Source organism: Mixophyes fleayi, chromosome 6 (assembly GCF_038048845.1).
Source record: "Mixophyes fleayi isolate aMixFle1 chromosome 6, aMixFle1.hap1, whole genome shotgun sequence".
In the NCBI taxonomy this organism is placed as follows: Eukaryota; Metazoa; Chordata; class Amphibia; order Anura; family Limnodynastidae; genus Mixophyes; species Mixophyes fleayi.
In genome coordinates this window covers 33,356,944-33,479,126 of record NC_134407.1, presented here as the reverse complement: position 1 = coordinate 33,479,126, position 122,183 = coordinate 33,356,944, and the positions used below count along the sequence as shown (strand labels likewise).

The window sequence follows — 122,183 nt, the reverse complement described above, 5'->3', positions numbered from 1 at the left end:
GTGAGATCCTCAGGCTGCTCCCATACACCTACTGACCCCAGCAGCTGCAAGGGGGAGGGTCACCTGGCCTCAAAACACTAAGACAGCCCCGGGGTCACTTATACTCCCCCCTGAGCTTCCCTGGGAGCAGGGGGGGGGGGAATGGTAGCGACTGCTCTGTTGTGGCGGCCATCCCCTCAGAATAGCGCGCTGGATATTCTGAGATTAATTTGAGCAGTTTAACAGCTGCAGCAGTCTCACCCTCTTCTGACACCCAGCAGCCTGTCTGGCACAACCTCCTCCACTCTGACGATACAGTCAGACTCCGAAAGTTAACGCTCAAGTGCCAAACTGCTGCACCCTCACCACTGCTCCAATGTAGCAGTGTCCCCCAAATAGGATGTTGGGGAAATATAATTAAATGCATTTGCAAATACAATAAATGAAACCAAATAGAAATCCGTTTGATACTCTTTGATATTTCCATTTGGACTGCGGCAGGAAAAATGATACCCATTTGAATTTTAAAGAAGTAATGCGAATAGACAGCCGCAACTTCATATAATATAGCAGCCGCACAAATTAATTAAGTACTAGCAGCTAGAAGGGCCAATAAGCAAATCAGCCAAATCGGAAGTGGGAAGCTAGTAATGGTAATAATCATCATTGCATGGTTGCATCAGTCATCTAGCACACTAAAGAGATATGCTTCCTGACCAGTGTATATAAGTCTGTGTGCAGGACTAGTTAAGTTGTAAATACGTGAAACTGCCCCTACTGTACTTGGCCTACTCTTGCCCACCCCTTCCGCCTCTCCAATTTTATGGAGTCAAATGTAAAATTCAACAAAATCTGCATATGGATGTAGGTATGCATTTTTGGTGTGCAAAAAAAAAAACTAATAAAAAAAACCACAGTCCAACTTTATATGATCCCCATGTGAATCATTAGTCCAAGAGGAGTATGGAAATGTGGTAAATGTACTTAGCAGAACAGGAAAGCCTCCCAAGGATTTAGGTACAGTAACCTGAATAAAGTGGGTTTAGTTACAGTATATCAACCTCTCAGGAACTGATTTCAAATAACGGAGAAAGTTACCTGCGAGTTCTAAATTTTCACTTTACTCAAGTTACTGTTTATGTATTTTTTGGGATGCGGGTGATGGGAAAGAAGGGGAGGGGAATATATTTCTGCATCTGAGCCCCCAATCCCTAGTTTTGCCACTGCCCAGTGCTTTATACATGAACCTATACATATTCATAGAGGATGGCTTAAAAAGTATCCTGAAGTCTGGCACGGTAGGATTAGGTACCCGAAAACGATGGGCAAATATGTGTAACAATAGTCTGCTATAGTGGATATTATAACTGTTGGAGCTCATTAGTTTGTTTAATAGATTTTTAAGGCTTTTTATTTGCACACAGAACTTCCAGGTAATGTTTTTAAATTTAGAAGCACGGTTTAGCGAACTAACGCAATAAAACATTTGTCATGTTTTAATTAACCAGTTACACACATTATTCGGTGTGTATGTATGTCCTATTTTTGATATTGTTCAAATAAAACAAAGTAAATAAGGCTGGTAAATAAAGATGTTCTAATTTATCCTTCCGATGTTAAACACCTCCCCTCTCTCTCCCCCAAAGAAACAACGAAAAACCAAAATAGTCATAAAAAAGGTAATGCAATTAAAAATATGGAAAGGTTAATTTTTTTAAACTTTATTGGTTATACAGTATAGCGTGATTTACAAAGTGGTGAAGAAAATTAACCAATTCCATAGTAGAATATCAAACTTAAAAGGAAAACAAAAATCACTACAAATTTATTTTTATTTAGATACTGGCATGCCTGTCCGTTAGAGAAACATTTCTGCAGCATTTTACATAGAAATGGATGGTTGATTTGGGTTCCCTAATTATAAAATACAAGTATGCATGTAACATAGCATATATGAGCTCTGTGACTTTGTTCAAATTACAGATACACAACATGTGCTTTATAGGCTAGTTCTTCATGAAAATTCCAGCCGGTATAGAAAGCAGAAGAGATCCCCAGGTGTAAATACACAGTATTCCACTTATGTAAAAGGAGAAATATAAAAGTGGACCCATTACCTACATAGAGTATTCACTACACTGCACATTGGTTCAGGCCAGATAATGAATACACTTAGCCTGAGTCACTAAGGAAAACAAAGCATAAAAAAGAAGTAACTTGGCACCTTGGCAAAACCATGTTGCATTGAAGGAGGAGGTAAATTTAAAATGTGGAGACATATTTATTAGTTGGGGTAGTGCATGTCCTAGATCAACTTTAAATTTCAGTGTAAAAATAAAGCAAATATCAAATATTTGTGAGCTGTATAAAAAAGCAGCCAGTATTTTCCTTACATGCAAAATTTACTATTTTGCACCCCTTGCATTGTTACATGGTTTACTCCTTTTTTTTTTTTTTTTTTTTTTACCATACTCTCCTTAATGTGCTGTGTGTAGGTGAGGAGTCCACATTAAACAAGCAAAAGAAAGCTGGAGAAATATATGACTAAAACTCATAACTAGGCTTGTAAATATAACCTTATATTAAACATTAAAGATAGAAATTCACCTCCAACGTTCTCCTGCTCCAACTAGAGCATCATTCCACTCGCTGGTGGGTGAATTAAAGAAACCCTTTATTTTGGAGGATGCCCATTTCACTGGAGTCAAAATTGTCATGAGGCCGGGAACGAGAATAAGTGGTCTATCCTCCTTTCATATGCCCACCAGGAAAATCATGGAGTAACTTATTATCTTTAAATGATGCCCATAAAAACGGCACAAGTGGGGTGTAACACCCCAAAATATTCATAGAGCATCTCTAAGGTTACACAACCATGCCCAAATATTACCCAGAATTCTGAAAATATCAAAGGGCCGTATATCACAGTATACATCAATGTATAAGGGTCAAAGCAATACAAACATTTGAATATACTTGTGTAAAATGTATCTTTCAAACAAACAAAATTATTATAAAATCATGATAAACGCATGCATGGTTAAATAATGTAAAGTCATGGAACAGAGACACCAGTAAAGTGTTATACAGTAAAGTGTAATGACTTTACACAGGGTACTCTGACTAAAAGAAGTATGGGCAACCTGTGGCAGAACTACTAATCCCAGCATGTCCTGACAGCTCCTAGCTGGCAAGGCAAACCGGGATTTTAGTTCCGCAACAGCTTGAGGGACACAGGTTGCCTACCCCTTAAATAACAATATGTAAAAAGGTTTCTATCACTAGTATAAAGGTTCTATCATATGCACCAAACATACCGCACATTCCAAACTAGAACCTAAATGGTCATTTAGGCAAGATGTAAGTCCCATTTAGAAGGGCGATATGTCGTAAGAACACCAAAAACTAAAAGTAAAAGTCACATTGTACATCTCACAACATATTTGGAGATTTAAGAGGGCTTTTCCTCCATCTACAAAAACAAAGTGGAAATAATACACTATATTGGTCTCTTTTTAATAAACAAAGTAATGCAGAAAACCTGGATAAACATGTTCATACCATCTGTAGGAAAACGTTCTGTAGATAAGTCAGATATAGGTGCAAAGTTTATCTTTGCAATTAGAAAACACACAAAAAAAAAGCACTAAAACCCAATAAAATGTAAGATGGGAAAATAAAATAGGCTATATGTACAGTAATACAAGCATAGCCTGGTCTGAAAGAACTACGCAAACGGCATGATGGGAAACCAAGTAGTGTTTCTTAACTGCAGGGAAACTTTAAAAGCATTACTTCACTTGGGGATATTTCTGAAAACCGGTGGGGGTGTGGGGGACATGGTACGGTCCATAGCAACCAATCAGATGTTTGCACAAGTAACAGTAAGACCTTCATTGGATGCTATGGTCACATTATTGTAGAGGATCAGGGTAGCCTCCTGATCCAGCAATAAACTTGTAAGTGGCCCTGAACAGATTAAGATATGGAGGAGGATGGAAGATGATACAGATACAAGTATACTACACCGATGGGGGAACACACATTATGCGGTGTGCTTATATCTCCTGTGTCATGGAGGGAATGAACACTCAGAAAATGTCTCCGAGCGCAATGAGATCTGTCACAAACACAAGTCTGCAGAACTGTGCTGTCTTCTGCTGTGCTGCTCCTGTAAAAACGGTTTCTCTCTAACAATATGTACTAGATTTCTTAATGCAGATGCAAAGCATATATTATAACAGTATTTTCCTTAACGTGAAACCTTACAGCAATTCCAGCGGAGAAGCGTAACAGAACACAATGTATTTGAATGCAGCTGTACAGGAGCCTAGCAGTGTTTTCATTGTACACACTACACATTTACATATTACTGTTTTTTTAGATTGTGTTTTTGCTTTTTTGTTTTACTTAAGGAAATAGCTGCTCTTTGTACATTCAAACTAAAATCACAGCGTCATTTTTGAAAAAAAAAAAACCCAAAAAAAACCGCACAAGCTTTGCTATACAAAACAGAATCCAGAGCGCAAGCTGTGTCAGGCAGACTGTCTTCTATAGTGCACAGGTTGTCTACACAGAGAGGAGACAGCCATTTTGTGGGCTGAACAGATATTCAGGAAAATATGCGTGTTCCATCTGAATTGCAGGAAACTCACTAGGACCCAGTGACAGCACTGAAGCACACGGTCCTCAGTCGCTGATTGCTGGGCCGTATTCCCATAACTATTGGTTCACTCACAAAATGGCGGCCTCAGCTGATGCAAGAGACAGTTTCTCCAGTAACTGAGCGGAAAATACAAGTGTTCCTTCTGAATAACAGGAAAGGACTGTCAACCACAATTTGGTCACTGCAAGAGTCAATTACTACGAGAAGTTGGCGGAATCCACACGGCCCCTTCCTCAAGCTGCGACTCTCTGTATGTGCAACGTATTGGAGCCAAGATCACTCGTTGTCCAAGAAGACAAAAAAGACGACAAAGCTGATATACTGTCGTCAGTACTAAATATTCAGGTAACTGTAGTGTCTATGACGAAAGCCGCTAATTCTGCACATACAGAACCTGTGTGCTCAGAGGGGTTGTGTCTTGTTATTAATGTGCTTTGCAGACAACACTTTTCAGGATGGAATTGGACGTAAAATCTACAATACAAATCAGTAAGTAGTAAATACTGTGCCTTGTCTCTCTCATTAGAGAGGTCCAGATAACTCTATGGCAGAGATGTACGACTTGGAGTAATTAAGTGCAAATGCCGGCTTGCATTCATAACTGTTGGACGGGATTAACAAAGAAAATACACAGGGAAAATATATTTTTTCTGCGTCTGTGGAAATTTGTCCCATAATAGGAAAAGTTTCCTTGTATAATATTACAGTGAACTGTTGCCATTTAATATCATCCTCAGGATAATACTTGTGTAGCATCCTATTCTTCTTCCTCCTCCTCATCGTCATCCTCATCATGGCAGTGTGTGATTTCCTGTGGTACCACGGGGAAGAGGTTGGGTGGTTTAATTTCACTGATGGACCGAGTCAGCTGATGACGTTTAGAATCGGAATCTTTGAAGTCCAAGGAACTGCGGTTCCGTGTGGCCATTGGCGACTCGGATTCATTAATATCCACGTGAATATGTTCCACTGTAGATTCATGGGGCATCTAGAGGCAAACAAAGTTTATACAATGTCAGCAATTTACTATATCATATGCCTGAGACATTTCTAGACATGTGGAAATTCCCTGTATGATAATATTTTCAAGCATTTCTGTTCTGAGGAGCCCAGAATACACGGTTTGCAATGTATGCTACGGTCATTGTCCTCCTCCTATCCACTTGTCCTCTCCTCCTATCCACTTATCCCCTCTAATCATCTTATTTCACAACCTATATTAACCGAATATATCTATTGCTAAAGTATGCACATACTTCACACTATAGCAATCAATATAGTTTTCTCACATTTAAATTCAGTTCTCATGCCCCAGTTCTCTCACCACATAAACACTGGCTCCATTAATCATACCAAGATCTCTTCTAACTCTTCCGTTCGTAACCCGACATCTTCAATTGGAACTGTACCTCTATTGCCACCTTTAATTCTCTCTTTACGCACAATGTTGTTGTAATGTTCTTTGTGAGATTGGGGTGCTTTGTTTTTTTTCGTTTTTTATGTATTTGTGAAAAAAGTTTAAATAAATACATTTAAAGAAGGTTGTAATGCTCCCGTTGTAACTATTATATGTGTTTACGCATTTGCTTTACCTTGCTTAGTGTTAATCCCACCGCTGTCACCAATAGTGTTATGTTACACAACGAGGATACAAGGAGCTAAACTCACACCGATTCTAAATTCAGTAGTGATGTGATGTATAACTGTAATATTGCTCATTACAGATTAAATAGAGTACAATAATACACACAAAAAGGTCATTTTCGAACCACAATCTATGCACAGCACATTTAGTTTTGGTCAAGTGCACCTATCTGTCCATCGACTTCATATATAGGAGCACACAATATAGGGGAACTGTAAAATGGGGATGTGCCTACTTCTGTGGATGCAGCCTAATCCCACTTAATTTCTCGTCTAAATTGTGCTCATTCCAGCTTCATTTATGCCTTAAATTATTCATGAGAGTAAGGAGGATCGGTACCATCTTTATTACCTGCTTATTTTAGGTGTTTTAATATTTTTATTACACAGGTACGCAAAGTGCCTTTTGCGGGAGGAAAAAGACTCTGCAACCAACTAACTAAACAGGGAACACCCTTGTATCTCATTTCAATATCTTGCCTGGGAAAGAAAAAAACTTGCTTTTTGCAATTAGATGCAATACGATGCATATGGGTACCCCCAGCCCATGCTTAGCTTGGTCTCCTCACACCAGGGGATTGCATAAATGCATTATCTACTTATAAGTGGAAACTATTTACAGTGGGATGATGAATACAATGTCTGTTTTCACAATCACTGATACTTTCATAAGTACTTTGGGAATTTAAATTAACAGAAAAAGAAAAAAAAAAGTGCATATAACCAGACCACCCTATATGCCGGCATCAGAGATCCACTGAACAAATAGACTTAAAACTTGTTTCAAAGTTTTCAGATCATGAAAAAATAACTTGCCAAGTTTGTACTTGTAACTATCCCTTCTTTATAGTGACTGTGCGGTACACGGCACTCACAGCTATTGAAGGTTCTAAAAGCCTCCCTGCATTTTCCTTTAATTGACTTAGAAACTGGAAGTCTGGTGCGTCTAGAGGAAAATGCACCCCTATGGTTACAACACAACCATATCTGAAATATTTCCTCATCAGATGTATTGTTAAAAAAGCCATATGGGTATCATGGGACCCCCTAACCACTGTGCCCATATACTTTCCATGTCTCAATGTAAATTTCCTAATATAATACGGAGTTACAAACAAGAGGTGCTGAATGGAGAGGAACTCACCAACACATGTGCGGCTCTGAAGAGGTAGCTGAATGGGTAATACAAGAGGTTGATGAATGAAGCCGCATAGAGGTCTGCGTAACGCATCACCTGACTCGCGAACAGAGTCTGACGAGAGCCACTACGGAAGAGACTTCCCATCATCCCATAGCACATGTCCATGTCATGGGTAACTTTCTGCAAGAAACACAGGTCATAGTTGGTACTGCTGTTAATGGTTTTAGGTTAGGACAACCATTTTCCATTATCACCAATATTAAAATACGGAACATGGCTTCTTTAAGATCAATTCAAAATCAGGTGTAATACCTTAATTCGTCTCTGGATGGAGCTGATGTCAGGCCTCTCATTGCTGCTACTGTCTAGATGCCTAAAAGATAAAGATTCAGTGTTTTAGATGAAACGTCACAACCAGAAGATTTAGTTAATGAAAAATAGAAGATGTTGTACATTATAAAATAGAGATGACCTGGAGTATTGATTTCCACTGGGAAATCTACTTATAAGGAACCCACTGCTGATTCACAATTGCCATATTAAACAGTAAGGCATATATTAACTATAGCAAACACATTTTATACAAAAGAACATCACAACTGGTGCCTGGGATATAGAATGCTAAAGGACAAAAAGGTGGACCCCCTGGTGAGTGCAACAGCCTGTACTATTTAGTTACTTTAACAGACGTTTTGCATTTTCTTTCATTAGTATAGGTGCAATAAGTGTTTATGAGATACTGCATACAACTGCATACATTAAATAAAATAAAAAAAAAATAACTTAGTTTTACCATGGTTTTAGGACTGATCAGGTATTCTATGGCTTGTATTGCCCTCAATTTCAATTTTCCTACAATCCACATTATGCATTCGGTTTTACGAATCATATACACTACATTGAGACTGCCATGTGACTCTAGAACTGAAACCAGGCTGAGGCCAGACCAAGTCTTACATATCACACACTACTTACTTATAGAGTTCCGACAGGAAGATATCCAAGCTCTGGAGCTCTTCAAAAAGTGCTAAATCAAATCAAATAACAGCAGCATATGAAGCAAGTGGTATTGGTAAAATCAAACAAACAACAAAACGTGGTGTCTATTAAATGCACACACTGTACAATAGAGAGAGAGACAGCGGAAAGTAAAAAAAAACAAAAACAACAAACAAGAAACAAAACACCAAAGCAAGAGATTGCTAGGACATGAAAAAGTAAAAGACACCAAAGACACCCAAACATGAGACACTATGAAGGGAGACAAACTGCCCGAAATATGACAAGCACTATCTGTACCCAGCTCATTATAGCTACCAAAGGGTCTTCTACCAAGAGGCTGGGCCCTCTGGTAGCTAATGAGAGTCTATATGAAGTGGCTCTGCCAATGTGCAAGCTTGACCTCAGCATGCTACTAATAATATGACAACTTAGTGATGGCATGATACTGTGTCAGGTGGCACCAGGGGCTAGGCCGATGCCAGGAAACAGCCAGAACAGGGAGGAAACAAAGCACAGTGAGGAGAAGAGCTGGGGGTGGATATGAGAACTACAAAGCGGTAAGATATACATAGAATATGTGCGTATTTAAATATATACTGGAAAAAGATATGTTTTACTTGAAGCAGCACTCAAGTAGGATAAAGAGGGGTAAAAATGAAATCTTACTTTTGCCATTCAGCAAAAAAGGTGGTGGACTCTTGATGAGGCACCTCATGCACATGTGATGCTGTAATCCTATGTAGGGTTAAAGTTCCTCTGGGTGACATGACAACATGTCCTGTACAATATAAAGATTGTAACCTTCACCCTGCCCTCCTCTAGAACAGCCCAGTAGGGATCATCTCCTGACTGTAACCAATATGCAGACATATTTAACCAAGTCACTAGACTGGCCTCTCTACACCAAGTGAAATGATCTAAATGAATGTAAAATCATGGTCACATCTAAGGTTTAGATGCTTCTGACAATACTACCATTGAATGGCTAACTCTCAGTAAGAGACACAAGCTTTCAGGAGAGGCGGAGTCATTGTTTAAAAATCACACGTAGGAAAACTCTGCAATTGGGTCAGGACCTTACCAGAGCTGTAGTAGTAAGATGCTCCTCTGCCTACTGGCCAAGACCAGGTGCAGCGATGCACTTGGTGCTTTGGCCAGAAGGTGGAGGCTGCAGAGAATTCCCTGAATTACGTGCCCCTGGAGTGGTGAACCAGGGTTGGCAGAGAATCACATTAATGATGTACCAAACACCCCCCAAAGACCCCGATGTTCCCACCCCCCTGAACGTTTGATTCCCTCCCTTTCGGGGTTTGCATGCTTCCAGACCCTGGATAAAGTATTGGCGGATCCCAGAGTAAAGCGACCTCCCCTAGCCTTGCTGTGAAGGCCCTAGACATCTAAGGGATCTTTGTGGAGTCTCAGCACAACAAGCGTGTCCAGTGCGGGCCGACTACACATGGGGAACGTTACTGCAGGCACAGAAGAATATACAAGTATATCCTGCTTGTGCTCTTCCCATATTTGTTCTTTTTTGGGATATATTCCTATATGCTGAGATAATTGTGATGACACTGTACAAGCCATGCACTGAATGAACTAGATATATAAAACTATTGCATTATTGTCCTAGTCACTTATATTAGTTTTATAAACCAACAGCTTACTAGAGAGACCAGTTCAGGACGTCTGAATACTTATTTGAGATACCTGACTTTTTGTTTGCCATTATCCATCTGATTATTCTAGGATATATTTTTGCTTATTAGGTTTGCTACAATTTGTGAGTACTTCATTTATTATTTTATGTTTTAATAGTATTAATAAATTGTGTATAGATACAATTACAGATATATTATCCTCTCTTATTTTTTTCTTTTAGAAGCTGACAGATTACTATTGTATATACACAGGTAATAAGCCCGCTACCTATCCATAAAAGCTTGTACCAATATACAGTCAGTCAAACAAGGGTCTTGTCAGATAATATTACTCCATAACGGAGTACTAAACACATCTATACTTCTCTCTATCTATATCTGAAGCTCTGCCTTAGCATACCTCCACAAATCATACAGTAACTAAAATACATATTGTATAAATCATATACACTACAGCTTCTGGTTTCTAGAACACACATTGGGTTAAATCAATGTTTGTTATCTCATTATCTGCTAAATAATACTGCAATATATTTCATCATCTGAATTACTTTGCACTACATAATAAATGCATTAGCTGTGTTGTACATTTGAGCTAAATAATAATTTAAAACAATTGCTAGATATGCAGCCTATTTTTTAATGTAGAATAACGTGTAGTTCTAACGTAACTATGGTTTGTGGTCCTTACAGCTTTTGTCGGTCCAGACGTGAAGCTCTTGTGCCAGTTCCGGAATGACCAGGAAGGTTCTCCATCCCTGACGTTTCTTGGACTTCAAAATATCTCCAAAGATGTGATCTCCGATGTACAGTATTTCTTTCCCCTTTGCCCCTAACAGGTCACATAATATGTCAGAGGAGCCTAAAGAGAGAAGACAGTAGAAGGATGATAGATTAAATGCAGGAAATCACTGGTGACAAATATGTAATAAAAGAATTACATGTTTATAGTGTAGCTCTTTCCCGGATTAGAGGGCTACAGACTACACCCAGGCAGAAGACTGGGCGGTACATTCAGTGTATATTCTCTGCCTATTGACCTCTGATAGATGCCTGGAGGAGTTTCAGTGTACACCAGTTATTAACCACTAGATTACGGTCACAGTTTATCCAGTCAGCTGCATTGACAACTAGTCAGCACACTCTGTAACCACCATTCCGGTGCAGACGAGTAAAATGTTGGACCAGAGCATTGGGGCATCCACTAATTTGACTGAGGGGTCTTTATTGCTAAAATCAATCAATCAATCATTATCCCTATTAATAAAAAATGTGCTGCGTATTAGAGGATCACTTGTTTTAATACACAATGTTTTGGGTTTCTTGCCTATTATGAACAATATTGTAATAAATCTAAAAACATTGGATCAGTCAGTTTATAATTTGACAGAACCTTTTCTGTAGAAGCAAATCTGTGGCATCTCCCCATATAGAGCAGTGAGCAGAGAAACATGTAGTTACTCAGAAGTTAACAGCACATTGAAGAGTGGAATATTCAAGATTATTTAGCAGTGACTTTCTGTAGATGTATATTAAAGACTGACAGGTTCTAAGCATCTGCTAGTAGTACGATGCCCAGGGACTTCCCATACAGCTGCACAAACTATGAAGGAGGAAGAGGAGCTTAACCTGAGATATCATCAAGGTGTGTTGTGGAGTTACTGTCACATAACGTTACTTAGACAGTGCTGGAGAACACACTGCTTGCTACGTGGAGGCTGTAAGTCAATCGTTACGATCTATATATTCATAATTGAAGTGTATCTATCACCTACTCCTAGTGGAGGATAGTGTTCTTAGGGATACAGCCTATTAATGTCCATAGGTAGTAACATCATTGTGACACTTTATGGCTTGTGAGATCACTAGTTCCTAGAGGACGACATAACAGATGCCTTCATTTCTGTAGGCAACCGCTTCACATCTAAGAGGAAATTCACTGTTAGCAATATACGGTCCATACCTCCCGAATAGACAATTCCATGCTGTAACGGTCCTGTGTAGGTTCCAATTTTCAGCCTGCCGGTGTTCTGTAATTGTATAACAGATAACAATATGAAAGTCATTCTTCTTCAACCACATACTGTATATGATCATTGTAGAGCTAAACAGACATTTTCACAAAGCACTTTAGGGACAGAGGCGGGTAAATAACAGAATATAATGACTGCAATAATTTCATGTGTGAAGAGAAAAACATGGCAATTCCCAATTTATTTTTGATGCAGTTGTAACATTAATAGCACAGTCTAACTGCAATATACAGTTACTAACACAACACCATTCTTAAGTAAATTCTCCCCCTTCTCTATCTTGGAATGTGGAGAAGTCTCATGTGATCATTCTGAGCCAATGTACTGAAAGCTGGCAGTTTCATAAGGTCACTAAATGTTTCCCAGGCATGGGACATTCACACCTCATTAATACCCATGAGAATTTATTCCAGCCCAAAAGAAGGCCGACTTCATACTGAATGTATAAAAAACTCTATACACTATTAAGCTGTGGTAAATGTAACATGTTGTATGTTCAGACACCTGAATAATGTGCACTTGTGTGAGGTACTTTTACTGGGAGGTGCGCAGTTTTAAATGTTTGTAAATGAACATTATAGAACTTTGCCACACACTGGCCAAACTATGAACAAAATGTGGTTGCATTACAAAGACAAAACACAGACATGATCTACAATTGCTGTACTAAAAAATAAGACTTTTTTTCTATATATAATTAATTTTGTATATATGTCTATATACATATACGAAAATATATATGTTACACACACACACACACACACACACACACAACGATCAGTCACAACATTAAAAACCACCTGCCTAATATTGTGTAGGTCCCTTTCGTGCCACCAAAACAGCTCTGACCCATTGAGGCATGGACTCCACAAGACCTCTGAAGATAGTCTGTGGTATCTGGCACAAAGACATTAGCAGCAGATCCTTTAAGTCCTGTAAATTGTGAGGTGGGGCCTCCATGGCTCAGACTTGTTTTTCCAGCTCATCCCACAGAAGCTCGATCAGATTAAGACAGATTTAGAAGCCAAGTCAACACCTTGAACATTTTTGTAGTGTGGCAGGGCACATTATCCTGTTGAAAGAGGCCACTACCATCAGGGAATACCATTGCCATGAAGGGGTGTACTACGTCTGTATGATGTTTAGGTAGGTGGTACATTTAAAAGTTACACCCACATGAATGGTACCAGGACCCAAGGTTTCCCAGCAGAACATTGCCCAGAGCATCACACTGCCACCGTCGGCTTGTCTTCTTCCCAAAGTGCACCCTGGCGTCATCCCATAGATTGTAAGCTTGTGAGCAGGGCCTTCTCACCTCTTTGTCTGTTTTACCCAGTTTATTAGTTTACTATGTTTGTCCCCAATTGTAAAGTGCTACGGAATATGTTGGAGCTATATAAATAAATGATGATGATGATCACTTCCCCTGGTAAACGACGCACACGCACCCAGCCGTCCACATGATGTAAAAGAAAACATGACCAATCAGAGCAGGCCGCCTTCTTCCATTGCTCCATGGTCCAGCTCTGGTGCTCACATGCCCATTGTAGGTGCTTTTGGCAATGGACAGGGGTCAGTATGGGCACTCTGACCGGTCTGTGTCTATGAAGCCCACACTGTGTGTTCTGACACCTTTCTATCCTAACCAGCATTAACTTTTTTAGCAACTTGGGTGACCATGACCCTGTTGCCAATTCATCGGTTATCCTTCCTTGGACCACGTTTGGTAGGTACTAACCACTGCATACCGGGAACACCCCACAAGACCTGCCATTTTGGAGATGCTCTGACCCAGTCGTCTAGCCGTCATAATTTGGCCCTTGTCAAAGTTGCTCCTTACGCATGCCCATGTTTGCTGCTTCCAAAACATCAACATCAAGAACTGACTTCATTTGCGGCCCAACATATCCCACCCCTTGACAGGTGCCATTGTAACTAGATAATCAATGTTATTCACTTCACTTGTCAGTGGTTTTAATATTGTGGCTGATCAGTCTCTCCCATACATACATACATATATATATATTCTTCAAAACCAGAATAATGTGCCGGTAAGCACTTGTTCATTCACTCCTGTCTAGCTGTTAATGTGTTCTCAGTTGCTAAGTGAAGCTTGAAAGGGTATTAAAGAAACAGAAAAAAAAAAAAAAGGAAGGAAGGATGAACTGTTTCTTATGGGCACTTTCCCACCATTAGAATACCATGAATGCCATTCAAAATCACATGTGATCGAGCCATTTTTTCTTTAACAATTTTCAAATGTATACAGCCGATTTGGAACACGCTGCATACATTAATCATTAGGAAACATATGCACACTTTTATGTTCTATATAATGAGAAACATTGAGAGTATGATTGAGGTACTCACAGTATCCACTTGTCTCAGCACTGTTCCTTCCCCAAAAAAGAGGGGCTTCCTTGCATCCACTAAAATCAAGTCAAAATACGACTGCCAGGGCTGATGTTGGCTGCCAGGCTGCAAAACAAGAAACCAGAGACAGACATCTTTATTTAAATATTTTCTTGCATTTTCGCTTACCAGTTAAATCAGCAAAGTCCTACCCAACTCGAGGGCACTGTCCATCAGCAGCTGAAACAGGGCATACAATACTTTTGCTGAAAATACCCTGCACTGTAAGCAAAGGGGGCAATGACTTGAACAGATTCACATAGATAAGTTAATGTCAAACAGGCAGCTGGGATGGGGAGGTCTTGCTAGGATGTAATGTGAACTTCTGAGGGGTGAGGGGTTAGGTTCAGACCATAGGGCTATTAGTTAGACCACTGTTGTGCATGATCAGTTTAACCTGCTAAAGCTGCCGTACATGCAATTTTGTTAGACCAATTCATTCATTCATTGCGTAACTTGTTCTTATTTTATACTCATTTTATTTTTAGCCTAGAAAAACTATATTCATATTTAAAATGTGTGTCACCAAGCTGTTTACAGTAGGTCAGTTCCTGACGATGATGTCTCGAAAACAAAAAAGCTTACTAATAAAGTACATACTAATCATTCTTAATATTACTACTTTGTACAATCTACAATGTTCATTCATTTATTTATGTAACAATAACATACTTAAACTGTAGACAAGAAGAGCAGAAAGGGCCACAGAGCTGATTCACAGGCAATCTGTATCCCGGGCTGAAAAAGGATAAGAACCCCTGATCTAGATCATATTTCACAAATATAAAGAATAAAAAATTACCTTTGGTCCATGTGAGAAGTCAAACAGGTAGGTCATAATTTTCTAGAATACAAATTCCAAATTAAAAACCAGAATTTAATTCAATGTATGAACACACATAATGCAATCTACAATGTCTTCTGGAACACAGCTCAAACGAAGACTTCATAATGTCAGAGCAAGCCTGGAGTTGGGGGTGATCGTCATCTACATAGCAAGATCATGGTCATCTTTGTGTATAAAGAATTTTGCACAATATAGCGTACACAGGGCTATACTGTATCTGTATTCCTCAAACCTCTTCATACATGTTCCAAACAGTAGGTTTCCAAGACCTCCTTGTAGTTACATGGGGGAAATGTTAACCAACCATTCTATAACATCATATTAAGGGGGCTGTCCATAAAACATGCACCCCCAGATAGCAAACAGTGGCATTATGTTTTATTGTCTGAAAATTAGAAGCATACTGCAAAATAAAATATAGCAATGTTTGTTTTATTTTATTTTTCCCGTAAATCTCTCAATATTGCATGTGTGTTTTTGGACAACATTAACGTAGCACAAAAACAAAGTTCCCTAAACTTGCAACAGGGGGCAGTAACACCTATGATGTTGGCTGCTTGTGACAAATTGTCAAAAGCATGGACAGATCTTGTTCCCATCTAAAATAGAAGTGCTAAAAAAATAAAAATGGAACATTTAACTGCAGTTCATTGAAGAATACATGAAGTCACCATGTTTCAGTGTTGCGGGAGCACAAAAGTTACTAAATAAATGCTTTAGCCTTTTTCCTGTGTTTTGTTACTTTGTTATCTAGACAGACACACTGAAAGTTGCAGAGCTTAATTCTATCAAAATTTCCAAAACACTGAATTCCTTGCTTCTTCCCCTTTAAAGGAATTGCCGCATTCATCTCACATAGCAGAGACCTCTCTCTTATCGGTACCCTGGCAACACACACCGAAGTGAAAATGTAATTAGCACTTACGTCTGTATATTTATAGTCGCTGTTTGTGACCAGAAAAATCTTCCCCACTTCATTCATGCGGCTCAGCAATAGAGGCAGTTTGGACTGAAAGTATAAAAGATGCTAAAATCTTCACTAACAAAATAACTAAAATATAATTTGAAACAAATTTAAAACACAAACATATAAAAACCCCATGTAAACATGTCATCTCAACCATTTCTTCCAAAGAAAAAACAAAAAAGGAAAACCTGGGGGGAATTTAAATCTTCACATGACTTACTCTGGAATGATTCAATATCAGATTACATCAGATCACAGATTACTTTTATATTACGGGCAAAAAACAACAAAAAAACCCAACTCACATCTTTAACAACATATTTCGGCAAATTCTCCAGAGTCTTCTCCTTGAGTGATCCCTGGAAAAGGGAGACATGAGATTTAGGTGTCCTCCCAGCCAGAGCATAGCCAGGGGTAGTAAATAAAGCGAAAAGTAATGCAAAAGAACATTATAATTAACAAACCATAAAACATTTTATGGGAAAACAAAAAAAAGCCAGATATAGTCTACTGACAGAATGTACATATACAAGTATATTACAATATATTTAAGCATATTAAGCCCTGCTGACCAGCATGTTTCTGTGCAGAGCCCCGTCCCCACACATGTAGCATGCTTTGGAGGTTATTTAAACAATGTGTGAAAGGGGCAAAGTTTATAGAAACTAAACAGATATTTGCTTTGTTTGTCTGATTTAAACTAGATTGAGCAAAGTGATGACTGCTGCTATGGGTTCCGCACTTTGTAGGTAAATATCCGCCACTGCTCAATATTATATGCCAATGTACTCTCCTTACTTACTCCGGAGGATTTGGTTTGACTGCGACAGGGTACGTCCTTAATCATTTTGCTCTAGCTAAGGTTGCAATTGCTAGAAAGTAGATGGCACAAGATGGGCTTGACTTTGGTGCCTGGGTAGTCCTGGTTAATGTAGCTGTGGGTCAGGAGCGTTTTATTTACCAGTCCCGAGGCACCATGTCAAAATACTTCAAAAGTGTGGTCAAGATGGACAAAATCAAGGTATGTGGTGCGGTCCCTGGCTGCGGATTATGACCCCATTTGAATACTCCTCACTCTTTTTGGTAGTTCCCAGGACCATGGGAGTTAAAAAGAGCTGGATACAATCTAATATTTTGTCAATCTGTATTAACATTTAGGAGCTAGGTTTGTGTGATGCATAATGCGATCTCTGCATTGTTACGATGTTCCTTCTAATAATGTGGAATGCAATATAACTTGGAACTATGTCTTGTATTTCATTTTCTTGTACTGTTATTATTAAAACCTTAATAAAAATATTTGATTTAAAAAAAAAAATATCCGCCACTGAATGAGAAGTGGAGTAGAGAGAGACTGGAGTAAAACATGAAGTTGTTACAGCATTCCATAATCAGCACAACAGAATTGTCATCTAAGTGAAGCTCATTACTCCATCCAGTGTTCCCACCAGCTGTGTGATACAAGGCGAGATCGGGTACACAAGAAATTCTGATGCTAGGTAGTCCGTCCCGAAACCACAACATGACCGCTCTGACTGACATACAGTGGAAACATAACATCTAAAGATGTGGGTATTTGCATGGATTTGGTGCTTTGACAAGCATCAACTTGACTGGGGTTGAGGTTGTATTGCTTATGAAAGCAAAAAGCTTTCTGAAACTATAGCTACCAGCTCAGTTTAATGCATAGACATAACAGATCTGGGAATGATAATACCAGCACACAGAGCAGAGCCGGCATTACCTTGTAATGAACCCAGTCAACAGCATCTCTGACATCTTGGAACATGCTGCGGAACGACATGAAGAGATCTCCATTTTTAAACCCCTTTTCACAGCTGCAGCATAAAAGAAACATATGACATTTAGAGACAGGTAAGGTGAAAGGGACAAGTGTCAGATACATTACTGCAAGTGCTGGAGAATAAATACGACGTGAGTGCAGGATGATTTGGGAACTTCCAAAGCTACAGGATTAGTAAAATCAGGACTTTGTGCTCTAGTGTTACTTGACATTAACAGATAAGCCTGGTACTGAACTGGGGGCATTGTAGTCTCAGGTTAAAATGAATCACAGGCCGAGCAGATTCTATTGGTCATCGAGTTGAATAATGTTTTAGGCTACTGTATAATATGCAATAACAGACACAAAAATGAGCGCTTACCTTGTGTACCGGTCACAGTTAGTGAAGAAATCTACTAAACAGGCGAGCAGGTAGGTCTCTGGAAGGGATAAAAGCACAGGCGTTACATATCAAATATTAACCTTCCAGAAAGCAACAATAATTGTAAAAATGTGTAAACAATTTGGTATATCTACTATCCCGGTAGAGCCTGGCAGCACAATACATGCAGCATTGAGGATTTTAGATATTTTCTGCACACCATTCCCACAATATATCAGGCAAAAACAAAATGTGGGATATACCGAGCGCGGGCTTGTTTTTCTCTGGTTTTGTTTCAAAATATTGCCTTTTTGTCATAGCAGCTGTCCATAAAGCTTATTTAAGGCACATTTGGGTGTGACTCACAAGCCAGCCCTTGCTAGATGTAAACCCCTATACCTGGGAGGTGAGTGCATCTGATTTTAACTGCATTTTAATGGTGGTTAAAGCATATAGATCAGTGTAGGACCTGCATATAATGAGGTTCCCTTGACGTTGGGATACAGGCTTAAATCTTTTGATCAAAATATGAACTAATACCTCATGTTTTCATTTTGCTAGACACACACAGATATGCAGTGAAAAGGATAAGCGCTGACAACTGCCTTTTTGTTTTGTATACATATATGGGCATTTATATTGCCACGCAGCTGGTACCACATACAATATGGGATATACCGAGCACGGGCTTGTTTTTCTCTGGTTTTGCTTCAAAAACAAAATCGGTGACCATTTCATTAGTTGTCTGACAGAAGAGAACTGCTTTATGTAAATAATCTTCTGATTGAATATATTTGAACCAGACCATCTACACAGAGAAGTAATCTTATGGATCTGCTATGTTTTGGTCTAACAGAGGACATTTATTTGATTTATTTAATCTAGCGTAGAAACGAATATTTAGATATTCAATGACATCAAGAGTGGGTGTGGCTTAAAGATTATCAGTGCGTGCCATTACAAATCTAGCACTGATTGAGCTCTTTGCTACAGCAGATGTAACCCGACATAGAACTGCAAGTTAGGTGACATTTATTATTAAATATAAGAAACAAAACATGCACTGCAAATTCTATAAATAAAGCACATTTAACATGGATCTGTGAACCTTTATGCAAACGATACACCAGTGCTTCTTGTTCCCAAACAGCGCCCCCTAGTGTACTGTAAGACTGCACTAAATGTGGCTCTATTGTCTATAGACATGATGAGACAGAAACAATGAACTGGGTCAGATGCTGTACATTACATAACACATAGATGCTGACAGATTGCAGCATTGGGAACAATTAGGATTGCTTATATTTATGCTGACACATGAAATAAAAGATAAGAGTGTCTCTTGCTTAATAGTGATGACAATCAAAAGAACCACCCCTCTTACAGCGATCTTTAGCCCTGTACAAACACCCCAACATCATTAATGTTCATTTGTCTTGTATGTTCTAGAACTTTATGATTACAGGCAACATAACAAGGGCACTAGGGGATCAGCCCTGGGATACCTGCCCAGATGGAAAAGCTTTTCTCTAAGCCACGTATGCCTCTAGGATCACTACATAAGATAAGATGGCAAGATCCAAAAGTACACCATTAAAAACTGAAAGGGAAGTCGGAAAACCAGACTGTAGCATTTCCATTACCTGGTAAATTAAACAGGGTGTTGAGGATGTAGAAGCGGTCTGTGTCATCTCTCTGAATAAATTTATTTGGATACTGTTCCCTTATATCAGGTCTGTGGAGAACAGAAATGTGTTTGCTTACTTCACATGTTAAATTCATTACCACTTTCTGCTGATAGCTTTATCCCAGAGAGATTGAATAACGGAATAAACAGTGAGAGCTGCAATGTGGAAATATCGCAGCCACTTTGTGATAAAGACACTATCACTTTCCTTCCGCCTAAAATAGACACAACCAACACATTTTCTTGCTGCTTATTTAATAACATGGTGCAAAGAGTAGTGTTGTGCTGTAACCCTGACAACCTGGTGTCAGCTTTTATATGTGTAGTGTAGGCACAGTAATGAAAGCACATAACCGATAGTTCCTTCTGGGTAAGAAACTCTACTTTTTGCATTTGGTTATTATGTCTTTTAGCACAAATTGTACGATTATATATAATGAATTCAAATTAGTCTGAAGCATTCACAATAATACCATACAAGCACACCAGTAGCAACAGGGAACTTGATTTATGGGACAGGTAGAGGAACATTGTCAATATATGCATTCCCCAGTTATAAAGGGGCAGAAATGCAATATCAGGTAGGCAGCATGCTCCAATCAGATGGCACCACCAGCACGGCCATGCTCCCCGTATGTCATGTGTTACTAGGGTGAGGGGGGGAGGGGGTTCTGTCTACTATGTTCTACAGAAAGCTTCCCAAATGTGCATAACAAGGGCAGCTTGGCTGTACATGTACAAGTCTAGATTCCACATGTATGTATTAGAGTATATCTCAGTGTTTCCCTGGATGTTTAAATGGAGTGTAGATTTTATTCTAAAGCAAATAAAAACAGAGATATAAGAGTCTAGATAGCAAAATAAAAAATAAAAATCTGGCATTGTTCCCCACACAAAACCCAGACTTGTAATGGATGTGTATTACAAAAGAAAGGCCAGAAAGTCATTAAGGACTGAACAATGAAGCACTGTAATGTATCTCCTGTGCGCCGCCTCTATGAGAGGAAACAAACCGGTTTGCCCAGAATACCTACATGCCAAGTAATAAAAGACTGGCAGGAAGATTTCATTGAGCATACTGCCCACATCTAACACTCTAACACATAAACTGTATAGTAATAAGGATATAATATAAAAACATATGCCTCTACCGCCCCCCCCCCCCCTTTGTTTCCATCCTCCCAATCCTTACTACTACCTCTCCGTTACTCCCTTCCCTAATCCCTGTCTGTCAAGTCTCCGCCCCCAACTAACCCCTCCCTGTCACCCTTAACACCCCTCCCCCCCAGCCAAAGTTAAATAACTCGCTTGCCCAATCAATTCACCCCCACTGCAAGGTAGCGCGCAGACCGCAATAACCTTATAAGCAGCAACTGATTTACAAATGTTTACATATTCATTGTGGTTATCATAGTCATGTTACAGATAATAACATATATCAAACACAGCATAGTCACGCTCTGTCATCTTAGTTCTATGTACTATTGTCATTACTTAACTTGTTCTACTTTTATTTATTTTTTTGTAACACTTTAAATATAGAGATTTAAAACAAAAGCAATATGCTTGTGTGCGATGCTGACGCAGCCAGACTCATTCTGATGTACAAACCATATGCAGAAAGCAAACAATGGACACCGTGGGTAAATACGCTGATGTATTGTCTGCAAACAAAAGGAAGACTTCAGGAGCTACAAAGCATGACTGTCACATCACAGGGAACATCTGCTTGTTTTATTATGGCATGTTTTGACATTATGGATTTTTCACTGCTCTACAGGAGCTTCCCAAAGATGAGAACATTGTTACCTCTACTCCAATTGCTGGCTGGGTAATAATGCACAGGCTTTACTGCTGCAACATAGACACTGCTGAATGACATGTTTACTGTGCAATGCCCAATCTGATTTAAGGAACAGCAATAAAGGAAACTATGCCATTTATGTCAGTGTCTTTATATTACCATAAACACAACCAAAATATGTGTACAGTATTTTTTTGCTCAAAATAAGAAATGGGTAACACAGGGACCTGAAGAGCTGATGCATAGGAGCAGTGGCTTATTTACTTTCTTATATGACAACGGAGTTCTAGATAATAATGAGTGGAGGAGAGCACAAATCATGCTTCCCCCAATATAGTTGTATTGTGCACAAAATCTCCCACTTATGTGAGGTAGGTAAAGTGTAAAACACATTTAAGTCTCTACACTTTTTAATAAATACTAAAGTTGGGTAGATGGGCCCATCTGTAAATTAAGTGAATTTAACACAGCACAAACCTGGAAATTTTCTCCATCTCGTTTTTGCTATTGTAAAACTGTGGTGTTCAATACAGACACAGGGGTAAATGTATCAATCTGCGGGTTCTTCAACACCCGCGTGTTCAGCCTCTTCCGTGATAAAATTTCAAGCAGCGCTGCATTGTAAAGGGAAGTTAACCCTTTACAATGCAGCGCCGCTTGAAATTTAATCGCGGAAGAAACTGAACACGCGGGTGTTAAAGAAACCCGCAGATTGATACATTTACCCCACAGACAGCCGTGCACAACTGAAAATAAATAAAGTAGTGGTTGATTCTCATGTATCTGACACTTAAGTGACAAATTGTTTTTCCCTGTACTTCTGCTTGTAGCAAAGCTTCTCTGCAAAAAGATGGGCACATCCACCCAATATATCTCAGGAGTACTGCCATGCACAAAGCAAACCTACAGCAAGCTCTACAAATGATGGCACAACATGCTATCATATGGTCTGTGCAGGAACACAACTGCCAGCATTCTGGGCTTAATGAAAGTATATCCTGAGTGCACATGGAGCACAAGACATGCAGACAGCAGAGATGACATCAAATGTGTGCTTTCTCAGTCATTGTGCACAGAACTTACTTTACAGCTCTTAGCAAATTACCTCATTTATCTTGACTTACATTTTTTATAGAGAAATTAAGCCACGTAGCAATAAAATATACAAGTATTGACTAGAACAACAATATTCCTGACATTTTCTTGAAACTCTGACAACAGCAACACAATCCAATAGCTACAATGCATTATAAACCGAGCAGGAATGTGGGACGAGGATCAGGGAACGGAAATTAGAGCGGTCTTCAACATCTCCACGCCTAAGGCCTGAGTTACATAGTTCAAGAGAAGGTCATATAAAAAATAATACAGCTTAAAAACTGTTAACTCTTAAAAAACAAACTCCTAACTCAAAAGAACAATAAATATGCTTTTATTTGAATTACTTGATAGAGAATGGATGTTCACTGTATTGAAATTAAATAGGAAAATTCCTAGCATCTGTTCACTTACCCTCTCATGAAGTTGAATCCATGTGCACAGACAAGAATATTGCCATAGGCATCAACCTTCAGAAGATTTCCATATGTAGTATCAAACACTAAACCCCTGGGGAAAAGGAAAATATAGAAAAAAATAAAAAAATACAAATGTTTAAAATACAAAGTTTCCAAACAATTAAACAAACACAAGACCTTGGCTTAAGCTGGGTACACACTACAGAATTTTGCACCAACTTTTTATGCCGATTGATTTTACATGAGATCAATGGTCCGATCGCTCGGTCCGTGGACTGCATACACACTTGCCTTGTTTTAGACGATAAAGGGAATAGCAGCTGTCCCATGTTGTTGAGAGCAATGACTGTAATTTCGTACTCACTGTTGTGGATCGGTCGGAAGTTTATACACACTACACAACGGAAACTAGATTGGAACGAAAATATTTAACGGTACGACCAACCAAATGAGGTGACAATCGTCCATTTGGGCAGACTTTCGACCATCGTGTCACTACACACACTGACCCGACTTTTGAACGAGCGGCCGTATGTTGGCTGATTGAGCCCATTATTGGACAAAAACCGTGTAGTGTGTACCTAGCTTTACAAAGCAGACACACAAAGCATTAGCTGATAAGAACATGCAACATTGGTATGTCCGCTTCCTAAATCTTGGCAGAATATTTCATACCGAGCCGCTCACTGTTTCTGTAATTATCTCACCTGGTGGGGAAAGTTGGGTCATAGACAAAACTTAGAAGCTCTTGGGGATAGCCGATAGAAACCAGTCTTTCAACAGTCAGGTCGAAGCCAAGAGATTCATACTCTGGAGACTTGTACACTGAGGAAACATAAAGGCATTAAAGGTAAGGAGATATGTTTGCTACATTAACGCCAGCAAGTTTAGTAGTCAGAAATGACTAGACACACAGTGGGTCATATAGTGCTGAATATCTTTAGAGCAAATGCAATCCCAGAGTAATAGGCCCCAATATACTATTTACATGCTTTTTTTGCTAAAGACAAAAAAACAACCTATTGCACTCTCCCAAACTCCCCGTCCACACTCGTGTGCCACATGACTCACTCTGTAAGGGTTCCATGATGATAACAATGAGAACACACTCCTAGGGCTACTAAGCTGAGGGTTTGAAAAAGTGGGGATGTTGCCTATAGCAACCAATCAGATTCTAGCTTTCATTTATTTAGTACCTTCTACAAAATGACAGCTAGAATCTGATTGGTTGCTATTTGCAACATCCCCACTTTTGCAAAACCGCAGCTTAGTAAATCTAGTCCCTAGTCTATTACTTACAACAAGGGGTGGAGTTTTTTTGCAAAGTGGCAGCAGCAGGTGAGCAACTAATAAGTCATTACCTGAATAATTTGGAGTTGCAACAGGAAGGCAGCTATGTTAAGTTCCTACTGCAACATTGTTTCGGCTTAGTCTCACATTAATCTCTGTAGTACTTGCATGAGTAATATTTTGGAAATTATCCAAGATGCTTAAGGGTTCCAGGACATCCTTTTTTAATAAATCACTACTGGGCAAACAGGCAGACACCTTGAAGCGGATGTCCCATTTTAAGAGCACTTGTTTAATTGCTGTGTAATCACTCTTAACACTTAAGAGTGAAACATGAATTCACGTGCGGTCTGCTATTGTAAGGCAGACCTCGTACTTCACTCAGATTCAGCCTCGTTATAAGCTATATAAAATCTGGCACCGGTCCACTGAACACAGAGGTGTATTATTTTTAGACGACCCCCCTTTTATAGAGTCAAATTCTTCAGCCTCTGCTACAGCACAAGATGTTCTTGATGTTGGAAAACAGGATCAGGGTAGTAGAGAAAGTTTTACAGTAAAGAATAAAACAGTCAGGAAAAGGTGAAGCAGAGAAATATTCCACTATACACAAGTGCATTATACAGAAAGCACAATTGCACTTTTCAAAAGACCAACCCATACAAAGTATAGTACAAAATAATATTTAGATATTTATACTATATATGTTTATCAAACATTTAGTTCATTTAACTCAAGACCTGGGGTAAACGTATTAAGAAGGGATACTAGCTAATCACCAATATTTGGTGACATTGCCGGCATAATTTAAAACGGCAATGGTTTAAAGGCAAGTTTTGCCTTTAAACCCATTGCCGTTTTAAATGATGCCGGCAAAGTTGCAGAATGCTGGTGATTAGCTAGAATTGCTACTTAATACATTTACCCCCTGGAGTACTATATAAAACCATGACTATACCAATCTAAACATTTTATTATGTGGTGGTTAAACCGAGAAGAGATTCTTTTTTTAATTTGTTCGGATATCCAAGTAAATTTTAGACTGTTTTAGATAGATTTGATAGCCATTTTTCTTAGCCTCTTTTCTACAAATCATGCTCTCCTTTTCCAAATCTCTCTGGAGGGCAAGCAGTTATGGCTCCTAGTCACACGCAGACTCAGACTCTCAGCCTACCACATCATGGCACAGGGGGAAGGAGGAGGGAGAAGATTTTACAATGCAGACTAAGCTCAGAGGGGTGTTCCAAGTCTCTCTGCTCACTACATTATGTGCCATGTGACTTTGGTTGTCGTGTAATGGGGCCACTATGACAGTCATATGATAGTGCAGAAGTATAAAAATAATTAAGAAAAAAATATAATTATCTTTTTATAGCCTGACACGGTGTACTAAGCAAAAAAACAAAATAATAAAAAAAAAAAATACACATCTAATTTTTTGATGGGATTTGCTACTTTAAATAAGTACTTTCATATTTCATTAGCATTGTATAGGCAAAATTAAGAAACTAGTAACAAAAATTGAGAATTATACTCGCCGTTAATTTCCTTTCCTTGACATACTCCATGGCAGCCCTTACAATGAGTTAATACCCTGATCAGCTCAGTGCAGACAAGAAGAAATTTGCCAAACCTGGACCCTATATAAGGCAGCTCCTCCTCTTCCTCAGTGTATTTTGTAACTTCCCAAGCCGTCCTATAACATAACTATTAGAACAAGGGTGGGAAAATATAGGGCTGCCATGGAGTATGTCAAGGAAAGTAAATTAATAGTGAGTATAATTCTCAACTTTCCTTTCCCAACTCCATGGCAGCCCTTACAACCTGTTATACCAAAGCAGTACAATAGTCGGGAGGGCAATAAAAACCAAACACCTTAATACAGTCAAACAAAAATTTATTTACACCGTTTGCTGGAGAATCTTTCTCCCAAACTGTGTCTCCGTAGAGGCTGAAACGTCAAGCAGATAATGCTTAGAAAAGATGTGCATCGACGACCATCCAGCTTCCTTACGGATGTTGGTTGCCGATGCCTGGGCTCCATGTGCCCAGGAGGTTGCTACCGCCCTAGTTGAATGAGCCTTTAATATCTTAGGTGCTTCACGCCCTTTCCCCCTGTAGGCCTGAACAACCACTTCTCTAATCCACTTCGCCAATGTGGGTTTGGATGGGGCATGTCCTTTGTAAGGACCTTCAGGAAGTACAAATAGTTGCTTTGTCTTCCCAAGATTTTCCGTCTTGACAATGTAAGCAGATATAGCTCTCACCACATCTAGAGTATAGATTAGTGGGATGAGGGTAGAGTGTCTGTAGTACCAATTCTTGATTGATGTGGAAGGAAGAGACAACCTTGTGTAGATTCTCCGGATTCGTCTTCAAAATCACTTTATCTTCATAAACGTTCAGGAAGGGTTCTTCACACCATAACGCATGTATGTCCCCTATCCGACGAGTCAAAGTAATTGCCGCTAGAAAGAGCACTTTCCGAGTGAGCCGTTTGAGAGAAATATCCTGCAATGGTTCGGAGAGGTCAGCGGTTAAGGCGTCCAGGACAATATCAAGGTCCCAAGGAGACAAAAATCACTCTTGGTTGTAACATCTTTAGTGCCTGAAAGAATTGGAAGACGAGATCCTGATATGACAGCTTGGTATCAAAAAAAATGGTAAGAGCAGATATTTGCACCTTTAATGAAAACATCTTTAAAGGAACTCGAACACATCTGGAATACTGGCGGACATGGGATCCTTCGCCATGTTCCCCAGCCAACAAATTAATTTTCTCCAAATTCTGTAATAAATTATAGAGGAATTATTTTTCCTTACCTGAATCAGAATGTCTATTACCTCGTCTGAAACACCTTTGGATCTCAAATAGTCGCCGCTCAGTCTCCACGCCATCAAACCAAAGGAGTCCGGATTTGAATGCAGCACCGGACCCTGATGTATAAGATCTGGTCTGACCAGCAACGGCCATGGATGTTCCAACAGCATCCTCCGTGCTACCGCGAACCAAGGGCGAGGCGGCCACGCCGGGAGGACTGCTATCACCTCCACCTTTTTCTTCCTTATTTTTCTGAGTACCTGAGGGATAACATGTACCCCAGCTTGAAGTTCCACTGCATTGACAGGGCATCTATCCCTAAGGCCCTGTTGTCTCTGTGACGGGAGTAGAAGAGGGGTACCTTGGAATTGTTCCCTGTGGCCATCAGGTCTATCTCTCACGTTCCAAACATGTGCTGTATAAGCTGAAAGATCTCTTCATGGAACTCCCATTCTCCTGGATGGACTTGGTGTCTGCTTAAATAGTCCGCCACCACATTGTCTTTGCCTGCCACGTGAAGGGCTGAAAGAGATTTCAGGTTCGTCTCAGCCCATAACATCAGTGTGGTTATTTCGGCCAACATTGCTCTGCTCTTGGGACCACCCTGCTTGTTTATAAAGGCTACTAGTCCTGTTGTCGGAGAATACTCACAGATGTTTGGCTCGTAGATAGGACTGGAAGTACTGGACTGCACTCCATACTGCTTTCATCTCCAAGATATTCCCCTGGAGAAGTCTCTCTTTGTCTTGCCAAGTGCCCTGCATAACCATACCTTGCATGTGAGCACCCCAGCCTACTGAACTGGTGTCTGTGGTAAGAACATACCAGTCAGGTATCGAGAGAGACACCCCTTGCTTTCTCAAGCTTCAGAGCTGCCACCAATCCAGAGACTATCTTGCCGACCTTGTGAGGTTGATTTTGGAATCTAGAGACCCCACTGTATGATCCCATTCTGCAAAGAGGCTTGATTGAAGATCTCTCATATGCCACCTTGCCCATGGAAGGTTTCCTATTGTTGAGGAAAACATTCCTAGAAGGCGAAGACACATTCGTGCTGAAATTCGATGTTGAATCTGGACTTTATGCGCCAGTGACTGGATTTTGTCCAAACTTTCCTGAGAGAGACAGACCTTGTCCATTCTTGTATCTATTTGCATTCCTAGAAACACTGGCCTCACATCCTCCATCTCTTCTGCTATTGGAGTCCTGTCCCTATTTGCCCCTGCTGTGGGGCCTGAAAATCCTGCATGGCCTTCACCATCCATGAAAAGAACTGTTTGAATTGTTCTGGGGGGCAAGGCTCTTCTATCGTTTCAGGGTTACATGACACATAACGGATCAATGCAATCTTTTGTTAACTGGAAGTCACAAGCTGCACACACTCGATTCTTAACTACACATTTTCTTTTTACCTGCACAAGACCCACAGAGGTACTGTAAACAATAGAACAAAAAGGTACTAAGTAAGTTATTCTAAAGCACACGAACACCCACTTCTAAGGGCTTCTCTTGGGGTGTCCTTTAGCTTTTTTTGGGGGGGGCTCCTGGTCCATAGTGCACTGTATCCAGATAGCTGCTAGGTCCTGCAGCATATATCTGCTTATAGCCAACAATGAGCCTCATGTAATAGGCATCAGTTGCTTAAGAAAGGTGCCTGCCCTGACATCATCAAAGTGTGTCCATAGCAGGGTAACGATTTCCTCCTGTCTTCCTCCTGACAGGTGATCTGGTAAACAGCAGTCAGCACTGGCCGGCAATCCGTCGGCGTACTGCGCATGCGCACTCCATGCGCGCATGACCACCCATAGGCATTACCTTAGATTTCAGACAGCCCACGCTGAAGGGAACGGACAAGTCCTGCACAGCCCCGCTTAACTGCACACAGCCAACCTGAGGAAAGTCCAAAAACCTCAGGTAAGCCCTCTAGAATAAAATAACAAACAAAAACAAAAAATGCTACTCTGCACTACCCTGTCATACACAAGATAGGAATATAAGACACTGAGGAAGAGGAGGGGCTGCCTTATATAGGGTCCAGGTGGGGCAAATTTCTTCCTGTCTACACTGATCAGGGTATTAACCCATTGTAAGGGCTGCCATGGAGTTGGGAAAGGAAATTCAGTTTATCATGATTCAGCTGATCATTTACATGACCTGTGTTGATCAATCTGTCTACATAAAAAGTAAGCCCCGATTTCTCACGTACTTAGTTACCAAATCTGTTTATTTTACTAACATTTAGGAAGAGTTAAGTTTTTTTGTTACAATTAAAATGAAAAAAAAAATTATTAGGGTAATTAAAAGGGTTGTTGACTTTGTAAGGACACCCAATTTTACGGACGAGATGCAGAAGTGAATGTGGCACCTAACTGACCTGGAGCAGCGGGCTATCCCACCATTTCTTGTGAAAGTTTTATTATCAAAACTCTGAAACAGTGCAGTACAATGGCTGTTATCAGGTAACATAGGCGTTTCTGGAGCCAGGTCCCCCATCAAATTCCTTAATATGTAGGCAATACATTTGTTCTAAGCACAGATAAATCAGCTCCACTTAGATCTAATGAACAACCATTTTAAAGACTGAGAGCTAGATTTATTAAACTGCGGGTTTGAAAAAGTGGAGATGTTGCCTATAGCAACCAATCAGATTCTAGATATCATTTATTTAGCATATTCTACTATTTAGCATATTCTACTTAATGACAGCTAGAATCTGATTGGTTGCCATAGGCAATATCTCCACATTTTCAAACCCGCAGTTTAGTAAATATACCAGAGACTGAAGTAGCATCCCATTTAACATGGTGAGATCTCACCAGACTTTAATCAGGCAGAAGTCCCACAGTCAGCATATGTTCCCCATAATATTTATAAATGCTGAGCAGCAGCCATCAGGTAGCCAGGATACAAAGAAAACAATTCTGGAACACTGAACACTTGTCATAAATTTACTGTGGCTCAAAAAACAACAAACTCTGCTCACTAAAGGGTTAAATAATTACTATGGTTCAGAACAAATATCAGTTTTCTGAAAGATGGGTATTCAAACAGTATTGAACAAAAAAGTAAATCAGCAGCTCCTTGATTTGGAAAGCTGGTTGCGGTCACGTGGTTTTGGTAGATAATTCCTGGCACCATCTGACGCTGGTGGGAAATGTGACTACACCTTGGGGAGTCTAGGAACCACGCTATTGCTCAACCAGCCTTTATCAGACACTTCAATTTTTAGCTTTAAAGTGAAATTTAATGGAAGCATGTTTTGTTTTTTCTTATTAAATGATGCTATTTAGCAGAGCCTGTTTGACTACATATAAGCAGATAGATGAAGTTTGAGGTATTTGCCATGGCGGTCTCAGAATAATAAAGTATATTTCACCAAAGGTAAGAAGCAACATTTGTACTAGGCATTTCTGTTTGCAATCAATGAACAGCGCCCACACTTGGAAAGTGCTCAACCACGGAATACAAAAACACATTCTTTAGTAGTAATGTGGTGCCATAGGCACAAATGAGCTGTAACCCATAGCAATCAATATCAGTGCATAGGTTGCTTCTTACCTTTGGTGAAACACACCCAAGTGTGTAATCTTTGTTAGAACCTGTTCTAGAATAAAAAGAGAAAGAGTCAAAACCACAAAGGCCTATTTTATGAGAAACACTGTGGCTTCTTCTTTCTAAATGGGCACCGAGCGGAAGAAAGTAGTAATCCTAGACTGCGCTAATGTATTCACTTTAGTGTAAAGCACGGAGACTAGATCGAGAGCCAAATTTAAATGTCAAATGAACCAGTTCCTGTTTGCAATTCCCTGGCTTGTATTTCTAAATCCAATCTGCCTAATTGTTTTATATATATATATATATATATATATATATATATATATATATATATATATATATATATATATATATATATATATATATATATATAAAAGAAAAACCGATTTCCTAGAAAAATGAAGACAAACTAAGCGCAGCAAGATGTGCACATTGAATACAATAAGTGAATACATGAGAGTTAATTATTGCTATGTAACGTAGTAGGTGAAGAATATACGCAGAAACAAATGGGTACAAATTCATTGCATTATTATAGGAATGAACACAGTAGATTTACAAAAAAAATATTTTGCAAATGAGTTGTGGTAAAATGACTGATGCAATACTGAGACACATAAATGAGTAATAAGGTGTAAACTTATACAACTAGGATCTTTTATTTAGAAACAAAAAGGAAGCTCTAAAGGAAAAACTCTGATTAAAAATTAAAGATCTAGGGGTAAATGTATCAAGCTGGGAGTTTCCGATGGGTTTGAAAAGTGGAAATGTTACCTATAGGAAATCAGAGACTAGCTGTTTATAGAATGCAGTAAATAAATAACTTGAATCTGCATGGTTGCTATAGGCAACATCTCCCCTTTTCAAACCCACCGGAAACTCTCAGCTTGATACATTTACCCCCTAGAATCCAATCACAAATCGTCAGTGGGGTCAGTGCGCCGAGTTAACAGAAACCAGAGCCGCTCTCAACAAGCTCTTAGGCGATATAACTAAATTAGCTTTTAGAGATTGCAGGAACAGATTTTTTTTTAGTGGGAAGAAACGTGGGGACGGCTTCTAGCCAGCGCATTATGTGTTCAAAGACCCCAAGGGCAGGGAATGCCATCTTAATCAAGGGATATGAGGGCTACCCACTCTTATCGCACAATGTTGTACAATATTTACAGGGCATCCTCCCAGGTGAAGGCTGCTCTTAAAAAGGAAATAAAAAAAAAAGAGATAAAGGATTATCTACAGAATGTAACTTCCCTAAAATCCCAGAGGCATCTAGTGAGATGTTAGACAAACAGTGAGGCAGAAGTGCTAACCACTAACCTAGCAAGCTGCCCATGATGTATCTGGGTTTCAGGTGCGAGGGATGAACCACAAATTTGCTAGTTTGATGATAATTGCCAGTAGGTCATCTGGAAATAAAGCCATTTCCTTTCCTTTTCCAATCTGATGTTGGAATTCTAGAAATTCAGACAGCTATCCAATTTTAAAATTAATTTTGCTAATTCAGCAGCTTTAAATCTTTCGATCACACAGATGACATTGGCCGGGATCCTGCATGCCTTACCCTTTGCATGGCATCCCAGTCACATCAAAATCTAGGGGCTTTAATTACCAAAGATCTTTCAAACCTGTTTAGGGCAAATTTTATTCCACTAATCACCAATCTATGCGCAAAGTGGCGAGCATAGGGTTTTGCCTGGCTAGGAAGGATTAAAATCATTAAGATGAATACTTTACCTAAAGTCGTATTTCTCCTTCAGACATTTCCTGTTTATATCCCTCCCAGATATTTTCAGACACTTCCTTTTTATATCTCTCCCAGATACTTCACTGGACTGCAGAAACTAGTCTACAAATTTGCTTGGGTCGAAAAACTCCTAGAAACCAACAAGATGCTTTCTATAAGAGAAGAGAAAAGCCTAAAATGTGATCTACACCTCCCACTATTTACTAAATATCACCGAAATATGGATTACAAACAATGGGTTACAATTGAGACCCATGCTTTGAGGATCCCTCCCAAAGTCATATATCTCAACCCACAATCAGCCCCACTCTCCAGGCGGAGGACACTAAAATTCATCTCCACTTCACTGTCGCCTCTTACTCCTCTCATCCACAATCCGGATTTTAAACCGAGACTACAACAGGTTCAGCCAGGTAGTGGAAAATGAAAAGGTATGTGCCTTCCCCGTCTTGCAGGAGAGACTGAATCTCCCCTTTCTGAATTGTAGCTATACTTACAAGCCAGACACTATCCAAGATAAGAACCTTTTACAAGGGTAAGAAGGGGTCCATCCCAGGATCCCAGACGCTCCATCATCTACAAATAGTTGATTATAAAACATGTATATAGTTCTCTGCTGAATTTTGCAAGGTCATGAGGTCATTTGCGAAGATCAGAAACTGATAAAATTTGTCAAAAAATAAATACATTTCAATAGCTAGCTCTTATAGCCTTTCTGTGGTAGAAACACAGTTCAAGGTCCTCTTTAGATGGTACAGATGCCCCTCCCAACTGTGCAAGATGCACCTTGATGTCTCAGGCTGCTGTTAGAGGGGTGGGTTCAGTCATGGGTTCCACACTACTTATCTGGTGGAGCTGTCCAAGACTGGCCTCCTTCTGGCTTAAAGTCAAGGAACACACAATGGGGATAATGTGAGGGCCAGTTCCAGAGGGCCCTGGAATGTTAGCCATTTAATTTACAGAAAATGAAAATATAAAAAAAACTTTACTCAGACACCTAAATAATGCTGCAAAAGGAATTATTCTGGTACATTTGAGATCCCCTTTCACTTAGCCTGAAAGAGTGGTTAGCAAGGATAGACTTCTACATATCTATGTCCATCAGGACCTCTGCAGTTGATGACAATCTGGTTTAGGTGCCTGAATTTTAAGGAATCTCCTTCCTATGGTTCCCTGATGGGACAATAAATGTCCCCTTATTTTCTTCTTTAGGGTGGATTATGGTCTGTTGGGTCTCTCCTCTCTGTTGGGCAACATGCAAGCTGGCGGCTTAACCAACATTAACAGTAATGGTAAATCTAATTGCTTCTTCTGTGGCCAATTTAAACATAAAGCAACCAAACAGAGGTTTTTCCCCCTTCCCCTTTTTTTCCTCCTTCCCCTTTCCACGATCCATTACTTTTTTTATATAAAGGAAATATGAGAGCTGTCATTTCTATGAAATTTTGATTGTTTTGGAAGCGATCTATATGTATACTAATTCCTCAATAAAGAAAGATTAACTTGGAAAGAAAAAATGTCATAAAAATAAGTTGTTTGAAAAAAATTCCCGCAATACTCCAGCATCCTCCGAGATCCTCACTGATGCAAACCACTGAGATGCAAACCACTGATTTCTTTAATGGCGATTTAATAGCAATTATAGTCCACACACAGTGAAGGCAGCCAATTGTGGACTGGACTAACATTCAAGGTCATATAGTCTTACGGTTATCCGTTTACTCTGAACTAGTGACATCACCAAGTCAAACTTTCTCCTCCAATGTTGCTGTTTCCAAGTCAAGTGATGCTGCACATTCTCAGTGATGTCACTGCTTCCTAGTGAATGGTTAGGTTGCATCATGAATGGTTGTGGCCATAGTATGTAGGTAACAAGTGCAATATAAAAGGTTGAATCCTTACATAAAACACACTACAGAGAAACAAATAAGTTAGAAGGATCAGTTAAATAGCAGTGTCACATCACTACTGTGTATCTCTATACACTATATAACATTTCATCCGTTCCACTCCTATCATCATGGCCCTGTCACGGGTAGCACTGCTTCACTAACAATCACATGAGTGGACAGGCCACTGCATCCCACACTCCTGTAATAATCTGCAATGATGTGAACATCACAATTATTCGATTGCTACATGTTGTTCTATATCATCTCCCTTCAAAGCTGGGGACACGAAAATGAGCAGGAGAGATAACAAAAGCCCCTCTGGCCCTAGCCAAATGCACCTTAAAATAACTAGATGGACAAGTAAAAATGTTGCAATGTTAATTGTGTGACTTAAATTAGCAGTGATACATTGGTGCTTAAGTATAACGAAATGACTTGTTTTACAAAAGGTTCTAGTCAATGAGATTAAATGTAAGGTTCTCTAACAACACAGTGTGCTCACCGAGGACCTGAATACAACATAAAAAGTCCTGACAGTGGTTGTGCTGTGTGCTGACGATGGTCATGAGAGCAGACGGCCTTGTTTACAAGTAAACACGTATGATTGACAGCTCTTTTTTTTCTCTCCCAACACTCGAATGATTCCATAAGCTGCTATTTAATACCCCTGCTGTAAACACAACCACCGTACTATCTCTTTAATGTACTGAGTGTCGCAATGTCGGTGAGGAATGAACTTGGATGAGCTTAAGTGAACCCAAGGAATTTCAAATACAAGTGTTAAAATAGAGGAACTACAGAAGACCAAAGCATGACACCGACTGGAAAGAGAAATGTCCTCATCAACACTGCAGCCAAGCTGTATAAGAATATAGTGCAAACATTATGAATTATTCTTTTCAATAGTTAAATATAGCCTTTGCCTAACACACAATGAGTGGAGCAGAGACAATATTCGTGGAGATGCAACCAGGAACATCACTGATTGATAGATAGCTTGAATATCATGGGCCTGATTCAATAAGGATCTTAAATGAAGAGGTATCTTATTTCAGTCTCCTGGACAAAACCATGTTACAATGCAAGGGGTGCAAACTAGTTTTACACATAAGTTAAATACTGACTGTTTTTTCATGTAACACACAAATACTTGATAGCTTATTTGTACACTGAAATTTAAAGTTGATATTTGTGTGCTACATGAAAAAACAGTCAGTATTTAATTTAACTTATGCGCAAAACAGAAAACTAGTTTGCACCCCTTGCATTGTAACATGGTTTTGTCCAGGAGACTGAAATAAGATACCGCTTCATTTAAGATCCTTATTGAATCAGGCCCCTAGTCCTTACTGTGTGTATGTGACAGATACACTGTAACAGAGACATTATACAGATTATTTTTAAAGAAGGTTTTGTATAACATCATGCAAATAAATTGGTAACACCAAAACACATTCTGCCATTTGTAAGTTGACCTACGGGGCACTGGTTCTTGTAACTTTCTGGACATTTTTTTTATACTTAGATGAGAAAATATTTGGCTTTTATAAAAGGTAAATATTCACAGAAAATGTTCTGCTACTTTTTGATACACCAAATAAATAGGTTCTAAATGAACTTGTTTCAGCGTGTTCGCTTTGATCATAAAATATCAGGAGGATCATCCTCCTAGAACTTCTTTACATAGACAGGGATGAGCTGGTAAGACTTCTGTATCCCTCAACCATTTCCCAGGCTTAGCTAACCTACGTAATCATCTAAATAATATTTCTAAGAAACAGTGACAACATGCTAAGGGTAAAAGGAAAAAGCTATAAATAGCTGTTTTGTAAGGCCCCAGAATTCTTTCCATGCTCACCAGCAAGTGTATAATCCATATCAAATCCAAAGCATTTGATCTTTTCCATGGCTAGACTTCTGTTCACAAAGACCCTAGAAGACAAGAAAGGACAATTACACATGTGAGAAGATTGGGGGAGGTGATGTGACCGGATTTTCTGCCTGTGGAAGTCAGATAGTGCAGGATATTGTTTCTTTCAGGACTGATCATTATTTAAGTGTCATAGACCTGGGGAGAAAAACATAACTATATGCAAAACAAAAAACAACAAAAAACTTATTTTATTTTCCTTAATGGATACACAGAATCCATCATTACTTAAATAGTATCTCCGTAATAAAATTATTTGTAATACTAAAATTATTCTTTAAGTAAAACATGCTATACTTGTAATTTTAAAGAACTTTAGCACGGTGGCTCAGTGGTTAGCACTTCTGCCTTACAGCACTGAGGTCATGAGTTCAATTACCGACCATGACCTTATCTGTAAGGAGTTTGTATGTTCTCCCTGCGTTTGTGTGGGTTTCCTCCGGGTGCTCTGGTTTCCTCCCACACCCCAAAAACATACTGGTAGGTTATTTGGCTGCTAACAAATTGAACGTAGTCTGTCTGTCTGTGTGTGTGGGTGTGGGTGTGTGTGTGTGTGTGTGTGTGTGTGTGTTAGGGAATTTAGACTGTGAGCCCCAATGGGGAAGAGACAGATGTGAGTGAGTTCTCTGTACAGCGCTGCGAAATTAGTGGCGCTATATAAATAAATGGTGATGGTGATTAGCTTGCAACATATTCAGTCAACCTTATTTAACAATATATCTCCTCTCCCTGTGTTAGAGTGTACATGCATTCTATGTAACCTAAATGGAACAATCAGAATGCAAAATGAGCAGCGTGCTAACCAAGCTGGCCAATGATCTGTTAAGTACATGCTAAGGAACGAGCCTTAGGCAGAATGTTTATGTAATCTAACTAGGATTATATTACTTTACTAAATCTGAAAAAGTATAAAAACCATGTCCATAATAAAACAAGGGATACAATTAGTTTTTCTACTAGATAAATATATGTCTTTGATTATGCACACGATATGTGAAAACACATGAGCAACAGAATGGCCTTGATGACACAGGGGGATAACGGCTTTCCATGAGTCATCACAGATATTTGATTTGTAATAGATGGTGTAAATAGATGACGGGTGATGCAAACACTTTACTCAATCTCCCATCCCTTTAATCCAAGCCAAATACTGCAACATTTGCTTACAAGGTAAAGGTGTTGGTATATGTGAGGATGCATTTACAATCTAATCCAAAAGAAAAGACATCTGTAACATTCACAAATTGTTTTTTTGTTTGTCCGAGTGCAACACAGCGAGGGTCATTTATGAAAAAGCAAAACACATGAGGCAAGCTGAGTTATATTTATTGAACACAAATGAGACTGTTGGTCCACCTCGCACATACATGGCTGCACTCTCATACATGGTGAAAACTTCACTTAACAGTCCATCCTATTACCTCTCTAGGGCCATCGCATTCGCCAATTTGACCCTTTCTGGTTCTCTCTTAAACGAATCATATGATAGAAGGGACTCTCTTAAGAGTCACTTGTGTGAATAAAATAGGTTGTTTTTTCACATTGCTTGAAATGTAAATAATGTGCACCTACGAAGAGTAGGTTAAAGACTGGTTTCCACCATCTTCCTTTGCAAAATTATGTTATAATATAATATATAATTATATATCTCAAAATTGTGCTTAATTTTCTCATGAATTACAATATGGAAACAAACATACAATGAAACAGAAGGTGTAAGGGCCTGCTTTCTAGAGCTTACAATATAAATAAGATATGGGAGGTGAAAATAGGGCCAAAGGTCTTGTTTTTGTGCAGGGAATCAGAAACTTATCACAAAGATTGTTTGTCCGTAGCTAAATAATGCTCTATGAAGCATTGTATAGGGCAGCAGATACTGATAGAGGATATAACAAGGTCAGGAGGGTTTAGTTGTAAGGTGTTGCAGAAAAATACTAATAAAATTAAACTAAGGGATCTAATAGTACAGGAGAAGTCTTGAAGGTTATAGTGAAAGGTGGTAACAAAGGAGGGTGACTGGTATAGGCACACTGGCAAATCAGAATAAAGTGTGTAGACCGTTCCCTATAATAAGGTGATTGTGGAAGGGTAAAATGTTGTATTTTTACTAAACTGCCTGCCCCTAGGAATAGCTATGCTACCCCTGCCTGAAATGGCTGATGTCAGCTCCCAGCTATCGTTACTTTCTATGGTGACTTGAAACCTTGTGTACTTGTCAAAATGCGACTTACTATTTTCAACTGTATCTGATACAGGGTCTTGACAATTAAACAGTCAGAACCACTTCTTTTGTTACATTTTCACCATGACAACTCATACTATCATCATCATTTATTTATAGAGCGCCACTAATTTCGCAGCGCTGTACAGAGAACTCATTCACATCAGTACTAGGGGATATTATAGGAAGAAATCTCTGCACGTTTATCTGTGCACCTCTATTTGACGCAAGGAAAAAGGAGCGGAAATTTCATGTAGACACGATATGCCTCCGCGGAGACACCGAGTCACCTCGTGCTGAATTGGATCTAAGCCTGTGAATATCACTTAACTTAGAAGTAAATTACTCAAAATACTTAAAATGTCTAATTCGTAAGGCACAATGATCAATGTCACAAACTCAAAACGTGAAGCTATTGTTTTTTCGCTTTGTTTATTATGTGCCATGCACGGCAGTTATGTTTCACATTGTGACTGACATCTATTGCTCTATTTACTTAATAGGGGTTGTCTACATTTGCCAAACCTCCCTAATATACCCTGCACCCCAGGAACTGAATAGGGGGGGGGCCCTGGGAACCCCATCTTATCTGAAGCACCACAACTTACACTGCTGATAACTCACGTCATCCAGGCTCTCATCAATGGAGTTCCATTAAAAAGCACTGGAGAGATTAATAATGAACTGTAAACTGTGGAGAATATCACCCGGCATCAGGTAACGGTAGGCTGGTCATAATATATTGATATACTGAAGGTGGTTCCAAAGTGAATAATCCTTTTAATTAGCGTGGATTTACAGCATAATGAAAAACGACATTGCGAAATGAGGGAGTCTACGATATTAACAGCTTTAGTTTCCAAAACAATAACAAAAGTAATACATTTTGTCTGCATAAAACAGATAGGTACTAATGTGATGTTTATATGCAAATATAAACTATACACAATTCTGTTTAACATGTTCCTTGATGTAAATCTGCCCAGCATGTGATCTGCTATCGTCTTCTTGTGAAATATATGGAGGGGAAGAAGCGGTTCCCTACCTTGTGTCATGTAATACCAGAGACGCGGTATAAGGGTGGAGCACTAAAGCTGGAATCATCCCAGGTAGGAATCACTGTATTATTAGATGCTCTGCACAGATTGGTGTACTCACACGCCAGAGAATTTAGAAGCATGTCTAAATAACAATATCTATGGGGAAAAAAAATGTTTGCTGCTTAGGCATTTTACCCATCCCAGTAACTTATCAGGGCTTTTACCGGGCATTGATTAAAAGCTGGAGATTTGTGACGGTGATGGAGAGCAGTAGGGGAGTACCACATTACACTTTAAGACAGGCGTGCAGGCATCATAACTGAAAATGTAATCTACGGAGTTTAATTGTTGACAGTAAGAAGTAGAGATTGTGACATGAATGCCATCAGTATTTCCAGAAAAGTGTGTGCCTCATCTTAGTATATATTTTTCACCAACAGTTGTACATAGTATGTTTGTATCACACAATTATTGATGTGGACAGAGAAATGTCCAGGACAACAGCAGTGGTCTGTGTATGACGGATTTATCCCTTCACATGGATGTGCTCAAGTCCTCCTGGGAGTGATCCGCATAGCTCCAAACTAATTATGACCGGCTTAAATTAACCCCTACGAAGACCTCCTCCCTTGTTTCACATGGGATATTATATTTCCATTCTCAAATAACTAGATTAAAAATAGACCACATTACACAGGAGCACTAGTGGTTACTCAATGTCTTTACTAGACAAAAACAGATTAATATCGATCCCCTGGGCATGTAAGTATTATATTGCTCTCAACCTCTGACGGGACAGATTTGTGCTCAATGTATAATATCATTATCACAGCACGCACAGCTGCCACAAATAACTTCACAGATAATCTCGCAACAATCTGTAAACGTGTTTTTGTAGCAGTGTGACATAAGCAGGTTTCAATGTGTGTATCCTTTAAGTTTCCATAAAGTAGAATGGTCATCCTTTTAGAAAACCAGAATAATGAGTTTATAAGAATGTGTGAAGTTTATTTAGGCAAAAACCCACATGAAAAGCCATCTAAAAGTTACTTTGAGCTAATTTCTCCCATCCTCTCAGTATCACAACGGGGGGTCTATTCCAAAGACCCTTACCGATCAGATTAACAAACCACCGCCCGTTCTGCATTGGTTTCTCTCTTTGCATCAACAACCAGATGGGGAGGGCTGAACGGTAGCGCTGTGTAGCTGAACGGTAGCACTGTGTAAGTTCCTATATAGACACAGTAGAGCTGCTAAGCCCTGTCCAATTAGTGCCTGTATTACAAACTAACACAGTGCAGTTCGGATATGAAATCTTCCAGGTTGTGGATGACAAAACAAACACTGCAGCATGGACAGAGGCCAGTTCTTCTGGTAGGGGTGTACCGTGGTAGGAACCACATAAGGTCTCCTAGCTGGGGAAGACTGAATAGAACTAAATTCAGATTTCCAACATAAGCCATCCAATCAGATCCTATTTTGAGGCATGAGAAGCCTACACCAACAGTACAATAGATGGTAAAACTGGTGGATCTGACTAACCATATCAAACTTTGCTTGGGCAGATTTATTAACACTAAACTATCTCGCTGTATCTAAAACATCAAAAGTTGTCTATATGATTGTATTTTTAAACAAGAAAATTTTGCATTTACTATTTAATTTTTAATTATTTCCTACACAGCTACAGTGCTGGGGCCATCTTTCTTTTTAAACTACTTGACTTTCCCCTGAATTTTATTTATAGAACACCTATATCAAACAGGACAGAGAGCAATAACTGAACAATCTGCTTCTATAAGGAGGTGTTCCTCATATACAGGTGTGTTTTGCCTTTAATGACAGTTTTGCATTCAAGAAAGAACCAAAATGAGACATAGGAGGGTGGGGTCTGTTTCTTATATACAAACACAAAGAAGTCCAAAACTTGTCATTTCCGATGGAAATGAATAGCAAAATGAACAAGGGTTTTCTTTTACACGTGTTTCAGTTAGAAGGTATGAATTCATGCTGACAGGTGAATATAAGAAACAGTATATTGCAGGCCGATAATCACTTTGGACTAATAACCATTTCACAAAGGAAAGCAATTTCCTTTAGCCTAGTCCTTATTTGCATATTTCTAAAGGGAAAAAAACAATAATGACATCATTAGGCACATGATACACACATTACAGGTCATGGCAGGTAATTACAAGCATGAGCCATTCTGACGTCCAGAATATTAAATAGCTGCTTTCTGGAAACACCCTGTTAATGCTTTTCATCGCATATATTTCAGATATTAAGAGGCTTATTCCTCAAAAAACTAGTCGACCCAGTTATGCGTGTTTGCTTTGTTCTTTACAGGTTTGTTCACGCAGGTGCTTTTAATAAATGAAAACTGTATCAAAAGGACATTAATAGCATTGGGCTAAACCCTAGAAACAAATACACTTGCTTTCATTTTGTAACATGTTTTAGGTTACGAAGGTTACAATCTGATTGTTGTAACCCATAGCAACCACTCTAGTAAAGTGGAGTAGTGTACAGCACTAACCACTCCTGAAGCCAGGACAGGAAGGGGGGATTCAACTCAGGAGCCTAATAGGAACATTTTAAAGAAAAAAAAATGCAGGCATCTCAGTGACCTTACACAACATAGCCCACTAGGGGACCGGCCTGGGCCACATCTCAGCCAGCCCCTGATTCTGCTGGAGAGTACAGAGCAAAACACTAACATATAGGATAAAGGGTTGTCGTTTCAAAAGAGATTAATGTATATTTAACACATTTCATCCTTAAGAAAAACTGTACAAAAGTGAAGTTAACCATGAAATAAACCCTGTTATGTGTAACACATATGTATATATCATTTAAAAAAAAAAAAATGTATATGCTTCTTTTTTCATGCATTTGCATACTTTCCATTCAAAGTATTGTGCCATGAATTGAAAATATATATTAAAAAAAACAGGTGCTATTTAGATGTGCTTGTCAACATATACAACAAGGACTTAAAGAACAAATTACACTTAAAAATGTTTTGGTATTTTCAGGTAGCGCCCCTCCCTAGCTGATAGAACTCCAGGGACACCATGCAGAAGAACTAACTCATAACAGTGCTGAATATCGCTTCTTACACAAGCGCTGAATGGTTAGAGCCATGGCTTTGCCGATTTAGATGGTTAGAAAAGGTCTGTAATGGTCTGACCTTCTGGCTGTCACAAGGGAGAATAAATAAAAAAGCCACTGAAGGACTGATCTGCTAATTGGGATGAGGGGAGAGCTTACCTTGAAAGACACACATAAAATATTCTAAACTCAGAATGTTGCAACAACACATGAAAACTAAACTGCACAGCCTGAAGCCTATGATGACACCAAACATATATCCACTGCTAACACAAACTATAAACTAGACAAACAACCCAAGTCCCATGGAACCAGTTTATTTGTACAGATACTGTTAAGAAAGTAACAATACAATTTCCAGAATGAAAAGTAACAAGTTCCATTACCAAGACAAGAGATATACACTGGCTGAGAACAATTATAAAATGATCTAGAATCTAACATTCCATTCTCTAAGGAAAGTTAACAGAATTCTCTCTCTATAGAAGAAAAAATAACTTTGTTTTCAATCTGTGTTTAATGTAACTCACACCCATTACTAAGAAAGACAACAAAACCAACAGAGAACATAAAAGTGCAATACAACTATAATGTAACCATGTAAATTTAAGCAAGAGACAAATTGTAAGCAATCCTTCAGCTTGAGTTCCTATTTTGCATATTGATAAAGGCTTAACACAGACCATGGGGTACATTTACTAAACTGTGGGTTTGAAACCAATCAGATTCTAGATGTCATTTTGTAGAATATACTAAATAAATGATAGCTAGAATCTGATTGGTAGCTATAGGCAACATCTCCACTTTTTCAAACCTGCAGTTTAGTAAATATACCCTTTATGTGTATGTAGAAATACAAACATTTAAAATTGTTTCGTCAAATATTTTGAAAAGGAAATTTACAATGAAAGTATTGGGCACAATACCTGTGAGCTGCATCGAGATTACATTCCACGTACATGGAGGGCGGCCCAATGAGCTCCATGTTGGATTAAACCCAATTAGTCGTAAAGAACCTACTAACGCACCCTAATCTTGGTTGTTCAATTGACTCCACTTGAAGGGGTAGTTATGGCATCAATCAAGAGAACTAGGCACACATTTGTTTGTTGACTTGATTGAAATGGTAAAGGATCTTCTCTCCGTGATTGAGAAACAACATGTAATAGACAGTTAAGCATTCCCAAAATGAGGGTGGAGTGTTTACCATATTATTAATACAACTGTATTACTCACACTTCTATTACATGTTTGTGTTGTTGTTTATACCACTCCCAACAAAATCAGACCTTTGTTCTATGTGTAAAAAGTATTTTTAGTAGGTGACACAAGAACAAAGGAATTTATGTAATGTACGTTGTAACCTATAAAAAATCCTCCTGCTGGTAGTCAGTGGGAAGTTCAAAATACTCCCTGTCCTCTATTATTATTATTATTATTATTATTATTATTAATTTTTATTTATAGGGCGCCACAAAGTATCCGTAGCGCCGTACAAGGACAAACAATGGCACAGTACAAGGTGAAACAGCGCAGTACAAGTAACAGTAAGCACTATAACTCTGGGGGCTCAGACACAGCATGAAAGAGAGGGAGGGAGGGGAAAAGTGAGTACAGGCAGGTAACTATGGCCCAAGAGGGTGGGCACGGATGACAGGTTGAGAGTCACTGAGGGGAGCGGAGAGAATCGAGAGGAGACAGAGGGCAGAGGGACTGAGAGGAGGTGAGCTGAGTAGCTGGAGAGCGCAGTTAAAAGTGATGGAAACAGGAGGTAGGAGAGCCCTGCTCTAAGGAGCGAACAATCTAAAGGGAGGGGAAGACAGACAGACACACATGGATGAGACGGAGAGACGGGAGAAACGGGAAGAAGGGATGAGAAAGAGAGGTAGCCGACCGGTGGGAGTTTAGGCATGAGACTGGAAGGCTTTAAGGAAAAGGTGGGTTTTTAATGTTCATTTGAAAGAGGACAGATTAGGGGAAGTTCTGATGGAGAGGGGGAGCTTGTTCCAATGGAGGGGAGCGGTGTGGGAGAAGTCTTGGATACGTGCGTGAGAGGAGGTAAGAGATGGCGGAAGAGTGGGTGCAGGAGGAGAGCCCTGCTCAAAGGAGAAAACAATCTAAAGGGATCAGTGGAGATATACTACATTAGATCGGTTGGGGGCATTCAATCACTACGTGGAGAGCCATCACTTTTCAAAGCTACGTGTCTGTCCCAAGTCATTCATACTCATGCACTTATTGGAATTAACAAGATCCTGATGGAAGAGTTCTTCCAGTCCGTGGCCAACATCATTGGTCCTTGGGAGAGAGAACTGGCAGCGCATGTTACCCAGCTATCATGGCCCAAGGTATTCCAAGCTACTCAGAGCTGCTCATTGAGTGTCTTGGTGGTCTAAACATAATAGAAGCAGTTGACTAGGTAGTACAGGTGCCCTTCCTCTCTCTGTATGTACCATCCACAAGTGCCAGCAAGGTGTAATAAAGCCCTTGGAACACTCTTCCACATATGGTGGGAGTGCATTCATCTAATTTCTGGAATGAAGTGTTCAGGCTATCAGAAATAATAGTTGGACAGGAGGTTCCTAAGGATCCAGGTTTCTGGCTGCTTTCAAACACTAATACTTCAATTTCTCAATATAAAAAGCCACTTCTGAAGCACCTGAACAATGCAGCCAGAGCTGTTGTCCCTGTGCATTGGCGGTCTAGGTCCCCCCTTCAATTAGCGAATGGCTCAAATGTGTGGATTTTATCAATGTCCATTGATGATATTATCTCATCTGCCACGGACAAGCATGTTGTCTACTCTTACGCTCAGAGCCTCAGATATACACAAATGAACATAATATGCTATGCATGCAAGTAAAGTAATCAGGAGTATGTCTATATTTTCTGTGGCATTAACTAAATGGATATGTTCCTTTAAGTTCCCCAAAAAACGAGTTTAAGTCATTTTTTTGTAGGTGGAGAAACTAAAGTATGGTGAACAAGAAAAGTCCATCTTCCTTCGTTAAAAGTGTACCCAACACCTCCGCACAGTGGCGGTGCACATTTTGTGGGCTGAATGGATTATTAATGAAAATGCAGCACAATTCATTCACAAGATGATATTAACATTTCTGATGCATGAGGCCAGCAGCGTGTCTGATGGCGACTTATCACATCACATTGTCCGCAGAGTCTGCTATAACAGCACCATGGCAACTTCATTTCAAGGTAACTGGGCTTTTTATTTATTCAATAGAGTTGTGGGAGTCTGTGTATGTAGTGTAGGAGTAAGTTTAAGGATGAGACACATCGGTAATAACATATGTGTATTTTAAAATAGTTCTCCTGAAAATGGAATAAGCATTTTGTGCTATGAACAAGAGAACAAGTCGTCCTATTCAGTATGTATATACAAATGCACAGTGCCTCTATTACTATTCTATGTGTAATTCTCAGTGTATATATATACATAACCGCACAGTACCACTTCTGCTATGGTATGTATATACAACCAGATGGCGACACTTCTGCTGCTCTGTAATTCTCAGTGTATAATATATTGGTTGTAATTCTGTGGGAATGGGAACTCAATTATACCACTAATCTTGCTCTGTATACTGGATGTAATTATCAGTGTCATTCTTATTTTGTATGTACAGACAACAGCTCCAACGCAAGTTCTCTTGTTCTGTATGTCATACGTATTTACCCGCATCAGTTCTTATAGTTATTAAAAGGCTATCCAAAACGCCCTGAAATTTTAATTGCTGGAGTTTAAGCCCGGCTTACCTGTGATAAGCTTCCCGCCGATACTTCTTCATGGCATGGCCGTCCATGTTGGCAGGAAGATCCGCCGCGTTCTGGAGACGATCGCTCCATGATGTTGTCATTTTCAAACCTGGCGCTCGATTCTATGCAGCAAAATATATAAAAAAAAACATGGAGTCACAACATGGAAGGTCACTCAAACAATAACGATGAAATTAATATGGCGTTATGGAGATTTTAGGACTTGGGACACCACCGAACAGTTAAAACAGCAATGGATCTTACACATCATTGTCCTATTGTTAACCACACAGTAGGAGCTACATAAAATAATAAAAAACAATACAAGTCCTTATAATACAAAAAATGTAATGGAAATGAAAATCTTGGCTCATCTAGTCATGACATGTTTGTTGTTTTTTTAACATTGGCAACTGTTCAAATTTCAGAGAAATCAGAATAAGTTAAAAGCTTCAGCTGTTTTCCATGTCTAATCAATATAATTATAGTGGAGTGTAAATTGATGGGTGGTAAAACCAATGATTAGCACTATGGTGCATAGCAGTCAACATGTTACATGGAATGGACTGGACTGATCGATGTCATAAATACAAGTTTGTTCATAAATTCACATCCAGGCGCTGGGCTGCAGGCTGATCTTGGTGGATTAAACTTGCTGTATAACATTTAGCATTACTGCAATGCTCAGTCACCTCTTGCAGGCAGACACAGTACTGCACATCAACTTTCACTGAAATATAGTAATCTGGTAGAAGAAACCTTCTACCAACTGAAACTGATCATGGATAGAGCCATCCACTATGATGGCTATATACCAAATGTACCATCATCCACTTTAATTAATCGGATGCAAACGTCATTAGCCCAAGTTGCAATAAGTTGCTCAAAACTGACATCTAATTGATTAATATAGAAAGGATTCCTATAAAGTAATGCATTGTTATATTTTAACCATGCAACTCCTCTCTACTTTTTAATAAAAAAAAAGTGATTTATTGTACTTTTAATTAGTATCAACGCGAGTACAAAACTGGAAAGAAAACAAAGTCTTGCCGCTATGCACATTTGAGAGAAATATCTCATCTTTAACTACTACATGACTATTATTAATGCAATTCCATTTGCACACCCTTAACTATTTTACACTGAAAGCCTGCAATGAAATCATATTTTTGTTTTCTTATTTTATGTTGTGTGCATAACAGTAAAAAAAAAAGATATTTTTCTGTTACTGTTGACTAACGTTGATTAATGTTCAATGTATAAACAATATGTTATGTCTTTGGATTGCGATATTTATTTAGAAATCTAAATAAACTAGATACATCAAAAGGAAAGAGTTAGTGTGCCTGGAGATATGAATGGGGAGAAGAATACTATGAACAGGTGCTGTGTAGTGAATGCAGCACCTGAATCATCATCAGTGAATGGACAGGTACTGCAGCCATACAATTAGACTGCACAGTCACTGTACATCTCAGATCAACACAGGCTTCACAGGATGCTACAGTCCCCCTTGTGCTGACACTTGTATTATCTCCTTGCTGGCAAATAGAAGAGTCAGAAGGCTGAGGGGCAATTACTAGAGAGAAGAGCTTGTGCCAAAATGGACAACACCTTTCAATGCAACTTGCTTTAGAAACAAATCGTGCACTGGGCAGGAAATCCCTGTCCTGGACCAATTGATCTTATAGTTTTACATTTGTTAAAACACCAAGCTTAATCTAAAATAGACATTTCTATAAAAAGTATTTTGACTTTGTATTAGATTTACTCCCCATTTCTGGTTTACAATCACACACATAAGAAATAAAATGAAGTCTCTAGAAAAAGAAAAAAAAAAAAAATACCTTTGCAAACTCCCAGATCTAGGGTATGAAAACCACACATTCATAAATAACACAGAGACATTTCCTACCAGACTGGGCAAGCAGTCAATGAGAATCGACTCAAGAGCTGTAATGTGAGGCTTCTTCCTTCATTCACAAGCTATTTTTGTTATGATCCTTAATAAATCGGTGCGCGCAGCAGAAAGAGAGAGTATCTTTACGTAGAGCCCGCACTACTGAATGGCGAGAACACAAATCATTTACACTCACTGGATGACCGCGTCTCATCATCCTCATAATCCAGCTGTCAGTGTTGTTGTTGGGAGCGACGCAGCTCTTTATTACTGGCTATTTATGAAGATAAAGGACACCTGTCAGGCCACTGCTGGCACCAACGTGGTAAACGACACGTTTAATTTAGAAGCTGGCTGGCAAGGGGAGGTGCAGAGCATTTGAAATAGAAGCATTGGTAACTGTATCAATATTTCATTAAAATAGAAGTGGTGTTAATACCTTGGCTATGGACAAAGGAAAAAACACTGTCACTTATTGTTTAGTTAGTTCAGTTTTAGTTCACTTTTTGCCTCTAAGCAAAAATTAATTAAAAAAAAAAAAAAAGACAATCTCTGAAAACCTCAGACAAGGACTACGGACTTAAACAAAAAACCCTAATGCATTTATGGTGGTGAAAGAATAGCTAATGTCAACGTTATCCAGAAATGCAATGTGAAAAAGTCTAATTTTTATATTAATTTATAACATTTTGTGGGGTTCCCTCGGACATTTCTAGGTGTTTGTGGAACAGAATTTCCACCATTCCTACACTGGTTTTTGCTCTCCTCTTTTTTCTCTCTGTAAATGGGTTACAATAAAACCAGCTCATGAGCTCCATGATTGCCAAGACTACCCATCCAATCGGGTGAAGCAGAAGTCTGAGTTAGATCCCACCTATGTTTTAATTCTCCTAGCAGTAAAACCAGAATATTTAAATGGCCTGAAAGATGGACATGGTTGGGTCTAGGATGATGTTGGTTTGGAAACAAGCATATGTGTTGGTGGAGAGCATGTGGTATATATTACTTGCTCATTATTTTTAATGGCAGGAATACATTCTTAATCCATGGTGTTCCAATATCATGTATTTTTTACTTGCTTGTCAGAACACATTGACTCATCCTACTCTACACAAGCACTTGGTAACAGTCTCATCACATTTCAGTGGAAGGGGGGGTGCAGAATTGCCGATACAAAGTTGTACAACTGTTGTATTCTGATAGGTACCCCTTGAACATGATAGGGTTTCATGCAATACAAGTGTGTAAAATAATAAACGTAATTTAAATGTCAGTGTCCAAATATTTGAAAATAGCAACCCCTACAACTCAAGATCTCCCTTTCTCCATCAGATAATACAATCAGTATTGGTTTCAAGATTCTTTCAATTTATTCTTATGAAGGTTTTTCTTTATCTACCTAGTAAAATAGGAGGGCCTGCACCAATGAGATATAAACCATTGGGCAGATAAGATCAGCTGGGTCTCCCCATCAGCCAGTATTACCCATCTAATCAAGCACTCCTGGATCTTAATCTCCTAATTCTGCTGGCTTGCAGGAAGAATATATACAAGTCAGCATTCCCTTTATTCATACAACACAAAAAATTGAATTGACTGCCATCAACCTAAATAACAAATACAATTTTAAAACGCTCTACATGTAATACCTTTTCTTCTATTAGCGCTGGTCATGTTTTTTAATTTGACCTCTGAGTTAGGTGGGAAGGTAAAGGGATAACTAGGTTTACTTTTCTAAAGTCTAGTGAACATCATTTCATTTTCTGTACAGTACGGCACTATAAATTGGTTTTCTGTAGTTTGCCAGCAATAGAAAATACTGTAGCTGTTGTATTAATCCTGAGACTGAACAATTCTATATAAGCAATTACTTGCCACCTGAAGACCACTTGAGGCTCTGACATATGAAAGCTGAGAGTTGGAAAGTGACTTGAGAATATTTTGTGAGGCTAACAGAAAGAAAGTAGGACTCTTCAGTACTTAGGCACCAATGTTCTCACAGCTGTCAGCCCGTACACAGTAAGACATTCATCATGGAAGAAAAGGAATGTGCTTGTAGCCGATTTAATTATGTTCTAACTATAACGCTATAAAGGCAACACATAAATCCATAATCTTTTGCTAAAGTTCTTAATCTCTGTGCATACAAAGATGATTTGGAGCATTCTTTCCCTACTTGGAAGTTATTTTTAGATCAACTACTTTGTGGTCATATGCTCTGGCAATGGCATACGTACATTACCTATAATAATGGGACATTTAAAAAAACAGCAGTGAAATCTTCATAAATTTCTTATAGTACATGTACACTATTACTAACCAGGTACATAACTTGCTCTATCATCATGCAAGATGAGGGGGATATGGCTATTGCTCTATAATGGTACAAGTTCAGAATAATGCAGCGCTCTGCTTAAACTTACACAAAGACATCTAAAATCACAGGTCTTCACACAGCAGTGAAATACACCTGTAAATACTGTTGTTTCAAATGTATCACAAAGGTTTTTCGAATGTTAGTTACCAGTGGAAAATCTAAGCCGAGGTGCAGAAAGTGGTAGTCTTATTTGTAAGCTTTGGCATGTAGTAACATGCACAATGTAAAACCCCTGGAGAAGTCGGAGATGATTTAATTTCACATCAGTAGAGATATGCGCCGGACTTGTATCAATTTACAAGTTTCTACTGCTTAAGCCTCTGAAATGACTGGGGGCCTGATTCATTAAAGATCTTAACTTGAGAAACTTCTTATTTTAGTCTCCTGGACAAAACCATGTTACAATGCAAGTGGTGCAAATTAGTATTCTGTTTTGCACATAAGTTAAATACTGACTGTTTTTTCATGTAGCGCACAAATATCAACTTTAAATTTCAGTGTACAAATAAGCTATCAAGTATTTGTGTGCTACATGAAAAAACAGTCAGTATTTAACTTATGTGCAAAACAGAATACTAATTTGCACCCCTTGCATTGTAACATGGTTTTGTCCAGGAGACTGAAATAAAAAGTTTCTCAAGTTAAGATCCTTAATGAATCAGGCCCTGGATGTTGTTGCAAATGCATTGTGTAAAGTTTAAAAGTTTTTGCGTTACTATACATCCACAGATCACTGCAGCTAACTGGGAAACGCCACTTTATGCAAAATGCACAGGTATGTAACACATGAAGGAGCAAGAATACCCTTTAAATGAGGCATGCTTAGATCCACTTCTGAGCATGCGCAGAGCTATTTAGGGCAAATGGTCGTGCGTCCATACTTGAATAAAGAAACAGTTATCTCATAGTAAAAGCTTTTGACCTGTAGCTTTGTGGAGACTTGGATTTTCCAGCTATATTTTCAGAGGTCATGGGAAGTATAAACACTTGTAGCAGTAGGATCCATACCCTGGGTTTGCAGTAATGTTATGCACATTGTCCATATTATTGTATTGTGCATTCAAAGGCAACATTATTAATATAAACACTTCCCATTTTGAAGATCAATAACATAATTCCTCCCCCCATAATTGCCTCTTTTGCTGAGCACTATAATAATTGCATTAGTTAACTTTGTTTCAGCCGTCCAAGGCTGTCAATCACTAGACCCTTTGTCCACTGCACTCTTCCCAGTCAGTACAAAGCTTTGTTTGGAAGCATACAACAAACACAGGACTGATCAAAAGTTAGCTAATCCCTTGTGCCATGATTTTTGGTTAAAACCATGAGCATCAGTCAAGTCACCATGCCAAAGGCGTCTTCACACACACACAACCTGCTTGTGTATTAAATGCAAAACAAAACTAGTTACCTTAAATCCCATTGTCCAAAATCACAGTGACAAAGGACATCTTTCTTCAAAAAGAGTATAGATTTATTGGTTTAAAAAAACCATTGTACAATTGTTGCACTTTGAACCCGAGTTGCAGTCATCCTTTTACAACAGGTGTAAAATACACAATTTTCAGGCAACTAATGAGAAAAGCCATCCAGTGGCTATATTGTCAAACAAATTGTGAACCATTTTAAAGTAGACATGTCACACACCGTAAATAAACATTTTGTAAGTTGGATCAATATTCACAAGAATGCAGTGTGTGTGTGTGTATAATATTATTAATATATACACCAATCAGCCAAAACATTAAAACCACCGACAAATGAAATTAATAACATTGATTATAATAAATGACTGGGGAAGAAAGGGTAGAGGGAGGTGAGTATGGATTACACAGGAGAAGAGGAATTACATAGGAGAGTGCATGTGTTAAATTAGTATATATGTATGTTATGGCTAGTGTCATATTATATACAAGTTAACCCGTGCATGATACTCATGCATTCTAGTCAAATCAAGCTACTTAAGGTGTTAAAAAGGTTCTTGTCATGCATTTGGGCCATAGCCCAGGCCTCAACCACCAACCACTCCCCACTGTCACTTCTCCTTCAAGAAATATATATATATATATATATATATATATATATATTATATATATTTTTTTTTAAATCTTTATAAACACTTTTAACAATTAACAAATTGAATTAACAAATTAAAAACATCTTAGTATACCAAATTTCAGCCCTTTCTGAATTTTTTTTTTCCACACACACTAAGAATTTAGTAGGTCAGTGTATAACTCAGCCCAGCAGGTGGCGCTGCAGCTTGGTTTTATTTTTTTCCACACACACACACAGACAGACTAACACACGCCACTAGACATTTATATTATAGATTATTAGGCTAATATAAACAATAGTTGCATCTCTGACATTATCCAAAATATACACTTACGCACACCAATGGTGAGGGAGAGAAAACTTTTTGGCATACAAACAAATTGTTTGGGGGACTGATACGTAAACCTGTCTGTCATAATTGGGTGGCTTCTACCGAGTTGACCAAAACAGCTCTCAGCCAAGTAGACTTGACGGACAGACAGATAAAAGTAAAACATAAAATCAGCATGGATTTCAATAAGGAGTTTCTTTTCATTCAGCACAATATACCCTTAAGGAATATAAACGTTTAAATATATCTGTCTTCTAAATAAAGGTTAAGAAAACAGTTCCAGACACTGGTCCGTCACCTTCCCCATGTTAACCACCATGAACAGAAAACTCATCTCCAGTATCTAATTTAAAACAGGTAAGACAGCTATTTGCCCAAGACAAAGACAGAACGGAGTGTATTCATGTCCGGGCGGCTCCAACAATGTAGCTTGTGCAATTTCTATAATAAACCAACCTACAACTGTGTCCCATGATAACATGTACGCCACATTCTTGTATTATCAGTCAATAAAGAGATGAGTTCCCTTTGATTGACAGGTTGAATTACATTATACAGAATAGTTTGCTGTCATTATAGTGAGTCGGGCTGTTGTGGGTCTAGTTCGTAGATATCTTCCAGCTCCAGATTTCATTACTGTGAAATGTGACATTTACTACTGCCAAGCCCAATTAACATGTCACCATTACAAGATCAAAGTCAGGTCACCAGTATTTTTCCTTCTAATAATGCTGAGCAACGGCTAATTATTCTAGCACTGTGCATTACTGAATACAAGTACTTAAACCTCCCCTAGGAGAAGCTGATATCACACACCAGACTATCCAATTTTTAGATTAATGTTTAACGACAGGATATAAATATGATGGACACATATGACTGCACAAATAAACACAATGAGACTGATGCCGAGTGATTACAAAAGTTTGCGTAGTGTATCGTGCGTGAAATGGTTCTGCGCATGCCCCTGAAAATTGGCCACACGCATTACGTCTATGCAGGCTTATGTCTCTGGAGAGGCGGGGTGGGATGGGGAAGGGAAGGGACTAAATAACGCAAACAGTACAGAAAGGATGTGTCTGCATAATTGTGAACAGATTCGGAGCGGTACAGAGACACATATTCTCCTGTCTAAGCCGTATTAATTGAGGGTGGTAAAAGACAGGTGCAATAGAGGATGATGACGGACGCCAGTAATATCATCATCATCACCATTTATTTATATAGCACCAGTAATTCTTCGATAAGATCATGTTCGGGAATTGAACTCATGACCCCAGTGCTGTGAGGCAGAAGTGCTAACCACTTAGCCACCGTGCTGCGACTGGCTGCTGACGCGGATAATTGCTTTCTTTGTGGCCCATACATATATTATGCTTTGGCGTTTGCATGTTTACACAAGTTAATTTTATTCTTTTCACATTCGCAAGACGGGGACTTGTTTCTCCTATATTAGAACATTTTTTGAAGACGTTTTATTCAGGGCTAATAGTAAATGCTTATTTTACCAAACAAAGCAAAATATCAGTGTATGTGACACACGAATGCTGTAATCCAGATGCATATTCTACTGGTGCAGCTGGCACATATCTAGCAATAGTTGCTGCTTAGCATATGTCTGCAATTGTGGCTTTTTTTAAGAGAACGATATCATGACTACACAGCATCAGGCCCAATAAGTTTCCAGATGCCACTAAAAGACTGAACCTCCTAGGTTCAAATATATTATCAGAAATGAAATGCACATACTGCACATAGGTCCTCGTGTGGTAAAGCGCTCCCTGATGGGTATTCTTAGTTCAGGAAACACAGCAGTTCAGGGGCATGGCACCTTCTTTAGGTGTTCAACAAAAGGAATATAGACTATGGTATATGCACTATATTAGTAACTACCATTCTGTAGAGAAAGCCATCAAGTGTACCTGCACACAGCAGAGGCAGCCATTGTGTGTACTGCACCAATGATCACTAGAATGCAACTTTTTACTAGGAACTAGTGACATCACTGAGGCACGAGGCCTTTGAAAGTAATAAATATTATTATTGTTTATTTATATAGCACCAATCATATTATGCAGCACTGTACAGAAGATATATAATCCTTCACATCAGTCAGTGACCTACTGGAGCGTAGAATCTAAATTCCCTAACAAACACAAACACATACACTAGGGTCCAATTTGTCAGGAGCCAATTATAGTATCTGTCACGGGCACTAGGAGTCTTTACCCAGGGATCACCAGGTGATAGGCTTACCAGAGCAGTATAGGTGGTAATATGGTACTCTGGTAGCAGGGTGATCACGGAACAGGAAATAGCAGATGATGAGATGCTCAGGAAAGTCTATGACTAGCAGCACTGGCAATATGGAGGTAGTAATACACGAGGAACTGTATGGACAAAGGACACGTGAAGGTAGTCAGTGGTCTGCGGTAGCAAGTTGTACCACTGCTATAGTGAGGAGGAATGTCCAACAGAAACGAGGAGGTGATGAGAGTCAGCGGTCTGCGGATAGCAAGTTGTACCGCTGTCTGAGTGAAGGAATGGAATCCAAGTGGAGGTATCCGGGGAGTCAGTGGTCTGCGTTAGCAAGTTGTACCACTGCTATGTGAGAGGATACTGGAGCAGGTGAAACTGGAAACAGGGGTCAGTGGTCTGCCACTAGCAAGTTGTACCACTGAATATATATGTGAGGAGGTGCACGGGGAGAGACTGCAACACAATATATACACGGGCACCTTGACTTTGATCCACAGTAATATGCACAATATAAATGTATAAATGACTGAACAACACTGCCAATATAGAAAGTCTCTTGAAGTAATCCAGCATGAGATAACACAGTCAATGATGGCAATAGACTCAGCGGATAGTACACTCCAGAGGAGAACCAACACAGTCCAGCAAGGTATGCAATACACAGCACAGTCAATGGGAAGTATGCATACCGTGGTTCAGGAGAAGGCAGTCAGACAGAAGTGCAGAGATACCTGAACGGCAGGAGGCCGGCAGGATGCAAAGTCCCTGGATGGGTGAAGCGGTGGTCTAGCAGGTGCAGCGCACAGGTAGGTAGACCAGCAGGGAACCCAGAAAGGCGTGGAGAGCGGATCAGCAGTAGATGGATGCGTAGCGCTGAGAAGTAACAGCAGCGGGTCTCTGCGGGAACACGGAGGTAGCCAATAGCAACCAGCAGGTGCAGTAACGATGGGACACCAGAGCAGAGTGGAACTGGAACAGTTGATCACGGAGAGTAGCGGGTAGCAATAGTGGCAGCAGACTCAAGGAAACACGGGAGAGTTGACAAGGGCTGAAGACTGAAGCGCACAGAGGCGGCGGATAGGAATCAGCTAAACAGTCACGATGAAACACAGACGGGTTGCAGGTTGAAGACTGTAGTGCACGGAGGCAGCGGATAGGAATCAGCTAGCAGTCACGATGATGAAACACAGACGAGTTGCAGGTTGAAGACTGTAGTGCACGGAGGCAGCGGATAGAAATCAGCCAAACAGTCACGATGATGAAACACAGACGAGTTGCAGGTTGAAGCCTGTAGTGCACGGAGGCAGCGGATAGGAATCAGCTGGCAGTCACAATAATGAACAGGTGAGTGGATGTGAATGAAAGACTGTAGTGCACGGAGGCAGCGGATAGGCATCAGCTAACAGTCCCAATGATACAAGGTAGAGTTGAAGTGGTTAGAAGACTGTAGTGCACGGAGGCAGCGGATAGGAATCAGCTCACAGTCACGATGATACAGTAGATGGTAGAAGTGGTATGGGAACCACAGTAGTAGAAGTGGTTTGGAAACCACAGAGGTAGAAGTGGTTTGGAAACCACAGGAATCAGCTGGGCTGAATAAACGAGGAAACACAGGAACACCTTCAGAGACTCATGGGGAATGAGACTCCAAGATCAGGCAACGTGGTGTTGACCACAGGTGCTTAATATAGGGAGGTTGCCTGATCTGCCAATTGAGTTAAAGGGACATACACTGAAGTATAGGAAAGGGCTGCGCATGCGCAGACCCTCAGGATGGAGGACGGCCACGGTTCCTAAATGTCCGGGAAGAAGCACTCACAGTCCGGTGAGTGACAGTATCATTATGTTTTTGGACTGTGGTAAGAAACTGGAGCACCTGTAAAAAACCCTCACGAGCTTGGAATTGAACTTATGACTTAAATCGGTTCTACGATCTCACCCTTTTCTGATTGGGAGTTATAAGAAATGTGCTGTATATTTTCAAACACAAGAGAACTAGAACTGGTAAAAAATTGTCTGAAGTGTACTAGGCTGAAAGAGCAGGACTAAAGAGGCTGTGATCCCAAAACAACCTCCATACCCTGTAATAATGCCATCATTATCGGACATGTTGGCAATTGATTGTGAAACGTGTGGGAAGTTAAGTCATAGCAAGTCAGAACTATGTATAATCATCTGTCATAAAAATCTTTCATTTTGTAGAAGGTACTAAATAAATGAAAGCTAGAATCTGATTGGTTGCTATAGGCAACATCCCCATTTTTTCAAACCCGCAGCTTAGTAAATCTAGCCCTTAGACCCTTAGTGGACCCAAGTTTGGGATTGTCACCGCAAGAGAGCTTATGAGGCCTTGAATCTGCCCATATCGCTCTGTGGTTCTGTTGATAAGCTCTGCCCCATTTCACACTGAGGCGCTGGAGGCAAAAATTTCCTGTGTTCTCTTCTTTATAGGTATGGCGCTATGCACATATCAGTCACCGCACATTAATACATTTGCAATTAACTTTTAGAAATGCCTCTAACCATCATCATTATAAAGACAATCACCACAAAAGACACTACAAGGAATTAATGTTTCACCTTATTAGAAGCACTGTCTATCCTTTTGCCAAGAACCATTACCTCATGAATAGAAGTCCGGTAGCACAAGCCCCTGGGGGCACCCTAGGCATTCTACTCGCACCCCTCGGAAGTTGCTTCCCCCCCATTTCTTACCTTAACAAGTGAGAGATGGAGGCAGAATACTCAGCTCCTCAGACTGGTAGTGTGACGTTTGGATGTGGGATCATAGCCAGGCGCCACACTCCCAGTGTACCAGTGGCATTGAGGAGCAGCTGCCAACTGCTTCACAACTAAGAAGCTGCCAACTGCTTCTCCTACATGTGAGCAGCTAGCGCTTTGTGTGGGGGTGCCGAAGGGGCATTAAAAACACTGAATGAGTGACATTAACGCCGTAGACAACCACCTGGATTCGCCTAATGCTAGCACCGGCCCTGCCAATTAACCATTTAGCCGTGAATAAAGCTAGTTACCCGGCTTGCATTTGGCACAATAAATTTTACAAGAGAGTATAAATATTTTATCCTTTTAAGAAGAGGACCATGTTCCACACAATTTTTTCCATTCAACTTAAATCACCTTATTTTAGTAATCTACATATTCTGCCCATGTTACTGTGTTTTGTATTTTGAGGAGGGAAAGGAAAATGTAAACCTTCCAGTTGTTTTTTCCTCCCAATAGTATATGATACATAGATATATCAAGAGGTACATTTTTTTTAGATACACCTCTATGGCAGAGGTGCTCCAACTCAGTCCTCCAGAGCTACCAACACTTCATGTTTTCAGGATTTCTTTAATCATGCAAAGGTGAGTTAATCTATTTTTCTTGATCAGTATTTATCCCACCTGCTTTTACAAACAAGAAATCCTGAAAACATGACCTGTTGGTAGCTCTTGAGGACTGTGTTTGAGCGCCTCTGCTCTATGGCAAGTAGTAGCACCCACTTGTTGCCTAGTAAATACCATAAATTTGACACGGTATGAACCTTAACAGTATTTATAAGTGTGCCACATACATGCTGGTCCTTGCACACTGCATCATTCCATTCATTCACAGGATAAAGGCTGTTGCCAGTGGACAGGGCCTGATTCTTGAGTAGCTGTTTTTTTTCTCCCTTTTTGATGGAATAGCAAACAAACAAAACAGCAGGACCAGCATTTAAGCGGAACTTATAAACATTGCTGGGGTTCCTGACATGTGAAAATTTAGGTTGTTTGCTATGGAAAACTTTAAAAAAGAAGCCATTACTTGCCAGAGGTATATGTAATGTACCTATATGTTTATTATACACTATTAGGAAATCACATAAAAGCTTTACCTTTTCTCTTCCCTCTGCCTCAAAATAAAAAACACATGAATACTTCCAAGATGGAGGACTTACTTATCAATATTCTGGAGGGTCGTCTGCCTCGTTCAAAGGCAAAATATCAGTATGCCTGGAGGGACTCCTCCTTGCCTTACCTTGGGATATTGGTCACTCTTTCCATATACTCATTGCTCAACGCTTATTACACCCCCGTTCTGCTCCATTTGACTAACCTTACGAAGTCATGGCAGTGTCACGAGGTCTCCTGGCTAGGTAGAAAAGCTGCATGTAATGTGTTTCTATTGCCCAAAATGATGTACCTGGTCCGTACACTCCCTTTACTGCTCCCTAAGATGTATATGGATAAATTATGTTCCCTACTTAACACATATGTGTGGAAGAGCAAACCACAAAGACTGGCTCACTGTGTCATAACTCGACCAAAGAGAGCAGTGGGCAAAGCCCTTCCTTACCTAGTTAAAGGTCAGGAAACGTCTGTCACGGCTCAGCAACAGGACTGGTCTCTGCCTGCCCTTTGTAAGTCCTGTGTTGACCTGGAGAGAAACCTTAATCATGCCTTCCCGTTGACAGACCTCCTAAGGGTGTCTAAACCCTGACACCCAGCTCCCTCTGACCTCCCCAGACTCACGAGAGATGCACTGATAGTGTAGGACAAAACTCTTAAGGTAAAGGACGACTTGACTCTCCCTACGTCCAATCTCTCCCTGCACGCTCTGGCCAAACTTATTCCTGACATTAACCTTCTCTCTCGTTCAGCAAAGGCATTACCTCAATTAAGACCCTTTTCTCCAACCAGACTCTCTTTTCTTTCACTCAACTGTGGGACCACTTTGACCTTCCCAATAATTGGAAACATTTATAATAAACACTATTGAAAGAAAAAAAATGACAAAATATTAATTAAAGTGTATAGATAACACAGTTATTGATGTTGATTATTATTACTTGTGATGTTGTATAAGCCAGAAAAATAAAACTTTTGTCTTGGCATTCTCCTTTTAAAAGAAAAAAAAATCATAGCAAAATGTGTAGAGAATATTAAGATTACTTGAAGATTACTAAAATAAGGTGATTTAAGGTGAAGATTCCATATATGAAAAAAAGATTTCGATTAGTTTGTCCTTGGAGAAGCTGGAGGCCACACTTAACCTATGAGACTAAAATTGAATTCACTCATCTACGTGAATAATGTGCTGTTTTAATATTACTAATCAGTATATTCTCCTTTGAGATAGACATAACGTAAAACAGTTCACACAATACATTTGACCGCATTAGGATAGGGAACACATAGTACCAATCAGTATGTATTTAGAAAGCAGCATGAATGTAATAGTATACAAACGTGCTAGCTGCGGGAGGCACATTAGACATAACTAACTTTCTGCAATATTCAAGAGGGTCTCTGAAAAGTCCCAGAGTGATGCTCAACCATAAAAACATGTGTACGAGGCAATGAGGCTACAGAGCTGTGCTAGCCTATGTAGGAGAAGCCTCACTACACTGTGTAATGATGTTAAGCACATTTAAACGCAATAGAGTATTGCAGCATCATAAAACATCACTGCACTTGCTATTACACACCAGGGATGTTACAACGCAATTATGCCTGCAAAATGAGAAGGGCGGAACCAAGGCCAATTAGTCTGTGTGTAACAAGCTGAAATAGCTAATTATACTAGGACATCGACATCAGCACATTGTGGCAGAGGCTTCAAATTCTGTCAATATTTGCATAACACAGTAAGCAACTGTACATTATGCAAACATATGAAGCAAAAGGATTTTCCTGCATGTAACACATAGATTAGATGACGTCTGCATAATAAATTGTTATTTCAATCTTAGCTGTTCACGTACACAGTGTTTAACCCAGTTTTTTTTTAATTGCTGATATATAAAATTACTTTTGTAAGCACTGAGACACCGAGAACTCCTGCATAACTCTTTATTACAAGGTTACCTAAAAGCCCACTTTGTGTAGACATATGTATATCCCTGTATCAAGATCTCAATATATCTGTATATCGTGTGATGCAATAGTGTATGTACATATATATATATATATACAGGGCCGTAACTAGGGCTGTGCGACAGGGGCGACCGCCCAGGGCGCAACGCTGAAGGGGGCGCAATTTAGGAATATTTTAGGTTAATTTGGTTAAAATTGAGGGCTAGGGGGGCGCCATTTGTCTTTCTCGCCCAGGGCACTAGAATTCTAAGTAACGGCTCTGTATATATACACAGCAGTGTCTAACTTGTGTACATCTGTATGTATCCCAAAGTCCAGCACTGGGTCCGTCCCAGTACTGGGCTATGCGTACATACTGAATATGTATATCAAACCTCTGTGTGAAGTACATGTAGATAACCCAGTGCTCAATTATTTGTATGTATAGATCATAATACTAAGATCGGTGTACATCTGTACTTATTCCATCAACATATCCCAATACAAACTTATGTGTATAGAGAAAAATAGAACACTGACAATAAAGACCAAGTGATCCATCTAGGCTGCTCAATGTGTATATTCCATGTTCTAGCATTGTGTACCTCTATATGCTCCAGTTGTGTATACATCAGCGTATATTTCAGTGACTAGCTATGTTACTATAGGTGTGTATTCCTTAACCACAACCCACTGTCTGAGGGAGGTACCTAGTGCTTCAAGAGGGTTGTAGTGCAGACAAGTTTTAATAGGCAACTACTGCACAGAACATTTCTAAAGCTTGAAAAATACCTCTTCCACTTCTTACTTCCCAGTTCTGTACACATCTGTGAATACTCTAATGCCCAGCACTGAGTTCATATGCATGTATGCTTGTGTTTAGATTATTATACATTTGAGAATATCTGTGCACAGCACTGAGTACATTTATCTATACAGTCATGATTATATCTGTGTACATCCCACTGCATATATCTGTAGATATGTTTTCATTCCAGTATCCAGTTCTATGTATTTAATTGTACATCCTGTCCTGATTTCCAGTTTTGTGTATATTTCTATGAGGCTGGATGTCTATCCCTGTCAGCCCTCTGAATATCTGCGTGCTTATGCCCAACTTGTGTACTTCTCAATTTTCGGCTCCTTATATATCTATGTGTTTACTATTGCTCAAGCCTGTGCTCAAAGGAGACTTTTGTGCCACTTCCTGATGCCTGTTTCTGTGTATGCCACAATATCCACCTCTGTGCACATCTTAATACATCTTGTGTGTATTTGTTGTGGAAATCAGCTTCTGTATAAAACTGTCTATATTTATATTCCCAGCTCTGTGTGCAACTGTACAAGTATCATGGACCCTGTGTGTCCTCCATGCCAAGTTCTGTGTGGCCTGCTCTGCATTTAAGTATGTGCCATTTAATGTCCATCTGTATATATCGCTGTGTATACTGGTACCCAGCACTGTGTACATTTTTGTGTATACTGGTACCGAGCCCTCTTTACATCATTGTGCACAAAGGGGTCATGCTCGGTTTACCTGTGTGTCCTTTAAGTTAATATCTGTGTGCATCCGTGTGAACTAAAGTGCCTAGCTCTGTGAACCTTGGCAGTGCCCTGTTCTGCATTTAAGTATGTGTCATTTAATGGCCAGCTGTGTACATTTCTGTGCCTAATGGTACCCAGCTCTGTGCTCACTTCTGTACGTACTGGTACCCTGCTATGTGTACATTTCCGTGCCTACTGGTACCCAGCTCTGGGTACATTTCCGTGCCTACTGGTACCCAGCTCTGGGTACATTTCCATGCCTACTGGTACCCAGCTCTGGGTACATTTCCATGCCTACTAGTGCCCAGCTCAGTGTACATTTCCGTGCCTACTGGTACCCAGCTCAGTGTACATTTCCGTGCCTACTGGTACCCAGCTCAGTCTACATTTATGTGCCTACTGGTACCCAGCTCAGTCTACATTTCTGTGCCTACTGGTACCCAGCTCAGTCTACATTTCTGTGCCTACTGGTAACCAGCTCAGTCTACATTTATGTGCCTACTGCTATCCAGCTGTGTACATTTCTGTGCCTACTGTTACCCAGCTCAGTCTACATTTCTGTGCCTACTGGTACCCAGCTCAGTCTACATTTCTGTGCCTACTGCTATCCAGCTGTGTACATTTCTGTGCCTACTGTTACCCAGCTCAGTCTACATTTCTGTGCCTACTGGTACCCAGCTCAGTCTACATTTATGTGCCTACTGGTACCCAGCTGAGTCTACATTTATGTGCCTACTGGTACCCAGCTCAGTCTACATTTCTGTGCCTACTGGTACCCAGCTCAGTCTACATTTCTGTGCCTACTGTTACCCAGCTCAGTCTACATTTCTGTGCCTACAGTTACCCAGCTCAGTCTACATTTCTGTGCCTACTGGTACCCAGCTCAGTCTACATTTCTGTGCCTACAGTTACCCAGCTCAGTCTACATTTCTGTGCCTACTGGTACCCAGCTCAGTCTACATTTATGTGCCTACTGGTACCCAGCTCAGTCTACATTTATGTGCCTACTGGTACCCAGCTGAGTCTACATTTATGTGCCTACTGGTACCCAGCTCAGTCTACATTTCTGTGCCTACTGTTACCCAGCTCAGTCTACATTTCTGTGCCTACAGTTACCCAGCTCAGTCTACATTTCTGTGCCTACTGGTACCCAGCTCAGTCTACATTTCTGTGCCTACAGTTACCCAGCTCAGTCTACATTTCTGTGCCTACTGGTACCCAGCTCAGTCTACATTTCTGTGCCTACTGGTAACCAGCTCAGTCTACATTTATGTGCCTACTGCTATCCAGCTGTGTACATTTCTGTGCCTACTGTTACCCAGCTCAGTCTACATTTCTGTGCCTACTGGTACCCAGCTCAGTCTACATTTCTGTGCCTACTGCTATCCAGCTGTGTACATTTCTGTGCCTACTGTTACCCAGCTCAGTCTACATTTCTGTGCCTACTGGTACCCAGCTCAGTCTACATTTCTGTGCCTACTGGTACCCAGCTCAGTCTACATTTCTGTGCCTACTGGTACCCAGCTCAGTCTACATTTCTGTGCCTACTGCTATCCAGCTGTGTACATTTCTGTGCCTACTGTTACCCAGCTAAGTGTACATTTCTGTGCCTACTGTTACCCAGCTCAGTGTACAATTCCCTGTCAGCTCTGTTTACCTGTGTGTCCTCCATACCAAGCTCTGTGTACCATAGCAGTGCCCTGCTCTGCATTCATGTATGTGCCATATATTGCCCACGTCTGTGTGCATATCTTGTGACCTGTCCTACATACATCTAAACACATTATATATATATATATATATATATATATATATATATATATATATATATATATATATATATACAGAGCTTTATCTACGCCGCGTACATCTGTGTCTACCCTGGCACAACTGTATCGTGTTCCGGTTTCCCCTATCCACCCATGTTTATTAATAACAGAACCCCTAATGATAACAGCCACGGGCCGGCCAACCAGCTAGGACTGGAGCTAGGACTGGAGCCATGCCCGGAGCCCGGCTCCCCGGTACTGCGGCAGCAGCGGCTCAGGCTCAGGCACTTACCTTCGCTTCTCGTCAAGCAAATAGCAAACTGCAACAGCCAACGCAGCACGCATGCGCATAGCTCCGTGTTCAGGGACAGAAAACAACTTCCAACTCCACAGAAAGCGCAGAGCTCAGACACTTTCTATAAGGACGTCACCGCAATACGTCACTGCTACAAATACAACACCGCCCCTGGGCCAGGCTCCAGCCAAGTGTTATCTCTGCATTGTACAATGAGTAAACAATAACTATATAAATAACTATTTCATGTTTTATCAATTCAATATTAAATATTACATTATGATGATGATTATTATTATTAAACTGGCACATGCCAGACACAGAACATGAATACAAATAACTCAGATATAGTTAAAAACAAATATACATTCATCGCATATTGAGCTGTATATCTTTTAACATGAGTATATGTATTTACAACATTCAACAGAATCCAAATTCTAACCAGCTGCCAATAAAAATGATCAATACATGTGTTATAATGGCTATGTTAAGTAAATAATAATGAGATGACACCAGGGAGTAAACGTATCAAGCTGCGAGTTTTCCGGCGGGTTTGAAAAACCAATCAGATTCTAGCTATAATTTATTTAGTACATTCTACAAAATGACATCTAGAATCTAATTGGTTGCTATAGGCAACATCTCCACTTTTCAAACCAGCCGCAAAACCCTCAGCTTAATAAATTTCCCCCCAGATTTCCTGTATAATAGTTCGACAATATATGGCAGAATATGAGGTTTATTGTACGTCATCCACTTTGTTTGACACTAACTAGCACAACCTGAAGTGCCCTGTAAATTCTGTTTTAAAGTGAAATTTGGGTTGTTGGGGACCCCAGTGGCGCACGCAGGGGGGGTTTCTGTCAAAGAAGCGTCCGCGGCGGTGCTGTAGTGTATACAGCACCGCCGCGGCCGCTTCTTAGACAGCGCCGCGGCTGCTGTATAGGACAGCGCTTAAGAAACGGAGCTGCTGCGCATGCGCAGCAGCAGCTCTCGCGGGGGGTGGTTTTTTTGGGGGGTCGGGGGGGGAAACCCCCCCCCCCCCCGACAATCCTCCGTTCGCCCCTGGACCCCATATAATAATGGAGCCTAAATGGATGGAGGCTTTGATATAACCTCTACCTTTATGGTCAGTGTCTCAATACCTAGGATGAGAGGCTTCTTATAATGCACTTTTAGCTGCTTGATTCCAGGTACTGCTATGACATTTAATCCCGTCCCCCTTAGTTAAAGCCCATTTCAACCTAAACTAAAGTTTAATCATAAAATCGTCAGCTGCCCACACACATAGAGATCTGGTTGGACAGTCTAATTTCTGAACAATCAGATCTGTGACCAGCGCGAAGGCCACATTGCTCAGATCTAGCTTGCACATACTAAGGCAAACAATGGGATAACATTGCACATATATTCTGATTGTGGTCAATGACTAACAAAATTGTTATTCCTGCTCAATCAAAATAGTCCTGATCCTGACTATTATTTTATTAGACAGAACAACCTCTTTGGGTAAAAGAATGAGGCAACATTCTACCAGTTGGGTCAGATAAGTGGGCAGCTTTCATTAATTACAAGCCAGACTTCTAACAGTGGCTTAGTGGTTAGTACTTCTGCCTCACATGACTGGGCTCATGAATTAGATTCCCGACCATGGCCTTTTCTGTGTGGCGGTTGTATGTTCTCCCCGTGTTTGCATGGGTTTCCTCTGGGTGCTCCAGTTTCCTCCCACACTCCAAAAAACATACTGTTAGGTTAATTGGCTGCTAACAAATTGACCCTAGTCTGTGTGTATGTTAGGGAATTTAGACTGTAAGTTTCAATGGGGCATGGACTGATGTGAATGACAAATTTTCTCTGTACAGCATTGCAGAATTGGTGGCGCTATATAAAAAAATGATGATGATGTTAACATTAAACTTAACCCAAGTCTATACGTATTCCTAAAACACAGATTGTGTTCAGCAGATATTTGTTTTAGTGTAAACAAACATACATATCTGTGGTACTATAATTCTACCATGTAAATATTTTATATACTTTTGTTTTGTTTTGAAATTTTTCAACCTGTCCTTTTATGTGCCTGCATATCTAATTTCACAAACAGCACATTTACATTTACATATACATATACCATGTGTGTGCTTACATATGCCCATATGGTACCTTTACACACAGAGGAGCTACAAATAATAGTATAAAAAATCAAATGTAGACATAAAAGACAAAAGTAATAAAACTTTTTTTGTAATTCCTACTATTTTAGAGCATTTGGGGCAATGTATGTTGGGGTACAATTGCAAGTTACCTCTCACCATGGGAACCACAGTTCACTATGGAAATGATAGGGTTAAAAGCTAAAGTTAGGAAATATCTGTTGGTCTGGGTTACACTGCACAGCAGATTTGCAATGCAGACTGTTAGGTGTAATTTGCATTAGATGATGTTTTTAACATTTTAATTTTCAAAGCACATTGTTTAGAGTGGAACAATAGTCAGAGCTCACCAATGCAACGTAACACTATATAGTGTATGTAAAATTATTTTTCTGTACTTGACAGTGTATCTCTGTGCCAATAATTTGCCTCAAGGAACCACTAGCAAATAAATAGTTTTACTTACAAGGGGAATATTTAGCATTTCTATAATGAAACGGTGCTTTTTGTATTGCTTCAAGGCTTATGTGTACTCTTTTGTCCTTATTTGCCAAATGAAGTAATTTGTACCTGATCCCTTGCAGTGCAGCGTGTGCTGTTTGTGATTGGGCCAGCTCAGCAAATTATAATGAAGCAATAGAAGTTTGAACCTTCATAGAGGAAAAGATAATGCACAGCTTTCATTTCCCACTTGGCTGCTGTTTTCTTGTCCTTGAACAGAGAGTTCACTAGCAACCAACCTGACAGCCCAGATGCACTTATGCACGTGAAATGTATTTGGAAATACAGGATATAATAAGCAGGGTCAGGGCCGGACTGGGAATAAAAATCAGCCCTGACATTTAAAGTACACAGGCTGTGTGCCCCCGCACAGCGGCAGCGCCGAAGAGGGTGTGACCATATTGTGTTGTGGGTGTGGCCAACATGGGACATTGATACATACATTATAATAAAACATTACATTTATTACGCCCTCCCAGCCACATCACGCCATCCCCCCAGGCACAATATGACACCCCCAGCCACTGTACTTATCTATGCTTCTGGTGTTGCTGACATTTATAAGGGTGGGAACTTCCTGTAGAGTGAGCAGGGAAGCTCTTTGTCTCACGAGATTACCAAATCTTATGCATACTTGCCAACTCTCCCGGAATGTCTGGGAGACTCCCGCATTTCGGGAGAGTCTCCCGGACTCCCGGGAGAGTGTGACAATCTCCCTGATCTGCCCACACTTCCTAGTGAAGTGGGCAGAATTCGGTTCACCCGGAATCGCTGCGTTTGGCCAAATGACGCAATTTCGGTGCCACGCCCCCTGCACGCCCACGTCCCAGCCGGCATCTCCCGGAAGCCCAAAAACAAATGTTGGCAAGTATGATCTTATGATAGTTAGAGCTCCTCGGCTTGCTCTGCAGGCTGTGTCCTCTCCGGGAACTGGGAGAGCTATCTGTTCCCTTCCCCTAACCAGAGGTAGATTAAGGCTCAGCGGGCCCAGGGTATTTAAAACAGCAGGGCCCCTGTTATGTAACATGGTTATCATTTTAGATAAATACACAGGCAATACTGTGTGCACTACTGTTAGAAGCACACAGCTCTGCCTTCACAAGCAGTACGTTGTGAAGCGGGACATACCTCCAACTGTCCTTACAGTCAGACCAAATCCTGACTAAATGAGACAGTCACCCAAATTCAGGACTGCCCCACCAGATTCAGGACAGTTGGTCTCTCCTGTTCTCTCCTACCTGTCTTGGTCACTTTCACCACTTGAAGCAGCTGGTGTCTTTAGCTCAGTTCCTTCTTGTCTTGATCCTGGAATATTGGATGCCCTATTTTGAAAAAAAATGAGATTTAGAAAACTCCAACCAGCCCTGGTGTTAAAACAATAGCACTCACGTTTTATAATCAGGCCTCCCTCCAGTACCCACAATAATAATATTCACATTTAATAAGTAGCCCTCCCTCCAACCAGCCCCAACAATAAATTAACATTATACCCATTTACTCAAAACATATTTTCCGCCCTCTAAACAGTCCCAGCAATAAATTAAATAGCATTAAAGTTTAATAAATATAGCCATTTTCCACAACCATCCCCGGCAATAAATTATTCATATTCACATTTAATAAATAGCCCATCTCCCCAAAATCATCCCCATATTCAATTGATAGCCCTAAACCCATACATGCCAACTCTCCCGGAATGTTCGGGAGACTCCCGAATTCCGGGTAGGTCTCCCGGAATCCTGGGAGAGCTGGCAATTCTCCCGCATCTGCCGGCATGGAGGGGTGTATGAATGGAAGGGGGGCGGCCCATCGTGATTCGCATCATTCTGGCCCCGCCCCCAGAGACATAATGCCTGCTTTGGGTCTTTTTACCAAAAGGCCCCAAACAGGCATACATCACTTGGGGGCAGGGCCAAAATGCTGTGAAACGCAAAGCCCCGTACCCCTTCTGCCCTCCCTTCACACCCCTCTGCAGGGATCTCCTGGAGGGAGCCTGTCAAAAGTAGTTAAGTATGCCTATACCACCCCAGCATTAAATTAAAGGTTTCTTCACCCCACCTTAAATAATTAGCCCCCACCTACACTCCACCATTAAATAGCCTACCTTTCACACGATATCCTCCCTTCCCTCACACATTATATTAAAATACTGCGCGCACACACACACACTATATTAAAATACTGCACGCACACTATATTAAAATACTGCGTACGCACACACACGCACACTATATTAAAATACTGCGCGTATACACACACATGCACACTATATTAAAATACTGCGCGCACACACACACGTAAATTATATGAATATGGCCACTCACTCACTATGAACATGGCCGGCCACACACTTACATTGTTACCCCCCTGCGCGCTGCTCGGCTGACAGAGTTTCAGTGATGTGCGGCCGATGCAAGTAATCACATGGGACGCGCACCACATGACAGGTGCCGTCCCATGTGATTAAAATCACATGGCCGCACATCACTGAAATTCCGTCCTCCGAGCAGCACGCAGGCATGTTGTCAGCTGAATCGGCCCAACTAGCCATCGGCCCTTCTGGCATTTGTTGGTACCCTTACAGCTCATTGAAACAATGCTTAATTCCTCTTAAAAATTGATGAAATTAAATCTACTGTCTCAAGTATACCCGCATGTCATAGAATAAAGCAAAGAAACAGTGAAAATTGATAAATTATAGAGAAGATATTTTAAAATGGCGTGAACTGATTTGTTGGTACCCCTTAGAAAATATTGTAAATAATTGGTTTATAGTGATTTCAAACTAATTGATTTCTAGAATTAGCATCACACATGTCTTCATTCTTCTAACCAGACATTCCGCCTAGTTAAATGGCTAAAAGTAGTCAATCTGCTGTTTGGTATCATCGTGTGCATCACACTGAACAGGGACCAGATAAAGCAAAGGAGAGAGTTGTCTTAGGAGAGCATAAAGAAAATTATAGACAGCGCATGGTACAGGTCAGGGCTATAAGACTGTCTCCAAACAGCTTGATATTCATGTGACTACAGTTGCAAATATCATTAAGAAGTTTAAAGTCCACGGGACTGTAGCCAACCTCCCTGGATGAGGCAGCGAGAGGAAAATCGAGCCCAGATTAAACAGAAGGATAGTGAGAATGGTAGAAAAAGAGCCAAGGAAAACTTCCAAAGAGATACAAGCTATACTCCAAGGTCAAGGTACATCAGTGTCTGGTCGCACAATCTGATGCTTTTTGAGCGACATAGGGCACCATAGAAGAAGACCCAGGAGGACTTCACTTAAAGAACAACATAAAAAGCCAGACTGGAATTTGCTAAAATACATATTGCCACAACACGCTGCTTCTGGGAGAATCTCCTTTGGGCAGATGAGTCAAAACTGGAGCTCTATGTCCATGGATGAAAAAAATAAGCTTCCAAAGAAAAGTCACCATACCTACTGTGAACCATGGAGGAGGTTCGGTTATGTTTTGGGGCTGATTTGCCACATGTGGCATGGGGTGCCTCAAATCTGTGCAGATCACAATGAAATCTCAAGACTATCAAAACATTGTGGAGCAAAACGTAATGCCCGGTGTCAGAAAGCTCCATCTTGGGTCCTCCAACAGGATAATGACCCAAAACACACAGCTAAAACCCCCCTAGAATAGATAAGAACAAAACATTGGACTATTCTGAAGTCTATGAGCCCTGATCTGAATCCTATTGAACATCTATGGAAAGAGCTGAGACACGCAGTATGGAGAAGGCAGCCATCAAACCTGAGACAGCTGGTGCAGTTTGCTTAGGAAGAGTGGGCCAAACTACTTGCTGACAGGTGCAGAAGTGTCATTGAGAGCTATGGAAATCGCTTCATTGCAGTGATTGGCGCTAAAGGTTGTGTAATAAAATATTAGGTTAAGGGTTCCATCATTTTTGTCCATGCCAGTTAATTTGTTTTATTATTTAATATATTCTATTGAATCAAAATCAATGATAAAGTCTGATTTCTATTAAATATGGAATAAGCAATGATGGATGCCAATAACTTTTGTCAGTTTCAAGTAATTTCATAGAAAAATATGGGTTCCTCTTCTTTCATGGAAGGGTACAACAAATCCAAGTCTGAAAGGCTGGGTACACACTACAGGTTTTTCACCCGATTATCGGGCCAATCACACGATAAATGAGCGTTCGACCTGATATTGCATTAGAGTGTATGCTCCAATAATGAGTGAGTATCTTTTCAAAGCACATTGTATTGTTTGATTTGATTTTTAAACTGGACTAAAAATCTCCTTCAACGATGGAACAATGTTGTTCCAATTCTGCAGTGTGTATGTACTCACGACCAGCAGTGTAGACAGATCTCTATAGAGTGTACAATGTCATGATCTTTTCAGCTGATGGTTATGACAGATGAGGAGCACAGATCTGAAGGTAAATCTTGTAAAACGTGTATAGTGTGTACACATGAATAGGAATGCTGATCGGGACTTGCAGTCGTTGGTAAAATCGTTAACGATATCGTATTGGGAGAAATTTTCTGTAGTGTGTACCCAGCCTAAGTTAAATCATAGTTACCTACAATCCGGGAATGTCTGGAAGACTCCATAATTTCTAGGCATTCTTCCAGACTCCTGGGAGAGTAGCGCATCCTCCCTCATCCTGCCCTAGAGAAGTGGGTGGGGGCCGTGGCTGAATGATGTGATTCACAGCGAATCGCATCATCCTGGCCCTACCCCCTGCAGTATTAGACTGCAAATAGCAGTGTTGACCAGAGGGGGGTGAGGTTTACTGATGCGATTTGTGGCCTAATACAGTGGGGGGCAGGACCAGGATGACTGGGTAGCAGGACCTCCCCTCTGAATCTCCCGGAGGGAAAGATGAAAACTGTTGGTAAGTATGAGTTAAATGTAATTGTTTGTATAGGCCCTCCTGCGACTTTTACTAACTGTGCTGTATTTTCTTCCCAGCTCTCGTCTGTGCTTTTTAGTCTCTATATACTTTATTACAATATATTTTTGCACTAAATATACACTATAATATTCAGGACTAACTGTCTCTTCTGTGGCTCAGTATTCTTCTGCATGTCTGTTCACACTGCAGAGTGCTGATGTAATGTCAATCAGATATTACCTTTCATTAGTCTGACTGCACCTAACTGTTAAAGCATATACCTGACTGGTTGCTATGGGTTACAGTGCATCATTAGTGCGTGCACCATATAATCAATTAAGCCCATTATACAGCAGGACTGTGCCACTGCTTAGCATTTCTGGCTCACATTGCTGGGGTCATGGGTTCAATTCCTACTATGGCCTTATCTATGTGTAGTTTGTATGTTCTCCCCATGTTTGTGTGGGTACCCTCTGTGTACTCCAGTTTCTTACCGCACAGTCCAAAAACATACTGGTTAATTAATTGGCTCCTGTCAAAGCTGGACCCTCGTTTGTGTGGTAGGGAATTTAGATTGGAAGCCCCAATGGGGGTGTGACTGATTCCACAGAATAGCAACTGAAGGCTGCTTCACCCTCTGCAACAATGTTAAGTGCTTTGAGTCCTATTGGGAAAAAGGTGCTGCATAAATAAATAATTTATTATTATATAAAATATCTCCTTAGTGCATCAATACATGTCACCTCTTTCCTTACCCCACTCCAGACTATACTATGCAACAGTATTATAAACAGGGAACTCCTCTATGCCTGCTCTTCTTTATCAACTGCTCCGTTCCACTATATACACGACCACGTGGCTTTCTAAATATTCCCTTCACAACACTCTCTATACAAGACAGCTGCTACTACAAGGCCTTCCCAATTGGTGGTGGAACAAGATGTTTGGGCACCCAAAACAAAGATGCCAAAATGTGATTGTTGTCTTCTCATTAAATAGGTGGCAAGTAATATTTATTGGTGACCATTTATCGTTCTATGTATTCAAGAGGCAAGAAATAAATCAGTTAGTAAATGAAAGGACACATTTACTGCTGCTTTTCAGTAAGAGAAAAGCCCATGTACTTTCTAACCCCCGAAACTGGTTTGCTCACATTTGACCCCAATCTTGTTCCCAAAACAATAATTGTTGGTTCACTAAGGGAAACCCAGGGCATATTTATAGGTGTCACTACCCTGAACAGTGTGAGTGAATGTGCTGTAAATTAGAAACTGTACACCCCACAAGCTCACACCATTTTGTACTAAAGATAAAGCGACAACAGAAAAGAATGCTAAAAGAAAAGAAAAATAATAGCATAATAATATTTCAATTCTGTTGTCTGAATAACACTGCCCAAGGCTTTTATGGTAAATAGAGCGCTGCAGAAACCGTACAGTTGTGGACAGATATAGATCTGATGCTAATTTTGTATGTATGTATTCTAGATAAACAATTAAATTGCTGAGTTAACCATTTTTCTTGTTATTATATGTGGCTATGAGCAGTGTTACTACACAGTGCTACATTTAAGTACTCACAAACTAGGCTCAAGATTCATCCAAGTTCCTCTGCTCCCTCTCTTCCAATGCCTGTCGTCACCTTGCTCACCTCTTTAACCTGTCTCTCTCCACTAGTGTCTTCCCCTTGGCCTTCAAGCATGTTTTCATCTCCCCTATTCTCAACAACTCTCCCTTGACCCATCCTTTCTCTCCAACTATCGCTCCGTATCTCTGCTTCCCTTTGCTTCTAAAATTCTCAAACAACGTAAATCCCTCCATTGGGTCCCCATCCATTTCAGAATTCAGTTCAAGCTCCTTACTTTCACTTACAAAGCCCTTACTGACACTTCTCTCTCTTACCTGTCTGACCTTGTCTTGAGGTACATAGCTACCAGCCACTCCTCCTCTGACCTCCGCCTCAATTCACCTCTCATTACCTTCTCCCGTGCTCGCCTCCAAGACTTCTTCCGTGCTGTCCCCATTCTTTGGAACGCTCTACCTCGCCTCACTTGACTTTCCCCCAACCTTCAGTCTTTCAAATGCTCACTCAAGACTCAGCTTTTCAAGCGCGCTTATCCTACCACCTCCTGACCATCTTATCCATCACCTCCTTTTCCTCGCCTGCCATCTCCATCTCTTCCCAGTTGGTCCTAATATCTCTCACCACCCCTCCCTCTAGAATGTAAGCTCTCACGGGCAGGGCTCTCTCTACCTATTGTTCCATGTCTGTCTACTCTCTGACTCCCTTGTACGTCCTGTCATGTGTTTTTCTGTACTCAGTGTGAGTCCCATAGCATCACTCACACTCATCTGTGCTACGTACATGTATTACCTCATCTGTTTGTTACTTGTTTCTGTATCCGGCGCTACGGAATCTATGGCGCGTTATAAATAAATAAATAAAAATAATTATTATTATTAATAATAATAATAATAATAATAATAATAATAATAATAATAATAATATGCAAACTGTGGAACTAGACTTGGAGTTGCACGTAGATGCTTGATTATCCACCTGGATGTATAATATTAGTTTCTGGCTATGGTAGATTTCTGCAGAAGGATATACTGTGAGGAGCAAATATACATCAATCCAATACAACACAGTAGACACAAAACAATCTCATCATACGGGCAAGGCTGTGTTTATCATATAGACCAGTTACGGACAACAGGTGGCCCTCTGAGCCTGCAGCTGTGGCCCCCAGCTCCACCCTGCTTTGTCTGATGTTTTCATTAGAGCTCGTAACACTTATTCCTGCTGGTATGTTATTACAGATATACGTATCCTTCTTTGATTAAATGTATTGTTTTAACTTATTACGGATATTAAGGGTAATGTTTGGCACTAGAAGTTTAGAGGGCTGACCAATGCCTCTCACCAATACAGATGAACTGGACACACGGCATATAAACAAAAACCTATTTTGCTCATTAAATATGACAGTAGATGTGGTGTTGGATAGAGGGAGAACGTGGAGTGCACAATTATAAATTTAGGGCATATTCATACACAATAGCTAGGGCATCGTCAACTTTAAATATGACTGTGTAATCTATGTAATATTTTTTTAATCAGGATAACAAAATGTTGATGTATACAGTGTTGCTAATATGTAATCAGTTTGTAAATAAATAGCAGCATGTTTCTTTTTACAAACATTCTAGTAAATACTACAACAAAACTGGAAAATAGATCAACAGTGTTGTGAGTTTCTATCATTCCCTGTACTGATAGTAACACATCACATGTCGCTGTAAAAATAGCCAGTCCAGGGAGAAGTAAGGATGCTGACAGCTGTATTTAAAACATTTATAACAAAAAGTTTATTTTAATCTATACAATGTAAATGCTGCAGAGAAAAAAGTGTTTGTGTGTGTTTACTATAAATGTGTATATGTTGGGAGTTTCAAGCCATTGTCTGTACCCCTTGTAACACATCACATGGGACTGAAAAAATAACTTGTTTATGGAGTAGAGGTGCTGACAGCTGTATTCAGAGGGAGTGGAAGCATGTCATTTGCACGCAAAAATAGCGTATTAAGTCCAAATTGAGTCAGTTCTGTCAGATTTACATCAGGCATAGATACACTCACATAGGCATACAGACAACCATGTTATAAGCACACGAAAAGTTTGTTAACATTTGTTTTGATAGTGAAAAACACATTTGTTATCGGCAGCACAGTGGCCTTGTGGTTAGCACTTCTGCCTCATGGCACTGGGGTCATGAGTTTGATTCCCGACCGTGGCCTTTTCTGTGTGGAGTTTGTATGTTCTCTCCGTGTTTGCGTGGGTTTCGGTTTCCTCCCACACTCCAAAAACAAGCTGTTAGGTTAATTGGCTGCTATCAAATTGACCCCAGTCTCTGTGTGTGTGTCTATGTTAGGGAATTTAGACTGTAAGCTCCAATGGGGCAGGGACTGATGTGAGTTCTCTGTACAGCGCTGCGGAATTAGTGGCACTATAGAAATAACTGATGATGACAATACAGCAGATATGATACGCCTTCTTGTATACCTATAGCAGGCTCAAAACTTATAGCTCCTGACAGGAGTATATGTGTAACCATGCTGGCCTTACTCAGCCACATGTGTCTGGACACGCTGTTACTGTGCTCAGCCCAAGTTACACCACCCCATCCTTCCCTCAGCCCATCCACTTGCAAGCAGCGTAAAAGTCATTTATATACAACTCTACATACGCGCATATGTGTGGACAGTACAGATTTGCAGATTTTACACTAAGCATACGGGCATCAGGCCCAGAGTGTTTTTAAAGGGGGATCCATACCCATAACAAATAATTAATCTGTCTGTATACAGTAGAAGTGCTGCAGTAAAAATTACTTTGTGTCAGTTTACTGTAAATATGCATCAAAATATAGAAACAAGATGCATGGGGGAATTTAGAAGTTCTGGTATGGAAAGTGTAGATGAATGGAATTTGATAGTTTTACAATCAAAGTAGCAGGAAAAGTAGCAGGCTGCACCAGAAGATGTATGTATGATATATAGTCAGAACTCGTGTTTTGAGTTGGCCCATGGTGTAAGTACAGCCCTGGCCCCATATTGTCTTAATCCACCACTGGTGTTTAGACATTGATTTCACTGCAAGAATGGAAAGTCCCTACATCCTTTGTTTGTAGAACAATCTTCTAACGTATAGTAAGCGGAATACACACTATATTAATGACACACTAATGACATGTAAAAGCACAGTTCATATTCACCAGAGATTCACTGAGAGAGGTGGATAAACTCACCTCTCAGTGACCTTTTCAGTTATATCCTCAATTGCTTAAGATGTAAAGTGAAAATCTTCTTTCACCATAGACACATACTTTATATGGAGAAACACATGGAAAAGCAACTCGGTGGACAATCTACCACAACAAACACCAAAGGGAGAGAAAAATCCTATACATCAACCACTACTTATCCTTCATCATCACCTACACAACTTAAGGAAGACACAGGGTCTGAGTGACTGAATGTACGAAACAGCGGCTACCCAGACCTGCATCTTTTTCTCACAACTCCTTACGCCTTAAGAGGCATGACGGGGGAGGGAGCGTGTTCGAGCGATTGCCTAGAGATTCAGACTGGAACATAGTTGCAGATACGACTGAAAAAGTGTTTTTGTTTGCGGATGGTCAGGGCGGGTGTAAGTAGCAGATAATGATGATAACGAACATCCGAACTAGCGAACCGCTTGTACTTAGAGGGTTGAGGTCGCAGGTGCTTCTTGAGACTTTAGTAGACGCTCAGACATAGAACAGGATTTTCCGAGCATGTTGTAGCAAAGATGAAATAAAAGTGTTCATGACGGGAAGTTGTTCCCGCTGTATTAGTTAGGTCAATCAAGTTTAAATGTTGCATCATAGCAACTGCTAACCTATAAAATAAAAGGTTTTGTAACATATAAAATAAAATACTTTTGTACGCAAGTTGGATGTAAATATCTCAGGGGTTTGTCTGTAGTAAAGCGGATGCATCTGCTACTCATTCAGACCTGGTGTTAGGAACCCCAACAGCCAGCAACACAAAACCTGGAGTCTACTCAGAAGTCTGGTTTTCGCTGGAGCCCCTAGTGGTGGGGACAGACTTTTGCCGCAGACAGCTGAGGGTCGTGAGTTGTGCGCTGACTGGGGAGAACCCAGCGATAGCGTAAAGGAGCAATAGCAGAGTGAAATCCAGGCAAGGGTTGAGGGCCGGCAGCAGACAGAATATCCAGTACACAGAACCGAGGTCAGAGGTCACAGGCAAATCAGCAGCGTAGGAGTCCAGGCAAAAGGGTCTAGGGGCACAGGCAATCAAACGAAGTCAGGTAACAGGCAAAGGTCGGCAACAATAAATCGAATCCAACAGAAACCAGAGCAAGAACTGTAGCAGGCTAGCAACAGCAAGCTGGAACTATAACCGGCAGGGAGGGCTTGTCCTTTCCTGCCTTTTAAGCAAATGATGGCAACGGTCGGGACCCGGAGGAAATGACGTCCCGGTCGTCATGACGACGGCCGGGACGCTGAGACAACCCCGGAAGTGAGTCGCGGCGGTGCCCAGAGCCGCCGCGGCTCGTAAGACCTGTATGGAATATAGCATACATACACATATACTACGTTCCACTTTCAATCAGGTCCACAAGTTCTTTCCACCTGTCCAACCTCACAGAGCCTCTCTGCTTTACCAAATAAGAAATGTGGTGCTCTAAAGCAAACTGTGAAAACAACCATAGCACAAATTACTGCCCAAGCTTGACAAATAACTGTAGTGGAACAGAGGACATCCACATCAAGGAATGATCTGCCTGTTGTGCAAGCCACAATTCAACATCAAGAAGAAGCTCTATGCTTACTGACAAAGTCAATTTAGAAACTTAAATCAGCTTGTGGTTAGCTTCTGTAGTACAGTACAGAATAGAGTATGTGCACAATTGTCCTAATATGGATTATTTGCAAGCTTACTTTATGCTCGCTAAAATACTGCTAAATCTTTTGTACACTTCAATGGATGAAAAAGTCTAAGGGCTAGATTTACTAAGCTGCGGGTTTGAAAAAGTAGGGATGTTGCCTATGGCAACCAATTAGATTCTAGCTGTCATTTTCTCTTAATGAAGTAGTTACCACAGGAACTAGGTATTGCATCTGTTCCATATTACTTGAGCGAGCACATAGAATTGGTCCAAGGAGGAGATGGTAATGACCAGAGACCCAGATCAGTAATAATACACATTTTAAATGTTGCTGATAAGACAGAACTAATGGAGACATATCTGATAACACCTGACCTGAAATATAAGGGCACAGCAACTCAACAATATGTCTCAAGAAGATATCTACAAAACATGTTCACAAAGATAAAATGTGGTGCCCTGTATCCAGCCAAGTTGCTAATAATACACAATGGGAGAACTCTTTTTCCATCCTGCAGACACTGCTAAGGCGCATCTTACCTCTGGGATGTAGATTTTGCCTGCAAGTCTCCTGACTGCTTAGGAGGTTCTCCGAGATCAAAGCAGTGGCTCTTGAGACTTTCACTCACACTCTTTAGTTTATCAGTACTTCATTGTACTGTTGTATAAGTTACTATATTTGGTTAATTTCTTAATATTATTGTGGAAACATTTTATACAGTATATTCTGTTTATAGTTTTTCAGGTTAGGGAAACGCTGTGCCAATTTCTAGCCCTTATATTGGGGTAAATGCAATCATTAAGCTCTATATCCCTGTGTGCTGTACCAGGAATATTATAATTGAAAGAGAAAGTATAGGATACATTCACCACTATGAAAACACAGATCCAACTTCCACCTTCGGAATATATAAAAAATTCACCCCTTTCTCACCACGGATGCTGCGAAAACCCTCGTTCACTCATGTGTAATCTCTCGCCTTGACTACTGTAAACTCCTTCTCTGTGGCCCACCTGATTCTCGCCTTGATCCTCTTAAGTCTATCCTCAGTGCTGCTCCCCGCCTCATTTTTCTCTCTCGCCGCTCTATCTCTGCTGTCTCCCTCCAATAGTCACTACATTGGCTCCCCATACCCTACAGAATTAAATTTAAACTTCTCATCCTTACCTTCAAAGCTCTTAATAAATCCTCTCCTCCCTACATCTCCAATCTCATCTCTACCTACACTCCTAGCCGCCCCTCCGCTCTGCCTGTGACCGCCGCCTCACTGCTTCACTGATCACCTCCTCTCACTCCCGTCTCCAGGACATTGCCCGGGCTGCTCCCCTGCTGTGGAACGATCTTCCACGTTCCATCAGGTTAGCATCTACTCTCAAAGGCTTCAAGCGTGCCCTTAAGACTCATTTCTTTATTCAAGTCTATCAGTTCTCCTCCTAACTCCCTTGTCCCAGCTCTCTCCCCCAGTTAGTACCACCCTATTTGTGCCACACAAATTACATCTTAGCATCTACATCTTTATTTCAGAAAATAGACAAAACAAGGATTGAGAAAGGTCAGGCTGCAAAATTATTCAGCCAACGCTAAATAAGCTCCAATATAATTTATATAATTTTTATTTGTGCTAGCAAAAAGTTAACCAATGTGACAGAATTAGTTTTACTTATCGTCAACCATAAAGCAAACACTGTCTTAATGAAATCAACAAACCTAGCCCCATAGGGAGTGGTAGCTCACTACATTCTCAACTTCAACTGGGCCACTAGGGCCCTTACCAGTATTACTATAGTGGATTAATATACACTCCTTGTTCCACTGAGGCTCCCTCCTCAGTCACTGTGGTCACATGGTTTCACTTCTTCTGTCTCCAACTGTCCAGTGTAGCAGATCTGGGTATCTTCTCACACAAACATAGCTCCTGACTGGTGGAATCCACCCTCCTGTCTCCAACCGCTCCTAGGTCTGGGCCTGCATCTTCTATCTCTGTAGTACAGGGCTCTTTATTTCATGCAGAGGTGCGTTTGACGCCACAATATTCCTTCATTAGTTTACATGAGCCTCACATCACTGTTCACACATCATGACACTGTCCTTGCCATAGGCAGCCTTGTCCTCACTTAAAACTTAAAAACACAGGTGCACTGGTGGCTGCATCCCACAATATCAGGACACTGAGATCTTTAAATACTTTGTGGTGCTGTGAGCATTCAGATGATTTGAGTGGCTGCAGGTTGTTCTATTCCAGCCCAATTCAAAACTAGGGACAAAGGACATGTAGATGGTTAATAACAAAAATATGCTCTAAACTTACGTAACCTTCACAGCTGAAATTATTAACAGTACTCCAATTAACTGGGCTGCTGTGTAATGGAGACATTTAGGACTGTATAATTGCTGTTTAGAGGTATATTTGTATCAGCATAGTTCTAATATAGATAATAATGCTTCTATATTTATTTTTCATTTCTGTTCAGCGGCAGATGTTGCACTAACACCAAAACTCACCACATACTTGCCAACTTTTAAAACTTGTCCTCCAGGAGATCCCATACAGGTCATGTGAGTGGGGTGTAGTGACACCAACCCATCACCCCGTTACTGTAGCCCCGCCCCTACTATAAAAAAGCCCCAAAATTCACGGCATTGAATAGTGGGAGGGCGTGGCTTATTCGGAAGCTTCCCAGCAATTCCGGGAGAGTAGACAAGTGTGGCTCACCATTGCCATTGACACATTAAGTCTTTTAATACACTAGTTTAAAATAATTGTTTGGGGGACAGTCCTCATATCTAGGTGTGTTTTGCTTTTACTGACAGTCATGGGGGATAAATTTATTAAAGATTCTAAAAAGGAAAAGTGGAGGTGATGATCATAGCAACCAATCAGATTCTAGCTATCATTTTCTAGGAGGTACAATATAAATCACAGCTAGAATCTGATTGGTTGCTATGGGCAACACCTCCACTTTCCTTTTTAGAAGGTTTAGTAAATCTACCTCATGGCGTCATGTGACACAAGAGACATCAATACTCCCCAAATATAAGGACATCAAATATAAGAATATAGATTACATTAATTTAATGATGATATGACTGTGACTAGAGCTATCAGAAATGTGCCTAGTCACTCTGCTATCTGAGGTGGAAACTAGAACTTGCCATTGTTTACAAGAACAACTATAAACATATGTATATCAGTAGTGTTCATTATCACAGAACAAATGCTGTCACTCTAATCATTACTACATCAGTCTGCAAAGTAGAAACCACTAAGTTCGACTTGTACATAAATACAATTTGCATTTCTGATTAGTTGCCTACACTTTGTTGCCTGACAGAAAACTGCTGCCTCCTGAGTAAAATATATAAACAGTTCAATATATATAGATATATTCAGTTGCTGTCTAACTTAATGAATGCTATTACATTTATTATTGGTTAAATATTATTAACTTGCCAATGTCACCATCCGTTAAGCTGTGTAGGCTGAGCTTTAACCAAGTGTGTCAGAACAGGAAACCACCTTCCTTTCCAATCACCTCCTGTCTGCCTGTGTGCACGAGAAATACAGATGCTAATATCTGCTCATTTTTATCTACAACAACCAGCAGAAAGCACTTAAAAGAAAGTTACCAAAACATATTTTGTGTTACCAAATACTGGAGTAGTGCAGTTTAACATGAGTGAAATGTTTAAGAGATGGGATTCTGAATATACAATCACTTTCATAAATTGCTGCTGTAATAAAAGAATATTGTATCCACACCTCCGTTATACTTGTGAATAGTGATTTCATAGTGCCACACACTCTTTATTTTTGGTTAGAAAAAAAAAGTGACAAATTATCAGCACACGGTACTCAATGGCATATAAAGCAAAATAGTTTAGTCTCAGAGGTTGAAAGCACTCACCTAACCACCGTGTAAGGGTAGAAATGAACAGTCCTGAGGGTGAGAATTATTCAATTTGGTTGTACAGTGTGGAAGAGTGATGCAAAATAATTAAGCATATTTGGGGCAAGTTTTCTTTATTTTGAACTCAGTGTTATAGAAGTACAGCATAGTGTAACTTGAATATGTAAGGTATTTCTGGATGCTGCTGCAGCTAGCCAATCATACAGGCACAACAGGGATATGCCTTAGCTGTACTGTTTCTGGGTCAGCATAGAAATGGTCTATGTTAATTTTATTTATCTTTATTTTGTGCTACTTAACCTTACCAAACATCTATTTTCCCAGTAGAAACAATAAGTAGGGGTTGTTGGACATGAACACTAATTTACAACATACTCACACACAATGCCTAGGGCAGCATCAAATCTAAACACAATCACATTCCATCAACACACAAGATATCACGCCCCCCATGACTTCAAAAATCTCCTGGGATTGCAATTATTTGTCAGAGGTTAACAAGCCCTATAAATAAACAGTTAAACAATATGTGCAGAATTGATTTTCACCAAGTAAAGGATTGCACCTCCTATAATCCTTAATAGACAAAATTACATGTAATGGTGAATAGGGGTAATACTTTTAAATAGACAAAGCAGGAAACATTTCATGGTACAAATATATATACATACATATATATATCATTGCTGACCGAAAATGAGGAGTTCATTAGCAGTTCCCCCTCCTTCCCTGTATCACACACGATCTGAAACTGATGTCTGTGTTTATTATAAAGATGTTATATTCCAAATTTTATGTGGCCATTGGGGAGACCACTTTGAACATCACACTATGAGCCTGAGTCATTAAGGAACGGATCTGCTGATTTTGTCCTCAAAATCACTCTGCATCTGCTCAGAATCGGGGGATAAGCAACAAAACGCAGCCATGTTTAAGTCATCTTCCAGCACAATCAACACTTACTACAGCCTACGATTTCAGGAGGGAATGTGGGGGGGAATGTGCAGATGCACGCAGGCAATATACAGTAAGGACGTCCCCACTCAAGTCAAACTCGGGCACACACAGAAGTCCGCTGGTTTTCTGCCGTTTCTCTTGCACCAGCTATGGTGCTAGTTTAAGTCCTGAGTCTTAGTGATGTCGGTATCATCAGTATCGTAAGCATGCTATAACATGTGTTTGCAATCAGAATCTACTGTAAAAATGTCTGTTATGTACCGTAGACATAAAGTACAACCTAATTAATGTTTTTTAAGAAAAAAAACAAAAAACTTTTTTAAAAAATTTCCATGTATGATCATAAATGACTATAATTTTGACATGAAACATTGATTGAATATATATATATATATATATATATATATATACATATATATATATATGTATACAAGTTAACCCGTGCATGATACTCATGCATTCTAGTCAAATCAAGCTACTTAAGGTGTTAAAAAGGTTCTTGTCATGCATTTGGGCCATAGCCCAGGCCTCCTCAGGGCAAGAGCGTTACGTCCCGACGCAAGCGCCCTTTTTTAACGTGGTTTTGTCCACATGTCACCACCTCATCATTTTTCTCCATCACCTCATCCTTCATCTTCATCGCCACATCCTTCATCAAGCTACTTAATGTGTTAAAAACTCCCCACTGTCCACCCCCGGCAACCACCAACCACTCCCAACTGTCACTTCTTCAAGAAATATATAGGTCAGTGTATAACTCTGCCCAGCAGGTGGCGCTGCAGCTTGTTTTTTTCCCCACACATGCCACTAGGCATTTATATAGTAGATATTTCTGTGCATTCTTTTGAGATTGTATATTCCACATAGGTATTGTACGTGTCCTGCAGTGTCTGGTCTAGTAGAGCAGAATAAACGTACACCCGTAGTCATAACAACACGTATCTTGAGATTCGTTCCTTGGTGACTTTAGGAGTACGCAGAACAGATTTACATGTGGTTTAAAACAAACGCCTGCTGTACTCAGTATATGTGCCTTAATGACTCAGGCCCTATATATGTACTGATTTTGTGTCTATCATTTAATAGAGCATTTAAAATTTGTATTTAATTTGAATTAATTTAAAATAACCAAACCAAAAAAATATATATTTTTTAAAAAAAAATCACAAACCTGCTTGCAATTTGCTATTCAGTCTTCTGCTATTGACATCTACATGAAATGCTATCTAAACAAGCAGAGACTTGCCTTCCAGCTATGAGACTGATAACAAACAGCATGACATCTCATCATTTTCATGTGATATCATACCTTCTTCCACAACTGAGGAGAGAGATAATCCTGAATGCTACATCCTATGTGAAACTGTACATCTTAGTGATCTGTTTTAAACATGCACACATAATAGCAATAAGCTATACAAAAAAGAAAATACATTTGTTTACTGAACAAAGAGCAACTTAAAAGCATTCAAGCACATCTAACTCAGAAGTTGGGAACCTGTGTCTCACCAGCTCCTGTGGAACTACAAGTCTCTACAAGCAAGTGTGCCTTGCTAACCTTTACCTAGTGCATGCAGGGACTTGTAGTTACACAACAGCTGAAGACTCACAGGTTTCCTAAGACTAATGTAGCCTGATTTGTTCATGATTTCAACTACATTCTTGTAGTAAGTCATTGTATTGTTGTCCACTGTATTTCAGGTGTATTTTTTTTTTCAAAGTACTTAATAAAAGTTCCAGCCTTCCATATGGTCACTGTTGTGCAGAAAGTAAGCACTGCCCTGAAGAACAAAGACAGGCTTGCCATGGTAAAAGACCAAATTGCTATGTAATGTCTGTCACGAATGCCTATACAGCAATCTGAACAGCTGGCCGTGACTGACGTCACCTTAGTCACTTAGCAATGAATATACCTTTTCTGTCACCACAAAGGATTTACTATGGCGTCCTTGTGTTCACCAAAACCACTTATTAATGTTTCATACTTAAATCAAATGCACATGTAGCATGAGCCTCACTGGGCTTCGTAAGTTCACAAAGAATCACGGAGAACACGCTAGAGTAAATATATTTCATCCAAAAAATATTTCCAAGGCTTAGATACAAAACAGTTAATAACAAGACATACAAAATAAGTTGCACAAGTAAGTTTCAGAAATAAAATAGGAAATAAAACCAGAATCACTAACTAAGATATGGCGTGTGAGGAGTACACAATGAGAAGATGGCACCTTTCTGACTTAGGTATAGGTCCCTCAAAGAAAATGAACACTGCAATGTCTAAAGCAGAAGATTGTAAACCCTTCTTACAGACCCTTCACCCCCACCTTAGGAATTACATTTTCAATTAAGTCAAATTGATTCCCAAAATGACACAGAGCTTTCGAAGTATATTTATCTATCACTAAGATACATGCTTGGCACCTCAGAGGATCTCTCACCTCTGCTTCTGCTTGAGTAGCTAAATGGTTTACAACTTTGGGGATTAAAACTCCTCCAAGATGCTTATCTATCCCGCGGCCTGACTAATTGACTCATTTCAAAAGACTCTTGGCCAATTGCACAGGTCACTTAGGTCAGTCAGCAAAGCATACTTTGAGAGGTTACATAAAATATTTACATTGTCATACATGAATTCAACAGAAAATAACAATCAGTCATTAGATATACTACATAATAATCACAATGTCATTAGTTTTATATACTTCAAATGCAATCATATTTGCACTGATTGTATATAGAGCCTATATATGGAACAGAAGTGTCAGTTTCCATTTGAAACATGTTCTGAAAGGCTGTTTATTAATGTGCAGTATCATGCAGTGTGCTTTCAATTTAAATGTTTATACAGCCATAGTGGGAGGGAAACCCACACCATTTATTTTACGTCTGTTTAACATTGTATTTACGTCATATTACATTGTATTGTATTGCTGTGTGGGACTTAAATGATCAAAATGAAATGAAATGAGTGTGCTACTTTGTTTCTTTCTGACAAAGGCTGTTATCATTTTCATTTCAAAAATATACATCTTCCAAGAAAAGCAATCTAATGATATGTACAATTATCATAACAGATAAATAGACCAATTTGCATGTATAAATACAACCATGGCAGATTGCCTCTGTCTGGTTATTATATCATCGTGCATGTTTGTTTGCTTTTTTTTATTTCTTTCAGCTTTGTTCCAAACTTTGCTGTAATGTTTCAAAAAGAGAAAGAGACCACCCCCCTTCCCCCCTCCCTAGCTGATTATAATAGGGGTGTTATGAACAGTAGTCTGACATCTAGTAAGTAGACATTCTCATTCAAACTCAGTGAAGCAAGTCTGACCTTGACAAGAGATAGTGAGCTTGAGGTGAGGGGCTTAGAGCATATTCAAATGAGCTTGGAGAGATGTTCTGCACTTGGGGATACTGTTTATTGCAAGGCGGCTTGCTGAGTATATTGACAAGTGATCCAGGGTGCATATTAAAGACGTATCAGTGTTTCAGTGGGGGTTCAGGCATGAAAAAGATAAATTCATGGCTCGAGCATCTTCCGGAGCCCACAACACTTTTACCTGTCCACTGAGCAGCACACAGAGGGAGATGCATTATTTTGCTTTATATAGAGATCTTTTGTCAGCAACCACTTTGTAGGAAGCTACAGTGACCCCTGCTGACAACAAGAAGGTACTACTCACCAGTAGCCAAAACTTATTATTGTTTATTTATGTAGCGCGTATCATATTACCCAGCCCTGTGCAAAGAGTATGTAGTCATTAGTTTCTGCCCCATTGGAGCTTACATTTTAAATTCTTTACCACACACACACAAGAGTCCATTTTGTCATAAGACAATTAACCTACTTCTCTGTTTTTGGATTGTGGGAGGAAACCAGAGCACCCAGAGGAAACCCACGTAAACACAGAAAGAACATACAAACTCCACCATGATAGGGCCTTGTTTGGAATTAAACCCAAGACTCCAGCACTGTGAGACAGCAATGTTTACCCCAGTGCCACTGTGAAATGTTTTTTTTTGTTTTGTCTTATAATTTAAAATCTACACAACTTATTTTAAACTATATTTTGAGTTTACTTCTGCAGTTTTGTTCATTTTGTTTTTTCCATGTGTTTCATTAACATTAATTAACTAGAAGAAATATTAACATTAATTAACATTAAGACATATACATTAAAGGGCCAGTACACATATACAAGTTGATATGAAAAGATGTCTTGTAATGTTCACAATAGTTACTAGTTGTATGTGACAGGGTTACCTCATGAAAGTAACAGATTACAAAGGAAGGTGCCGTTGAAAACATAACATGAGACCCTGCCTTAAATCACAAGTTGATGTGCTCATCAGTGGGGGCTGGGGAAGCAGGCTGACTCCTTCTGCCACCTGTCACACTGATACCTCCTGTGTGCACCTTGTGTGAAGTCAGAGTCTGTGGGTCACTAATAAGGCAAAGTAAGTTGGTGGGGTAAGGAGATCTTCTTTAATCTGTTTAATTTAAATAATAAAATATCAGTGATAAATCAGCTCCTTTCTCCTCCTCCTCAAGCTTTTTTCAAACTTGCCCCCTGCAATACAGCTTTTCTCACACATGGCCAGGGCCGGATTAACCATAGGGCTAACTGGGCTACAGCCCAGGGGCCTATGGCATCCAGGGGGCCCTTTAAAAGGGCTCAGCAGCAGTATTGATCGCTCGGTGTGCGCGGGCATCCCCAGCCCGATCAGTGCTGCTGAGCACTTTCCCTGCAGTTCTTCCCCGGCGCACTGTGGTCTCCTTACTGAGGAGATCTCGTGAGTCTCACTCTCACGAGATCTCCTCAGTAAAGAGCGCACAGAGCGCTGGGGTAGGAGGTAAGTGCCGAGGAAGGGGGGGGGGGGGGGCGGGCAGCTCGGATCACAGGTGGGGAGGGGTCCTTCACGGGGGAATGGAGACCCCCTTAGCCTCCATTCCCTTAATCCGGCACTGCACATGGCCCCTGCCCACTTGTTTTTTTCTCACATGCCCCCTTGCTTTTCTCTCAGATACCCCATACTTGCCCACTTTTAAAACCTTCCGATTGGGAGGTCTGGAGGGGGCATGTTGATGTCATCACCTCACCATGGCCCGCCCCTGCTACGAATTGCCAAAATTCATGGCATTGCATAGCAGGGTGCGTGGCTTGATGATGCAGAATTGTGTCATTAAGCCCTGCCTCTACCATGACCCAGGAGGATGCCTACTCTTCTGGGAGTCCGGGAGGAATCCCCCAAAACTCGGGAGCCTCCTGGAAATTTCGAGAGAGTAATCAAGTATGACATGCCCCCTTCCTGCCCACAATTTTTTCTCTCACATGCCCCCTTCCTGACCCCAAAGCTTTTCTCTCAAATGTCCCCTTCCTGCTCACCAGCATCTCTCTCACACGTCCCCTGACTACCAGCTTTTCTCTCACATGTCCCCTGACCACCAACTTTCCTCTCACATGTCCCCTGACCATCAGCTTTTTTCTCACATGACCCCTTCCTGACCACCAGCATCTCTCTCACAAGCCCCCAGACCATCATCTTCTCTCTCACATGTCCCCTGACCACCAGCTTTTCTCTCACACGTCCTTATACAGAGTTTGACCTTGCAGGGGGAGTATGTGTGAACCTTGGTGTACATGTTTGTGGCAGACACTTCTCTCACACAACAATCTGATAAATAACGCAAATAACAAAATTCCCACCACACTTTTTTGGCATGCCATTAGGTAAGTTAATTACAGCTTGAGATAGTAATGACAAGCTTGCAAACCTCCTGGTGCTTTCTCAAGTTGTCTTGCACTCACTACATCCAGACAGAAACAGTACCCAAAGAGAAATACGAAAAAAAAAAAGATTAGTACATTAAAACAAATTCTGTTTGTATTTAGTGGGTGCAAACCGAACATATATCCAGCTTGATATTGAGTATGCCTAAAAGGAATTTTTGTGCACAGATTACTATGACAATACAAGATATGGTTGCATATTACTTTGCATTTGTACTGTAAAGTATAATGTGATCCTATATATATATATATATATATATATATATATATATATATATATATATATATACAAGCGGTTTGGACTCCAGGGGGTAAATGTTTCATACCCCGGTTTTCTCAACTCGCGGGAGATCAGCGTGTTCACAGCTTAAATTTAAAGGCGGCGCTGCCTTGTAAAGGGAAGTTTCCCTTTACAAGGCAGCGCCGCTTTAAATTTAAGTTGCTAAGACGCTGATCTCCCGCGAGTTGAGAAAACCGGAGTATGAAACATTTACCCCCAGGTCCTTTCTAATGTCAATACAAATAAATATATGCCTTAACAGAGATGACTACATGTCCCATGAGGCCAGAGTTCAATTTCCTGTGTACGTTATCGCGTGAGTTCAGGGAAAGAGCGCGGATTCTGGTTTCCTTCTTGGATGAAGACGTTTGTTTTGTTAAAGCTGATTTTTAGGCCACACTTATCACCTCCTGAGGAAGTCCTGTTTGAGGACGAAACGCGTAGAGGCTTCTTTCCAACTGTTCCTGTGTATTTGGGTCACCACATCATTAGTCGCTCCTGTGCGGAAGACTGTGGGAGGTTCCTGCTGTACCTGAGGACATGGTATATCTGATACCTGAATTTCAGATAAGCTTGCATTATTATTACTCTTTGTGAGTGTGCATTTTATATGTTAAAATCCTGATTAAATACTGTTACCTTGAAATACTACACCATATAGTGTATTATCTCCTTTTTTTCTTACCCATTGAGTGGAAGAGAGATATGTTTACAGTATGCTGATGTTTTTGACTGGAGACCAGACTTGCAGTTGCTGAGTATGCTGACCACATAATATTGAAAGTGAAGTGGTTGTTAAGCTGTGTTCCAGTCTTTGGATTAATCATACAGATAAGCGATATAATTTCCTTTGGGTGTGTAATACTATGGTGATGGGCTATCACTAACACACTGCTTCTACTAATCCTATGCCTATATCATTCTGTCTTTTATATGTGCAAACTGGACTCATACCCTTGGTCCTATAAGACCGTCCAGCAAACGTGGAACTTTGATTCATTGACTATATCATTATTTCCCCACTGAACCTGGGATAAATTCCTAGTAACACACCATTGTGCGCCGTATCCTTGTTTGACTTTCCATTTGACTCTGGACTTACCCACCTATTATAAGGAAGGCTGCCTCCATATGTGGAAGAGGTGTATGTGTGGACTTTCTCTATACTAACTTTATACAATACTGCTGTGAGCGCCATTGTTCATTACGTTTTTGGATATATATATATATATATATATATATATATATATATATATATATATAAATAAATATATATTTATTTGTATTGACATTAGAAAGGACCTGGAGTCCAGACAGCTTGTCATTCTTAACACAAGCTATAACTAATAAATTGACATGATTACGTGCCAATGTGATGCTTTTTTTATATACATATCCTCATGCAAACACAAATTTCCAACATCCTGCAATCACCATAGTGATCTTGTGCATACACACATTATATTGAAGGATTGCATTCACAAGTTTTTTTTATATTTTATTTAGCAAGTGTGAATTACAAACAGGGGTGGCAAACAGCAGAATGTAAGCCAGGCATAATCACAGTGAAATAAGTAATTAAGCAAATACACAAACTGGAAGATAAAGTGTTCTAGATGTTACATAGTAAAGGAATTTTTACTATATATGTTTTGTGTGCTCAAATTAAGTATTTTTTCTAAGGCAATAGGTTATAATACTGCCCCTCCTGAGATATAAAGAGCGGTTATAAAAAGTATTCGTCCCATTTGGCATTTTTCATTTTTCATATACTATGGAATGAAAATGGCTTTATTCCTTAATTCTGACAAACTGTAGAGAAAATGTCATTTGAGTTGTCCTTCTGCCAACCTGTCCCATAGACGGTCTCTTCTATCTCCTAACCAATGCCCTTCTAGTACATTGCTCACTTTTGCAGGGTAGACTGTTCCTATTCACAGTTATTTATTATTCACAATGGTTTAGGGCCACCATAGGGGGGAAAGGTCAAATGCATACTGAGAAAAACACATATCACAAATATTATACAGATAATATTTATTATAGGATGCCAGGTTCAGGTCTGTCAAATCTTCTTGTACAATATCACAGAAGGGTAAGACACAATATAACTATTATCTGCTACCTGGTGTTGGACCCTCCCATGTCTGCTAACAGAACCTTTTGTCTCAGCCTTTGTTCTCTGCCCACTTGGGAATCACTGGTGTTTAATGAGAAAATGACACAGTGCAGATGTTGCCTTGTGATTTGGGCATTGAAAGAACAGGAATTGACCGGCCCTCAGGATTAAAGAGGAGGAGGCAGCAGAAGGATGTCTGACACATTATCCTGAGTGTCTGTCCCTTAACAAACCTCTTCAACCATCCTGTGCTTTAACAGTGAGATTAGCACATAGGACACAGTCCGTCATGAAATGGTTAAGTGAATGTAATACAATAGGCTAGGAATGCAGACACTTATTGTGGTACAAAAGAGTCAGCGCCTAATGCGAATATTCTTTTTACAATTTAACCTTTTACTGTTTATAGTTGGAAACTGTTTTTGTTTTTACAGCCACCAGTCCTGTATAGTGAGATCTTTTTCAGATTATACAACTAGAGGGTGAGTTAGAGTTGGACATAGAAGATGCCCTTTGGCATATACTGAAATACATATCTGCACACTTATGTTTCCATATCAGTATTATGATTACGATGCATCTTAAGATTTATGCAACCTTAAATATAGTGCATAGATGCATTTTGTGTTGTTTTGTGTTGTTGCAAGTTGCATGACACATATTGCATCACTTATCTAGTCTAGAATTAGATTGTTCGCTCCTCTGAGCAGAATCCCCTTAGATTGTTCGCTCCTCTGAGCAGGGTCTTCTCTCCTCCTGTCTTCTCCACTTTTAACTCTGCTCGCCAGCTTCCCTGCCTTCCTCCTCGAGGACCCTCTTCCCCCGTCCCCTCTCGCTCCCTCCTCGTCCCACTGGGGGTCTCCCTCTCATCCGTGCCCATCATCCTATGTGGTGTTGTTGGCAGACCTTCCCCTCTCCCCTCCCCCACCCCTCTAGCTGTGCCTTGAGCTCACTGAGTTACTGTGATTATTGTTTACTGTACTGTGCTGTCTCACCTCATATTGTAATTTCGTCTGTCCCTGTACGGCGCCGCGGACACCTAGTGGCGCCCTATAAAACAAAATTAATAATAATAATAGCAGCATAACTTACATTTGCCAAGTGGTGTTTCCAAACCTTTTTTTCCCAAAATACTGATGTCTCTGAAATTAAAGCCAAAGTGTGTCTCCATACCTCTGCTGTATTCCAGGTGACTGCCTGTTATTTGCCTCTCTAAGCAGGTGGGCGGTCAGCATAATCAGTATTTAAAATCGATTTAATACATTGGTGTTAAAAAGACTTTTAACATCAATTAATTTAAAGTTTATAGTCACACTATGAAAATGGATCAGGTTGGTGGATTTGAGACATTTGTTGTAGAGATCTGTAGAAGAGGAGATGGAAAACATTAAAAAATTAGAATGTTTTTTTTCTGCTTTTTTGTTATTTTTTTTATTTTGTAGATCTTACTATTATTTATTTTTTTTTACAACTTTATTGAAGTTTTCAAAGATAACAAGGCACATCTGTCATGGGTATTGTGTACATACATGAAGATAATGATTACACATAGAATAAGCAGCAGAGTCATTACCTCCAACAAAGTAATGTGGCCAGTGTGAATCTTGGATATTTAATAAAAGAACGCCTGTGAGCTAAAAAGATCCATAAACACAGCACATTCTTAATGCTTATTTCTTTGTTTCACATAAATTTCAACATTGCCAGCAGCCAATAGTGAAACTACAGGGGGTGCTATGTAGTGGGGGCACCCTGTCCTGCCCCCCCCCCCATTCCTCCCAGGCCCCTCACTCAGCTCTCTTCTGAGCTTCTTGTGGACCAATTTTTGACCCTAAGGTTACAGACCTTTATCTTAAGGGAATTCCTACCTCCAAATATTGTCCTAGATATTCATGACTATTAAATACTTTTTTTTAAAAAAAAAAAAAGCACCTATCAATAACCTTTTGTTCTTATATACTGTAGTTGGAAATGGTCACTCTAGTACTTTTGCATAGCATTCAATTCTTTACAAGATGTTGCATGTAAAAATGCAAATAGTGTGATTTAGTTTTGAATTTTGAAAATATTACAAACACATGCTGCTTTTCATATAGCATGCAAATACTTCTTACCTTTAATACTGAAATGTAGTAATTTTTTCACACATGCCTTACCCAAATATAAATCCTCACTCATACCTTAAAATAACCTCCCACTGAAATGCAGGGACAAATTGTCAGCTCTTGGGGTTCAATCTAATTGAAGGACTGTCCATCTCTTCTGCCTGCCCCAGGCATACATATTATCAGACGTACGTATGCTATGTACATTCATCCCATTTGTTTTTATAACTGGTATGCATTTAATATTTGTATGGAAATGTTTATTTAATTGCTTTTATTACCTGGAAGCATTGTACCTTTTTGTATATTAAATCTAACACTTAATAAGTGTTGAAGTGGAAATTTAGAAGTGCTGATATTGAACTTTATATTGAACAGCCGGGGCCCTGGGGGCCGCCTAGGTCCCTCGAAGGTTTATGGATTTTGATTAATTTTAGATGCATTTTAACACTATGTAGTATAATATAAAACATATTAAATGATGTGAGGCTATCCACCCTGTGTCCCCCTCCTCTACTGTATCCAATTACCATTCCTCTGTGTCCCTCCACCTCTCCCTCATGTCTCCTTTGTGTACTTATATTTTCCCTCATATCTCCATATCTCCATAATATTATAATAAAACTTTGCAAAATATCTCCCTTATATCTTCCATGTTACCCTTCATCTTTCCCTTATCTGTTTAGTTTCTCTAATCCTATGAGCCTCTATCTTCATTGCAGGTATCCCCCTCCCTCTCTCTCTGCTCTCACCTGTGCCTCACATCCTGCTTCGCTTGCCCCTCCCTTACTCCTTCATCTTATCTATCCCTGCTCCTATTATTCCCTTTTACTAATTAATTACACTTTTGCCCCTCCAAAATCGCACTGTGTCCTCATTTGTCACACTGTGCCCCCCCTTGATATCTCTCTCTCTCTCTGTGCCCCACTCCATATCTCTCTCTCTCTGCCCCCTTCCATATCTCTCTCTCTCTGTACCCCCTCCATATCTCTCTCTCTGTACCCCCTCCATATCTCTCTCTCTCTGTACCCCCTCCATATCTCTCTCTCTGTACCCCCTCCATATCTCTTTATCTCTCCCTCTCTCTCTGTGCCCACCTCCATCTCTCTCTCTCTGCCCCCTGCATATATCTCTCTCTCTCTCTCTGTGACCTCCTCCATATCTCCCTCTCTATGCCCCTCCCCCATATCTTTCTCTCTCTCTTTCTCTGTGCCCCCCTCCATATCTCTCTCTCTCTGTGCCCCCCCTCCATATCTTTCTCTCTCTCTCTGTGCCCCCTCCATCTCTCTCTCTCTCTCTTTCTCTCTCTCTCTCTCTGTGCCCCCTCCATCTCTCTCTCTCTCTCTCTGTGCCCTCTTCATATCTCTCTCTCTGTGCCCCCCCTCCATATCTTTCTCTCTCTCTCTGTGCCCCCTCCATCTCTCTCTCTCTCTCTCTCTCTCTCTGTGCCCCCTCCATCTCTCTCTCTCTGTGCCCCCTCCATCTCTCTCTCTCTCTCTCTCTCTCTCTCTCTCTGTGCCCCCCTCCATATCTTTCTCTCTCTCTCTCTCTGTGCCCCCTCCATCTCTCTCTCTCTCTCTCTCTCTCTCTCTCTCTCTCTCTCTCTCTCTCTCTCTGTGCCCCCCTCCATATCTTTCTCTCTCTCTCTGTGCCCCCTCCATCTCTCTCTCTCTCTTTCTCTCTCTCTCTGTGCCCCCTCCATCTCTCTCTCTCTCTCTCTCTCTCTGTGCCCTCTTCATATCTCTCTCTCTGTGCCCCCCTCCATATCTCTCTCTCTCTCTCTCTCTCTCTCTCTCTCTGTGCCCCCTCTATCTCTCTCTCTCTGTTATGGTTCAGATGCCTTAGTCAGTATTTACACAGGCTTACCTAGGGCGTGGAGTCTAACGGCCTTCCGGTCTTCACCAAGAACCACCGCAAGGTAGGATGGGTTTTGCTGCCGAAGAACCGCAGGTCACGGCCCCCAGGTTAGCCTACTGACGTAAGGGAGAAGGCTCTAAGTGATGGATAGTCAAACAGGCAATATGACAAGGTGATGCAAATACAGGCACTAACCGTGAATTCCAGGGTCTGGAGGTCTGACGCGGAAGCCGGCTAGATGCACGGTATCAGTTGTATGCCTTAGGAGATGAATCCAGAGGAGTAGAAACACAGCCGGGTCAGTACACAGGAGGTAATCAGATATACAGTGGCAGAGGGAAATCCAGAGAGTAGTCAAGAACACAGCTGAGTCGGTACATGGGATGGTCAGGTCACAGCCAGGTTGGTACACAGGAGTCTGGGGAAATATAGGAGTACACGGGGAGCAGGATCACAGGAGTCAGGTACACAGGGAAAGGAAGCCAGGAACAGGAAACACATTGCTCTGACACAGGTAGCGTGTCAGAGCAGAGTAGATATAGAGATTTGAATTCCCCGCCCAGGAGTCACATGACCTGATGCTGGGAGAACCTGGAAGTGCGGGGGCACCATCGGAGGACAGCGCTGAACTGCCGGAGCGGACACAGCTGCCAGACAACGCTGACAGCGCAGCGGAGCGGGGAACAGGTAAGTTCATGACACTCTCTCTCTCTCTCTGTGCCCCCCCCTCCATATCACTCTCTCTCAATCTCTGTGCTCTCATTAGTAATTCTGACCATCTCCGTTCTATACTTACCCTTTTATGACCTTTCTTTTTCTGCTGTTTTCTCCTCCTTTTCTTCTCTGTTTTTCATGTTCTTTTCCTCTGTGCTGCATCCGCCGGTTCTTCTGGTTCCCCTCTGCTCCCTGCTGCAGTCTCACTGACTGTTGGGCGTGAAGTCATCATGTCCCGATAGTCAGAATATAGGGGGGAGCAGAGAGGAGCCAGAAGAGCCGGCGGATGCAGCACAAGCGGGGATGACAGGCGGAATGGAGCGGCTCTCAGGCATGGCGCTCCCCTGCCTTGCCTGTCCCGCTTACCGCCGGCAAGGCTGAAGAAGTGGGGTGCAGAAGTGCTGGAATTTCATATCGGCACATACCGCCCCACTTAAAGCACTGGCTCTAAACTAATTCACAGCCTTAGTGCTGAAGATTGAGTGCTGGCATCGTGTGTAACCCCATACAGTAAACACTTCCAAGTCACAAGTGCGCAGAGTGCGGTTTGTGTCTGGTAAAGGTAGTTAGGAGATGTTTACTTACAAAATAGAGCTGATAAATTGTTTGAATAAATGGTAAGATATTAAACCAGTGAGTGGCTAGAGGGGGCTATCTCTGACACTGGACAAGGAGGTCTGTGAGCCGGGTGAGGGTAGTGCTAATTGTGGTAAGGTTCACATCCAATTTGGTTTCCATACGGGTAAGGGTAATGTTGCTTGTGCACAGATAACTGTCCATACGGGTGAGGACCATGCTCATGTCCAGGATCAAGTGCTTAATGCTGACTGACCCCTGCTTCATCTGTGGCTCTTCCACATCACAGGCCTTCTCCTCCAGGTCCTCCGGACCTGTATCTACATCATCACCTTTAAAAAATAGAAAAAAGAGCAATAACATACAAGTATTTGCATATATTAAAACAATGTGAAATGTCTTTTAATCAAATTGGTCAAACACAATTTGTTGTGTATGTGAAGTGAAATGTATAAGGCCGGATTTTCTCAACGGAATGAATACCGAGTTTTGACCATTAGAAATAATGCTGCTTTTCTTTTTATTTGTAGACTTTTGTGGAGTTGGTTAAAAATACACATTTTGAAATAGTTATGCTAGAATTTTACCCGAAAATGTACCTCACTTGGACGCGCCGAGCTACAGGTCTTGAGGGCATGATGGACCGTTGCATTCGCCCCATAGCTCGGTATGTTACCAATGCGGACAAGTTAAATGGTTACAGGGTTATCTGCAGCCGGCACTGCCTGGAATTTTACAGCAGGAGGACAATAGTCCAACTGCAGCCCCGGTGGTGTGATCTCCGGAGGAGGCAGTCCGAGCTCCTTGCGGATTTGAGGGCTGAGATCGCTAGCTGTAAATTCTCTATGAATTGCAATGCGTGTGAAAGACAACTTATGTAGCTCTCATATCTGGACCATTAGAAAGCCTTATTAAATGCTTTATTGGTCAAACTCTTTCCTGCTAGGTAAGAGTCATGTCCCTGAATCTGTATGTGATTAATATGAACCACCCAGGCCAAGCCCATATGAAAGTGGAGCAAAGGTGTATTACTTTGGCCAATGATGACCCATGTGTTGTATTGCATAATTCAAATTGCAACCTAACATACTCTTGATGGGCCTGAGCCAACTAAGAAAGCTATGAACCATGAAAAGAAATACATTTCTACCTTGACCAAACCATGTGGGATTGGAGGGGGAGGTAAAACGTTTGGACAGTTTTATATTTGGAGTAGTGCATATCCTAGATCAGGCCTGGCCAACCTGTGGCTCTCCAGGTGTTGTGAAACTACAAGCCCCAGCATGCCTTGCCAGGAGAAAGCCAGTCAATATCTGACAGGGCATGCTGGGACTGGCCCACTGGCCCATCTTGAGCAATTTCAGACTCTTGCGGTGCAGAAACTCTGAACCTGTTGAGAACTCAGTGGGAAGAGGTTATTGCTGTGGTTTTGTCGGGGGTTTGGCTCTTACTGGCTATTTTGCTAATATTTGGTGGGGGTCGGGGGAGTTTATTTCTCCTATGTGGAGCACTGTTTGCATTTACCCTGAGAGCACACTTGTCTTGTTTCCTAACCTGTGTAATTCCGTGAACTACGATTCTAACCCTGGTGTCCTCACATTTGTTCATGCTGGCGCTTGCAGTACTCCAAAAACTAGAATACCCATGGCTGACATGGGATGCTGGCATATCTATCCAGCATGTTCTGACACCCAGGAGCCACTGGGATCTGTAGTCCACCCAAAAAACGAAGACAATCAAAAACAAGTGTAAACCTCTTTTTTTATATACATGAAAACACTCCTACACAGTTCTCAATTAGCATCTTCATCCATGGAGTAATCTCAATATTAATAACCAACTAGATAATGCTGACCTAGATCTTAGGAGTTTCACTGCAAAGTGAGCTGAAGTGGCAAAGGAACTTTTATTCAACAAGATTGCCTCTACAAATACATAGCATACTATAGCATACTAATGGCCAGGAAATCACACTTACAGAAGTCATCTAGCACAGAATATTGACATTCATTCCATGTTGACTTTTGGGAGAACATAGAGCAGTGTTACAGGCGTTTTAAAACAAATGCACGATGCGCTCAGTATGTATGCCTTACTGACTCAAGCCCAGAGAGTGGACTGCTTATGTAACAGTGTCATTCATGATTATTTCTCTGTGACATACTTTACTTACAGTATTACATTGTTTTTTTTCTCCAGACACTGCTGATCTAAACAGTAATACAGGGGACAAGAGGTAGGTTGGAGAGCCCCAATGCCAAGCACAGGGGGAGCCTTGTGAATCAAGTCGTTTTAACATCAGCACTGCAGCAAAATGGACAGTTCCATCTGACCACCATAGTTCTCTGCTGAGGAATATCCATCTACCAAAAACAACTACAGCATATAAGACACTTGCCATATTCCAGCAAAGAAGTGATTAAATCACATTAGTGACCAAAGCTAATGCATTGCCCCCCAGATATTGATCGTGCCTCACAGTATAAAAGCTAGGTCGTAGGTGTCCCTCCCTCATCCTCTCTCCGAGATGAGTTTTGGCTCAGATCATTTCCTTTACTCTTCATACAGGAAGATTTTTGGAGACTCTCCCAGGTCAACCAGTCGTCATCCAGGACAACAATTTCTGGTGGCCTTAGGTCCCTGTCACTGTCCCGAAGCAATGTTTCCTCAGGGTCCTCTTATAGGAGGTCTGCCCGACCAGGTGGTTATTTGTCCAGAGAAAACAATGAGTTCAAAATCATCCGCACAAATGAAAAGGAACAACTCCAAGGTCTCAATGACCGTTTGAAATGTTCATTGAGAAGGTCCACAACCTGAAGCAACAGAACAAGGTGTTGGAGACGGAGCTTGTAGCCTTAAGGCAAAGGCAGTCTGAGCCCTCCAGGCTGGGAGAGCTCTACCAGTATGAGATTAAAGATCTTCAGTCTCAACTGGAGGACATGAACATAGAGGAATCCCAGCTCATCATCGAAAGGGACAGCTTAGAAGATGATCTTCATAAACTGAAGGTGAAATATGAAGATGAGATAAGGATGAGAGAAGAAACGGAGTATGCTTTAAAAGTGCACAAGAAAGATGTAGATGATGCCACCTTGGCTCATCTGGCCCTGGGGAAGAAGGTGGAATCTCTGTTAGATGAAGTCAATTTTCTGAGGAAAGTTCACGAACAAGAAGTAATCGAGTTGATGGATATGCTTTGAGCCTCCCAGGTCTCTGTGGAGATGGAGTTGGATAATCCTGACCTAACCTTAGCTCTGAAAGAGATCTGATCTCAGTACGAGAATCTATCTGCGAAACACTTGCATTCTGCTGATGAATGGTACAAGCCGAAATATGCCAATCTGAGTGAGCAGGCGTCTCGCAGCTCCGAAGTTATCAGAGCTAGCAGGGAGGAGATCAACGATTATAGGAGACAGCTTCAGTCCAAAACGATCGAGATCCAAAGTATTTGTGGTGCCAAAGAGTCTCTAGAAAGGCATTTCCCATTAATACTCATAACCATAGCTCACCAAGACGCTGGTCTCTGTCCATGGTGCTGAACAGCCCTCTATAGTACACAATATAAATATACAGTAATTTTGTGTAAGGTATCATGCATAATAACATTCCTATTTCAAATATCATTATATACACATATATTGTATTATTTATTTACATAATATCAATAATGTAGGCAGCCTTTGTAGAGCGGTGCATTCATTGGCTAAAATCCAGTGCCACATATTTGGCTCTTAAACATATAAACTGAATAGTGCAATGTTTATTAGATATTATTGTACACCAGCACTGTAAGAATATAAATTTCAAATACAATTACATACGTACAGCACAAATATTGAACTTGCTACCTTTCGCTTGCACACAGTGACCTACAATTATGGAACATGAATGTAATACATTATGTATGAGTATCGTTATGTAACAGATTAATTTAGGTGCTTTGTGGTACACTGAGAATTAAAGACCGTCTGGAGGAACGAGGAAGGGAGGGGGGTTAGAGAGTGACAATCTCCAGTCTAACAAAGACACTTCTTAGAGGTATCAGAGGATGTATCCAAAAGACACAAACTAGAAAGAGCAGGGAGCACGGATTACTGTCATAGGTTATTAAAACCATGAACTCTTAGTATGACCTTATTATGCTTTACTTTATTAAAAGAAGAATAGTAAATTAGGTCTATCTATCTATCTATCTATCTATCTATCTATCTATCTATCTATCTATCTATCTATCTATCTAAATTGGTGAATGCATAACAGCTTTAGAAAAAGCTAATTAAGATGAAATGTATATATTTGCGGTACCTTTATGTGCAAATATAAATAAACACATACAGCTTATGGAGTAAGCAGACAAATGAAAAAAGAAATATTGCATTTGAGTAAATGATTCATTAAAACAAATAGCTATGATCATATTCAAGTTGCAGACAACTGCAACATCGTTCTTTATGCATAAATATGTATTCTATATTTTCAAGATGATTATTCTATTAAGAAGGTGGAAAAAAGAGATTACTTTGGATCATGACTGATATGAGTGGTGGTTCCACTTATTATAACTTCAATAGCCGTCTGTAGGTAGGGATATCTAGCTCATTCCTGCATCAGCTTATAGGATATATAGGAAAATGTGTGAATCCAAAAATGAAATCAGTGCTGTACATATACTGATGATCTGTAGATGCACTGGTACATGACTTACACTATAAGGGAGTGATCAAGACATGTCTGGGTGTGGACAGTGTTATTCTGGCAACATAAGTCCATAGGGATGGTGTTTGTTACATTACACAGGCAACCTCCTCTGTAAACAAAGACTGAATTTCTTCCAATGGTGATTCTATGGCAGTTAAACATATACTCCTAAATATAAAGGATTACTTGAAGAAATAAAAACATAGGTTAGAAATGCAAAATGAGCCCTATATTTAATGAGATAAAGATTATATATTGTGTAGCCATTGCATTAAATTTGAAGGATGAACCAAAGGGATTGGATAACCCTCACCTAAAAAAGATGCCCAATCTATTTAATGTGATCTGCAGGTATAGATTATATACAGTATAATGCAGCAGGTATTCTTGGCTGAAGAGGGCTTCTTCTGATTGGATGAGAGGTGATCACATGCAATCACGTGCTTTACTCTTCAGCCATAAATGCCTGCTCTATCAGTGATTGTACTGTCTCCTGGCTGATCACAAGATTGGCTCCTTTAGGCATTGATCTTCCAACCCCTTTAAGCAATAACATAGTAAAGATATGTGTGTCACCCCCATTGTAACCTAACATAAGGAGTTTGATCTATTTATTTAAAACATGCTATAACATACACGGTGGCTTAGTCTTTAGCACTTCTGACTTACAGCACTGGGGTCATGAGTTCAATTTCCGACCATGGCCTTATCTGTGAGGAGTTTGTATGTTCTCCCCGTGTTTGCGTGGGTTTCCTCCGGGTGCTCCGGTTTCCTCCTACACTCCAAAAAACATATTGGTAGGTTAACTGGCTGCTAACAAATTGACCCTAGTGTGTGTATACATTAGGGAATTTAGACTGTAAACCCCAATGGGGCAGGGACTGATGTGAGTGAGTTCTCTGTACAGTTCTGCGGAATAAGTGGCGCTATATCAATAGATGGTGATGAAGATAATGATGATAATAACCATTCATATTTTATGCACTGTTTATTTCCATTTTTTTATGTCGTGTTTGAATGTTTCATAAATATAAAGCCAAAACAATGGAAATTGTTAGAGTGTTTTGGAGCACTGTTCTACGTAATACATGTTATTTCCTATACCGAGACAAAACTTGAGATATTTCACATTGTATTTATATTACATGATTTAGTTATGAACCTACATTATAAATCTATGTAACTAAATAATGAATGCTATGTAGCTGAGTGCAAGTAATTATCTGCTGTCAGTCATTTCAGACTGTGTGACCCTGGATGCACTGTCCTCCAGCACATGGACAGACAGGACATCTGACAATTATAGGAAAAATAACTTACAACTTTATGTGACATCTCTTCATTCCTCATAAGTTCATGACATATTTACTTTTCTATTTGTGATTGTCATTAGCAGTTGTTTTACGCTTACAGGGCCTTTAGGAATACTGGTCATTATTTAAAGCAGAGAAGAGGGGAAAATACCCCCCCCCCCTTCTCTGGTATATACACAAGTAGGTGTATCTGTGTGATGTTAGACTGGGCTGCTGAGCTGCAGTGTTTGCCAGTTGATTTTAATTGTTTCTCTTCTGTTATTATCTATGTAGAGCTGGTAATCACATGTGTCACAGATAGGCCTCAGACCCTCTGGATTATTTTATTTTTTTGCATTAAAAAAGTAAAATAAAATAAAATTTAACAGGCATTTATTAATAGCCTTTTTGCTAGATTTTTGAGGTCATTAGAGGTAGGCAGGGCATGCGGAATACGGTACGGCCAGTAAGAGCAGGAAGGAGCCATGCTTACCAGGATGCCATGCCCGCTAATTTTTTTTTCCCCCGCTGTAGGTGCCTTTCCCCTTAGCCTCCGTGTCCCATGCTAGTGAAATGCATATAAATGGGTTTGACACCAGAAACAAAGTCTAGTGTCACAATACCTACAAACGCTGTTACTAGTATTTGCAAGCATTGCGGCTTTACAGGCGATAAAATAAGCTTACACAACACCATTGGGTACCAGGGGCCTAAAACAGAACCTACATAGCTGATAATGGGAGAGAATGGTAGAGATTACAGTTTATATTTATCTGTACTTGTTCTCACGTCTGTGAATTTGCCAGTACTAGGTATTAGTACCAAATTTTAGCCAGAACATGTAAGTTTGTCACGTCTTTTAATTTTATTTAGTCAATGTCATTTGTTTGTTAATTGGCACTAAAATAGTGTTACAACCCTGCACCCAAATATCCTTTTATGTGCAGGCTGGATCGAAGCTCAGACAACACTAAGGAACAACTACAAATAAAAGTAGGACTTTTACATGCTTGGTATACCCTGTCATTATGATAGTAGTTTGGGGTGTCCTTTCCACTATGCAATTTGTTGTATCGAGCAGCATCCTTGTTCTTTGGGACTATGCTGCTCAGTGGCTCTCGCAGAGGGGGTTTCTGGTTCTCCAGAAATCCCTCCCCTCCGCGAAGAACGGGGGCTAAACAGTGCCCCTACATAGCGGCACTGTACTGTACAGCAGCCGCGGCGCTGTCAAAGAAGCTTCTTTGACACTTCTTTAACAGCGCCGCGGCTGCTGTACTAATACAGTGCCGCCTAAATGGAGCTGCCCCCCTTAAAAATCCTGCTTGCGCCCCTGCTGCTCACCATCAACATTCCTAAGGTCTGCCCAGAGCAGGGGAGATTGGATGCAGGGGCTGTATAGGAAACCCACACGGAGAGGTCTTCCCTGCACCCAGTACTTCTAGCCCTTGTTTACTAGTGATGTAACAATTACTGACATAACAAACTCACTAAAAGCTTTAATCTAACAATTGGAGAGGTGCAAAAGGTAACAAAAATAATGTCTCAGAAATGATAATAAAATCATACTCATGACCCCCACTGAGCCCTACGTACAATAAGACGGTAATACACAATCTTTGTATGCATGTATGAATATAAAGTATATATGTATGTATTATTGATATTGTACCACCCGTGTACATAATGCTTTAGAAACGTACAAATTACAGAGAACAGTATCATGCAAATTACGTGGTAAACTAATAGGAAAGGATTTACAATCAAAACAGTATAATGGAAAAATGCACAGACAATCTAGGAATAAATTTATATATATATAAATATGATGTTGTTTCCACAAGGATCATACTGTCAAGCAAACACCCAAAAATACTGCAAAACCCCTACCATCTTCCTGCTTTCACACTAGCTCCCCCTTCAGAGTTTAAGCAATGCACTACAAAAGTCACAAAGGCAATATATACATATTAGGTAACCAAGGGGTTAAAAATGTGTCATAGAGCAAATAAAACAATAAAATACTAGTGTAATTAGTGAATTTTCATTGGCAGTGTAAACATGAATAATATATATATATATATATATATATATATATATATATATATATCTATAATTTTATTTTCTATATATATGTATATTATTTTATTTTGCAGGCATACAGATTTGGGGTTTGGTTGCAAATTCATATCTATCATATTATAATTTAAGGAGAATGGTTTTACAGAGGCCAGATAAAACCTGCTAGAAACAGAAAGTGAGATTAATATTTCAATGTAAGCTTTCCGGTCAGTTGTATCTGCGATAGATGTGGACATCCCCAGCCTCCCATCTGGATGGATCACTAGAGACTATTACTACAGAATTTCTGCAGGAGTTTTTAAAGAATTATGGAATTAAAGAGAGCACTGCTTATGTAACATTGTGATCCATGATTATTTCTCTGTGATGTGCTTTACTTACAGAAGTACATTGTTTTATGCTGGATTCTCCAAACACCACTGAGCTAAAGAGTAACACAGGGTACAAGAGGCAGGTGGGAGAGCCCCGGTGACAAGCACAGGGGGAGCCTTGGGAATTAATCTGTATCTCTGACATCAGCACTGCGGCAAAATGGACAGTTCCATCTGTGTAGTTTTAAGTTAACACCATAGTCAACTGCTGAGGAATATCTTCATCTGGCAAAAACAATTCCAGCATATAAGAAAATTGCAGCTTTCCAGCAAAGTAGTGGTTAAATCCCATTGCCTGGTAACCAAAGCTAATGCATTTTCCCACAGCTATTGATCGTGCCTCACAGTATAAAAGCTAGGTCGCAGCTGTCCCTCCCTCATCCTCTCTCCAAGATGAGTTTTGGCTCAGATCATTACCTTTCCTCTTCATACAGGAAGATTTTCGGTGACTCTCCCAGGTCAACCAGTCGCCTTGGGGTGAGCAGTTCTTCGTCCAGGACAACAATTTCTGGTGGTCTTAGGTCCCAGTCACTGTCCCGAAGCAATGTTTCCTCTGGGTCCTCTTATAGGAGGTCTGCCCGTCCAGGTGGATATTTTTCCGGAGAAAACTTAGACCTGACACAAGCAACAGTCGTGAACAATGAGTTCAAAATCATCCGCACAAATGAAAAGGAACAACTCCAAGGTCTCAATGACCGTTTTGCAATGTTCATTGAGAAAGTCCACAACCTGGAGCAACAGAACAAGGTGTTGGAGACGGAGCTTGTAGCCTTAAGGCAAAGGCAGTCTGAGCCCTCCAGGCTGGGAGAGCTCTACCAGCATGAGATTAAAGATCTTCGGTCTCAACTGGAGGACATGAACGCAGAGAAATCCCAGCTCATCATCGAAAGGGACAGCTTAGAAGATGATTTTCATAAACTGAAGGCGAAATATGAAGATGAGATAAGGATGAGAGAAGAAACAGAATATGCTTTAAAAGCGCACAAGAAAGATGTAGATGATGCCACCTTGACTCGCTTGGACCTGGAGAAGAAGGTGGAATCTCTGTTAGATGAAGTCAATTTTCTGAGGAAAGTTCACGAAGAAGAAGTAACCGAGTTGATGGCTATGATTCAAGCCTCCCAGGTCTCGGTGGAGATGGAGATGGCTAAGCCTGACCTGACCTCAGCTCTGAAAGAGATCCGCTCTCAGTACGAGAATCTAGCTGCGAAAAACCTGCAATCTGCTGATGAATGGTACAAGTCGAAATATGCCAATCTGAGTGAGCAGGCGTCTCGCAGCTCCGAAGTTATCAGAGCTAGCAGGGAGGAGATCAACGATTATAGGAGACAGCTTCAGTCCAAAACAATTGAGATCGAAAGTCTTCGTGGTACCAGTGAGTCTCTGGAAAGGCAGATCCAGGAGATGGAGGAGAGACATATAGAAGAGGCTACTGGTCTGCAGGTAAATCTCACATTTCCCATTAATACCCATAACCTTAGCTCACTGAGATGCCGGTCTCTATCCATGGTGCTGAACAGCCCTCTGTAGTACACAATAAATATAAACTAACCAACTATTACACGTTACATTATGTGGAAGCTCTCATGCACAATAACAACCCTATTTCAAATATAAAATACACATATTTTATAATATTTTTCATATCAATAATGTAGACAGTGTTTGTAGGGCGGTGCATTCATTGGCTAAAATTCATTCCTACATATTTGGCTCTTAAACATATAACGGAATAATTATTAGATATTATTGTACACCAACTCTGTAACAATTTAGATTTCAAAAATACAGCAACATAGGTGTAGCACAAATATTGAAATTGCAACCTTTTGCTTGCACACGGTGACTTACAATTATGGAACATGAATGTAATACATTATATCTACTTATGTAACAGATTAAATTAGGTGCTTTGTGGTACACTGAGAATTAAAGATCATCTGGAGGAAGGGAGGGGGGTTAGGGAGTGGCAATCTCCAGTCTAACAAAGACACTTCATAGAGGTATCAGGGGATGTATCCAAAAGACACAAACTAGAGGAAGCAGGGAGCACGGATTACTGTCATAGGTTATTAAAATCATGAGCTCTAAGTATGACCCTATCATACTTTATTTTTTTTAAAGGAGAATTGTAATTTAGATCTAGCATTGTGGTTTCACTTACTCCAGAATAAAATGCTTTTTTACAGCACATATATTTGCTCAATCCTATTTTTGCAGTGCATAAAATGTTTTTAGTGCAATATACAATCTTCCATCATAACCATCCACCCATCATAATTGGTGAATACTAAACAGCTTAAGATGAAATGTATATATTTTTAATACCTTTATGTTCAAATATAAACACACACAGCTTATGATGTAAGCAGAGAGATAAAATGAATATTGAATTTGACTAAATGATTCATTAAAACAAATAGTTATGATCATATTTACGCTGCAGACAATTGCAACATCTTTCTTTATACTTAAACATGTATTCTAATTTTCAAGCTGATTATTTCTATTAAGAAGGTGGAAAAAAAAGATCACTTTGAATTGTGACTGATTGAGAGATGAGCATTGGGTCCACTTATTATAACTTTAATAGCCATATGTAGGTAGGGGCATCTAGTTCATTGCTGCATAAGATTTTAGGAGCTATAGGAAAATGTGATGATCCAAAATTGAAATCAGTGCTGTACATATACTGATGATCTGTAGAAGCACTGGTACATCATTTAATGGAGTGAATGCAGAGGAAAATCCTCCAGCAACACTGCTATGAACCAGCAATAGAGCTGATAGTCTACTTCTACATAGAAATGCAGAAGTCTCAGTTACACACACATTTGTAAATGCATGATAAGCCACCTGCCACTTCACGGCACTTCTGTCAATAGGGTGGTCCTAACTCTAAACAATGAGAGTCCCTATATACTGGGTCATACATTCATGTGTTTTTAAATTGAGAGCTAACTTACCAAGAGGTACCCCAGGAGCCTCCAAATAGCAACAGAGGACCAGACTCCCCATCAGCTACTGATACCAGAACATGCCTCTCAAACAAATTAAGTTGCAAAGTCGGTCTCTAGCTTCACAGCAGGTGCTTGAAAGGGTGGAATTATCCACAATGGAAAAAATACAGAGAAAAATCCTCCAGCAACACAGCTATGAGCCATTGTTAGGGAGTGTTTTAAGTCACTCCGTAGGGACTGTATGCAAATAAACCACTCTATTTGTGGTTCACAGATGTCTAGGAAATACCATTTAAATGGAAGCCTTTGGGTCAAGAGCATGACATTTACCAGAGCAGAGACAGGGATGATAATTAATGAACAACAAAAAAATGTGAGACAAGGGAGAATAGTAATTTCTTTTTGTCTTGTGAGGTCACACAACTATTTATTCACAATTGCATCTGATTATTAATTGTGATTTAAATAATATAGGGCAGATTGGCATCCTTATGATGAGAGGAGCTGGTCGGACATGGGTAGATTGAGTGGATCCATGCTATAATAATGTGCCTGATTCTGCACACACATACATAATGAGATATTGTCGTGCACGACACAATATTTTAATGGGAGGCAGAGTGTGCATATATGTGAGCATTCTCGTTATATCAGGTGTCTGCAGAGCCTTTTCCATTGTGTACAAAGACAGGTCTTACACCCATGCAGAAGTAGTGGTGAACTGACTAACCTGCTACCATCAATGATATCCCATATGTGCCACCACACTTTTTATAACAGTACATTATTATGTGCACATAAACCTATGTACTTAAAAGTATAACTATATAACATACTTGCCTACTTTTTCAAGGCAGGGCTTAGCTAATCACCTCATTTTGGGCCCCATCCTGCGACGTAATGATGCAGAGGATGGGGCCAACATTACCTAAGAATCGCGTCATTGAGACTCTAATTCTGCCCACTTCACTAGGAAGTTGGCAAGTGCAGGAGGTTGACCTACTCTCCCGGGACTCCGGGAGACCTACCCGGAATTCCAGAGTCTCCCGGACATTCCAGGAGAGTTGGTTATATAACTAACTAAATATACATTTGTAAAACTTGAAATAAAGTTACCCTCATGAGATATGTAAGACAAAGATCAGTGTGCAAAGGGCAGCACTTCAGGAGAAAAAAAGGAAATGTTTTAATTTTGGCGAAATCCAAAAGTCTGTAATAGACCACAAGTCTATTAAATGTTGTAAAAGTTTTACAGAGGAGCATCAAAGGTAGAATGAGCATGTGCTCCAATGTATAGCACTGTGGGCAAATGGTGCATTTCTACATAACAAATATGTTTTTCTCTGCATTTTCCTACAATTCAAAAACGAGAACCAGATTGTTATGTACTTAGTGAGGCTCCTCTGGGAAGTCCTGTTATAAAGTGGGTGGTTACAGAACAACCTGCAGCCAATCAGATCACTGGAATTACAAAATGTATAAATTAATGCATAGAACATTTGCTTTCCTATATAAAATTGTGGAAATATTAGAGACTGGAAACACTAGAGACCTTTTACTATTGAAACAGAATCAGTTATTTTAATAAAATGAATATTCACAATGGTGAGACTATAATATTCATAACTGCACCAGTAGCTTTGCCCAGCGGATACAAGAATCAGTCTATCTTGTTAATTATAGGATACGATCAGTCAGCTGGAGAACGAGCTGAGGAGCACCAAGGGTGAGATGGCCCGCCATCTGCGAGAGTATCAGGATCTGCTCAATGTCAAGATGGCCCTGGACATTGAGATTGCGGCATATCGGTAATTATACAATATGTTTCCAATGCAAATATTTACTCAGCATTTTCAACAATGTCAGCACAGAAAAAATATTATTCTATTTATCACACAATATTTAGATGTGTGAAATATATTGTACATGATAAGATCGGGGTAAAGGGGGCGTTTGACTAAATAAAGATTTAAGGCCTACAGTATAGATGTTTTATTATTTTTGATAATAGTGAATATTGAGGTAATCATGTTTTTTCTGATTGATTGTAATCATTAGGACCGGTACGCTCAAATTATAGAAATATAATTTTCCGTATGTTACACTAAGGGGGAGATAAAATTCAACATAAAATTCAACGCAATGGGCTGAATCATTAAGCAGCGTATCTGACGGTTTTGTGCGTATTGTTCAGAAAAATCACACTACATGTGCTCAGAACCGGATGATACCAATAGAACGCAGCCACGTCCAAGGCAGCTGTGAGCGCAAACGACACTTACTACAACCTCTGATTCACAGGAGTATATCGGGTGGGGAATGGGCGGATTCATGAGGTAATATACAGTAAGGTCGTTCCTGTGCAGCCACATCCAAGTCAAACTCAGGCGCACACAGAAGTACGCTGGTTCTCTTGCTCCAAATAAGGGGGGGCTAGTTTAAGTTCCAAATACTAGTGCTGAGTATGTATGTGAAAACTTGTGTTTGCAACCAGAAGCAACTGTAAACACATATTTTATGTACAGTAGACCTGAAGGGCAGCATAACAAAAGTTTTTCCAAGGAAAGAAATATATATATATATATATATATATATATATACACATACAAGTTAACCCGTGCATGATACTCATGCATTCTAGTCAAATCAAGCTACTTAAGGTGTTAAAAAGGTTCTGGTCATGCATTTGGGCCATAGCCCAGACCTCAACCACCAACCACTCCCCACTGTCACCCCCGGCAACCACCAACCACTCCCAACTGTCACTTCTTCTTCAAGAAATATATATATATATTTTTTAAATCTTTATAAACACTTTCAACAATTAACAAATTAAATTAACAAATTAAAAACATCTTAGTATACCAAATTTCAGCCCTTTCTGAATTTTTTTTTTCCACACACACTAAGAATTTAGTAGGTCAGTGTATAACTCTGCCCAGCAGGTGGCGCTGCAGCTTGGTTTTATTTTTTCCACACACAGACAGATGAACACACGCCACTAGACATTTATAATATAGATTCCAGTTACAATCATGAAAGACTATGTTATTGACAGGTAACATTAATAGCTTAATATATTACTTTTTTTTTGTGTATGTTCTTTTAAAATGTTATATTCCACATAGGTATTGTACGTATCCTGCAGTATCTGGTCTAGTAGAGCAGAGTAAACCTACACACGTATTTTGAGATCCGTTCCTTGTTGACAACGGGAGTACGCAGAGCCGATTTACGCGTGGTTTCAATGAAACGCACAATGCGCCCAGTATGCGCTGCCTAAATGACTCAGGCCCAATGTGTTCAACGCAAAATGAGCAGAGATTCCTTATCGTATTAAGCGACAATGTGTGAGGTCATGTCCGGCGGCACATGACATTGCATCTGTCCCTAAGTATAGTACCCCAACAATAATGCCATTTTCAATTGCAATTAAAATTTAAGTCTTTAGGCTTTAGTAAGAAATGTTCTAGAAATGAAAATACCCCGCCCCTCCCCCCCCCCGCTCACCTAGAGATGGAGAGGGGCTGCATATTAAAGGACAATCTGGGCAGCTCTGTCTCCACTCACCTTGGTCAGGGTCTCCAGGCCAGTGTGACGTGCTAGAGACACAACTCTGTCTGATCACTGAGCAGCATTTACCATCATATATCTCTAGGCTGTAGAAGCATTGGTTACAGGTGCCAGTGGGGGTGAGTAGCTTACTTTCTGTTGGCATAGATGGGAGGAAAAGGGGGTGTACCAAGATAAATTTTGGGGCCCCGGTATAGCAGTTCTTGGGGCACCTTCCATAGCCACCATAGGGGGCAGAGCCACATTAGGTTGGTGACATCTCTTACTTAAAAGGCAGTTCATTGCCCCCAGGCACGCCAGGGCCCTAGTACTTTGTACCTGCTCCACCTCTCAACGCCCCTGAAGGGGGGAGGTAAGAGTAAGAGAGGAGGAAGTAGGTTTGGTTAGGAAAAATAAAAATAGAAGACAAAAGATTTAGAAAACAACAATGTAAGAAAAGAAAAGAGAGGGGACAATTACTTTCAAATGACAACTAATTAGCATTACAACAAGACTAATAAGTGTCAATATGTATTTTTAAATATAACTGTTATTTATTGCTTTCCATATTTTTCCAGGAAATTGCTGGAGGGTGAGGAGACCAGGTTCACTGGAATAAGCATTATGCCTCCAAACCCACATCAGAGTTATTCTTATCAGTCGCGAGTCCACAGTTCTTCATCCAAGATCACACCTGCCGCCACCTCCATGAAGAAAGATGAAGCCGACGCCGGCGCCAAAGTAACTCCTAAAAAGCCTACTCACAAAGCGGAGACCTATGAGGAGATCATCGAAGAAACCGTTGTGTCAACCAAAATAATAGATAAGCCAGAGCAGAATGCGGGAGGCGACAGTAAACCTTAAACAACTAGATCTTTACAAATTAAATAGAATGTTCACTTTGACATAGATCCATTCACTCTTAGAATTACACAATAAATGCTAGTTTCATAGATGGTCACAAACGTGTTCTAGGGAGATGTGTTCATGTTGGATATCAGAAGAAATACCTAATTCTGATATAAACTCTAGAATGTCCTGTCAGTTTCACAACACTTGAGAGCAACGGGTGAGCTCAGCCTACTGTAGATGATCCCTAGTTGAAAGATCCATTACCAGAAGGAATCATGATGCATTGGTGAGGCTTGAGATATACACTGTTCTAGAAAGGAAGAGTCGACCATTCCATCGTGTATTGTTATAGCCACTCATCAATAAAAGCACATCACTCTTTCATACTACTTAAGATAGAATACAGTCTTACAAGTTGCACTTAGTTTCTAGGACATTCGGAAGCACTGTTACAAAATCTAGTATCAGATACTATTGGTGACATGGGGACTATCTTCACTTAAAGCACGTTAGAATTCGTAGGAATTTAGAATGGTTTAGCCTACAATCAAACACATATAGTATTGTAACAAGCGTGTACACCTAGATAAAATGTGCACAAAGACAAGTCAGGCTAGGTCTTTTCACTTAAAGAGATACAGTAGCACTGCACTCACACATGTGTTAGAAGAGAAGCCTTGACTTGATTTAGAAGTTGGCATCAGACAGCAATGTACACCAAAAAAGGAAATTGACACAATCAGATTTTCTAAATGCTATTTCAGAGATGACATTGGGATGTGCCATAGAAAAAGCTACATTTCTACATAAAGATGTGCCTAGGTTAAGATTCTGAAATGTGTTTTAAAATGCCTTACTACAAGTAACATTCCTCCAAGTACGGAGTTTAGGTATGTTGTGGGTTTGCCTTTGTGCCCACAAGTTAATGGGATTATTTGGGACAATTTCAATAGTCGTACCCTGAAATGTTGAAATGTTGAAATCAATGATGATTCTATAGAACTGAAAGTAACATCACTCTAACACCTGCAGACAAGGGAAACAAATAAATGTCATGATATCAACATATGTTGTCTCCTTTCTCATTGGGATTGGCGGAGCGATGGAGGGGGGGGGGGGGGGTTAATGAGGTTTCCCTTACTGGAAAACTTGCACTGCTGATGAATGAAATATATATCCAAATTCACAGGAAATATATTATAAAGGATAATTCTACTCTATAATAATAAATAAAGTCATCTCAGTGAGACGTGCTACTTATAAAATAAGTACTAGATATATGTGACATGATAACATAGGTTGCAAGTAACTAACCAAAATCACTAATAAATAATCATAGGTTATCTGACAACAAAGCATAGTACAGTATAGAGACGGATCCTGTAGAAAGCTGATGCCCCCCTTTGGTCACTGGAAATATTACCAAATATTTTTTCTTGCCTCTTAATGGCTTTTATATGTGTGACATATTCACTTAATTTGTAATAAAGTTTGCAGCGATTTGGCGCGCCGATCTGATGCAGCGTGACAGCATTGCTCAGAGTAAGTATTGTCCTCCTATATACGGGTCGTGCACAGTGCATATTATGTATGTATTGCTTTTTTATACGGCGGGGGGGGGGGGGGGGTTCAGCTAATATTATACACAATTCTGGATGCACTACAATAAACCTCTACAGTAACAAAAGAGGTTTACTGGAGCCACTAATATGTTGAGGGACTTAAAGCCTAGATTCGGTTACGTCATTGTTCTGCCTAAAAATTAACTGTTTTCACAAGGTTGTTACTCAAGCACCTTGGAAAGAGCCTACTAAAGCATACTAGCCAACTCTCCCGGAATGTCCGGGAGACTCCCGAAATTTGGGTAGGTCTCCCGGACTCCCGGGAGAGCAGGCAAGTATCCCGCATACGGCAACTTGATCCTCAAAATGACGCGATTCGCGGTGAATCGCGTCATTTTGGCCCTGTCCCCCACGACAAAAACTGCATTTTGCCCAACCATGCCCCCCTGCCCGGGATCTCCTGGAATTAAGTTTCCAAGAGTTGGCAAGTATGTACTAAAGCAAGGCCTGTATACACATAAATAATCTCTGCAATACACCCAAACCAATGATCTCTGAGCTATAAATATATATATATATAAATGTAGGGAATAATTGAAGGAGGAGAATAAATAGTGTTTGTGAGAAGGTTGGTGGACTAACAACTATTTGCTAGGACAAACAAAGGAGATTGAAGACTGACAGAGAAATGGCTGATAATAGAGGCACCACAAAAGGTCCACAGCACCTTACATGAAATTTACAGTAGTATATTATAAGAACTAGGAGGTGTGAAAGGAACAAGTAGTGACACAATGATGTGTAGTTTGTCACTGAATGGTTCATAGCAATAGTTGAGCTATAGGAAGCCATAAGTAATTAGCATTATTATTAATAACTTTTCCTCTCAAATGAAATGCATTCTTATTCTTATCACTGGTCACAAAGATAATAATGTATTTCCCTACTGTGGCCATTTAATTATATATCCATGTACCAGCGAGTGGTAAAAATGACATACTCATACACAGTGTTTGAACAATACCTAGTTTCACTGCTTCACTCTCCTCTTCCTCCATTACATTTACCTCAGCAGTCACTACAACTGCTCACAATGGGCCGCTACATCACACCTGGCTCCACCACAGCTCCGTCTCCATGCACATCCTATCACACATAACTACCAACATTTAAAACATGAAATCGGGACAAAATAAACCCCACTTACAAATGAGCGAATTTGGGTAAAACTTCACCCACTTTCTGTTAAGCCTCGTCCTCTGGCAGCCCAGAGGAAGGTAAGTGCCACAGAATCTTTTCGCAGCACCTAGCTGGAGGCCATTAATAAAACTCTCTTTTGTGACGCTGGGTGCCTCTAGTCTCTGCAAAGCACATGGATGTTCAGGGAAGAAGGAGCATTAGAGGAAGGGCAGAAGTCTCCACTGACTGGTTGGCTCTGAGCAGATTGGGTTTTGTCCTATACTTCTCATGGGAAACTTTTTACATCTTCTGGTTGCACTTCTAAGGCGCAGTTTAGCTTCAAACTCACAGAGTGCCACATGTAATAACAATAGTCCCAATGATACATCACCGCCATGATTAATTTAGGCCATACCTGAGGCTTAACCAAGCAGTATTTTTTCTGAGAAAAATTTAAAAGTTTAATGAAAGACGTGGTTATAATATGCTAGGTGGTTGGACTTTGGTAGACTTTTGCATAGCGTGTCTCTTGAGGTAGTTTCCACCTCCTTGCAGACCTACGTGCACTTCTTGTTCTTCTTGAATCATCTTATATAAGTGTATATGGGCCTGATGTAGAATCGGATGTTATTTACACTTAACTTGTAAGTGTAAATTGCATCCCGTAAGTTACACAGTATTCCAAGTCACATGGATCCGTGCGACTCAGAATACTAAGTAAATTGCACAAACACACCTCTTTATCTGCCTTATGGACCCGTGTGCATGATACACTTAAGTGTATCAGTCACAGCAGCCCTGTAAAGCAGATTACTGAATAAATACATGAATGTATAAAAAAAACAAAAAAACGATGCATCTCCCCACCAACCAACACAATGGCTGGTTATGCTGTTTTGGGAGGGGGTGCACACCTTTTTTTTATTTTTTTTATTTAATAATTCTTCAGCATAGCACGTGAAGCGTGTGAACACGACTTTACATTGCTAGGGTCGCCCACTGCCTCCCACGTTCCACCTCTCTAAGCGCAGAGAGGTGCAGTTGGGAGACCCGTCTCAGTCTGAATGTGACGGATCCTTGGCTAAAAATGCTTTTTGCACTGTTCAGTTGGACTTGCGTCCGACTCTACATCAGGCCCTCTGTGTGCACCTTGGTGCAGATGTTCGTGGCAAGCATGTCTCTCACAGGTAAGATATAGAGCATGATGGGATTGGACACTGCACTTTCTTGGCATGTAATTAGATAAGTTATTTACAGCTTGTAATAGCAGTGACACAGTTTCAAACCTCCTTGTGCTTTCTCAAATCATCTTGCACTCACTACATCCAAACAGAAACAATACCCAAAGAGAACTACAAAAAAACATGATCATTAGTACATTATAACAAACTTTAAAACTAATACAAAAATGAATAATCTAATTGTTGTCTTTATTTCTGATTTATAGGGAGTCTCAGGTGCTGATTCTATCTGGATTTGGGTGCAAGCTGAACATATGTCCAGCTTGATAATATATTGTAAACTGTATTTTTTATCTGATTATACTGAATATGTGTAAAAGCAACTTTTGTGCACATATTTCTATGACAACACAAGATATTGATGCATATTGCTATACATTTGTATTCTAAAGTATGATGTGATGCTTTATATATACAGTATATATATATATATATATATATATATATATATATATATATATATATTCATTTGTATTAACTTGAGAAAGGACCTTTAAAGACATTGCCGTTTTAAATTTGCCCTGGAAGTCGCCGAATATCGCCAACCTGCAAAAACCTCAGTTTAAAACATTTACCCCATGAAGTCCAGACAGCTTATCATTCTTAACACAAGCTATAACTAGTAAATTTTCCTTAATGCGTGCCAATATGGTGCATTTTTATATACATATCCTCAATGCGTACACAGACTAACAAAATACTGCAATCACCATAGTGATCCTGTAGATACACACATTATATTAAAGGAATGCATTCACAGGTTAGTCTGGGTAAGGGCAGCTTGTTCCTACTCACAGGTATTTATTATTCACTATGGTTTATTTACATAGGGCCACCATAGGGGGGAAAGGTCAAATGCATACTGAGAAAAACACAGATCACAAATATTATACAGATAATATTTATTATAGGATGCCCGGTTCAGGTCTGTCAAATCTTTTCGTACAATATCACAGAAGGATAAGACACAAATTATTATTATCTGCTACCTGGCGTTGGACCCTCCCATGTCTGCTAACAGAACCTTTTGTCTCAGCCTTTGTTCTCTGCCCACTTGGGAGTCACTGGCGTTTAATGAGAAAAAGACACAGTGCAGATGTTGCCTTGTGATTTGGGCATTGAAAGAACAGGAATTGACCGGCCCTCAGGATTAAAGAGGAGGAGGCAGCAGAAGGATGTCTGACACATTATCCTGAGTGTCTGTCCCTTAAAAAACCTCTTCAACCATCCTGTGCTTTAACAGTGAGATTAACACATGGGACACAGTCCGTCATGAAATGGTTAGGTGAATGCAATATAATAGGATAGGAATGCAGACACTTATTAGACACATTTGTACCAAAGATTTAGCGCCAATTGAGAATATTCTTTTTACAATTGAACCGTTTTCTGCAAATAGTTGGAAACTAAGTTTTACAGACACCAGTCATCAAAAGTAAGTAAGTTTAAGGGTGATTTAGAGTTGGACATAAAACATAAAAAACATGAAAAAATAAGAATGTTATTTTCCATCTTTTTTTGCATCTTAGGTCTTATTATTTTTATTTTTTTATTTAAGTTTTCAAATATAACAAGACACATTTGTCATGGGTATTATGTACATACATAAAGTTAATAAGTACATAAAGAATAAGCAGCAGAGTCATTACCTCCAACAAAGTAAGGTGCCAAGAGTGAATTTTGGATATTCAATAAAAGAATGTCTGTGAACTAAAAAGGACCATAAACACAGGTATGTAACGCACATTCTTAATGCTTATGTCTTTGTTTCACATCAATTTCAAGGTTGCCTGCAGTCAATAGGAGTGTAATGTAACCCCGAGGTGGGGGGAGAAGGGGGGGGGGGTTGTTGTATCCTCTCCTATCCGCTCCTAGGGCCATGAAGACTAGTGAGTTCGTTTGGGCCCCTGCCCAAATTTGGTTATGGAGCCTAGCAATGCACTGTCCCGCCCCTGTCTGCAGCATTAAGTGCCATTTAGTAACAAATGATAGATTTCGATGGGAACACGCATTTACCTACATAGTGCAGTATGCTACAGGGAAAATTTAAGATGTGTTACTGAATGTGCTTTTAACGTTCCGTTAAAGCAAGGACAAGGGTTTTATCTATCCATTGTTTTTTGACATCAGTGTGTAAGAGCAATTACACTTAAACTCTGCAGTTCAAAGGCAAGGCTTCTGACACCAATCCAACTATTTGGGTGTCTTACAAAATAACATAACTTTCACCAGCTTGGAAGATCCAAGATCAGCTCCGTCTAGTTTACCCACACCAGATTACACAGGGTGGAGGTAAACACAAATCAACCAAACTGATGGAAAATCTGGATCCCTGATTCAGTTTTGAAAGTAATTTATTTAAGTCCTCGCTGCAAGTTAGTTACATATATTTTATGTATTTCTATAATAGAATTTGATTGTTTGGAAATGTACAAATAGGATCATAGGGACCAGGCGTGCATGTGGACTATTTTTTGACCCTGATGTTACAGACCTTTATCTTTAGGGAATTTCTACCACCAAATAATGTCTTAGGTAGTCAGAGGATTCCATTTTCGCACTTCAGGTCTATATTATCTGCCAAATGTGGAAATTTTAAGAAAACATAATATTCATCCATAAAAAGCAGTATTCTTCTGTAGGATTGAAAGAAGAACTGAAATAATAAGCATAGGAGAAAATGAACAGAGAATCTGTAATGTGGGAAAAATTATAGAATCTGGAAAATCATCAGAAAACTAGACATTTTTTGTTTGTTTAGCACGGACCAATCGATTCTGACCTTTTGCCTGCTCCCAGCTTCCCTTGATATCATTCCAGAATAAATTATCAAGTCACTGTAAGAAGTCAAAGCAGTGTCTGTGTATACCATAAACATGATATCAGCAAACATGCTACATGACTGGCTTTCACAATCACAGAATAGTTACCATTTAACTCATTTTTCCCGATTGACGGACATAAAAACACAACAAAGGAGGAAAGAGAACATCGATTTCATCAGATACCTGAGGTGGTATAAATCTGTGACATTTACATCCAAATCTTTATAGAGAATCTTGAAAGGCCGTAAATAATGAATATTGATCGCAGACCCATTCCTCTTCACCCTGCCCAAGGGCACATCCGTCTTGTCTTTACAAATTGATCTGTAAATTACAGTTCTCATCAGCTGTTGGGAAGAAAAAGCAATTTTAGAATTTTACTATATGAAGACTTGTAATTTCAGAAAGCAGTAACCTTAAGTGTTCACATTATTGTCAATGTCACATAAATTGGAATAAAGCCCTCCAGTTTACTACTGGCTGGAAAATATCTAAAGAAATGATGTTACTCTAGTAAAGTGGAAAGTACATGCAAAAAGGATGTTTTACCAGGCTAGGATGTTGAACATATGTGGTAGTAAATTCCTTTCTGTGGTAAAACAAAACACTGAAAGTACTATAAATGTGATACCTGTAATGGTTAACCAGAAAATATGCAATGTAAGCTTTTTTGAAGGCGAGGTCCCTTAATCAGACTCATTTACAAATCACTGCTCATGTGGAGAATACTGGGCCCACAGGGTCTAAAGAGAAGAGACATTTTTTAATTTTTACATTTATAATTAGTTGCTGGCTTTTGAAGCACTGTGCTTAAAATGAAAGAAAAAAAAAGTGTCAGGAAACAAACTATCCAAAGCAAATGGCATTGATAAAGTTAAGTTGTCAAGTGACCAGTGAAGTTTATCAGAATAATACAGCCAGCCGGAGAGTCAGTGACGCACACAGATCTGGTGTTGCAAGAACTTTCTTTGATTTACTAAGACAAAAACATCAGTTTTTAAAGTTCAGATTATATAAACATCATACATCACAATCGCGCAAGCGTATTAGGTATGTAAAATACAAGGCATTATGCCAGCATATAGCAGAGTACATATCTCAAGGCTAAGCATACTAGAGCAAAATACATCAGATGTGGGTGTAATAATATTTCAACATATTTCTAGAAATATTACTACTGAGCAGGTGCATTATCTATACACATCATAAGACATTAGCTTAACAAATAACAAAGTGCTGCTATATACCTTAGAAGGCACTGAGCCAGCATATCATCTATGCAAACCATAAGTCCTCGAATGTAACATGGTAGCAGCCCAGATAGCTATCGGCCCTTCTGGCATTTGCCAGAAGTATCAGATGGCCAGTCTGGCCCTGGCACCCACCATCATGTTTCATCGCACCAAGACACCTAAACTTCCTAAAAATCCCGATCAACGATGAAACGATGTCGGGCAAATGTGCAAGTGTGTACACACTCATGCCCAGCAGTGTAGTTATGGGTTGAGTGTGCACTCACAATGTTTTCAGTAGATGGTTATGAGAGATGAAGAGCACAGATCTGACGGTAAATCGTGTAGGTGTGTACACAGGAATCTGCATACTCATCGGGACTTTCAGTCGCTGGTAAAATTATTATAGAATCTGCAGTAATTTTCTGTAGTGTGTACCCAGCTTTACTAGTTTACTTTACTCCTTCTCCTAATGAAGCTATTAAATCACTTTCTTCTCCTGTATACTCATCCCTTATGCGCTTAATATTTTCTCTTTTATCTCTCTCTCTTTCACTCTATGTACAGTTATTATTATGTATTATACAATGCGCTGTGCAGAGACTATAAACATATTGGAATAGGAGGACTGCGCTGGGGGGGTCTGAATTCTGGGTACCAGCACTCTTATACAAATCAATGTCACAACTTATATATTACATTTTTTATTATTTTTCTTTGTTTTGGAACCAGGGATGGCAAACCAAACAGT

At 40.1% G+C, this 122,183-nt stretch overlaps 2 protein-coding genes, 1 long non-coding RNA gene and 1 pseudogene across 6 annotated transcripts; 2 read left to right on the top strand and 2 right to left on the bottom strand.

The window, feature by feature from the left end:
- Positions 1–1,684: 1,684 nt before the first annotated feature.
- Positions 1,685–65,367, bottom strand: NT5C2 (5'-nucleotidase, cytosolic II). 4 transcript variants are annotated; one of them, XM_075216224.1, is made up of 18 exons: positions 65,281–65,367; positions 46,907–47,028; positions 36,683–36,756; positions 24,230–24,347; positions 23,518–23,613; positions 20,158–20,249; positions 18,515–18,572; positions 18,094–18,187; positions 16,655–16,708; positions 16,308–16,391; positions 15,338–15,379; positions 14,494–14,601; positions 12,054–12,120; positions 10,782–10,952; positions 8,406–8,457; positions 7,743–7,803; positions 7,434–7,610; positions 1,685–5,633 (listed from the first exon to the last, which is right to left on the bottom strand). In XM_075216224.1, the coding sequence occupies exons 2-18, from the start codon at positions 47,005–47,007 to the stop codon at positions 5,403–5,405; spliced, it is 1,680 nt and encodes a 559-aa protein (XP_075072325.1). In that variant the 5' UTR covers positions 47,008–47,028; positions 65,281–65,367; the 3' UTR covers positions 1,685–5,402. The 4 variants fall into 4 exon arrangements, with proteins under 4 accessions (XP_075072325.1, XP_075072324.1, XP_075072326.1 ...); XM_075216223.1 differs by lacking the exon at positions 65,281–65,367 and adding an exon at positions 49,006–49,025; XM_075216225.1 differs by lacking the exon at positions 65,281–65,367 and adding an exon at positions 48,825–48,914.
- A 15,411-nt stretch (positions 65,368–80,778) lies between these two features.
- LOC142160226 (uncharacterized) lies at positions 80,779–81,859 on the bottom strand. The gene is made up of 2 exons (XR_012693105.1): positions 81,781–81,859; positions 80,779–81,532 (listed from the first exon to the last, which is right to left on the bottom strand). It is a non-coding gene; the product is annotated as an uncharacterized LOC142160226 (long non-coding RNA).
- An 18,257-nt stretch (positions 81,860–100,116) lies between these two features.
- Positions 100,117–101,128, top strand: LOC142160599 (alpha-internexin-like; annotated as a pseudogene).
- Positions 101,129–106,291: 5,163 nt separating this feature from the next.
- INA (internexin neuronal intermediate filament protein alpha) lies at positions 106,292–114,457 on the top strand. The gene is made up of 3 exons (XM_075216222.1): positions 106,292–107,472; positions 110,673–110,797; positions 113,120–114,457. Exons 1-3 carry the CDS (start codon positions 106,423–106,425, stop codon positions 113,403–113,405), a joined length of 1,461 nt encoding a protein of 486 aa, XP_075072323.1. The 5' UTR covers positions 106,292–106,422; the 3' UTR covers positions 113,406–114,457.
- The last annotated feature ends 7,726 nt before the right edge of the window (positions 114,458–122,183 follow it).

Bases quoted from the DNA above. Each gene is read 5' to 3' on its own strand.
- NT5C2 (XM_075216223.1), bottom strand. The intron at 18,573-20,157 runs GTAATGGAAATG...TATCCCTTCCAG, and splicing joins CACCCTGTTTAATTTACCAG to AGACCTACCTGCTCGCCTGT. The intron at 5,634-7,433 runs GTGAGTTCCTCT...GTTTGCCTCTAG, and splicing joins TCAGAGCCGCACATGTGTTG to ATGCCCCATGAATCTACAGT.
- INA (XM_075216222.1), top strand. From the start codon at position 106,423: ATGAGTTTTGGCTCAGATCATTACCTTTCCTCTTCATACAGGAAGATT. The intron at 107,473-110,672 runs GTAAATCTCACA...TGTTAATTATAG, and splicing joins AAGAGGCTACTGGTCTGCAG to GATACGATCAGTCAGCTGGA. The intron at 110,798-113,119 runs GTAATTATACAA...ATATTTTTCCAG, and splicing joins ATTGAGATTGCGGCATATCG to GAAATTGCTGGAGGGTGAGG.